The sequence below is a fragment of the Monodon monoceros genome, unplaced genomic scaffold (assembly GCF_005190385.1).
Source record: "Monodon monoceros isolate NGI ecotype Baffin Bay Population unplaced genomic scaffold, NGI_Narwhal_1 Super_Scaffold_11, whole genome shotgun sequence".
NCBI classification, from domain to species: Eukaryota; Metazoa; Chordata; class Mammalia; order Artiodactyla; family Monodontidae; genus Monodon; species Monodon monoceros.
The window spans coordinates 68,518,222-68,662,400 of record NW_021703767.1 but is presented as its reverse complement, the minus strand read 5'-3'; the positions used below and the strand labels follow the sequence as shown (position 1 = coordinate 68,662,400).

The 144,179-nt window shown below is 40.2% G+C and overlaps 2 protein-coding genes across 7 annotated transcripts in view; one reads left to right on the top strand and one right to left on the bottom strand.

Moving 5' to 3' along the window:
• The window catches only part of ADCY5 (adenylate cyclase 5), a 155,839-nt gene extending 144,920 nt beyond the window's left edge, over positions 1 to 10,919 (top strand). The window contains exons 18-22 of one of the 3 annotated variants that reach the window (XR_003792385.1): positions 3,856 to 4,119; positions 5,180 to 5,384; positions 7,014 to 7,214; positions 8,207 to 8,331; positions 10,040 to 10,062. Coding sequence is in view for 2 of the 3 variants with exons in the window: in XM_029214843.1 (XP_029070676.1) it covers positions 3,856 to 4,119; positions 5,180 to 5,384; positions 8,207 to 8,331; positions 10,040 to 10,168 (723 nt within the window). In the remaining variant the exon portion in view is untranslated. Of the gene's footprint in view, positions 1 to 3,855; positions 4,120 to 5,179; positions 5,385 to 7,013; positions 7,893 to 8,206; positions 8,332 to 10,039 lie in introns of those variants that run through there. The other 2 variants (XM_029214843.1, XM_029214842.1) reach the window with 2 other exon arrangements.
• Positions 10,920 to 67,648: 56,729 nt separating this feature from the next.
• Positions 67,649 to 143,954, bottom strand: SEC22A (SEC22 homolog A, vesicle trafficking protein). Of its 4 annotated transcripts, none has more exons than XM_029214106.1 (7): positions 143,928 to 143,954; positions 137,063 to 137,263; positions 123,111 to 123,274; positions 121,771 to 121,965; positions 98,394 to 98,509; positions 85,364 to 85,429; positions 69,038 to 70,149 (listed from the first exon to the last, which is right to left on the bottom strand). In XM_029214106.1, the coding sequence occupies exons 2-7, from the start codon at positions 137,242 to 137,244 to the stop codon at positions 69,949 to 69,951; spliced, it is 924 nt and encodes a 307-aa protein (XP_029069939.1). In that variant the 5' UTR covers positions 137,245 to 137,263; positions 143,928 to 143,954; the 3' UTR covers positions 69,038 to 69,948. The 4 variants fall into 4 exon arrangements, with proteins under 4 accessions (XP_029069941.1, XP_029069939.1, XP_029069940.1 ...); XM_029214107.1 differs by lacking the exon at positions 143,928 to 143,954 and adding an exon at positions 143,475 to 143,646; XM_029214105.1 differs by lacking the exon at positions 143,928 to 143,954 and adding an exon at positions 143,105 to 143,643.
• Between the last annotated feature and the right edge of the window lie 225 nt (positions 143,955 to 144,179).

Sequence of the window (144,179 nt, the reverse complement as noted above, 5' to 3'; positions counted from 1 at the left end):
CCTGACTTCCTACCCCATACCCATGCACCCCCCCATTTTTACCTTCTTTTATAGAAGTTTTAAAAAATAACTTTAAACTTACAGAATAGTTAAAAGAACAGTATAAAGAACTCCACCAGTCCCTTCATCAGATTCCCCAGCCATTTGTCTACATTTGCTCCGTCACCCCCCCCTCTTTTCTGAAACGATGCCCCATCAACCCCCTAAATTCTCCAGTGTCTATCTCCCAAAAGCAGGGACACTCTCTGCATTATCCCTGTGCGAACTCCCAGCCAGGAAATCAACACCGTCCACCCACAATGCCATCCCACCCACAGAGCTGTTCACGTTGTGTCAACTGTCCCAATTCTGGCCCTGGATCCCATCTGGTGTACCCTATGCATTTAGTTGTCATGTCTCCTGTCTTTCTTCTCCTCTCATGTTTGCCAGTCTTAAAGAGGTCCTTACTCTGTGACCCTCAGTCTAGAGCCCTTGATGTTTCCCATGTCCAGACTCAGGCCATGCCTTCTTGGAGGAAAACCGTGGAAATGACACTGTGCACTTCTCAGAGCATCACCCTGGGGACTCCTCTATGGTGGTCTGTCCCACCCGTGGTGACATTTACCTTGATCACCCACTCAAGTGGGCGTCTGCCAGATTTCTCCACTGTCAGGTCCCCATATTCCCCTTTGTACTCAATTAGCATTTTGTGGAAAGATACTCTGGTATTACGCCAATATTCTGATCTCCAGCAAACCTCACCCACCAGCCTCAGCATCCATTGCTGACTCCTGCCTGCCAGGTAGTGATGACCTATGTCTGTCATTCCTTCTGCATTTGTTAATCGGCATTCTCCTGTAAGGCAGAGCTCTCCTCCTCCCCCTCGCATTTACGTGGTCGTTCATTTATCTGCATCAGCACAGGCTCCCAGATTCCTGTCGGATTCAGTGGGGTTTACTCTGCTCCTCTCACTTATTTTAATGCTTTAATTGTCCTGGCTCTGGTCGGTGTGTCTTCAGTCGGCTCCATCATTCTTTGAGCATCTTCTTACTTTCTGGCACAAGAAGATGTCTGGGGCTCGTCACGTACTTTCCCTTCAAAGTGCCCCAGTTCTTTTGAGTGGAGAATGGTATTTAGAAACCCAGATCAGGGCACTCAGTGTGCTCACTGTTCTAGGTCCTCTCTGTGGACAAAGCCAGGAAATGTATGTAGGTATAGAGGAACACAGAAACCAACATACACATACACACATACATATAGATGGATACTACTCCAATATCTGTCTGTTGATATTTAAAACCGTGAGTTTATAGCAGCACCCCCATTGCCAATGCAACACCTCAGGCTTCTTTCTAGCCTTCTCCCTTCCATGCATGCAAATATCATCTCTGGCAGTGAGAACCTCCCCTTCCATTCCTTTCATCTATTTACTCATTGGCTCGACGGAACTGACCTCCCACCCGCCCCAGCCCCCTTCTCTGCCCTACCATGCCCTCTCCCCCTCACTGCCCTGCTTCCTTGCACACTGGACATACCACACGTGGCACCCCTTCCTCTGGTCACTTCCTTCTTCAGGCACCAAGGGCTCTGCGCAAGGCAGGAAGGAAGGGAAAATTGGAAGGGAAGTGGCTGACCACTTCCCATTTTGAACACAATTAAGGCGGCCGTGCACGCTGTGTGTCCGCGGGCGGGTGGTGAGCGTGTCTCTCCCTGCTGTAGGTGTGTCAGCCTCTCTCCACTCAAGCTCTCTGACAGGCTCATGTTGCATCCGCCTCCCTCCATCTCCCCTTGTGCTCCAGGGCTTTGGGGAGGGATAAACAATAACCTGAACGCAGGTCCTTGGGATGGGTGAGCGATGGTCCAATCCGCACGCCCAGTCTTACGCAGCAGCCCATTTAGCTGTCGGGTCTGTGGTCATGATGGGTGGGTGCGGTGCTGACGGGGAGGTGGGGAGCCTGGGGTTCTTAGCTTCCCTGAAGCACCTGCACGAGGAACACACCCTAACCCGCAAGGCCCCCTCCACTCGGCCTCAGCTCTCGGGAGAGCCCGTTCTTGTCCCCTCCCACAGCATTGAACTTACTAGCACCAGCAAGCGTCTGTGGACCCCTAAGCTATCCTGCCTGGGCAGAGCCCAGCCCTAGAAGCAGCTGGCTGTGCTGCATGTCTTGGGCAGAGCTCCCCAGATGTGGCAGCCACACCTGGCCAGGGCCTCTGCGCTTGGCATGCGTCCCCAGCCGCGTCTCTGTTCCCTGAGTCCCCACCCACAGCCTCCACAGCCACCCTGCCTGCCATGTTGGGCAGAGGCTCTCTGGGAAGGCACGTGTCACATTTCTGCCACCTGCAGGCTGATCCGAGGAGCTGAGGCGCTCCAGCGTCCCCGGACATGTGGGGAGCGGGGGTGGGGGCAGTCAGGTGCATTTTCAGAGGCAGATGGACCAGCTGGGGCTCCTCCACGGGACAGCAGGCGAGAAGTATGGGATTCCCACTCCAGCCTTCTCCCTCTGGCACACCCGTTCCCGAGTAGGAGCAGGTGGTACTTATTTATGGGGAGGGGGGTGGTCAAACTGTCCCACCTCATAGGAGCAGAGGTCACCTGGCAGGAAGACAGCACATGCCCGCTGGACCGCCCCCAGGCACCTGAGGGTCCAGGAGCTTCCTCGGGTGTGACCCCCATCCTTGTGGCCACGTTTCCAGTGGCTCCAGGAATGAAGTGGGTCCTCTCACCTCAGAGGCAAGGCTTAGATCCTGAGCCTTAGGGTCCCTGAGCTTTCTCCTTCCCTGCTGGACCCAGTCCTGCAGGTGTGCCAGCTCCTTCCCTGTAGGCAGCCACCGCCTACCGGGAGATCCGGGGCCCTGAGAAATAGTCCTGGCCCTTTTGGATGTTCTAGTTGCAGTGAATAGAAGGGCCTCCATGTGTAGTTAGGGAAGGCCCAGGCGGACTGGCTGGATCCTTTAAACAGCCCTGCCAGTGATCCTTTGCCTGCCTGCCTGCCTGCCTTACCAACACGGCCACCCCCAGTTCAGGAGGCCATTTTGTTTGCCATTGAGGAGAGGAAGCCTGCAGACTCCAGTCTGTACCCCCGTGTCCCTTGAACACTCTGGTCATCTGGCTCGTCGCATGCCGAGGTGCAGGACTACCTCTGTGCTTCAGCCTGTGGGCCACTGTTGGCCTCTTGACCCGAGGGCTCTGCACTGCCCCTTTATCCTGGAGAGTGAGCTTGTCCCAGACCCAGGACCCAAGCTAGGGGAGAACCAAAGTCATCAGTGATGTCCTTGTCCCGCCCAGGTGGGAACCTCGGGGTACCTGCACCTCCTGGCCCTGCGGGTTGCGTCTGGCCCTGGGATGAGTCAGCTCTTAGGGAACCAGGGAGAACGGGCAGCGCTTCGAGCCCTTTTCTCTGTGGTCAGTCTGCTAAAGTGATTTTTCTCAAACCGCCTTTCCGATCGCATTTCCCGATATGGAGGGGAAAATGGAAAGTCAAGGAGCCTTTGGATGGCCGGAGGGCCATTTGGGTGTGGTTTTGGACCATCCCTTTACCCTCCTGCCTTCTCCTCATCTGGGGCAGACAGGATCCTTCCGGCCTCTCCTCCGGGGCCTGTGTCCACTAAGGGTTCCCTCCTTCAGGATCAATGCTCTCATAGGTGTCGCTTTCCAAGAGGTAGGCGGGAAGAGTTAGCTACCTACAGATCTCTCTTTTCTGTTGGTCAAAGTAAGAGATGCTCTTCATAGAAAACCAGGAAGCAGAGACAGCAGCGAGGATGCAAGGTCAGCACTTGCTGAAATCTTGGGCCTGCGTTGGCACGTGGGCAGATTGCACTGCCTTTTTCTGAGCAGCACGATGCTTGCCCTCCCTCTGACCGAGTCCTCTGCCCCAGGCCACCGAGGAGAAGGAGGAGATGGAGGAGCTGCAGGCCTACAACCGGCGGCTTCTGCACAACATCCTGCCCAAGGACGTAGCCGCGCACTTCCTGGCCCGCGAGCGGCGCAACGATGAGCTCTACTATCAGTCGTGTGAGTGCGTGGCCGTCATGTTCGCCTCCATCGCCAACTTCTCCGAGTTCTACGTGGAGCTGGAGGCCAACAACGAGGGCGTCGAGTGCCTGAGGCTGCTCAACGAGATCATCGCCGACTTTGACGAGGTGCGGCCGGGCCCCGACGCCCCCTTTCCCATCACCAGATGTGAGCAGAGGCGTCAGGCGCTCTGTGTCCCAGGCACTGTCCCAGGCATCTGCATACATTTCCTCCCCATCACCATGTCACGATGGGGAGGACGTGGCCCCCGCACGTTAAGCGTCCTGCCTTGGGTCACTGCCTGCAAGCGGCAGAGCTGGAGTCCCAGCCCAGCTGTTTGAATTTGCAGTCTGTGCACGTTGGCTGCCCCATCGAAGCCCCGCCTGGCTGACTCGCCCCCATCACCCGCCGTTCCTCTCATGCCATCTAGGACTGGATGGGGCTCAGGCTGGGACTCAGCATTTGAGAGAGTCCGAGGGAGGAGGAGTTCCCAGGCTAAAGGAGGAGGCAGGACAAAGATGCAAAGCCCTGAACAGCAGAGGCAGAAACAAAGACATTTTCTTCTTGGTTTATTACTCCCTTGTTGAGCACCCAGTGTGTGCCAGGCCCTGGGGATGCTGTGACCAGTAGAGCAGTCTCGGGGCTGGGAGCTCACCGCGTAGTGAGCGTGAGAGGGACGAGCCCAGCGGGAATACAGGGGCTGGGGCGTGGAGCTGGGACCAGGCAGTGTCAGAAGCAGGCCCCGAGACTCCCGGGCGGCGGGGTAACTGGAGTTGGCTGCAATGGGTGTGGACAGGCTTCCAGCAGGTCCTGGAGACAGGAGGAGAGTGTCCTGCTGGACAATGGTGAGGAGGTCTCCCTGGGAGGGATGGAGACCTGAGCCGGGAAAGGGGAAAATGGCTGCCAATCCCTGTCGGAGGACAGAGCCCCAGAGGTGACTAGTGACCTGGCCCCAGGGGCTCTTGTACGGGGCTGGGCTCATAGATAGCCCACAGCCACTAGACAGCCACAGGGTAAGTGCTGGAGAAGGCCAGACTGTTGGGGAGCACCAGGGCTTTGCACTGAGTTGGTGACGGAAACGGGCCCCCTGTGTGAACTGAGGAGACAAGAGGGGCCGTGCTGCTGCACTTCCCTGCAGACCTCAGTGCCCAACTTGGGGGTGACCCAGTTTGTCCTCCATCTGTCCAGATCATCAGTGAGGATCGGTTCAGGCAGCTGGAAAAGATCAAGACCATCGGCAGCACCTACATGGCCGCCTCGGGCCTCAACGACTCCACCTATGACAAGGTGGGCAAGACCCACATCAAAGCTCTGGCTGACTTCGCCATGAAGCTGATGGACCAAATGAAGTACATCAACGAGCACTCCTTCAACAACTTCCAGATGAAGATTGGTGAGCCCGGCCTGGAGTCCCGAGGGCTTGTTGGGACTCCCACCCACCATCCCCCATGCCGCCACCATGACCCAGTCCGAGCAGAGGCTAACAATGCAGTGTGTCCCTGCCCGAGGGGTGGGGGTAGGCCCCCATCACACAGCAGAGTTCTCCCAGGGCCTGGAGGTGCCTCCTCTGCATGGTGGTAAGCACTGGACACCCTCTTTGAGTTCCTGCCTCTCCCACTCACTGTGCCTGCCAGAAAGGCTTTGTGGGGGGATGCTGTGCGCCAAGGGCAGAGGGGCCCCCAGTGGGAGAGGCGGGAACTCAGAGAGAGGTTATCACTGAGCTCCAAGTGGTTTCTGTGCACACGTGAGCACAATCTTCTAGGTGCTGTGAAAGCTCTTCTGGTCTACGCGAACTGGGGAAAGAAATGGTGAGGATGTGGAGATAAGTCAAGTCCACATATCCTTCCCTGGATCCCTTCTTTGTCAAATGCCTTGGCCCTCGCTGTGTGGCTTTGAGGAGCTTCGTAGATGCTGTGGTGTCCTGGAGGCAGGGCCGCTGCGGGAGAGAGTGGGGAGCTCTGAGCAGAGGCCCTGGGTCAGTTTCAAAACAGGCAGAGCCATACTCTACTTGTTCAGAAAATCTTTGAACCAAAACCCTATATAATTTTTTTTCATTATTTGTATTTTATTATTTTATTCCTTAATTGAAGTATAGTTGATTTACAATATTATATTAGTTGCGGGTGTACAACATAGTGATTCAATATTTTTATAGATTATACTCCATTTAAAGTTATTGTAAAATATTGGCTATATTCCCTGTGCCGTACACCTTTTGGTATTCAATTTTGTTGTTTTATTACCCCAACCTTTTATTCTGACACGTTTCAACTCTACAGAAGAGCTGAAAGAATAGCGCAGCAGCACACTTGCCTGTTCGCTCCCCTACTATATCCACAGAATGATCTCAGAATCACTACTCTGTGTTGCTTGATAAGGTTCAAGGTGTCTCAGCAGTTTGTTTTTTTAGCATGTATCTTGCCAAGGATGCCCAGGCTTTCAGAGTAAGAGTTCCTTTTTCAGAAGAAACTGCTTTGTCGAGCATTGCTCTCTCCTCCTTCTGAGGACGGTGGAGGTAAAGAATGCTTTCCAAAAGAGCAGGCCTTTGTTCCTGTCAAAATTTTACTGTATGATTGACCCCCCCCTCCAAGAAATATCTCATGCCAAAAATTATTCAGATTTCAAATTCTGTAAAACAGGAACAGAGATTCACCAACAAAAATACTGGTGTTTCATTTCTAAAAATTAGCACATTAGACTGAAATATTGGATTCCTAAAAATCAATATTGTGATCATGAATGTCCTCAGGAGACCTTTCGTTCTGGCCCGAGTGCTGGGAACTGAGCTTTCCCCGAGGAGCTGGCGGTGTGGGCCCGTGGACACATGCCTGTGGACTGGACCAGGTTTTCGTTTTGCATCGGCTGCTGGAAAGCCAGACCAGAGCCAGCTGGGGGCCTGCTTTAACTGAGGGCAGCCTGTGCTTCTATGTTAATGTCACTCTTGGTTTCCTGGCATGCTGCCATTCTTATTTTCCTTTCACCCCATCTCCCTCATCCGCACTGATCTCCACTTTTCTCCCAGTGTGCACTTATTTCTGTGAGCCGCCCCAGCTCCTTCATTGGACCAGGACTGGGGACTGAGTGGCAGGCAGATAAGTAGCTGGGCAGGCAGTTGGGAGCCTTGTGTGGCAGATCCCGTCCTACAGACTCAGGAACGTCTTCCCTGGGGAGCGTGGCTTTTGGCCAGTGAGGGCGACAGTCCAGCCTGGGAATAGCACGTGAGGTAAAAAGCTACATGTGGTTTGATGGAACCAAAGAGGAGGGTCGTGGAGGGAACAGTTTTGAAAACTGATGACATTTCTGACTTAGTGAGTGGCCAAGGGGTGTATGTGGGAGCTTCTGCTGTGTTTGTGGTCCTGCCGCTCACACACAAGAGTTAAGCAACAGTGAGGCTTAATAAGGCCCAGTGTGAGAGACAGTTTATGTAATAGGAGGGAGCACCCTGGGGCTTGGAGATGGGGCAGGAAATGTCTAGCGAATGCCGGGTGAGGCAGATGTGTCCAGGAAGGACTTCGCCAGGAGAGGAGGAGGAAGGACACTTGAGGTGGAGAACAGCACGGCAGAGGCTCAGGGGCAGGGTTGCTCAGTGTTGTCTTGGGCGGGACTGGGAAGGCAGACAGACCGGAGCAGAAGTGTAGGAGAGAGATGGAGAGGGAGAGCCCATGTGGACGGTGCTGTGGCATCACCGCCCTGGCTCAGAGGCCTGAGGGAGGATTACCTGGAGAGAGGAGACTCTGGGGGCAGGGAGGTGGGCTAGGAGGTAGGTTCTAAGAACGAGAATGGTGGCACCCCTGAAACAAACAGAGGAGCAAGGAAGAAGAAAATGGCGAGTCTGGTATATTGAGTCCGAGTTGAAGGTGAAAACTTAAATGCCACCGAGAGAGGGGGAATTAAGGAAAGGCAATCAGACAACACAGAGGTTACTGGAAACTTTGAAGAGGGCAGTCTGGCGGTGGATTTGCAGGAGCTGAACGTTGCCTGGGTGGCGAGGACACAGGAGCAGCGGCTATGTGATTGGGTTCCTGTGGTCTCAAGATAGCAAGCATGCAATGGGAGCAGAGCAGTGGCAGCTGTGGGGTTAGGCACAGCCTCAGGGCGGGAGGACGCTGGGTGTCTTCAGGCCAAGAGTCGGGGGGAGGGAGAATGGTAGTGAGGGCAGGCAGGGCAAGCGTCAGTCTGAACCCTGATGAGCACTCTCACTTCTGTCCCCTGCAGGGCTTAATATCGGCCCCGTAGTGGCTGGGGTGATTGGGGCCCGCAAACCTCAGTACGACATCTGGGGCAATACAGTGAACGTGGCCAGCCGCATGGACAGCACCGGCGTGCCCGACCGCATCCAGGTGAGTGCAGGAGCACCCCTGTGGGGACCTCTGTGTGATGCTAAGTGGTCTTCCAGCAGGCCGCCTGCTGTTCCCAGTCAGAATTTCCGCAGCCAGATTTGAGGGTGATGGGGCAGTTGGCGCTGGTATCTTGGAAGCTTGGAGAACACAATTGTGTTTTGGTCCGTCGGTACCTTGGACAGATCTTCTACCCTGTGCAAGCCCTCTACTGGCCACAGAAGGAACTGGGGGGGATGAGGGCAGCCCGCTGCAGATGCCAAGCCACCAGGCACGCAGAGCGGACACGAGGCGGCCGCAACGAGCAGGGTCTTGCCAAATGGAGCCCACAGCACTCAGGGCCTAGCTCTGAGAACCAGACGAGGCCACTGGTCCCGGGATGGCACTCCCACCAGCCTCAACAGCCAAGGCGCCTGGCCAGAGACCTGGAGACGTTCTCCCGTCTTCATCCTTTGCGTCTGGTGCTTGTGATTCCCAGGCCTGCTGCTCTTCAGCCTCTTTTCTTTGTTTTTCTCAGGCCTTCCTTGATTCTTTCTGCTCCAATCTGACACAGAGAGGCCCTGGACTGGGCTCTAGTCTGGCACCCCCGGGTCCCTGTGAGGCTGTGGCCGGTCATTTAGCCTCCGCGGCCTCGGGGGCCACTGTTAAGGTCCTTGCTCACACGGACGCTGCTTAACTGGCCCCTAACTTCTCTCCCCTGGGGGGCCTCTGAACAAAGGGGCTGACCCCAGCACAGCCCTGGCTGGCCTGTGGGTGCTGCCGGAGGGCCCTGGCCAGATGGCCTTCTCTCACCTCCATCCCTGTGCCAAAGCGGGGGGCAGGGGAAGGGACAGCAGAATGGGAGTGGGGGTCCTCAAGGGAGATGGGGAGACAGGATGAGTGTTTACAGAGCCTCCAACCCCAGCCACAGACAGGTGTGAGGGGCTCAGTCAGTAACCACACGACAACCCAGCACCTCGCCTTTGCATGGGGCTTACCTTTCACGGAACATGCTGCCCCCTCCTCCCTGGTCCGACAGCAGGCGTGTGATGGGGGCGCTGGCGGGGGGCGGGTGCTGGCTATGCTCGGAAATGGCTCTTGGATCACCTTGGGGTGAGGCGCTCGTCGTCCTGCTGCTCCTGTGCCCCCTGCTCTGGCCCTTCGCCCTGCAGTAGTGCTGTGTCATTACTGAAACCACCTGTGAATTCTCCTCTTTGTTCCAAAAGCCAAAGCAGACAGGCAGTACCATCTGAAGTGAATCCGGGCTCTAGCATTTATTAGCTACGTAACATCGGGCAAGTGACTTAGATTTTATGAGCCTGAGATCATAGTTCTTACCTCACAGAAGGATGAAATGAGATCAGCAGTGGTTCTCCAACTGTCTGTGGTGAAAAACTGGTTTCTAGAACTTTCTGATCACTCAGGAGTGAGACTTTGGTAAACCCTTGGGCAGTGATTGTGGGGAGTCAGACGGCTGTGAGCTCCTGAGCGCCTCCCCTCAGCGTCTGCGTTTCTCCCACTGTGGACGATGACAGGCAGTTTGCGGGCCGCAGGCACACACGAGGTGCTCGCCACGCCACGCAGCAGGGGTGGGTGCTGCCGTCCTTCCGGTTTCTGAGGCCCTTCGTTGGACGAGCCGCCCCGCAGGGGCACGCCGCCCATCCTTCTGAGTCGGAGGCAGTCAGGGCTCAGGTCATGAATGGCCTGTCCTCTCTCCTCGTTTGCCTCCTAGGTCACCACAGACATGTACCAGGTGCTGGCCGCCAACACGTACCAGCTGGAGTGCCGGGGTGTGGTCAAGGTCAAGGGCAAAGGCGAGATGATGACATACTTCCTCAACGGAGGGCCCCCGCCCAGTTAGCAGCCGCTGCGTACGCCAGGCAGCCTGGCCTCCAGAGAAACGGTGGAAGCCTCGCTCCAGCCCACGAAGCCGCCCTGAGATTTTCCACATTGACTCCAGAAGCAGCTTCTGCCTTGGCGGGCGGGCGGTCTCCGTCCCAGGCCCCGGGGTGCCAGCGTCCTGCGAGCACCAAGCTGACCAAAGATGTCTCCCCCTGTCGTAGATGCCGCCAGACTCGGTCCGAATCTCGTTTTCTAACGGGTGCTGCGGCGCGTGCGCGGGCGGAGAGACGCCGCTGGAGGGGCCTGGGCGCGCGGCAGCTCTGTGTGCGGGGCGGCGGGAGCACGGCCTCGGCGGGCGGGAAGCGGCGCCACCTGGCCTCGGGCTCTGGGGCTGCTTTTCTATGTGAACCTTTAAACTTCAGACCGAGGCCGAGGCCCAGCTCCGTGGTGGAGGGGGCCCGGGTCAGGAGTGCTGGCTTTGGAGGGACCGAGGCCTTCCTCGCGGGCTCCTCCCACACCCACACACACAGCCGGTGCCCCTGGAGGGGGCAGAACTGCGAGGGGGAGGCCAGAGGCCCCGGAGCAAGGAGTGGCGGTTCTGAGAAAAAGAAAATATTTATTAAATAAAAACACGTTTCTGTGCCCTTCTTTAGACTATGCTAGTTGTATGCGTGTAAGAAACCCACAGGTAAAGCAGGATGCCACTGGGGAGGGAGGGCGGGGAGCCCAACTTGTCTTTTTGTATTTTTTACTTTGTATTATTGAAAACCTTGGAGATCTAACAAATATACCAAATTCTATATTTTGTAAATTCTCTATATTAGAAAACAGCTGTGCACAGCAGGGCATTTGTGCTCATTTGTACTGTACGTATGTCAGTGTACTGGAGTGTGTGTGTGTGTGTGTTTATGCTGCGGAACTGGTCTCATTCAGGACACCTGTTTCCCTCACTTCAGATTTCCCCAGGTCCAACCAGAACAGTGAGCATATCCTTTCGGGGTACCATAGGTAGGAAGATGCATGCACACATTACCCCACCTCTCTCTCTCTCTCTCTTTCTCACACACACACACACACACACACACACACACACACATATCACTTCCTCTAAGTAAAATGCAAACAAAATGAAAAGAAGACAAAAGCTTCTTTCCCATCTCAGGCCAAGTCGGAATCAAGGGAAGCAGCCTCAACCTGCCGTGGACAGCTCGGCCACCTTCCACCCTTCCACTCCCTGAGATGTCAGCGTTTGCTGCCTGCAGAGAGGCAGCTTCTGCAACTCTGAGAGCTCAGCTGGTGTTGGGGGTGTGAGGAAACCTCGCCTGCCTGGCTCCTCTGTTGGCCGAGGTGCAGGTGGCTCTCTCGGGAGATGATCCCTTAGACTTGGGGATGTAATGTGCAGTTCTCAGGCAAGGAAAGGGCGGTGGCCTTGCTCTCCACCTGCAAACCAGACAGAGGAAAGAGTAGAGGCCAGCTTCAGAGTCCATGGGGCAACGCTAGCAGAAATTTCGTTTTGTCTGATTTTTGTTTTGGGGGGAGGAAGCAGTCAAATATACCAAGAAAAAGCTCTATTTTTTATACCCTATGAGGGAGGCATTTGGGAAATGATATACTATTATAGAGACATATTCAAACAGAATCCTTTGGTCCTGTGCCCAGATCTTCTCGTTGCTTCTCAGGGCAGCATTATTCTTACCTCCAACATGGGCTTGAAGGAGGTGAGGAGGCAGCTATATGCCAGCTGCGAAATGTTACTTTGATGCCCACCTGCACCACCTCTCACTGGACACTAGCACCACCCTCCCCTTTCCACACACTGTCTCCCACCCCAGTTTGAACACAGCTCTGAGAAGCAAAGCTTATGGACCTAAAACTGGCAGCCTTAGTCTCTCTGTGCTTTTGCTGCTCCAGCCTCTGAATTCTGCATCACGCCTCTTGCATCTGTCATGAGGGGCCGGCTCTCTCCCTGGTGTTGTATTCAAGTCCCTGACCCCTCCATATGGCCCGCCAGTGGTGCTGGGTTTTCATTTTGCTCCCAACCTGAGTAATGTGTGTGCTGAGTTTCTCCTGTGTTTCCCCTGTTGGTCATGGCCTCCGTGGCCTTGTGGGGACCCATCCTCCCCATCCCGGCAGTGACTGGTGACAACGTGTAGTGCTAGCTCTTCATTCCCTCCAAGGGGTGTGCACACTTTTTATCCCTGCTCTTGCAAAAATGAATACAATTATGATTTCCCATGGAAATTGAAAAGTCTATTTAACTAATTTAACTATTAAACACTTTCACTGGTAACGTGTCCTGGTCTGATTTACATCTTGGGCCGTGGGCCTGGCTCCAGCTGGAAGAACAGTGCACTCAGCACAGGAGAGGCACTGCGGAGGGAGCCTCAGAGGGTGGAGAGTGCCCCTGAGTGGGCACAGTGCACTGCTGTGGCGAGAATGTCAGCTGAAGACTGCAGTCATTGTAGCAACAGGTGGGAGAACGCTGGTGACCTTGGACTGGTGACCTTTGACATGCCAGGGTGCAGGAGGCTGAGGGATGGAGAGATGAGGAGAGGGGCCAGGGGTGAAGGGGACAAGGGATGGAGGATGGAACCAGAAAAGGTCCAGGGTCAAGGGGAGGATGTTTTAAAACAGGTGAGCCAAACATGTTTCTTTGCTAAGGGAATGAAAATTGAAAATACAAGAGGGAACACAGATCATCGAAAGGACCCAAGTAGGTGGCAGTGGGGGAGATGTAGGCAGGAGGTGAGCTGACTTGACCTGGATAGCTAAGAACAAGGGCTACCATTTAGTAGGCACTCTGTGTGCCAGAGCATGGGATAAGCACCCTACAAACATGCCATCATTTAATCATCCTGGCCACCGCATTTCACTGATGAAGAAACAGAGAGGTTGAGTTACTTGCCTAAGTCCACACAGCTGGTAATTAACAGATGAGATTAAAGCGGGCCTGTCTGGTAAGCCCAGGCAGGGAAGTAAGTTCATGTGTGTCCAGGACTCCTCCTCCCCTGAGAGGAAGGCAAAGGGGGGTAGGAAGCCAGGGGACACTTTTCAGCAATTCCCAGCTGCTGCACCCATCAGATGCAGGATTATATTTGGGTTCAGGAAATAAAACCAGAGGGGCTTGGTCAAATTAAATTGAACACAAGTGAAAATGAAGGAACCGTTGAAAGACACTTCACTGGGGTTCATTGCAACAGTGGCCACATGGGGACACAGATGTGGTAGTCCTGGTCCTAGGCAGGTCTCCTGCCCCAAAGAGAATAGACATTAGGAATTCAAATGTGCGTGGTGAAGGATGTAATTGCATAGAGCTAAAGTTTAATTCGAAGATCTTTTCAGGCTGGAGTGAAACCGTGGGTAATTGTTAGTCAGTTCCATTTCACCTGTAACCTGCCTTCACTAATCAAGGTCATTTTAATTGTTGCTACAAAAGACTTGCGTGTCCTCCAATCTGCACGTAGCCGAAACAATAACATATTGGCCCGAGTTGTTTTCCAGAGACTTAGAGTCAGCTGCTTCTGGTTCAAGCTGAGCTGGTTAAAACTCTTAACCACCAACCCTTCAACTAGGCATGCGCAAGTGACCTTTTGACCGAGCAGAGGCCTGTAGCTTAGTTACGCTTGCGCAGAACAGGGATTTTTGCACCTTTTTCCAATCACCTTTCCCCACACTCCATGGTCCTCAAACCGCCCTGCTTCTTTATTGGTTATCCTATATAAATACCCCGAGCCCCTTGCCTTGGGGAGGTGGATCTGAGGTGTGTTCTCCCGTCTCCTCTCTTAGCTGCCTTGCAAATAAACCCTCTGTTTGCTGCAAACCTTGGCGTCTCAGCGTTTTGGCTTGCTGTGCTTCGGTGAGCATGAACCTGGTTCCGTAACAGGTTTGGTGAGCCAGCCAGAAGGTAAGTCCAAACGGAGTTTTGCCCATGGTTCATCAGCCCCCTGCCAGTATTGAGAGCCTGTAGACAAGTCCAAGTAGCTGCCTGGGCCATTTGTTCCAGGGGCGACCTCTCCCACCCCCTACCCCACGCGGGATTTACCCAGGGAGGTGCCGCTGACCTCCCGCGCTTAGTTTCATTTTGGAGTGAAGGAACGGTTTGGAAGATGACTTTTGGATGAGAAACCTTGTTAAAGAAACACCTGTGCAAGCCTGACCAGATCATGGGCTGGAGGCCCACCTGGCGGGGTTGTGGCAGATGAGGTAAAAGGTTACAGCTGCTGAGGGACCCTGTACCTGGGTTAAAGGCTTGGGACTCCCGCGGTTTTGGTTTGGTTTGGTTTTGTCTTGGTCTTGTTTGTCCATGTCTGTGTTGGGTTGTCTTACTTATTAAGAACTGGCTATTGGGGATTGAGCTTCTTGGTGACCATAGCAAGGACTGGTAGAAAGATTTTGTTGCTGTGAGCACCTGGCAGTAAATCCCCTTCAAAATCGGAAATGTTAATTCAGTTCCCTCTTGCAGCCTTCTAGGCTGCGTTCTCCAAAACTGGGGAGATCTCAGTTATGAATCCATGGAAAAGAAAAAGATGCTATTTTTTGGTAACACTGCATGGCTTTAGGCCTAAGACCAAAATGGCCTGAAAATGGATCCTTAAATTGATAGGTTTTTTCTGACTTTTGACTTTTATTTTTTTATACAACAGGTTCTTATTAGTTATCCATTTTATACATATTAGTGTATACATGTCAATCCCAACTCCCAATTCATCTCACCACCACCAACACCCCCCCACCACTTTCCCCCCTTGGTGTCCATACGTTTGTTCTCTACATCTGTGTCTCAATTTCTGCCCTGCAAACTGGTTCATCTGTACCATTTTTCTAAGTTCCACATATATGCATGAATATACAACAATCGTTTTTCTCTTTCTGACTTACTTCACTCTGTATGATAGTCTCTAGATCTATCCTTGTCTCTACAAATGACCCAATTCCGTGCCTTTTTATGGCTGAGTAATATTCCACTGCATATATGCACCACATCTTCTTTATCCATTCATCTGTCGATGGGCATTTAGGTTGCTTCCATGTCCTTGCTATTGTAAATAGTGCTGCAATGAACATTGGGGTGCATGTGTCTTTTTGAATTACGGTTTTCTCTGGGTATATGCCCAGTAGTGGGATTGCTGGGTCGTATGGTAATTCTATTTTTAGCTTTTTAAGGAACCTCCATCCTGTTCTCCATAGTGGCTGTATCAATTTACATTCCCACCAACAGTGCAAGAGGGTTCCCTTTTCTCCACACCCTCTCCAGCATTTGTTGTTTGTAGGTTTTCTGATGATGCCCATTCTAACTGGTGTGAGGTGATACCTCATTGTAGTTTTGATTTGCACTTCTCTAATAATTAGTGATGTTGAGCAGCTTTTCATGTGCTTCTTGGCCATCTGTATGTCTTCTTTGGAAAATGTCTATTTAGGTCTTCTGCCCATTTTTGGATTGGGTTGTTTGTTTTTTTAATATTGAGCTGCATGAGCTGTTTATATATTTTGGAGATTAATCTTTTGTCTATTGATTCGTTTGCTAATATTTTCTCCCATTCTGAGGGTTGTCTTTTCATCTTCTTTGTAGTTTCCTTTGCTGTGCGAAAGCTTTTAAGTTTCATTAGGTCCCATTTGTTTAGTTTTGTTTTTATTTCCATTACTCTAGGAGGTGGGTCCAAAAAGATCTTGCTGTGATTAATGTCAAAGAGTGTTCTTCCTATGTTTTCCTCTAAGAGCTTTATAGTGTCTGGTCTTACATTTAGGTCTCTAATCCATTTTGAGTTTATTTTTGTGTATGGTGTTAGGGAGTGTTCTAATTTCATTCCTTTACGTGTAGCTGTCCAGTTTTCCCAGCACCACTTATTGAAGAGACTGTCTTTTCTCCATTGTATATCCTTGCATCCTTTGTCATAGATTAGTTGCCCATAGGTGCGTGGGTTTATCTCTGGGCTTTCTATCCTGTTCCACTGACCTATATTTCTGTTTCTGTGCCAGTACCATATTGTCTTGATTACCGTAGCTTTGTGCTATAGTATGAAGTCAGGGAGTCTGATTCCTCCAGCTCTGTTTTTTTCCCTCCAGACCGCTTTGGCAATTCAGGGTCTTTTTTGTCTCCATACAAATTTTAAGATTTTTTGTTCTAGTTCTGTAAAAAAAAAAAAAAAAAAAAAAAAAATGCTATTGGCAATTTGATAGGGATTGCATTGAATCTGTAGATTGCTTTGGGTAGTATAATCATTTTCACAATATTGATTCTTCTAATCCAATAACATGGTATATCTCTCCATCTGTTTGTATCATCTTTAATTTCATCAGTGTCTTATAGTTTTCTGCATACAGGTCTTTTGTATCCCTAGGTAGGTTTATGCCTAGGTATTTTATTCTTTTTGTTACAATGGTAAATGGGAGTGTTTCCTTAATTTCTCTTTCAGATTTTTTATCATTAGTGTATAGGAATGCAAGAGATTTCTGTGCATTAATTTTGTATCCTGCGGCTTTACCAAATTCATTGATTAGCTCTAGTAGTTTTCTGGTGGCATCTTTAGGATTCTCTATATATAGTATCATGTCATCTGCAAACAGTGACAGTTTTACTACTTATTTTTCAATTTATATTCCTTTTATTTCTTTTTCTTCTCTGATTACCATGGTTAGGACTTCCAAAACTATGTTGAATAATAGTGATGAGAGTGGACATCCTTGTCTTGCTCCTGATCTTAGAGGAAATGCTTTCAGTTTTTCACCATTGAGAATGATGTTTGCTGTGGGTTTGTCGTGTATGGCCTTTATTATGTTGAGGTAGGTTCCCTCTCTGCCCACCTTCTGGAGAGTTTTTATCATAAATGGGTGTTGAATTTTGTCAAAAGCTTTTTCCTGAATATTGAGATAATCATATGGTTTTTATCCTTCAATTTGTTAATATGGTGTATCACATTGATTGATTTGCGTATATTGAGAATCCTTGCATCCCTGGGATAAATTCTACTTGATCATGGTGTATGATCCTTTTAATGTGTTGTTGGATTGTTTGCTAATATTTTGTTGAGGATTTTTGCATCTATATTCATCAGGGATATTGGTCTGTAATTTTTGTTTTTTGTAGTATCTTTGTCTAGTTTTGTTATCAGGGTTATGGTGGCCTCATAGAATGAGTTTGGGAGTGGTCCTTCCTCTGCAATTTTTTAGAAGAGTTTGAGAAGGATGCGTGTTAGCTCTTCTCTAAATGTTTGTTAGAATTCACCTGTGAAGCCATCTGGTCCTGGACTTTTGCTTGTTGGAAGATTTTTAATCACAGTTTCAATTTCATTACTTGTGATTGGTCTGTTCATAGTTTCTATTTCTTCCTGGTTCAGTCTTGGAAGGTTATACCTTTCTAAGAATTTGTCCATTTCTTCCAGGTTGTCCATTTTATTGGCATAGAGTTGCTTGTAATAGTCTCTTAGGATGCTTTGTATTTCTGCATTGCTGTTGTAACTTCTCCTTTTTCCTTTCTAATCTTATTGATTTGATCTCCCTCTTTTTCTTGATGAGTCTGGCTAATGGTTTATCCATTTTGTTTATCTCCTCAAAGAACCAGCTTTTAGTTTTATTGATCTTTGTTATTGTTTTCTTTGTTTCTATTTCATTTATTTCTGCTCTAATCTTTATGATTTCTTTCCTTCCACTAACTTTGGGTTTTGTTTGTTCTTCTTTCTCTAGTTCCTTTAGGTGTAAGGTTAGATTAGATTGTTTATTTGGGATGTTTCTTGTTTCTTGAGGTAGGGTTGTATTGCTATAAACTTCCCTCTTAGAACTGCTTTTGCTGCATCCCATAGGTTTTGGATCATCATGTTTTCATTGTCATTTGTCTCTAGGTATTTTTTGATTTCCTCTTTGATTTCTTCAGTGATCTCTTGGTTATGTAGTAATGTATTGTTAGCCTCCATGTGTTTGTGTTTCTTACGTTTTTTCCCCTGTAATTCATTTCTAATCTCATACAGTTGTGGTCAGAAAAGATGCTTGATATGATTTCAATTTTCTTAAATTTACTGGGGCTTGATTTGTGACCCAAGATGTGATCTATCCTGGAGAATGTTCCTTGTGCACTTGAGAAGAAAGTGTAATCTGCTGTTTTTGGATGGAATATCCTGTAAATATCAATTAAATCTATCTGGTTACTGTGTCCTTTAAAGCTTGTGTTTCCTTATTAATTTTCTGTTTGGATGATCTGTCTATTGGTGTAAGTGAGGTGTTAAAGTCCCCCACTATTATTGTGTTACTGTCGATTTCCTCTTTTATAGCTGTTAGCAGTTGCCTATGTATTGAGGTGCTCCTATGTTGGGTGCATATATATTTATAATTGTTATATCTTCTTCTTGAATTGATCCCTTGATCATTATGTAGTGTCCTTCCTTGTCTCTTGTAACATTCTTTATTTTAAAGTCTGTTTTATCTGATATGAGTATTGCTACTCCAGCTTTCTTGTGAGTTCCATTTGCATGGAATATCTTTTTCCACCCTGTCACTTTCATTCTGTATGTATCCCTAGGTCTGAAATGGGTCTCTTGTAGACAGTATATGGGTCTTGTTTTGTATCCATCCAGTGAGCCTGTGTCTTTTGGTTGGAGCCTTTAATCCATTCACACTTAAGGTAATTATTGATATGTATGTTCCTATTACCATTTTCTTAATTGTTTTGGGTTTGTTTTTGTAGGTCCTTTTCTTCTCTTGTGTTTCCCACTTAGAGAAGTTCCTTTAGCATTTGTTGTAGAGCTGTTTTGGTGGTGCTGAATTCTCTTAGCTTTTAAAGCTTTTGATTTCTCCATCGAATCTGAATGAGATCCTTGCTGGGTAGAGTAATCTTAGTTGTAGCTTCTTCCCTTTCCTCACTTTAAATATGTCATGCCACTCCCTTCTGGCTTGTAGAGTTTCTGCTGAGAAATCAGCTGTTGACCTTATGGGAGTTCCCTTGTATGTTACTTGTTGTTTTTCCCTTGATGCTTTCAGTAATTTTTCTTTGTCTTTAATTTTTGCCAATTTGATTACTATGTGTCTCGGCGTGTTTCTCCTTGGGTTTAAGCTCTATGGGACTCTCTGCGCTTCCTGGACTTGGGTGGCTATTTCCTTTCCCGTGTTAGGGAAGTTTTTGACTATAATCTCTTCAAATATTTTCTTGGGTCCTTTCTCTTTCTCTTCTTGTGGGACCCCTATAATGAGAATGTTTTTACGTTTAATGCTGTCCCAGAGGTCTGTTAGGCTGTCTTCATTTCTTTTCATTCTTTTTTTATTCTGCTCCACAGCAGTGAATTCCACCATTCTGTCTTCCAGGCCACTTATCTGGTCTTCTGTCCCAGTTTTTCTGCTATTGATTCCTTCTACTGTATTTTTCATTTTAGTTATTGTATTGTTCATCTCCGTTTGTTCTTTAATTCTTCTAGGTCTTTGAACATTTATTACATCTTCTTTTTTTTTTTTTTTTTTTGCGGTACGCAGGCCGCTCACTATTGTGGCCTCTCCCGTTGCGGAGCACAGGCTCCGGACGCGCAGGCTCAGGGGCCATGGCCCACGGACCCAGCCGCTCCGCGGCATGTGGGGTCTTCCCGGACCGGGGCACAAACCCATGTCCCCTGCATCAGCAGGCGGACTCTCAACCACTGCACTACCAGGGAAGCCCTTGCATCTTCTTGATCTTTGCCTCCGTTGTTTTTCCGAGGTCCTGGATCATCTTCACTATCATTATTCTGAATTCTTTTTCTGGAAGGTTGCCTATCTCCACTTCATTTAGTTGTTTTTCTGGGGTTTTATCTTGTTCCTTCATCTGGTACATAGCCCTCTGCCTTTTCATCTTGTCTATCTTTCTGTCTAAATTATGTTACAATTTTGCAACTAGATTTATTTTGTAAATAGGAAGAAAAGTGGAATGAAATACCTTATGTACAGTCTTTTATGTCATTGTATCAGAGTAAACCTGTACAGAGAAAATAAGATTACAATCCAATAGGAAGGGAAGGCAAAGAAGCCTGTTTTACTTGATCCCAATGAAAAGGAGGACGACTTGCTGTTAATTCAGTGGAACACTCTGCCTGCTCCTCCTCCACCCCCATATGATGAGGCTGCTGCTCCTTCCCTGCCAGTGCCTGAGCCACAGTCTCAGGCCCCCTTCCCCCCTGTCTCTGAGGATCGAGAGATAGGAATGGTCTCCCCCTCTCATATCCACCAGGGAGCTACCCAAACTCTGGTAGGGCAATCCCACTGTCAAGGCAAATCCCCATTGGAGGTAAAAATGCTGAGACTGAGCAGCCGATGGCATTGATCTGGGTCCACGCCCCCTTTTCAACTTCAGGTTTAATCAATTAGAAGAACAACATGCCAGGACTTCCCTGGTGGTCCAGTGGTTAAGACCCGTGCTTCCACTGCAGGAGCCCGGGTTCGATCTCTGGTCAGGGAACTAAGATCCCACATGCCACACAGTGCAGCCAAAACAAAACAAAAACAACAGTATGCCAATTTATAGAGATGACCCCCAGAAAATGGAAAGTGTCTTTCTGATTTCTGAAACCCACAACCCGGGCAGTTGTTGAAAGTTTATTAAATTCCCTCCGAATTCCCTCCGCACTTCAGAAGAACATAGAATGGTGCTGGATAAACCTAGGGAGGAAGTAGATGGGCTTCATACAGAAGCCCCTGGTAACCCAGTACAGGCTGCTGCAAGTGTAGCTAGCTATAGCAACAACGGACCCTAACTGGGACGAGAATGCTGAACATTATCGAGATTGCATTCTTGCAGGATTGCGAAGAGGGTGCCAAAACAAAGAAGCCTTAATAGAGTACGGGAGGTAAAACAGAAACCAAATGAGGATCCTTCAGAATTTCTAGAAAGGGTCTTTAAAGCCTATAGGCAACATGCAGATATAGACCCTAAGACCCAGGTGGGATTGCCCTACCTGAGTTTGGGTAGCTCCCTGGTGGATATGAGAATTTAAAAGATGTTTAATGACTTTTGGTGAGAGCAACCCTGATACACAGAAGAAACTGCAGAAGGTGGAAGGGGCTCTAGGGCTGCCTGTGTCTCATCTTGTTGAAATTGCCTTCAAAGTTTTTCATGGCAAAAACCAGATTCAGGAGAAAAGGGAACAGTGGAGAGCGAAATAGGCTGCTGCCTTAACACAGGGGAGAGCTAGATCAAATCAAGGACCCTCACAAGGGACTTGGCAAAAGGTAGGAGGCCTCAAGTCCCGAACTCCCACTCGAATGGGGCACTCAACAGTGGGACCCCGCCAATGTGCATATTGCAAACAGGAGGGACACTGGAAAAGAGACTGTCACATCCTAAATAAGACTCTTTTTTTTTTTTTTTTTTTTTTTTTTTTTTGCGGTACGCGGGCCTCTCACTGTTGTGGCCTCTTCCGCTGCGGAGCACAGGCTACGGACGCACAGGCCCAGCGGCCATGGCTCACGGGCCCAGCCGCTCCGCGACACGTGGGATCCTCCCGGACCGGGGCACGAACCCGTGTCCCCTGCATCGGCAGGTGGACTCCCAACCACTGCGCCACCAGGGAAGCCCCCAAATAAGACTCTTGAAGGTAAACATGAGGCAGATCAGATGTGCGAGCTGAGAATGACAGTGACTGAGAGTGACCGGGACCAGGGGCTCCTTTACATCCTGCATCCATCAATATGGAACCCCAGGTGGGAAGTCAACTTCTGGACTAATGGATACCGAGGCCACTTAAGTCTTAAATACCCGGCTTTCTAAACTGTCTTCTGAGACTAGGGTATCCGGAGAGACCTTGAAAAAGCCTTTTCTCCAGATGCTAGACAGTCAGATGGGGGACACCCATCTAAAGCATGGCTTTTTATACATGCCTGAAGGTCCCATCCCCTTCTGGGGTGAGATTTACTAAGTTAAACGCCAAAGGTATCTTTGCACCTAGATGAATGGACATTAAAATACCACCAGAGCAGGCTTACACATTGCAGGCTCTATTGCTCTGACCCTGAAGAGAACATCCAGCAACTGTCCGAGAGATATGGCAGAAGGTGGGAGGCCCAGAGGTGTGGGTGGATGTGAGACCGGGGAGAACAAAGACAGTTACACTATACAGGTTAGGCTTTGCCCTGGGGCAAAAATTCCAAACTTAAAAGCATTACCCATTAAAGAAACAGTGAAAGCATGGAAATCAACCCCTGCTAATGGCCTTCCTTGAATATGATTTAATACACCCCTGCCTGTCACCTTCTAGTACTCTTATTAATTTTACCAGTCAGAAACCAGACACAGAGGAATACTGGTTTGTGCACAAACCAAAACCAATCAAACTATAGAAGATATTCATCTAGTGCCTAACCCATACACTCTGCTCACTACTTTGGAGATTTTTGTTGGTTTACCATTTTGGATTTGAAAGATGCCATTTTTGGGTGTACCCTTGAGTTTTGAATCACAAGAGTTGTCTGCTTTCGAATGGGAAGATCTAGATACAAAAGTTAAACAGTACTGCTGGACAATACTTCCTCATGAAACCGTACAACTTGTCTTGGGACTCAGTAGGGCACAAGTTGCTGAAAACTCAGAACTCATCTCAGGGCTTAACGAAGCACAGGTTCTTTTGTCTCGGCGCAGAAAGAATTCAGCGAGAGGCAAAGGGACAGGCAAGATGTGATTTATTAGTATAAGATGCTTGTGAGAGATACAAACAGGCAGGCAAGGGAGTGCCACCCCGAGAACTTAGTGGGCTATAGGTTTATAATCAGAGGAAAAGTGGGGAGGGGGAGAAGACCACCTTCTTCCTCGTTCTGGAGTAGATGTCAAACTTCCAGCATCAGCCCCTCCTCCACGTCGGGCAGGGGAGTCTTCTTGTCCCTACATAGTCAAACTGGCACTGTCAGGGCGCTAAGGAAATGAGCCAAAAGGCGGTAACATATATGAAAACATGGTAAATCATCTCAGGTTTCAGTATAATGTCACCTTTCACTTATATTTCTCTTCTTAGTACATGCAGAAAAAGCGCCTTCTCAACGTTCATTAACTTGCTGACTTCACTGGGCAGGATGTGGGTCTCATTCCACCATTGTTTTGTTTGGGGGCGTGTCTCGTGTTTCTGTTGCTTGGCTTAGTTGTTAAGCAAGCTTCCTTTCTTGAGTAGTCATTAACTTACAGGGGTCTCCCATACTTTTTTCTCTGCGTACAGTCCCCTAATGGAATTGACTATTTGATCACCTACTCTGTCCCTATCACTCAGGAATTTTAAAATCCCCATGATATTTGGAGAAATCTTGGCAAAAGACTTGAGGGACTCTCAATTAAATGAGGGAGCCCTGCTCCAGTGTGTAGATAATAGTCTGTTTTCTTATAAGACAAAGGACACCTCAGACCAAAATACAGTTTTGACTTTGAACTTCTTGGTTGAACGAGGCTATGAGGTGTTTAATAAAAAGGCACAGATTTCTCAGCCTCCTGTTAAATATTTGGGTTTTGAACTTTCACAAGGACAGAGACTTCATCTTTGACAGAAGGGAAGATCTCGCAGTTCACTAATAAGAGACAATTGTGGGGATTTCTAGAAATGGCCGGGCTCTGCATTTGGATCCCTAACTTTGCACTCATAGCAAAACCTTTTTATGAAGCTCTTAAAGGAGTAGACAGTGAACCTCTAAACTGGACTGGGGATGCCATAAGGCATTCCAGGTCAAGAAACTACTAACTGCCCTGGCTGTAGGTCTTCCAGATATCATAAAGCCCTTTGACTTATTATTGAGAAGCAAGGAATCGGCCTTGGAGTCCTAACTCAGAACCTGGGCAGCATAAGGAGGCCTGTTGAGTATTTCTCAAAGCATTTAGATACAGTCACTAAGGGACGGCCGGTTTGCCTTCTGGCCACAGCAGCTACCTATGAGCTTATAAAAGAAGCAGAGAATTTTACACTAGGAGAACTTACCACTGTGCATGCCCCTCACTGTGTACTTCCCCTCCTAGAACAGAAGGGAGAATACTGGTTAACTTCAGGAAGATGGGGAAAATATCAGGCCATATTATTGGGTAATCCTAATGTTTCTCTGAAAGCAGTCTCTACTCTGGACACAGAATGTCACCTGCCGTATCAGCGAAGAATGTTGCAGCCCTCAGCCACTGCAGCGGCCCCTGACAGTGCACCCTGAGGGGATTCAGGATGGAGAAAAATGGGATAGGTTGTTATGGTGCATATCAAAGGAATGATTTCAGTGAGCCCAGACTCTTGCATCTTCCCATACAAAGAAAAGCGCTAAATTCATTAACTTGAGATGTCTGTTGCTTTAATTAGCAGTAATGTTCGACTACCTGTTTTGTTTTTTTCTGAAAAAACTCCTCTATATCCTAGCTCCTCCGTTACCTCTTCAGTACAGTCCCTCAGAGCTATCCAAGAGGCTGTATCCTGGGCTTATATCCTCAGTAATGCCCCAAATAAGACATAATTCTCAACTTTCAGGTTGTGAATTTTTCAGTTGACAAGATGTTCATAGATGGAAGCAGCTTTAGGGACCAGGGCCAACACAAAGCTGTGTATGTGGTACTGACTCATCAAAAGACACTGGAAGCTGAAGCCCTTCCCCAGGCACCTCTGCACAAAAGGTGGAACTTAACAGCCCTGATGAGAGTCTTCCACCTAGGTAAGGATGAGAGAATAACCATTTTCACTGATTCCAAATATGCTTTCTTGGTGGTCCATGCCCATGGGGCTGTTTGGAAAAAGGACTGTTAACTGCAGAAAAGAAGGAAACTAAACATGCCAAGAAATTTTAAACTTATTAGAAGCTGTCATGGAGCCAAAAGAATTGGCTGTTGTCCACTGTGCAGGACGTCAGAAATCTGGTTGTCTGACTGCTTGAGGGAATAATCTAGCAGATCAAGTGGCAAAGCTAACAGTCAGGACTAAAACACCTGGGTTCCCAATTTGGCCCTTACCTCTGATATGGATTTGACAAAATGCTATCCAAAGTAGTCTTCTGAAGACTTAGAAAGGGCCAGTGAATGGGGATTTGACTGGAGTCCTGTCCATTCTCAGGAGGCTGACTATACATAGGTACACCAAGGAAGGGTGGGTTTAGAATAGACAAGGCAAGGTGCTTGTACATGAGTACCTTATGGAAGATATAATAAATTATATACAGGGATTTTACATAAAATCCCTGCAGTGGATTCAGAAATTCACTATAGGACCAAACATGCAAAGGGCAATTCAAAAGGTGATACAGAAATGCATGGTATGTGCTAAAAATAACGCTAAACCTGGGCTACCACCAATCAAAGGAGTTGAGACTGTAGGTGCTAGACCCCGAGATTGGTAGACTGACTTCACTGTGATGCCAAGAGCCACTGGAAACCTTAGGTACTTACTAGTATTTGTGGACACTTTTACTGGCTGGTGAGAAGCATTTCCCTGTTGGTCTGAAAAAGCTTCTGAGGTTGTAAAAACCCTACTAAAAGAAATAATTCCTAGGTTTGGGTTAACTGTCCATTCAGAGTGACAGTGGAGGGGCCTTTATAGTAACTCAAGCATCTAGAGCTTGAAACCTTCGTTGGGGTTGCCATGAAGCATGTAATTTCTAATCTACTGGCAAAACAAAAGATGAATCATAATCTTAAAAAGACTAGTTTCTTGAGCTTCCCTGGTGGCGCAGTGGTTGAGAATCCGCCTGCTAATGCAGGGGACACGGGTTTGAGCCCTGGTCTGGGAGGATCCCACATGCCGCGGAGCAACTGGGCCCGTGAGCCACAACTACTGAGCCTGCGCGTCTGTCAATTTGTCAAAATTGTCAATTTTGTGACCATCCCTAACATCACTGTGACTTAGGATAAAAAGCCCTCAGATATAACCAGGTTAGGCTAATCAACAATTTCCTGCCCCCTGTTTTTTTCTTGACTAAGCCAAAATTTGGTCTTCTCCTGTCCTAAAAACAAACAAAAAAAAACAAAGAAAAACAACCCCCCCAAAAACAAACAAAACCCTGGTGTCTACCTTTGTCAAAATTCTACTTGGTCAGGATATTGTAGAAACAGGACTGTTTTTCCCAGTCTATGTCCCTTCCATATATAATATCCGAGTGTTTCACCCAAACTGATAAAGACATTTCAATATATAAAAGGTAAAACAAGAAAAAACGTACTCTCAAGGGCCGCACACACCTCTGCCTATTTGCTAATTAAATGATTCCTCATGGATGTTGCCTTATACGAATCCCTGGCTTGACTGTGTCCTAGATAAAATTCCTAAAAATAGCATAAATTTTAACAATATATCTGGCATTCTGTGTCCCTTAGGCTACATCTTTGTGGTTTCGATTGCTAATCTTAGGCCTGTGAATGCCTTGACAGCTGGTACATAGGTAGTATTTGTTTATTGGGATACTTAGTCACCTCCTTTCTGTCCACAATCCAAATGAGACCCAACATTGGACCAGGTGTTTAAAATTGTTCTCTAGAATAAAAAGGACCACCTACTTGCTTGGGTATCAAGAAGATGAATTGCTGTTAGAGCAATTTTGCCGCGTCTGGGAGTCTCATCACATGATCAGAAACCTTACCCCTAGGCTAGCTGAATCAGCAAATGAAAATGCTTTAGCTATGGCTGGCCTACAAAGAGAAATTGACTCATTAGCCAAAGTAATCCTAGAGAACTGCATAGCTCTAGATTATATTCTGGCCCAAGAGAGTAGGATTTATGCTATTGGTGATACCTCCTGTGTATAAATTAATGATTCTGCTGAAACAGAAAACAGTATAGACAATTCAGCAACTGGCTATAAGTATCCCCAGAAGTATTGGGTCCAGACTGGTTTTCAGGACTATTTTCTTGGATTCTCCAAGAGATTAGATCTATATGTCAGAGACTATTAAAACTTGGTTTATTTATACTTCTCATCCTTTTATTTGGGTATTTAGCTATAAACTGTACCAAGACTTGTTAAGCTTGAAACCAGGAACAAGAGTATTTTCAATGAATGCTAAAGAGTTTCATTCCTAAAGCCCTTGTTAGGGCTATGCTACTTAGCATGAAGTAGCCCAGAGTGGTCATAACCCCTCTTCCCTCAAGATTGAAAAATAATCAAAAGATTCAGGGGACTGAAACAGTAGGTAAACATTAGTTAATTCCATTTCATCTGTAATCTGCCTTTGTTAATCAAGGTCATTCTAATTGTTGCTACAAGACTTGCATATCCTCCAAGCCTCATGTAGCCTAAACAATAAGATGTTTGCCCGAGTTTTCCAGGAACTTGAGTTAGCTGTGTCTAGTTCAGCTGAGCCAGAGTTAGCTGTGTCTAGATAGAGCTGAGCTGGTTAAGACTGGATGGGACCACTAACCCTTCAACCGGGCATGTGTGAGCATCTTCTCAGTGACCTTTTGACATGAGGGCTAAAACTGCACCCTCAGAACATGCAGAGGCCTGTAGCCTAGTTATACCTGCACAGAACGTGGATTACCACACCTTATTCCAATCACCTTTCCCCACACTCCCCATGCTTCAGACTGCCCTGCTTCTTTATTCTTCATCCCATAAATACCCTGAACCCCTTGCCTTCCTGGAGGAAGATTTGAGATTTGTTCTCCCATCACCTCTCCTGACTGCCTTGTGAATCAACAAGGTTTGCAGTAAACAGTTCTCAGCATTTTGGCTTGCTGTGTGACAGGCAAAACAAACCTAGTTCGGTAACAAATTTGGCAAGCCAGCCAGGTTACCTCCAGATGGAGCTTTTGCCCATGGATTGTTGGCCCCTTGCTGGTATTGAGAGCCTGTGGACAAGTCTCAGCTGTTCCCAGATTCTAGGGACCATCCCCTGGAATTCCCCAGGGAGGCACTGCAGACTTCTGGCACTTAATTTTCTTTTGCAGTGAAAAAACAGTTTGGGGTTTGGGTTGGAAGGTGTCTTTTGGGTGAGTAACCTCGTTAAAGAAATGTCCCTGTGCCAAGATTGTTTGGCAGTCCTGTCCAGGTCCTGGGTTGGAGGTCCCCCTGGTGAGAATTTGGCAGACAATATGAAAGGTTACAGCTGCTGAGGTACTCAGTGCCTGGGTTAAAGGCTCCGGCCTCTGGATTTTGTTTGCTTGTTTTGGTCTTGTTCATGTCCATCTATGTCATTGTCTTAGTTATTAATAGCTGTCTTGGGGCTTCCCTGGTTGCGCAGTGGTTAAGAATCTGCCTGCCAATGCAGGGGACACGGGTTCGAGCCCTGATCCGGGAAGATCCCACATGCTGCGGAGCAACGAAGCCCGTGCACCACAACTACTGAGCCTGTGCTCTGGACCCTGTGAGCCACAACCACTGAAGCCCGCGCGCCTGGAGCCCGTGCTCTGCAGCAAGAGAAGCCACCACAATGAGAAGCCTGTGCACCGCAACGAAGAGTAGCCCCTGCTCGCCGCAACTAGAGAAAGCCCGCGCACAGCAAGGGAGACCCAATGCAGCCAAAAATAAATAAATAAATAATTAAAAAAAAAAAGTTGTCTAGCCAGAGGAAAGGTCATGTGAGCACTAAGTGGCCATTTTCAAGCCAAGGAGAGAGATCTCAAAAGAAACCAAACCTGGTGACACATTGATCTTGGATTTCCAGCCTCCAGGACTATGAGGAAATAAATTTCTGTTGTTTAAGTAAAAAAAAAAAAGAAAAAAAGTCTGTTGGGGGCCTGAGTTCCTTTGCAACAGTAGCAAAACTTTGTTGCTGTGGCCACCTGGAGGAAAAACCTCTTCAAAATGAGAAATGTTGGGCCTTGCTGGTGGCGCAGTGGTTGAGAGTCCGCCTGCCAATGCAGGGGACACGGGTTCGTGCTCCGGTCCGGGAAGATCCCACATGCCGCGGAGCGCCCGGGGCTGTGAGCCATGGCCGCTGAGCCTGTGCGTCCGGAGCCTGTGCTCCGCAACGGGAGAGACCACAGCAGTGAGAGGCCCGCGTACCGCAAAAAAAAAAAAAAAAAAAAAAAGGTTTAATTCGATTTTCCCCTTGGAGCATTCTCCACAATTGGGTGACTTTCAAAGGAAAAACTTTTTTGTAAGAGTGCATGGCCACAATACTCCTTAGAGTCCAGAGAAAAATGCCCAAGATGGGGCTCCTTTGACGTTCCAAAACTGGTTTTGTGTATGTGTTAGAGAAAGCTGGCTTGATTAAAACATTTTCAGAATTCTGACCCTAAGGAAACAAGTCTTTTTAGGAAGAACTTGCATTTCTATCCCTGTGCCTTTGAGATGTCAGTGTTCAACCAGGACTCTCCGGAACTCCCATCTTACTCTTATTTAGACTATCTCCAAGTCCTGAGATGAGAGAAGAAAAAGAGGCCTTTTTAAACTCAAGGAGGAAAACTGAGATCTGTCTGTGTCTATAGGGATGTATGTATGTCTATGTGTACAATTATAAATATGTCTCTACCTCTGGATTTTACCAAAATTAACTTGTAAGTGAGCTCTATTTAATTGGCTTAAAGGAAATTAAAGTTTATATGAATCCTAAAACACAACAAAAACTAAGCTAAATTTTTAAAAGGATCACACGATCTAGGATTTCTTCAATGAATAACAAGTTTAAGTTGTTGATTTAATACAGACATATCTTTAGAGTCATTAAGTATAATACTTTCATTGTACCTAGATTTACTATGTCAAGTTCATATTTGTTACAAAATGTTTCAATAAGAAGATTAACTTGGTATGATAAAACTTAAGTAAATTAAATGTAAATAAGAAGAGGTTTTTAGGTGAACTCTTCAGGAATAACTATGTTTTTGGAATGTCTAAAAATAGTCTCTACAGATTTTGGTAACTTGAAGCTTCAGAGTTTTGCTAAATTAAATAAATTCATTAAATATCCAGATTATTTCAAATAAGATACCGTTAGAACCTTAATTGCTAAACAGGTCTAAGTTTACTTTTTGTCCTCTTACTAGAGAGGAACTCAAGGTGTTTGGGTTTACTAGACACACCTCTTATACCACATTGAGGAAAGAAATTATGCTGTGAGAAAATGTTTCTAGAGGCTATAGAATATGTTCATAAGTTGGTTAATCAGGAAATGCTGGTATGACAGACAGTTCACAATTACTTCTTGTTTTTTGCTGGAGATGAAGGTTTTAAAGGGTTAAATTGTAACTAAAACTACTAGAAATATGGGAAATGGTTCAGTATGCAAGGAAAGTAGGATGTATGTGTTCAGTAAAAAGGTATGAGGAATGAAAATCTATTGTGTTAAGGGAAAAGAAAGTAATTTTGTCCTAAAGCTGGTTATTTCAAAATAGGAAAGAAAATAAGGGATTAACTAACAGATACAGAAATTTATGGGAAGTTTGTAGAAAAGGAACCTTGATGAGTTTTGTGCATGGTCAGGGCTGGTTAGATTGGATTGAATACAATGGTGAATGAATTTTTATTAAAAACCAGTGAGACTGGAGTTTGATTTCTCTCTCAGGAGAACAAAGTTTTTTTTGGAATACTGAGCTGCTATTGATAACAGATTTGATGTTTCTTTACCTTTTTAAAGTGATTTGTTGTAACTTTCTATATTGTCTTTGAAGTCTTTGAAATCTCTGTCACAAGTGAATAAGTATAATTTCACAGTGAACTATGAGCCTATTTGACCGTTTTAAAGCTTTTCTCAGATACATTTTTAATAAACTTCCAAAGAATAAAATTCCAGTTGAAGTTTGTTTGACCTCTAGCAAAATTTTATTTAGCGTTTTCCAGAAGGTCCCTGGAACACCTCAAGAGATTTCTTTTCTCTCTGTAGCAAAGAAAGATATTGAACTAATTAGGATTATATGATACGTTAAATTACATGGGAAGCACTGTCAAATGAGTGGTAAACATTTGATTACATTTTATGGGTAAATGTCATTAATATAAATGTCTTATCTGAAATATTTTATGGCACAGAAATACCCAAATTCCCTTGATAGTTGCATTGTAATCAAGTCTTTAACTGTGTCAAGTCTTTTTTTAATTAATTTTTATTTTATAGTATAGTTGATGTACAATTTTCTGTTTCAGGTGTACAGCAAAATGATTCAGTTTTACATATATATATCCATTCTTTTTCACATTCTTTTCCCATATAGGTTATCACAGAGTACTGAGTAGAGTTCCCTGTACTATACAGTGTGTCCTTGCTGGTTATCTTATACATAGTAGTGTCTGTAGGTTAATCCCAAGCTCCTGATTAATCTCTCCCCCACCCACGGTTCCCCTTTGGTAACCATAAGTTTGTTTTCAATATCTGTACGTCTGTTTCTGTTTTGTAAGTAAGTTCATTTGAATCAGTTTTAAAAAATTAGATTCCACATATGAGTGATAGCATATGGTGTTTGTCTTTCTGTCTGACTTCACTTAGTATGACAATCTCTAGGTCCATCCATGTTGCTGCAGATGGCATTATTTCATTCTTTTTTATGGCAGAGTAACATTCCATTGTATATACATACCACATCTTCTTTATTCATTCCTCTGTCTATGGACATTTAGGTTGTCTCTGCAGTGAACATTGGGGTGCATGTATCTTTTTGAATTATGGTTCTCTCAGGGCATATGCCCAGTAGTGGGATTGCTGGGTCATATGGTAGTTCTATTTTTTAATTTTTTAAGGAACCTCCATACTGTTCCCCATAGTGGTTGTACCGATTTACATTCCCACCAACAGTGCAAGAGGGTTCCCTTTTCTCCACACCCTCTCCAGCATTTATTGTTTGTAGACTTTTTTTGTTTGTTTGTTTTGTTTGTAGACTTTTTGATAATGGCCATTCTGACCAGTGTGAGGTGATACCTCATTGTAGTTTTGATTTGCATTTCTCTGATAATTAGTGATGTTGAGCATCTTTTCATGTGCTGTTTGGCCATCTGTATGTCTTCTTTGGAGAAGTGTCTACTTAGGTCTGCTGCGCATTTTTTGATTGGGCTGTTTGGTTTTTTTGATATAGAGCTGCATGAGCTGTTGTATATTTTGGAGATTAATCCCTTGTCAGTTGCTTCATTTGGAAATATTTTCTCCCATTCTGTGGGTTCTCTTTTCATTTTGTTTATGGTTTCCTTGCTGTACAGAAACTTTTAAGTTTAATTAGGTCTCATTTGTCTGTTTTTTGTTTTCATTATTCTAGGAGGTGGGCCAAAAAAGATATTGCTGTGATTTATGTCAGAGAGTGTTCTGCTTATGTTTTCCTCTAAGAGTCTTATAGTATCCAGTCTTACATTTAGATCTTTAATCTATTGTGAGTTTATTTTGTGTATGGTGTTAGAGAATGTTCTAGTTTCATTCTTTAACACGTAGCTGTCCAGTTTTACACCACTTATTGAAGAGACTGTCTTTTCTCCACTGTATAGTCTTGCCTCCTTTTTTCATAGACTAATTGATCATGGGTTTATTTCTGGGCTTTCTATCCTGTTCCATTGATCTATACTTCTGTTGTTGTGCCAGTGCCATACTGTTCTGATGACTGTAGCTTTGTAGTATAATCTGAAGTCAGGGAGCCTGATTCCTCCAGCTCCGTTTTCTTTCTCAGGATTGCTTTGGCTATTTAGGGTCTTTTGTGTTTCCATACAAATTTTAAAATTTATTGTAGTTCTGTGAAAAATGCCATTGGTAATTTGATAGGGATTGCATTGAACCTGTAGATTGCCTTGGGTGGTCTAGGATGGTCGTTTTAACAGTACTGATTCTTCCAATCCAAGAACACAGTGTATCTTTCCATTTGTTTGTGTCATCTTCAATTTCTTTCATCAATGTCTTATAGTTTTTGGAGCACAGGTCTTTTGCTTCCTTAGGTAGGTTTATTCCTAGGCATTTTATTCTTTTTGAAGTGACGGTGAATGGGATTGTTTCCCTAATTTCTCTTTCTGATCTTTTGTTGTTAGTGTATAGGAATGCAAGAGATTTCTGTGTATTAATTTTGTATCCTGCAACTTTACCAAATTCATTGATGAGCTCTAGTAGTTTTCAGGTAGCATCTTTAGGATTCTTTATGTTTAGTATCATGTCATCTGCAAACAGTGACAGTTTTACTTCTTTTCCAATTTGGATTCCTTTTCTTTTTCTTCTGTAATTGTTGTGGCTAGGACTTCCAAAACTATGTTGGATAAAAGTGGCAAGAGTGGGGCTTCCTTGGTGGTGCAATGGTTGAGAGTCCACCTGCCGATGCAGGGGATATGGGTTCGTGCCCCAGACCGGGAAGATCCCACATGCTGTGGAGCGGCTGGGCCCATGAGCCATAGCCGCTGAGCCTTTGTGTCCGGAGCCTGTGCTCCACAACAGGAGAGGCCACAACAGTGAGAGGCCCGCATACAGAAAAAAAAAAAAAAAAAAAGTGGCAAGAGTCAACATCCTTGTCATGTTCCTGATTTTAGAGGGATGCTTTCAGCTTTTCACCATTAAGTATGATATTAGCTGTGAGTGTGTCATATATGGCCTTTATTATGTCGAGTTAGTTTCCCTCTATGTCCACTATCTGGAGAGGTTTTTTTTTTTTAAATCATAAGTTGGTGTTGAATTTCATCAAAAGCTTTTTCTGCATCTATTGAGATGATCTTATGGTTTTTATTCTTCAATTTGTTACTGTGGTATATCACATTGATTGATATGCAAATATTGAAAAATCCTTGCATCCCTGTGATAAATCCCACTTGATCATGGTGTATGATCCTTTCAATGTATTGTTGGATTTGGTTTGCTAGTATTTTCTTGAGGATTTTTATGTCTATGTTCATCAGTGATGTTGGCCTGTCATTTTCTCTTTTTGTGGTATCTTTGTCTGGTTTTGCTGTCAGGGTGATGGTGGCCTCATAGAATGAGTTGGGGGGTGTTCTTTCCTCTGCAGTTTTTTGGAAGAGTTTCAGAAGGATAGGTGTTAACGCTTCCCTAAATGTTTGATAGAATTCGCCTGTGAAGCCATCTGGTCCTGGACTCTTGTTTGTTGGAAGTTTCCTAATCACAGTTTCAATTTCAGTACTTGTGATAGGTCTGTTCATATTTTCTGTTTCTTCTTAGTTCAGTCTTGGAGGATTGTACCTTTCTAAGAATTTGTCCATTTCTTCTAGGTTGTCCATTTTATTGGCATATAGTTGCTTGCAGTCATCTCTTATGATCCTTTGTATTTCTGTGGTGTCGGTTGTAACTTCTTTTTCTTTCTAATTTTATTGATTTGAGTTCTCTCCTTTTTTTTTGATGAGTCAGCTAAAGGTTTATCAATTTTATCTTTTCAAAGAACCAGCTCTTAGTTTAATTGATCTTTTTGATTTTCTTCATCTGTCATTTATTAATACTTCTGCTCTGATCTTTATGATTTCTTTCCTTCTACTAACTTTAGGTTTTGTTTGTTCTTCATCCTCTAGTTGCTTTAGGTAAAAGGTTAGGTTGTTGACAGGAGATTTTTCTTGTTTCCTGAGTTAAGGTTGTATTGCTGTAAACCTCCCTCTTAGAACTGCTTTTGCTGCATCCCATAGGTTTTGGATCATTGTGGTTTTTGTTTCCCTTTTAATAAACTTTTAAAATTCAAATATAACGTATTCCAAAAAGCATACAAATCATGAATGTACAAAGAACTTATACAAAGTTAACATACTCATGTAACTACCATCCTAGTCAAGTACAAGAAAACTCCAGAAACTGACCTCATATACCATCCCATCAACTAATCTCCCTCCCTAAAGGTAGCCACTCTACTGACTCCTTACTCATATATTAGTTTTGCTTGTTTTTTTTATTGGAGTATAGTTGATTTACAATGTTGTGTTACTTTCAGGTGTACAGCAAAGTGATTCAGTTATACATATTACATATATTCATTTGTTTTCAGATTTTCTCATATAGGTTATCACAGAATATTGAGTAGAATTCCCTGTGCTATAAAGTAGGGCCTTGCTGGTTATCTTATATATAATAGTGTGTGTATGTTTATCCCAAGCTTCTGATTTATCTCTCATCCCTCCATGGTTCCCCTTTTGTAACTATAAGTTTGTTCTTGATATCTGTAAGTCTATTACACTTTGGAAATAAGTTCATTTGTATCATTAAAAAAAAATTAGATTCCACATATGAGTGATATCATATGGTATTTGTCTTTCTCTGTCTGACTTACTTCACTTTAAATATATCGTGCCACTCCCTTCTGGCCTGCAGAGTTTCTGCAGAAAAATCAGCTCATATCCTTATGGGGAGTCCCTTGTATATTATTTGTTGCTTTTCCCTTGTTGCTTTTAATATTTTCTCTTTGTTTTTAATTTTTGTCAGTTTGATTAACATGGCCTCAGTGTGGTCCTCCTTCAGTTTATCCTGTATGGGACTCTCTGTGCTTCCTGGACCCGTTCCATACTTGCTGGATTGGACCTTATGAGGTGCTACTTGTGACCCATTCCTCAGTGAAGGGAATTAAGAACGGAATTAAGACATGGATTCATCACGCTCGCAGTAAGCTCATCTTGCAGAGATCAACAGAGCCACACATCTGTCTACAGGAAATGGAAACCATGTGGAAGGAGAGAACTTTGACAGATCATGCAAAACATGGCTGGTTTCAGACCCTGACACAGGCTTCTCCAAGTGGGCAAGTGAACCTCTAACCGTTCTTAAGTTGCTTTTCAGAAGGAAGCTGCAAGAAAGAAATTGAGGTGAACAGAATTGCTGCAGTGGTAACTTTGTAAAGTAAAACTTTTCAGAAGGCAATTTAAATATCAATAGCTTGTTAGTTACCAGAATGATTGTTTTCTTTTATTATGCTTCTGCTTTGTTTCTAACTTCCCAAGCTTGGAAGAACAATTCAATAATGAGGATTTCTCAGACTTTGGCAAAAGCAGGTAATCTCTCTAACTGTTGGATATGTCATCCAAAACTATTTTCTGTATTTGACATGCTGACCCCTGGGTTGTGCCTCTCATGAATTTTCAACCAACCCTAACGTCACTGTGACTTACAAAAAAAGTCCTCGGTTGTAACATATCAGGTTAGGCTAATCAACAGAATTTCCTGTCCCCTGTTTTTTTGACTAAGTTGAAATTTGGCCCTCAGATTAAAAAAAAAGACCTTTGCGTACCTATATTTCCCAGCGTATGTCACTTCCATATTTAATATCAAAGTGTTTGAGCCAAACTAAGAATGACTGAGAAAGTCCAATTTGTAAAGGTAAGACACTGATCCCTAGCTTGACCATTCCTAAAAGCTTAATAATAGGTCTGGCATTCTGTGTGCTCCCTCAGGATATGTCTTCTGTCTACACTTTGATTACCAGTCTTGGGCCTATGAATGCCTTGACAACTGACACATAGGTGGTATTTGATTACTGGGATTGTGGAAAGGGAATGTTGTCTGCCATTCCAGTTCAAGAATCAAGCTACCAGTCATGACAGCCACTGCCTGTTGCTCCCATGGTGTGCACTGAGGGGAATTCAGTATGGAAAACAGGACACATGCTGTGCTTTGGATGATGGCCCTATATAGTAAAGATGCATATCTAAGGAATAATCTGAATGAGCCCAGACTCCAAAGACCCCAAATAGCCAAAACAATTTTTATTTTTTTGAATTTATTTTTTTTATACAGCAGGTTCTTATTAGTTATCCATTTTATACATATTAGTGTATATACGTTAATCCCAATCTCCCAATTCATCACACCCCCACCCCCACCCCCACCACTTTCCCCCCTTGGTGTCCATACGTTTGTTCTCTACATCTGTGTCTCAATTTCTGCCCTGCAAACCGGTTCATCTGTACCATTTTTCTAAGTTCCACATATGTGTCTGAATATACAGTATTTGTTTTTCTCTTTCTGACTTACTTCACTCTGTATGATAGTCTCTAGATCCATCCATGTCTCTACAAATGACCCAATCCCGTGCCTTTTTATGGCTGAGTAATATTCTACTGTATATATGCACCACATCTTCTTTATCCATCCGTCTGTCTATGGGCATTTAGGTTGCTTCCATGTCCTGGCTATGGTAAATAGTGCTGCAATGAACATTGGGGTGCATGTGTCTTTTTGAATTACGGTTTTCTCTGGGTATATGCCCAGTAGTGGGATTGCTGGGTCATATGGTAATTCTATTTTTAGCTTTTTAAGGAACCTCCATCCTGTTCTCCATAGTGGCTGTATCAATTTACATTCCCACCAACAGTGCAAGATGGTTCCCTTTTCTCCACACCCTCTCCAGCATTTGATGTTTGTAGGTTTTCTGATGATGCCCATTCTAACTGGTGTGAGATGATACCGCATTGTCGTTTTGATTTGCATTTCTCTAATAATTAGTGATGTTGAGCAGCTTTTCATGTTCTTCTTGGCCATCTGTATGTCTTCTTTGGAAAATGTCTATTTAGGTCTTCTGCCCATTTTTGGATTGGGTTGTTGTTTTTTTTAATATTGAGCTGCATGAGCTGTTTATATATTTTGGAGATTAATCTTTTGTCTTTTGATTCGTTTGCTAATATTTTCTCCGATTCTGAGGGTTGTCGTTTCATCTTCTTTGTAGTTTCCTTTGCTGTGCAAAAGCTTCTAAGTTTCATTAGGTCCCATTTGTTTATTTTTGTTTCCATTACTCTAGGAGGTGGATCAAAAAAGATATTGCTGTGATTTATGACAAAGAGTGTTCTTCCTATGTTTTCCTCTAAGAGTTTTTTAGTGTCCAGTCTTACATTTAGGTCTCTAATCCATTTTGAGTTTATTTTTGTGTATGGTGTTAGGGAGTGTTCTTATTTCATTCTTTTATGTGTACCTGTCCAGTTTTCCCAGCACCACTTATTGAAGAGACTGTCTTTTCTCCATTGTATGTCCTTGCCTCCTTTGTCATAGATTAGTTGCCCATAGGTGCGTGGGTTTATCTCTGGGCTTTCTATCCTGTTCCACTGACCTATATTTCTGTTTCTGTGCCAGAACCATATTGTCTTGATTACCGTAGCTTTGTACTATAGTATGAAGTCAGGGAGTCTGATTCCTCCAGCTCTGTTTTTTTCCCTCCAGACTGCTTTGGCTATTCAGGGTGTTTTGTGTCTCCATACAAATTTTAAGATTTTTTGTTCTAGTTCTGTAAAAAAAAAAAAAAAAAAAATGCTATTGGTAATTTGATAGGGATGGCATTGAATCTGTAGATTGCTTTGGGTAGTATAGTCATTTTCACAATATTGATTCTTCCAATCCAAGAACATGGTATATCTCTCCATCAGTTGGTATCATCTTTAATTTCTTTCATCACTGTCTTATAGTTTTCTGAATATAGGTCTTTTACCTCCTTAGGTAGGTTTATTCCTAGGTATTTTATTCTCTTTGTTGCAATGGTGAATGGGATTGTTTCCTTAATTTCTCTTTCTGATCTTTTGTTGTTAGTGTATAGGAATGCAAGAGATTTCTGTGCATTTTTTGTATCCTGTGACTTTACCAAATTCATTGATTAGCTCTAGTAGTTGGCTGGTGGCAACTTTAGGATTCTCTATGTATAGTATCATGTCATCTGCAAACAGTGACAGTTTTACTTCTTGCTTTCCAATCTGTATTCCTTTTATTATTTCTTTGTCTTCACTAATTGCCGTGTCTAGGACTTCCAAAGCTATGTTGAAAATAGTGGCGAGAGTGGACATCCTTGTTTTGTTCCTGATCTTAGAGGAAATGCTTTCAGTTTTTCACCATTGAGAATGATGTTTGCTGTGGGTTTGTCATGTACGGGCTTTATTATATTGAGGTAGGTTCCCTCTACGACCACTTTCTGGAGAGTTTTTATCATAAAAGCGTGTTGAATTTTGTCAAAGGTTTTTCTACATCTATTGAGATGATCATATGGTTTTTATTCTTCAATTTGTTAATATGGTGTATCACACTAATTGATTTGTGTATATTGAAGAATCCTTGCATCCCTGGGATAAATCCCACTTAATCATGGTGTATGATCCTTTTAATGTATTGTTTGATTCTGTTTGCTAGTATTTTGTTGAGGATTTTTGCATCTATATTCATCAGTGATATTGGTCGGTAATTTTCTTTTTTTTGTAGTATCTTTGTCTGGTTTTGGTATCAGGGTGATGGTGGCCTCAAAGAATGAGTTTGGGAGTGTTCCTTCCTCTGCAATTTTTTGGAAGAGTTTGAGAAAGACGGGTGTTAGCTTTTCTCTAAATGTTTGATAGAATTCACCTGTGAAGCCATCTGGTCCTGGACTTTTGCTTGTTGGAAGATTTTGTTGTTGTTGTTGTTGGAAGATTTTTAATCACAGTTTCAATTTCATTACTTGTGATTGGTCTGTTCATATTTTCTATTTCTTCCTGGTTCAGTCTTGGAAGGTTATACCTTTCTAAGAATTTGTCCATTTCTTCCAGGTTGTCCATTTTATTGGCACAGAGTTGCTTGTAGTAGTCTCTTAGGATGCTTTGTATTTCTGTGTTGTCTGTTGTAACTTCTTTTTCCTTACTAATTTTATTGAGTCTTCTCCCTCTTGATGAGTCTGGCTAATGGTTTATCAATTTTATCTTCTCAAAGAACCAACTTTTACTTTTATTGATCTTTGCTATTGTTTTCTTTGTTCCCTTTCATTTATTTCTGCTCTGATTTCTTTTATTTTTTTAACATCTTTATTGGGATATAATTGCTTTACAATGGTGTGTTAGTTTCTGCTTTATAACAAAGTGAATCAGTTATACATATACATATGTTCCCATATCTCTTCCCTCTTGCGTCTCCCTCCCTCCCACCTTCCCCATCCCATCCCTCCAGGCGGTCACAAAGCACTGAGCTGATCTCCCTGTGCTATGCGGCTGCTTCTCACTAGCTATCTACCTTATGTTTGGTAGTGTATATATGTCCCTGCCTCTCTCTTGCTTTGTCACAGCTCACCCTTCCCCCTCCCCATATCCTCAAGTCCATTCCCCAGTAGGTCTGTGTCTTTATTCCTGTCTTACCCCTAGGTTCTTCATGACTTTTTTTTTTCCCTTAAATTCCATGTATATGTGTTAGCATACGGTATTTGTCTTTCTCTTTCTGACTTACTTCACTCTGTATGACAGACTCTAGGTCTATCCACCTCATTACAAATAGCTCAATTTCGTTTATTTTTATGGCTGAGTAATATTCCATTGTATATATGTGCCACATCTTCTTTATCCGTTCATCCGATGATGGGCACTTAGGTTGTTTCCATCTCCGGGCTATTGTAAATAGAGCTGCAATGAACATTTTGGTACATGACTCTTTTTGAATTATGGTTTTCTCAGGGTATATGCCCAGTAGTGGGATTGCTGGGTCATATGCTAGCTCTATTTGTAGTTTTTTTTTTTTTCATGTAGTACTTCTATGTTATTTATTTATTTATTTTTTAACATCTTTATTGGGGTATAATTGCTTTACAATGGTCTGTTAGTTTCTGCTTTATAACAAAGTGAATCAGTTATACATATACATATGTTCCCATATGTCTTCCCTCTTGCGTCTCCCTCCCTCCCACCCTCCCTATCCCACCCTTCCAGGCTGTCACAAAGCACTGAGCCAATATTCCTGTGCCATGCGGCTGCTTCCCACTAGCTATCTACCTTACTACATTTGTTAGTGTGTCTATGTCCATGACTCTCTCTCGCCCTGTCACAGCTCACCCTTCCCCCTCCCCATATCCTCAAGTCCGTTCTTCAGTAGGTCTGCGTCTTTATTCCTGTCTTACCCCTAGGTTCTTCATGACATTTTTTTTCTTAAATTGCATATATATGTGTTAGCATATGGTATTTGTCTTTTTCTTTCTGACTTCATTCTGTATGACAGACTCTAGGTCGATCCACCTCATTACAAATAGCTCAATTTCGTTTCTTTTCATGGCTGAGTAATATTCCATTGTATATATGTGCCACATCTTCTTTATCCATTCATCCGATGATGGGCACTTAGGTTGTTTCCATCTCCAGGCTATTGTGAATAGAGCTGCAATGAACATTTTGGTACATGACTCTTTTTGAATTTTGGTTTTCTCAGGGTATATGCCCAGTAGTGGGATTGCTGGGTCATATGGTAGTTCTATTTGTAGTTTTTTAAGGAACCTCCATACTGTTCTCCACAGTGGCTGAACCAATTCACATTCCCACCAGCAGTGCAAGAGTGTTCCCTTTTCTTCACACCCTCTCCAGCATTTATTGTTTCTAGATTTTTTGATGATGGCCATTCTGACTGGTGTGAGGTGATATCTCATTGTAGTTTTGATTTGCATTTCTCTAATGATTAATGATGTTGAGCATTCTTTCATGTGTTTGTTGGCAGTCTGTATATCTTCTTTGGAGAAATGTCTATTTAGGTCTTCTGCCCATTTTTGGATTGGGTTGTTTGTTATTTTGTTATTGAGCTGCATGAGCTGCTTGTAAATTTTGGAGATTAATCCTTTGTCAGTTGCTTCATTTGCAAATATTTTCTCCCATTCTGAGGGTTGTCTTTTGGTCTTGTTTATGGTTTCCTTTGCTGTGCAAAAGCTTTGAAGTTTCATTAGGTCCCATTTGTTTATTTTTGTTTTTATTTCCATTTCCCTAGGAGGTGGGTCAAAAAGGATCTTGCTGGGATTTATGTCATAGAGTGTTCTGCCTATGTTTTCCTCTAAGAGTTTGATAGTTTCTGGCCTTACATTTAGGTCTTTAATTCATTTTGAGCTTATTTTTGTGTATGGTGTTAGGGAGTGATCTAATCTCATACTTTTACATGTACCTGTCCAGTTTTCCCAGCACCACTTATTGAAGAGGCTGTCCTTTCTCCACTGTACATTCCTGCCTCCTTTATCAAAGATAAGGTGACCACATGTGTGTGGGTTTATCTCTGGGCTTTCTATCCTGTTCCATTGATCTATCTTTCTGTTTTTGTGCCAGTACCATACTGTCTTGATTACTGTAGCTTTGTAGTATAGTCTGAAGTCAGGGAGCCTGATTCCTCCAGCTCCGTTTTTCGTTCTCAAGATTGCTTTGGCTATTCGGGGTCTTTTGTGTTTCCATACAAATTGTGAATTTTTTTGTTCTAGTTCTGTGAAAAATGCCAGTTGTAGTTTGATAGGGATTGCATTGAATCTGTAGATTGCTTTGGGTAGTAGAGTCATTTTCACAATGTTGATTCTTCCAATCCAAGAACATGGTATATCTCTCCATCTATTTGTATCATCTTTAATTTCTTTCATCAGTGTCTCATAATTTTCTCCATACAGGTCTTTTGTCTCCTTAGGTAGGTTTATTCCTAGACATTTTATTCTTTTTTTTGCAATGGTAAATGGGAGTGTTTTCTTGATTTCACTTTCACACTTTTCATCATTAGTGTATAGGAATGCCAGAGATTTCTGTGCATTAATTTTGTATCCTGCAACTTTACCAAATTCATTGATTAGCTCTAGTAGTTTTCTGGTAGCATCTTTAGGATTCTCTATGTATAGTATCATGTCATCTGCAAAGAGTGACATCTTTACTTCTTCTTTTCCGATTTGGATTCCTTTTATTTCCTTTTCTTCTCTGATTGCTGTGGCTAAAACTTCCAAAACTATATTGAATAATAGTGGTGAGAGTGGGCAACCTTGTCTTGTTCCTGATCTTAGTGGAAATGCTTTCAGTTTTTCACCATTGAGGACGATGTTGGCTGTGGCTTTGTCATATATGGCCTTTATTATGTTGAGGAAAGTTCCCTCTATGCCTACTTTCTGCAGGGTTTTTATCCTAAATGGGTGTTGAATTTTGTCAAAAGCTTTCTCTGCATCTATTGAGATGATCATATGGTTTTTCTCCTTCAATTTGTTAATATGGTTTATCACATTGATTTTGCGTATATTGAAGAATCCTTGCATTCCTGGAATAAACCCCACTTGATCATGGTGTATGATCCATTTTTTTTTTTTTTTTTTTTGCGGTACGCGGGTCTCTCACTGTTGCGGAGCACAGGCTCCGGACGCGCGGGCTCAGCCGCTCCGCGGCATGTGGGATCTTCCCAGACCGGGGCACGAACCCGTGTCCCCTGCATCGGCAGGCAGACTCTCAACCACTGCACCACCAGGGAAGCCTGTGTATGATCCTTTTAATGTGCTGTTGGATTCTGTTTGCTAGTATTTTGTTGAGGATTTCTGCATCTATGTTCATCAGTGATATTGGCCTGTAGTTTTCTTTCTTTGTGACATCCTTGTCTGGTTTTGGCATCAGGGTGATGGTGGCCTCGTAGAATGAGTTTGGGAGTGTTCCTCCCTCTGCTATATTTTGGAAGAGTTTGAGAAGGATAGGTGTTAGCTCTTCTCTAAATGTTTGATAGAATTTGCCTGTGAAGCCATCTGGTCCTGGGCTTTTGTTTGTTGGAAGATTTTTAATCACAGTTTCAATTTCAGTGCTTGTGATTAGTCTGTTCATATTTTCTATTTCTTCCTGATTCAGTCTTGGCCGGTTGTGCATTTCTAAGAATTTGTCCATTTTATTGGCATAGAGTTGCTTGTAGTAATCTCTCATGATCTTTTGTATTTCTGCAGTGTCAGTTGTTACTTCTCCTTTTTCATTTCTAATTCTAATGATTTGAGTCTACTCCCTTTTCTTCTTGATGAGTCTGGCTAATGTTTTATCTATTTTGTTTATCTTCTCAAAGAACCAGCTTTTAGTTTTATTGATCTTTGCTATTGTTTCCTTCATTTCTTTTTCATTTATTTCTGATCTGATTTTTATGATTTCTTTCCTTCTGCTAACTTTGCGGTTTTTTTGTTCTTCTTTCTCTAATTGCTTTAGGTGCAAGGTTAGGTTGTTTATTCGAGATGTTTCCTGTTTCTTAAGGTGGGCTTGTATTGCAATAAACTTCCCTCTTAGAACTGCTCTTGCTGCATCCCATAGGTTTTGAGTCGTCGTGTCTCCATTGTCATTTGTTTCTAGGTATTTTTTGATTTCCTCTTTGATTTCCTCAGTGATCACTTCGTTATTAAGTAGTGTATTGTTTAGCCTCCATGTGTTTGTATTTTTTACAGCTCTTTTCCTGTAATTGATATCTAGTCTCATGGCGTTGTGGTCGGAAAAGATACTTGATACAGTTTCAATTTTCTTCAATTTACCAAGGCTTGATTTGTGACCCAAGATATGATCTATCCTGGAGAATGTTCCATGAGCACTTGAGAAAAATGTGTATTCTGTTGTTTTTGGATGGAGTGTCCTATAAATATCAATTAAGTCCATCTTGTTTAATGTATCATTTAAAGCTTGTGTTTCCTTATTTATTTTCATTTTGGATGATCTGTCCATGGGTGAAAGTGGGGTGTTAAAGTCCCCTACTATGAATGTGTTACTGTGGATTTCCCCTTTTATGGCTGTTAGTATTTGCCTTATGTATTGAGGTGCTCCTATGTTGGGTGCATAAATATTTACAATTGTTATATCTTCTTCTTGGATCGATCCCTTGATCATTATGTAGTGACCTTCTTTGTCTCTTCTAATACTCTTTATTTTAAAGTGTATTTTTTCTGATATGAGAATTGCTACTCCAGCTTTCTTTTGGTTTCCATTTGCATGGAATATCTTTTTCCATCCCCTTACTTTCAGTCTGTATGTGTCTCTAGGTCTGAAGTGGGTCTCTTGTAGACAGCATATACATGCGTCTTGTTTTTGTATCCATTCAGCCAATCTGTGTCTTTTGGTGGGAGCATTTAGTCCATTTACATTTAAGGTAATTATCGCTATGTATGTTCCTATTCCCATTTTCTAAATTGTTTTGGGTTCGTTATTGTAGGTCTTTTCCTTCTTTTTGTTTCTTGCCTAGAGAAGTTCCTTTAGCATTTGTTGTAAAGCTGGTTTGGTGGTGCTGAACTCTCTCAGCTTTTGCTTGTCTGTAAAGGTTTTAATTTCTCCATCAAATCTGAATGAGATCCTTACTCTGTAGAGTAATCTTGGTTGCAGGTTTTTCTCCTTCATCACTGTAAATATGTCCTGCCACTCCCTTCTGGCTTGCAGAGTTTCTGCTGAAAGATCAGCTGTTAACCTTATGGGGATTCCCTTGTGTGTTATTTGTTGTTTTTCCCTTGCTGCCTTTTTTTTTTTTTTTTTTTTGTGGTATGCGGGCCTCTCACTGTTGTGGCCTCTCCTGTTGCGGAGCACAGGCTCTGGACACGCAGCCTCAGCGGCCATGGCTCACAGGCCCAGCCGCTCTGTGGCATGTGGGATCTTCCCGGACCGGGGCATGAACCCGTGTCCCCTGCATTGGCAGGCGGACTCTCAACCACTGCGCCACCAGGGAAGCCCCCTTGCTGCTTTTAATATGCTTTCTTTGTATTTAATTTTTGACAGTTTGATTAATATGTGTCTTGGTGTATTTCTCCTTGGATTTATCCTGTATGGGACTCTCTGTGCTTCCTGGGCTTGATTAACTATTTCCTTTCCCATATTAGGGAAGTTGCCAACTATAATCTCTTCAAATATTTTCTCAGTCCCTTTCTTTTTCTCTTCTTCTTCTGGAACCCCTATAATTCGAATGTTGGTGCGTTTAAGGTTGTCCCAGAGGTCTCTGAGACTGTCCTCAGTTCTTTTCATTCTTTTTTCTTTATTCTGCTCTGTGGTCGTTATTTCCACTATTTTATCTTCCAGGTCACTTATCCGTTCTTCTGCCTCAGTTACTCTGCTATTGATCCCATCTAGAGTATTTTTCATTTCATTTATTGTGTTGTTCATCATTGTTCGTTTCATCTTTAGTTCTTCTAGGTCCTTGTTAAATGTTTCTTGCATTTTGTCTTGTCTATTTCCAAGATTTTGGATCATCTTTACTATCATTATTCTGAATTCTTTTTCAGGTAGACTGCCTATTTCCTCTTCATTTGTTAGGTCTGGTGCGTTTTTATCTTGCTCCTTTATCTGCTGTGTGTTTTTCTGTCTTCTCATTTTGCTTATCTTACTGTGTTTGGGGTCTCCTTTTTGCAGGCTGCACGTTCGCAGTTGCCGTTGTTTTTGATGTCTGTACCCAGTGGCTAAGGTTGGTTCAGTGGGTTGTGTAGGCTTCCTGGTGGAGGGGACTAGTGCCTGTGTTCTGGTGGATGAGGCTGGATCTTGTCTCTCTGGTGGGCAGGTCCACGTCTGGTGGTGTGTTTTGGGGTGTCTGTGGACTTATTATGATTTTAGGCAGCCTCTCTGCTAATGGGTGGGGTTGCGTTCCTGTTTTGCTAGTTGTTTGGCATAGGGTGTCCCGCACTGTAGCTTGCTGGTCGTTGAGTGAAGCTGGGTGCTAGTGTTGAGATGGAGATCTCTGGGAGATTTTCGCCATTTGATATTATGTGGAGCTGGGAGGTCTCTTGTGGACCATGTCCTGAAGTTGACTCTCCCATCTCAGAGGCACAGCACTGACTCCTGGCTGCAGCACCAAGAGCCTTTCATCCACATGGCTCAGAATAAAAGGGAGAAGAAGTAGAGAGAAAGAATTAGTAGAAGTAGAAAGAAAGAAAGAAAGGAGGGAAGGAAGGAAGGAAGGAAGGAAGAAAGAAAGAAGGAAAGAAAGGAGGGAGGGAGGGAGGGATGGTGGCGGGAAGGAAGGAGGGAAGGAAGGAAAAAACAAAGAAAGAAAGAAGATAAAGTAAAATAAAAATATAATAAACTTATTAAATTAAAAAATAATTATTAAGGAAAAAAAGGACAGACAGAACCTTAGGACAAGTGGTGGAAGCAAAGCTATACAGATAAAAATCTCACACAGAAACATACACACTCACAAAAAGAGGAAAAGGGGAAAAAATCATAAATCTTGCTCTCAAAGTCCACCTCCTCAATTTGGGATGATTTGTTGTCTAAAGGAGGGAAGGAAGGAAAGAAAGAAAGAAAGAAGATAAAGTAAAATAAAATAAAGTTATTAAAATTAAAATTAATTATTAAGAAAAAAATTATTAAAAAAAACCGGACAGATAGAACCCTAGGACAAATGGTGGAAGCAAAGCTATACAGACAAAATCTCACAGAGAAGCATACACATACACACTCACAAAAAGAGAAAAAGGGGAAATAATCTTAAAATCTTGCTCTCAAAGTCCACCTCCTCAATTTGGGATGATTCCTTGTCTATTCATGTATTCCACAGATGCAGGGTACATCAAGTTGATTGTGGAGCTTTAATCTGCTCCTGAGGCTGCTGGGAGAGATTTCCCTTTCTCTTCTTTGTTCTCACAGCTCCCAGGGGCTCAGCTTTGGATTTGGCCCCGCCTCTGTGTGTAGGTTGCTGGAGGGCGTCTGTTTTTTGCTCAGACAGGATGGGGTTAAAGGAGCCGCTAATTCGGGGGCTCTGGCTCACTCAGGCCGGGGGGGGAGGGAGGGGTGCGGAGTGCAGGGCGAGCCTGCGACAGCAGAGGCCAGCTGACGTTGCACCAGCCTGAGGCCTGCCGTGCGTTCTCCTGGGGAAGTTGTCCCTGGATCCTGGGAACCTGGCAGTGGTGGGCTGCACAGGCTCCCCAGAAGAGGGGTGTGGATAGTGACCTGTGGTCGTACACAGGCCCTTTGGTGGAGGCAGCAGCAGCCTTAGCGTCTCCGCCCATCTCTGGGGTCCGCGCTTTTAGCCGCGGCTCGCACCCGTCTCTGGGGTCCGCGTTTTTAGCCGTGGCTCGCGCCTGTCTCTGGGGTTCGCGCTTTTAGCCGCCACTCGCGCCTATCTCTGGAGTTCCTTTAAGCAGCGCTCTTAATCCCCTCTCCTCGCACACCAGGAAACAAAGAGGGAAGAAAAAGTCCTGCCTCTTCAGCAGCTCCAGACCTTTTCCCGGACTCCCTTCCGGCTAGCTGTGGTGCACTAACCCCTTCAGGCTGTGTTCACGCAGCCAACCCCAGTCCTCTCCCTGCGCTCCCACCAAAGCTCGAGCCTCAGCTCACAGCCCCGCCCGCCCTCGGCGGGTGAGCAGACAAGCCTCTCGGCCTGGTGAGTGCCGGTCGGCACCGATCCTCTGTGCAGGAATCTCCCCGCTTTGCCCTCCGCACCCCTGTTGCTGTGCTCTCCACTGCGGCTCCAAAGCTCCCCCCTCCGCCACCCGCAGTCTCTGCCTGCGAAGGGGCTTCCTAGTGTGTGGAAACCTTTCCTCCTTCACAGCTCCCTCCCACTGGTGCAGGTCCCATCCCTATTCTTTTGTCTCTGTTTTTTCTTTTTTTCTTTTGCCCTACCCAGGTACGTGGGGAGTTTCTTGCCTTTTGGGAGGTCTGAGGTCTTCTGCCAGCATTCAGTAGGTGTTCTGTAGGAGTTGCTCCACGTGTAGATGTATTTCTGGTGTATCTGTGGGGAGGAAGGTGATCTCCACATCTTACTCTTCTGCCATCTTCCCCTCCGCTTATGATTTCTTTCCTTCTACTAACTTTGGGTTTTGTTTGTTCTTCTTTCTCTAGTTCCTTTAGGTCTAAGGTTAGATTGTTTGAGATATTTGTTGTTTCTTGAGGTAGGATTGTATTGCTATGAACTTCCCTCTTAGAACTGCTTTTGGTGCATCCCATAGGTTTTGTATCGTCGTGTTTTCATTGTTATTTGTCTCTAGGTATTTTATTTCCTCTGATTTCTTCACTGATCTCTTGGTTATGTAGTAACGTATTGTTAACCTCCATGTGTTTGTGTTTTTTACGTTTTTTCCCTTGTAACTGATTTCTAATCTCATAGTGTTGTGGTCAGAAAAGATGCTTGATATGATTTCAATTTTCTTAAATTTATTGAGGCTTGATTTGTGACCCAAGATGTGATCTATCCTGGAGAATGTTCCATGTGCACTTGAGAAGAAAGTATAATCTGCTGTTTGGGGATGGAATGTCTTATAAATATCAATTAAATCATCTGGTCTCTGTGTCCTTTAAAGTTTGTGTTTCCTTATTAATTTTCTGTTTGGATGATCTGTCCATTGTGTAAGTGAGGTGTTAAAGTCCCCCACTATTATTGTGTTACTGTCGATTTCCTCTTTTATAGCTGTTAGCAGTTGCCTATGTATTGAGGTGCTCCTATGTTGGGTGCATATATATTTATAATTGTTATATCTTCTTCTTGAATTGATCCCTTGATCATTATGTAGTGTCCTTCCTTGTCTCTTGTAACATTCTTTATTTTAAAGTCTGTTTTATCTGATATGAGTATTGCTACTCCAGCTTTCTTGTGAGTTCCATTTGCATGGAATATCTTTTTCCACCCTGTCACTTTCATTCTGTATGTATCCCTAGGTCTGAAATGGGTCTCTTGTAGACAGTATATGGGTCTTGTTTTGTATCCATCCAGTGAGCCTGTGTCTTTTGGTTGGAGCCTTTAATCCATTCACGTTTAAGGTAATTATCAATATGTATGTTCCTATGACCATTTTCTTAATTGTTTTGGGTTTTTGTAGGTCCTTTTCTTCTCTTGTGTTTCCCACTTAGAGAAGTTCCTTTAGCATTTGTTGTAGAGCTGTTTTGGTGGTGCTGAATTCTCTTAGCTTTTAAAGCTTTTGATTTCTCCATCGAATCTGAATGAGATCCTTGCTGGGTAGAGTAATCTTAGTTGTAGCTTCTTCCCTTTCCTCACTTTAAATATGTCACGTCACTCCCTTCTGGCTTGTAGAGTTTCTGCTGAGAAGTCAGCTGTTAACCTTACGGGAGTTTCCTTGTATGTTTTTCGTTTTTCCCTTGCTGCTTTCAATGATTTTTCTTTGTCTTTAATTTTTGCCAATTTGATTACTATGTTTCTTGGCATTTTTCTCCTTGGGTTTATTCTGTATGGGACTCTCTGTGCTTCCTGGACGTGGGTGGCTATTTCCTTTCCCATGTTAGGGAAGTTTCCGAGTATAATCTCTTCAAATATTTTCTCAGGTCCTTTCTCTCTTCTCCTTCTGGGACCCCTATAATGCAAATGTTGTTGTGTTTAATGTTGTCCCAGAGGTCTGTTAGGCTGTCTTCATTTCTTTTCATTCTTTTTTCTTTATTCTGACCTGCAGCAGTGAATTCCACCATTCTGTCTTCCAGGTCACTTATCCGTACTTCTGTCTCAGTTAATCTGCTGTTGAATCCTTCTAGTGTATTTTTCATTTAAGTTATTCTATTGTTCATCTCTGTTCTTTAAGTCTTCTAGGTCTTTGTTAAACATTTCTTGCATCTTCTCCATCTTTGCTTCCATTCTTTTTCTGAGGTCCTGGATCATCTTCACTATTATTATTCTGAATTCTTTTTCTGGAAGGTTGCCTATCTCCACTTCATTTAGTTGTTTTTCTGGGGTTTTATCTTGTTCCTTCATCTGGTACATAGGCCTCTGCCTTTCCATCTTGTCTTTCTGTGAATGTGGGTTTTTTTCCACAGGCTGCAGGATTGTAGTTCTTGCTTCTGCTGTCTGCCTTCTGGTGGATGAGGCCATCTAAGAGGCTTGTGTAAGTTTCCTGATGGGAGGGACTGATCGTGGGTAGAGCTGGCTGTTGCTCTGGTGGGCAGAGCTCAGTAAAACTGTAATCTGCTTGACTGCTGATGGGTGGGGCTGGGTTCCCTCCATGTTGGTTGTTTCGTCTGAGGTGACCCAACACTGGAGCCTACGTGGGCTCTTTGTTGGGGCTAATGCCAGACTCTGGGAGGGCTCACGCCAAGGGGTACTTCCCAGAACTTCTGCTGCCAGTGTCCTTGTCCTCACGTTGAGACATAGCCACCCCCCCGCCTCTGCAGGAGACCATCCAACACTAGCAGGTAGGTCTGGTTCAGTCTCTTATGGGGTCACTGTTCCTTCCCCTGGGTCCTGATGCGCACATTATTGTGTGTGTGCCCTCCACGAGTGGAGTCTCTGTTTCCCCCAGTCCTGTTGATGTCCTGCAATGAAATCCTGATAGCCTTCAAAGTCTGACTCTCTAGGATTTCCTCCTCCTGTTGCCGGATCCCCAGGTTGGGCAGCCTGACGTGGGGCTCAGAACCTTCACTCCAGTTGGTGGACTTCTGTGGTATAAAAGTGTTCTACATTTTGTGAGTCACCACCCAGTAGTTTTGTGATTGCACCCCTCCTACCATCTCATTGTGGCTTCTCCTTTGTCTTTGGATGTGGGGTATCTTTTTTAGTGAGGTAGTGTCTTCCTGTCGATGATTGTTCAGCAGTTCGTTGTGATTCTGGTGCTCTCACAAGAGGGAGTGAGAGCATGTCCTTCTACTCCACCATCTTGAACCAATCCATCCAAAACAATTTTTAAAGAACAACTCAAATCACACTTCCTGACTTCAGACTATACAATGAAGCTACAGCAATCAAAACAGTATGGTACTAGCACAAAAACGGACACACAGATAAATGGAACAGAATAGACAGACAGCCCAGAAATAAACCCACGTACCTATGGTCAATTAATCTACAACAAAAGAAGCAAGCATACATACTGGAAAAGAGTCTCTTCAACAAGTGGTACTGGGAAAACTGGACAGCTACATGTAAGAGAAATGAAAGCATTTTCTCAAACCATCTACAAAAACTCAAAATAGATTAATACCTAAATGTAAGACCTGAAACCATAGAACTTCTAAAAGAGAACATAGGTAGAACACTCTAACATAGATCTGGAAAAAATTTTGCTACAATTTGTCTTATAAGGCAAAAGACACAAAAGCAAAAATTAATGGGACCTAATTAAAGCTTTTGCACAGCAAAGGAAACCATTAATGAAAAGAAGATCCTACTGAATGCAAGAAAAATACCTGCAAATGATATGTCCAATAAGGGGTTAATATCTAAAAGATATTAATAGTTTATACAACTCAAGATCAAAAAAACCAATTAAAAAATAGGCAGAAGACCTGAATAGACATTGTTCCAAAAAAGATATACAGATGGCCCACAGGCATATGAAAAGATGCTCAACATCGCTAACCACCAGGAAAATGCAAATCAAAAACACAATGAGATATCACCTCACACCTGTCAGAATGGCTCTCCTCAAAGAACACAACAAATGCTGGCAAGAATGTGGAGAAAGCAGAACCCCACCCAACAACTTGTAAGCACCAGTGTTGTGATGCCTCAGGCCAAACAACCAATTGGGCAGGGACACAGTCCCACCCATCAGCAGTAAGGCTGCCTAAAGGCTTCCTGAGCCCATAGCCACCTCTAGACACATCCATAGACACAGCCCTGCCCACCAGAGGGCCAAGACCCAGCTCCACCCACTATTGGGCAGGCACCGGCCCTACTCTCGAGGAAGCCTTCACTAGCCTCTAAATGAGCCTCACCCACCAGGGGTCAGACACCAGACACAGGAAAATTACAATCCAGCAGCCTGTAGACCCAGCTACCCACAGCAGGCCAGACCCTACTCTGTGACCATCTGGGCCCTGTCCACTAGCAGACCAATGCAAGCTTCAGGACACCCCAGACCCCACACTCAACTGTATTAGAAATTGCCCTAACAGTATCCACCACCCCAACAATCTGAAATGAGCTCTGGGATCCCTGGACCCTGCAGCCAGATTCCAAAAGCCAGCTCTACCTGCCAGCAGTCCAGCACTAACCCCAGGATCTGGCTTCACCTACCAGTGGGTGGACAACAGCCCGAGTCTTCCAGACCCTGACTCTGCCCACCACTGAGCCAGCACTAGCCCCAGGGCCCCCCTAGGGTTCTGCAGCCAGCTGCCTTGTGACCAGGTCCTGCTAAGCAGCAGCCAGCAGCATCCACCCAAAGAAGGGACTGGCAACCAACCAGGCTAAGGGCCAACCAAGCCTACCAGAATGCCCACCTAGTCACCTGCCAAAACAGAAGGACCCACACAGCCCTCTTAGGGGGAACCCCTAGAGCATATACCTTGGGTGATGAGAGGGGAGTGCACTGCTGGGGCTCATAGGACGTCTCCTACAGAATGCCACTTCTCCAAGGTTGAGGCACATAACTAACCTACACATACATAAAAATACAAATAGCAACTTAGGCAAAATGAGGTGGCAGAGGAACATGTTCCAGACAAAAGAACAAGCTAAAACCCCAGAACAACAAAGTGAAGGGGAGACAGACAATCTACCCAAGAAGGAATTCAGAGCAATGATCATAAAGACGATCAAAGAACTTGGGAAAATAATGAATGCACAGAGCAGTAAGTTAGAAATTATCAATAAAGAGAAAATATAAAGAGCAACCAGCCAGAGATGAATACAATAACTGAAATGAAAAATACACTAGAAGGAGTCAATAATAGATAAATGATACAAAGGAACAGATCAGTGAGCTGGAAAACAGTACTGGAAATTGCTGTCATCAAACAGAAAAAAGAATGAAAAATGTGGACAGTTTAAGAGATCTCTGGGACAACATCAAGCGCACTAATATTTGCATTATAGCTGTTCCAAAAGGATATGAGAGAAAAGACCTAAGAAAATATTTGAAGACATAATAGCTGAAAACATCCCTAACCTGGGAAAGGAAACAGTCACCCAAGCCCATGAAGCAGAGAGTCCCATACAGGATGAACCCAAAGAGGAACACACCACAACATGTAATTAAAATGACAAAAATTAAAGATTAAGAGAATATTAAAAGCAGCAAGGGAAAAGCAACAAATAACATACAGGAAATGCCCATAATGCTATCAGCTGATTTTTTTAGCAGAAACTCTGCAGGCCAGAAGGGAGTGGCATGATTATTTAACATGATGAAAGGGAAAAACCTACATCCAAGAATATTCTACCCAGCAAAGCTCTTGTTCAGATTTGATGGAGAGATCAAAATCTTTACAGACAAGCAAAAGCTAAGAGCTCACCACCAAACCAGCTTTACAACAAATGTTAAAGGAACTTCTCTAGGTGAAAAAGAAAATGCCACAACTAGAAAGAAGAAAATTATGAAATGAAAAAGCTCACCAGTAAAGGCAAACATACAGTAAAGTTAGGAAATCATCAATATACAAAGCTAATAGGGAGGTTAAAAGACAAAAATAGTAAAAATCATCTATCTCCTCAATAAGGAGGGATACACAACACAATTAGATGTAAAATATATCAAAGGGATTTCTAAATGCATTTGAAATTAAGAGATCAGCAACTTAAAACAATCATATATACATACACACACACACACACACACACACACACACACACACACATATATAGACAGCTATACAGATACTTCCTACCAAAAATCTATAATATATATACACACAACAAAGAAAAAGCAATCCAAACGTAACACTAAAGATAGTCATCAAATCATAAAAGAAAAAAAGAAAAAGGGGGAGAAAAGACCTAGAAAAACAAATCCAAAACGATTAACATGACAATAGTAACATACATAATGATAATTACCTTAGATGTAAACGGACTAAATGCTCCAACTCAAAAGACAAAGAGTGGCCGAATGGATACAAAAACAAGACCTGTATATATGCTGCCTACAAGAGACTCACTTCAGACCTAGAGACACATACAGACTGAAAGTGAGGGGATAGCAAAATGTTTTCCATGCAAATGGAAATCAAAGCTAGAGTAGGAATACTTATATCAGACAAAATAGACTCTAAAATAAAGACTGTTATAAGAATCAAAGCACACTACAAGATGATCAAGGGATCAATCCAAGAAGAAGCTATAACAAATCCAAGAAGCTATAAATATATATGCACCCAACATAGGAACACCACAATATATAAGGCAAATATTAACAGACATAAAAGGAGAAATTGACAGTAACACAGTAATAGTGGGGGACTCTTAACATCCCACTTACATCAATGGACAGATCATCCAGACGGAAAATCAATAAAGAAACACAGGCCATAAATAACACATTAGACCAAATGGACTTAATTGATATTTACAGAGCAGTCCATCTGAAAGCAGCAGAATACACATTCTTTTCAAGGGCACATGGAACGTTCTCCAGGATAGATCACATGCTAGGCCACAAAACAAGACTCAGTAAATTTAAGAAAACTGAAATCATATCAAGCATCTTTTTCAAACACAATGCTATGAGACTAGAAATCAACTACAAGAAAAAAATTGTAAGAAAACACAAACACATGGAGCCTAAACAAATATGCTACTAAACAACTAATGAATCACTGAAGAAATCAAAGAGGAAATTAAAAAGTACCTAGAGATAAATGAAAATGAAAACATGATGATCCAAAACCTATGGGAGGCAGCAAAAACAGTTTTAAGAGGGAAGCTTATAGTGATACAATCTTACCTCAGGAAACAAGAAAAATCTCCAGTCAACAACCTAACTTTACACCTAAAAGCAACTAGAGAAAGAAGAACAAACACAACCCAAAGTTAGTAGAAGGAAAAAGATCATAAAGATCATAGCAGAAATAAATAAAATAGAGACCAAAAATACAATAGAAAAGATCAATTAAACTAAAAGCTGGTTCTTTGAAAAGATAAACAAAATTGATAAACCTTTATCCAGACTCATCAGAAAAAAAGGTAGAGGGCTCAAATCAATAAAATCAGAAATGAAAAAGTTACAACCAACACTACAGAAATAGAAAAGATCGTAACAGACTACTATGAACAACTACATGCCAATAAAATGGACAACTTAGAAGAAATAGAAAAATTCATAGAAAGGTACAATCTTCTAAAACTGAACTAGGAAGAAACAGAAAATATGAAGAGACTAATTACCAGTAATGAAATTTAATCAGTAATTTAAAGACTCCCAATACACAAAAGTTCATGACCAGATTGCTTCACAGGTGTATGATACAAAACATTTAGAGAAGAGTTAAAACCTATCCTTCTCAAACTATTCCAAAGAATTGGGAACACTTCCCAACTCATTCTATATGGCCACCATCACCCTGACAAAGATATCAAAAATCAAGAAAATTACAGGCCAATATCACTGATGAACATAGTTGCAAAAATCCTCAACAAAATACTAGCAAACTGAATCTAACAATACATTAAAAGGATCATACACCATGATCAAGTGGGGTTTATCCCAAGGACACAGTATCCGCAAATCCATCAATGTGATACACCATATTAACAAACTGAAAAATCAAAACCATATGATCATCTCAATAGATGCAGAAAAAACTTTCACTAAAATTCAACATCCATTTCTGATAAAAACTCTCCAGAAAGCAGGCATACAGGGAACATAACTCAACATAATAAAGACCATATATGACAAATCCACAGCTAACATCATATTCAACAGTGAAAAGCTGAAAGCATTTCCTCTATGATCAGGAACAAGACAAGGATGTCACCTCTCACCACTTTTATTCAACATAGTTTTGGAAGTTCTAGCCATGGCAATTACAGAAGAAAAAGAAATAAAAGGAATCTAAGTTGGAAAAGAAGTAAAACTGTCATTGTTTGCAGATGACACGATACTAAACATATAAAATCCTAAAGATAACACCAGAAAACTACTAGAGCTCATCAATGAATGTGGTAAAGTTGCAGGATACAAAATTAATACACAGAAATCTGTTGCATTTCTATACACTAACAATGAACTATCAGAAGAATAAATTAAGAAAACAATCCCATTTACCATCACATCAAAAAGAATAAAATACCTAGGAATAAACCTACCTAAGGAAGCAAAAGACCTGTGCTCCAAAAACTATAAGAGATTGATGAAAGAAATGGAAGATGACACAAACAGAAAGATACACTGTGTTCTTGGATTGGAAGAATCAGTATTGTTAAAATGACCACACTAGACTACCCAAGGCCATCTACAGGTTCAATGCAATCCCTATCAAAATACCAATGGCATTTTTCACAGAACTAGAACAAAAATTTTAAAAATTTGTATGGAAACACAAAAGACCCTGAATAGCCAAAACAATCTTGAGAAAGAAGAACTGACCTGGAGGAATCAGGCTCCCTGACTTTAGACTACACTACAAAGCTACAGTAATCAAAAAGTTTGGTACTGGCACAAAAACAGACACATGGATCAATGGAACAGAACAGAAAGCCTAAAAGTAAATCATGCACTTATGGTCAATTAATCAATGAGAAAGGAGACAAGAATATACAAGGAGAAAAGACAGCCTCTTCAATAAGTGGTGCTGGGAAAACTGGACAGCTACATGTAAAACAATGAAATTAGAACATTCTATAACATCATATACAAAAATAAAATCAAAATGTGTTAAAGACCTAAATGTAAGGCCGGACACTATAAAACTCCTAGAGGAGAACATAGGCAGAACACTCTTTACAAATTGCAGTAATGTTGTTTTTTGGATCTGTCTCCTAAAGTAAAGGAAATAAAAGCAAAATAAACAAAGAGGAGCTAATTAAACTTAAAAACCTTTTGCACAGCAAAGGAAACCTTTGAGAAAATGAGAAGATAACCTACTGAATGGAAGAAAATATTTGCAAATGATAATCCGATAAGGGACTAATTTCTAACACATATAAACAGCTCATACAATGCAGTATCAAAAAAAGAAAAACCTGATTAAAAAATGAGCAGAGGGCTTCCCTGGTGGTGCAGTGGTTGAGCGTCTGCCTGCTGATGCAGGGGACACGGGTTCGTGCCCTGGTCCGGGAAGATCCCACATGCCGCGGAGCGGCTGGGCCTGTGAGCTATGGCTGCTGAGCCTGCGCGTCCAGAGCCTGTGCTCTGCAATGGGAGAGGCCACAACAGTGAGAGGCCCACGTACTGCCAAAAAAAAAAAAAAAATGAGCAGAAGAACTGATTAGACATTTTTCCAAAGAGGAAATGCAGATGGTCAACAGGCACATGAAAAGATGCTCAACATTGCTAATCATCAGGGAAGTGCAAGTCAAAACCACAATGAGATATCACCTCACACCTGTCAGAACAGCTATCCTCAAAAAGAACACAAATAACAAATGTTGGCAAGGATGTGGAGAAAAGGGAACCCTGGTATACTGTTGGTGGGAATGTAAATTGGTGCAGCCGCTGTGGAAAACAGGAGTGAGGTTCCTCAAATAACAAAAACAGAACTACCATATGACCCCAAAATTCCACTCCTGGGTATGTATCCAAAAAAACCAAAAACACTAATTTGAAAAGATACAATGTTTACAGCAGCATTATTTACAATAGCCGAGATATGGAAGCAACCTAAGTGTCCATCAACGGATGAATGGATAAAGAAGATGTGGTATATCTACACAATGGAATACTACTCAGCCATAAAAAAGAACAAAATTTTGCCATTTGCAGCAGTGTGGATGGACCTGGAGGACATTATGCTAAGTGAAATAAGTCAGAGAAAGATAAATACTGTATGGTTTCACTTATATGTGGAACCTAAACAATACAACAAACTAGTGAATATCACAAAAAAGGAGCAGACTCACAGATATAGAGAACAAACTAGTGGTTACCAGTGGGGGGGGGGGGGGGGCACTGTAGGGGTGGGGGAGTGGAAGGTATAAACTATTGTAAGATAGGCTACAAGGATGTATAACCCAGGGAATATAGCTAATATTTTGTAATAACTGTAAATAGAAATGTAACCTTTACATAAAAAATTTAAAAATAAATTTAAAAAAAGTTGAAAAAGCAAAACAAAAATAACACATTGCATGGACTATCAACCAAATCCTCATCTGTCCTAGGAATGAAAATTCTTGGCACCATGGGATAAATAAGTCATGAAATGCCTTCCAAACCTTGGTCAAATTTATGACCAAGAGGGGGCCCTGTGGAAAGGGAATGTTGCCTGCCATTCCAGTTCTACAAGGATCAAGCCAACAGCCACTGCTGCCCCCTGATGGTGCACCCTGAGGGGAATCCATTAGGGAGCAATACAGGAAGCATTCTGTATTTTGAATGCTGGCCCTATATAATTAAGATGCATATCAAAGGAATAATTTCAATGAGCCCAGACTCTTGCATCTTCCCATACACAGAAAAAGACTAAAATCATTACCTTGAGATGTCTGGGTTTTTTTGTGAATAGGAGTAATGTTTTGATGGTTAACTACACTTTTTTTTCCAGCAAAAAATCATATATATACTGGCTCCTCCCTTACCTCTTCAGAGCAGCTCATCAGAGATACCTGAGAGACTGTCTTCTAGGCTATAGTTCTCAGTAAGGTCCCCAAATTAAACTTAACTCACAACTTTTAGGTGGTGTGCTTTTCCTCAGTTAACAGGGTCAAAATGTTAACTTGAAGCAGGGAACAAGAGAATATTTTCAAATGAGTGCTAAACAGACTCATTCCTTAAGCCCTCATGAGGTCTAGTCTACATCCCTTATCAGCAGGATGTAGCCAGAATGGTCACTGCCCTGAAACAGGGCTCCCCTAAAACCAAGTTCCTTTGCCAAGATTATGATTAACCTCTCTATCCCAAACTGTATTCCCTTTCTTATCCCTCCCCTGTTCCCTTCAGGATTGAGAAGTATCAAAGAAAAGGGGGGACTGAAACTGAGCAGGACCTTGCAGGGCCATTCCAGGTACAAAAGACCCTTTGTGTTCCCTGTTTCCTGTTTGTAGAAAAAAGGTTTTAGTCTCCTAGGCCTTCCCTGAGTTCCAAAGAGCAGACTCAAGCAGTTACTAATTAGGGAAGCGAGAGAATGCAGAAACCAAAGAAAAGCAGTCAAGCAAGTAATGATAGCTTAAACAAAACAGTCCTAGTTCCTCCTCAAGGGACATATATATATAACAATCTGATGCATATCTCTGAGTTCTGCAGAAACTAAGATCCCCACCTAGGTTGAGGATAGTGACTACATGCTGACCACAAGCAGTAGAACCCAGACTGGTTGGAACCAGAAGGTTGATGATTAAAATTCCTGAAGCACTACCCTGTTACCTCACCACCAACCAATCAGAAGAAGGTCATGCCCCTTGCAACCCTTACCCCAAATGTTGCCTTTCAAAACCTTCCCCTGAAAGCCACCAGGGAGTTTGGGTCATTTGAGCACAAGATGCCTGTTCTCCTTACTGGGCACCCTTCAATAAACACTGTACTATCCACCACAGCCAGGTGTCAGTATATTGGCTTTGCTGTGCTGTGGCTAGCAGACCTAAGTTCTGTTCAGTAACAGCCCCTCTTCCCCCATGACTGAGGAATGATCAAAAGCTAGGGGGAACTGAAACCATGGGTTAAATCCATTTCACCTGTTTTCACTAATCAAGGTAGTTTTAAGACTTGCATGCCTTCCAAGGGGCACAGAGCCTAAAAAACAAGATGTTTGCAGCTGTGTCTAGTTCAGCTTAGCCAAGAGTCAGCTGTGTCCAGTTCAAGATGAGCTGGTTAAGACTAGGTAGGACCACCAATCCTTCAACTGGGCATGTGCAAGCATCCTCTCAGTGACCTTTTGACATCAGAGGGCTGAAGACTCCATCTTCAGAAAACGCAGAGGACTATAGCCTAGTTATGCCTGCACAAAACGTCAATTACCACACCTTTTTCCAATCATCTTTCCCCACACTCCCCATGCCCCAGTCCACCCTGCTTCTTTACTTATCCCATAAATACCCCAAGTCCCTTGCTTTTGGGGAGGTGGATTTGAGATTTGTTCTGTAGTTTCCTTGTTTGCTTTGCGAATAAACCCTGTCTTTGCTGCAAACCTCAGCATCACAGCATTTTGTCTTGCTGCACATCCAGCAAAATGAACCTGGTTCAGTTAACACTCCCACCCTGCTGTGGGTAGTGGAGACCAAGCCTCAGGCAGGCCCATGAAACCATGCACGCAGGCATGTGCACACCCAGGGCACACCACGACAACAAAGGACACATCTCAGACCTTCCCATCCCCATCTCCATTGAGCTAATCTCAGAGAACATGTTCGTTTCTCCCATAGAGATTTATTTTTTTTCAAAAGCACATCCATACCTAGAATGTTAACTAACTGGCAAGGGCACCATTATTATGTAGAGTGAGTTTTGAACACCACTTTAATGCCCACTGACAGCAAAGAAGTAAACACTGCTAAAACCATGATCTGACTTCACCCAACAGGGGGATGACTTGATGGTGGTAGGGAGGTAGCAATGTTAGCAGGAAGGCACAGTGAACCTTGGTGTACTGAGAAAGCTGAAGGTAAACATTCACCAGGTAGCCATGTTACGTTAAGACTTTCAAAATTACAAATAAATTTACAGAACTTTTCCTAAAGCAAATTTCACCTGAGTGGCACATAGATAAATCATGCTCAAAACTGTAGTCTTTACAAGATAAAACATGGGTGTTTCCATATGCAATCTGGCCATGAGTTGCTAATCGATAGAAAATGAGCTTCCCAGAGCCTGCAAGAGATGTTGAGTTCATGTTGTCATAGGGCAAGAAAGCATTCTTAGGCACAAGATGTACACACCCAAAAGTAGTGCTGAGCAGACTCACTGCCACCTGAACAAGAGAACTGCACAGGTAGGGACAAGTACACTATGAAAACCCACAGCTTTTGAATTTTTCTAGATCGAAACAACTCCACAATGAAGAGAATACTGTACAGATCATGTCCAGAAGGGAGGAGTGACACGGCTGGGCCACGCTGGCTGTGGCAAGCAGCATGGAACACAGGTGTCAGGAGGAGAGTTGGAAGCGCTGGTGTTATCTGTGGGGCTGGGGGGTGAGGGGACAGACGACCGGAGAATATCATGTCCCCTCATTTGGATGAACTTCACAGTGAATAAAGAGCTTTCACGTACATTTTCTCACTGTGCTTCCCCCTAGGCCTAGGAGGCAGTGGGAGAAATTGGTGCAGCTCCTGCAGTGGCTTGGACACTTGGGGACAAAAGCTGTGGCATTAGCCCAGGGGCACTTCTGTTCACTGGGCCCACCTGGCTAAGTACCGATGATCTTGGCAGGAACAGAGGGCTCGCCACTCTTCAAGGTTGACAGTAGGTGAAATGAGATCCCATTACTGTGGTACCATATAGCTTTTCTTATCTTTCCAAACTTTCAAAAAGGCCCTATGGTGGGTTTTTTCCTCTCTGTCTTGGGAGGAAAAATATATTTGCTCTCTTCCTCTAGCCTGTCTTTCCTTCCTACCGGCAAAGTCACTGCTTCACAAGACAGACACAAGAACAAAGCCAAGTGAGGCCATTAAAATGGCTGACCTCCAAGGTTTCTTCCTCCTATGGCATTCCCTAACTCTAAATATTTGTGCAACTCTTTATCCTATCTTCATGTGCCAGACTACATGGATGGTGAAAACATAAAACACAGTCCAATTAGGATTTTAAGATGCTAGAGTCAACAGCAGAGACAAAAATGGGATGAAAACATGTTGCCAAGGGGGCTCTGTGGGAAGATCACCTTCAAACCAAAGTTGGAAGCAGCCTTTGTTCTATCCTCCTCCTGCCAACCCAGCAGTGGCAGCAGTGATGCATGATGGATGCCCTTTTCTATCAAAAGCCCTGATCCACGGAGTGGGGAGAGGTGATGGAGGTCAACCTAGGTTCACAGAGCAATCAGAGGTCCAGAAAGGCAGGATGATGGTGAGAAGACAAAGAGAAGGAAAAGGATTCTTTGGGGCTGAGGGGTAAGTAGGCATCCTGTCCCCACTGGCTTGCCTGCCCCAAACCTCACCGTCTGTTTCTAGTGAGCAGAGCTGAGCTACCCTCTCCCTTGGTGAGTGCATATTCATCCCCAAGGCCCTTTTCATATTGCTGGTCTATTAGGCCTGTGAATTTAAAGAAGTCTCACTGGCACAGATGTAGAGAACGTATGGACACCAAGGGGGGAAAGCAGGGGGTGATGGTGGTGGTGGGATGAATTGGGAGACTGAGATTGATATATATACACTAATATGTATAAAATAATTAATATGTATAAAATAGATAATAACCTGCTGTATAAAAAAATAAAATTCAAAAAAATAAACTTCACTAGAATCTATTGGGAGCCTCCTCACTTTTTCCCTCCCAGCCAATTTCCAATTTAGACCCGCCTGTAATCTCTAGTTTGTCAGCATCTCTGGTTATTCTAACTTAGACTATTTTCCAATTTTGCAAAATTTGCTTCTCTGCTTTGACTTTGTTAGCTAAAGTGGCATTTCCCTGGCTCACATGGGATTTTTTTTTTTTTTTGGAGGGGCGAGGGGGGCATTCTCTTCCGATTACTCTCAAGAGCCACACTGCATTTGCGCTTTTTAAGAGTGCCTTGAGCTCTCACGTCCTGAGCGTCTATACATTTCCATACTGCGCTTGAGGGCTGCTGGCTGCCTTCCCCACCCTTTCTCTCATCCATACACAGACCACATGCACATACACACCCATGGGGGCCCTATAGAGTAGTGGACATTAGGTGGCGGCCATCCAGGAATACCCGATAGACCGAAATTGGATGTTCAAAGCAAAGGATGATGGGGCCATAGTGCTGGTGCCACACTGTATAAGGTGAGGTTCCCAGAGGTACCTTCCCCACTTGACAGCAGTGCTCCAGTACCTAGGAGACTTCAGGGTCCTGGAGAGCAGTCTGCTTCTTCCAGGCTGAGTGACACTGGATTAAGTGACAACTTAATCCTGCTTACTTACCTCAAATGGAATTTGTTAAGCTCACATAAAGCCTGTATGTAAAACACCTGATGTACAGCAGGCATTTGGCAAATGTCAATCCCTCAATTCCCTTCTCTGTCTTTGAATGCATCCCCAGTGCACTGCCCAGAAATCTTCACACAAGAGCTTGCCAGGGCAGGGCACCCGCCTACTAAATATTTCAATAGGATCCTCTCTTAATTCACAACTTCCGGAAAGCTATGTGCAATGATATATTTGGGAGCATTTGTGATTTAAAAGACTCCTATTATCTTGAAAGTAATAGTAACACCAACCAGAGAGACCACAGCGAGGTAGCAAATGCTGTCCTAGCACTTGCTGCGCCAGGCTCTAGGTGATGTACATTTATTGACTCATTCAATCCTCACAACACTTTGCCCAAAGCACTATTATCTCTACTTCAAAGATGAGGAAACTGAGGCAGAGAGGTTACATGCCTTGTCGAGGTCACAATGCCAGTGGCAGGGAGAGCCAGGGGTCTGGCTCTAAACTCATAATCACTATTCGATAAAGCAAATAGTTACCTTCTATCTTTTGTTTAATGTTTTCAGATGTAGGGACTACTTAAAGCAGAATTCCCATGAAATTACTTCATATTAAAGAACCAATCTATGCTGGCCTTCAGCTAGAAAAAGTAAATATTTTTAACACATGAATCACCAATGAAGCTTTAACATTCTATATCAAGAATCACTAACTTGGGCTTCCCTGGTGGCGCAGTGATTGCGAGTCCACCTGCCGATGCAGGGGACATGGGTTCGTGCCCTGGTCTGGGAAGATCCCACATGCCGCGGAGCGGCTGGGCCTGTGAGCCATGGCCGCTGAGCCTGCACGTCCGGAGCCTGTGCTCCGCAACGGGAGAGGCCAAAACGGTGAGAGGCCCGCGTACCACAAAAAAAAAAAAAAAAAAAAAAAGAATCACTAACTCGTGTTAGTTTTATGAGAAAGACTAAACTTTATACCTCCTTGCCCTAAAATCTAAGGCACACTTAAGGTTCACTATACCTATGGCAGCCATCTGTCCTATGTGACTGTTATAGATGTAGGAGTTTTAGGAAACAATTTTATTCAGTCTAGGACATCTATACTGCAGGAATTAGCAGTGACCTGATCTCTTTTAAGAGCAATGTGTGTTACTTGTGTATATATATATATTCCTTATATATTTCAACATATCTCCTAGCTTAATATTTACAGGGTGGTTAGAGTGTGAGTTCTGAGTAAGACTGATCTGGATTGAAATCCTGGTGCCACCACATAGGTTAGATTGTGACTGTGTTCAAGTCACTTAACTTCTGTAGGGCTCAGGTGCTTCATCTATAAAACAGAAGCCTTCATAAAGCTTCCTGTGAGGATGCTTAGCATACACAGTGCTATCTTCCCCTCCCTGATGGCTTCATCTGTTCTCTCTGCTGCTGTAACAGTAAGAGCCCAGTGTTGTCAGCACACGAAGAACTTTCTCTCTGAAAGGCTCTGTTGGCATGGAAAAATGAGCACCAATTTTCGAGTCGTTTAATCCTGAATCCCAGGTTTGAACCTGAGCCTGTTTCCTCAAGTGAACATGAGATAGTGCCCATCCCCGCCACCGTAGGCTGCCATAAGGATTAACTACTATGTAGGAGGTCCTCACTAGCGCAAAAGGTGCTAACAAGCTTTCTTACAACATTAGTCCTAGGTATGGAGGAATTCAAAGTGCAAGGGCAAAATATTCTTTGTTCACCTTCAGGCAAGGTCCCCTTGACAACCCAGCCTTAAAGAAAAGTATTGGCCCAGAGGAGGCAGGTGAACTAGGCAGAGCTGGGAAGGGGCTGCTGGGACCCGACAGGAAACAAAACATACGAGCCCTATTTTCCTACTGTTAGATGGAGCCTGAATGTGCTTCTGCAGGCGATGCTGCACTGCTGTACTGTGGGATGTAGGAGAAAAGGGCAAATGTGAACCGTGGGTGGGGTTGGGCTGAAAATACCGTTTGTTGCCAAGAAAACATCAGGAAGAATTCATAAGGCTACGGTACTGATTTCAAGAACTCTGAGAATAAAGCCTGTTCTCTCCTTGAGTTTCCTACGGACTCCACTGTGCTTAGACTATTCATTACACACCAGCACCACCAATACAGAAGAAAACGTGTGCACACGTGTCAATGCCACTCACTGTAAACAAGCAAGGAGGATACAAGCCATGTGGCTTCCAACCATGCAGTGCTGCAACACTGTGATTTCATCTGCTGAATAAAGAAACCTAGAAAGGTTGGCCACCCAAGGAAGAGATGTTACAAGAGTGGCAGCCACAGATACCACTTCTCTTTGAAAAGCTCAATGCTCAAACAGAAGGCTGCCAGCATTCAACAGCAGTCTTAGAACATTGATGAAGATGAGCAGACACCTCTACTCCTAATCAGTAAGACTAGAAGAGTAAAATCCTCAGCTGACATGGCTTCTATACACAATTCATTCATAACCCTTGCAGTTGGAGGGGTTTCTTCCATTAACTTTAGGCTTGGCTATTCCTAAAGCCAATTTAAACCAAAAATCAGGTTTGATTTTACCACAGTATTTTTAGGTGGAAAGACTCCATTTCCTTAGAGATAATAAAGCAGAAAAATACAAATTGACCACAGACAAAGAATGCAGCCCTGAAGAGTGACCCATAATGTGTGGTAAAGCTAAGTGTTCAATTTGGCCTGAGTGGTGGCTGATTTTGAAATAATTTATTTGTTCTTTTACCACATACACTATTATAGCTCTAACTTTTAAAGTGAACAGAAAGTCTGTTAAAATAGCAAAAAGTGAAGACACACAGACACACACACACACACACACACTTTGCTGTGTCTCTTGGAGATCCAACAGCCTGGAGTGGGTCCTTGGGTTACTCAGTAAACCTGGAATAAAGGCCAAGCGACTGCCTTTTTGGTAGGTAGCTAACCCCAGGAGGAAGCCCTTTTGTGACATGGGGGTTAAAGACTCACCTGACAAAGCTGGTCGCTGTGAAGCCTTGACAAATCAGGAATCTAATGAGATTCCAGACATAGCCCAACAGAAATGGAGCTATGTGTTTCTCCAGACTGCATTCCACTATGAAAAAGACCATATTTAATACCAAATAAATGTGCTAACCCAGGGACAGCAGATTCATTTTACATAAGTTATAAAATTATAAAATTGGGTAAAGGTTTTCCATGTCTCAAGGCATTTGTCTTGAATGGATTTTCAAGCTTTAACACAGATACTTGTCTTTAGCTTAGGAGCAGAATTCTCATGGGAACAAAATCCTCTATTAACCACACAAAAAAAACCTTGAAATGAAAGCCTTTGAAAGCTGGTACAAAGTTGAGGATCCAAGGCACAATCGTAATACAGAAATGTGTGTAAAACAATTGAGGATTTTGTTCATTTTAGCATTTCACAGGACCCCCAAGAGCAAACATTTTTACCTGAATTCATCAGGAAGACGTCTCCTCTGAGAAACACGCTTTGACTTATGGAATATAGATCAAGGCAAAACTTGTTTTCCTTCTTCTAGCCTTGACTTCCAAGAAGTTCAAGAATCAAATTTTATACTAACAGCAATTTGTTCACCCTTCCTTCCAGTTTCATTGGTCTTGCTTTTCCCCCCTTACAGTTCATATTTTGTTAACATTATTTGGTATGTCTTTTCTGGGTATGCTGCTTCGAATTGTTTGGGGAAAGAGCCCAGGTATAAATACACTTCGAATACAGACCAAAAAAAGCAAGCAACTATTGCAATTACTTTTAGGATATAAAAGGAGTATCTTTGCCCTCATAGCATACCTCAATCAAAAGCAGTATTTCAGAATTACCTTAAGGAAGAAAATATACACCTAGATTTGACAGTAGCTGGCTAAATCTCATTATTTTAAGAAGTCCCCAGTACCTCAATTTTATCAAGGACATATTCCCTGAATATAATCTTAGTTATCTTCATTACTTTCCACTCTAGTGGAAAAACCCTGGGCTAAGAGATTAGAAACTGTGTGTGTTTTGCTCTTGACCCTAGGTAAGTCATTACCATCTGATTACCTTAGTGTCCTCCTTCCTAATAGGAGAGCAAATACTATTCCCCGACACTACAAAACCCATTATGATTAGGTAGGTAAATGCGGACTTGCTCTTAGAAGTAAAATTGCAATATAAACACAACGTATTACCATCATACACATTAGAAGCCTAAGTGATTCTCTCTCAAGAGCTTAAAAACTTCTTTACATTCATGGCAAAAATTTATCTTTCCAAATTAAGTTTCTTTGGCAACAACATGATAGAGGCAGGGAAGTTGTATGAACACTGAGAGATGCAGGCACCAAATAATGAAAGAAAGCATTTCTATACATAAAACATTATTTATACCTGTTTTCATTTTTTACATTAAAATGTAAACATCCCCTTATCCAAAATAGCTGGTGAAAAAGCAAAACAAAAACAAAAAACAAATTAAGCCTTTAAAGATAGCTGGTGAGTTTTCAAGTGTCCTTGCTCAATGCATCCAAATACCAAATATTATAATTCAGTAATTAGGAGAACCAAACTGGTAAAAGAGCTATAAAATATCAATATACAGCAAAATCACAATGAACCAGAATACTCCAATCTCCTGGTTAATCAACTATTTACAAGAAAACACCTCTTGCTTTAACCATTAGTTTAGAAAAAAAACTTTCTAAATTGAACCACTTTATTTTCCTGGCTCACTAACTACAAAATGCCAAACATAAATCAATTTTATTTTGATGATTTAGGATCATGTGGTACCTTGGGATATCTCTCAGAATATTCATAATTTCTGTGCAGTTTTGTTAGAGGCAGAAAATTGGAGGGAACTGGAGTTTCTTGCGTTAAATAAATCCCCGAAATCGTTAAGCTTACTGTCCTCTTTTGTCTCATTCTCCTGAAAGAAGAGTGTAGCAAAAAGGTTCTAATTAAGCAAGATTTCTCATTGTAGACATACCTATGTATACTGGTTCTGGAAACAGTGCAGTTCAGTGACTTTACCTCTCTGGACAATTTCTTGTGGAAAATTAATATACCCAGAACATGAATTATATGTAATGGGTCCACTGTTTTTCTGGATATCAAATTTCAGTACCTTATGAATTCCTTAATTGGAATCTTTTCTCAAGAAAATCACTCATGAAGATGACTTCGAAACCAGAAGAGCTGTAGATTTTTGCTAATGGAAACAAACTATGCTTCCTCTATTATTAATTCAAAGCTGCTTAAACAATCTTTATAAAGTTATCAAAAAGGAAGTAAGTTCTCTAAGATAGTAGGTGCTTAACTCCTCAAAGCCATAAAATAATAAGAGGAATAATAAGTGCTGAGAGAAGAGTCACCTTCTGATTCTTTTAGAACAGCTCAGTGTCTCCATAGTGCAGGACCCATGCCACTTGGTGGCATGCAAGATGATTTTAGGTGATACACAACACAGAATTAAATAATGCTGAATCACAGTGAGAATGGCATTCCCTTTATAATTTTCTTTTAAACTTCTGATAATTCCACAGACAGAGCTCCATTTTAGTGCTGGGTAACGTCTCCCTCACTGCAACAAAGAAAGAACAGGCTTTTTGGATTCAGAGCCTTGCCAGGAATTAGTATCCAGCTAGAATTTAATAACATCTTTGTTTTATTTTTATTTATTTTGTAGTTATCATTTTTTATGGCAAACTGATGCTGGTTTTCTACTTGGAATAGAGGTTAGTTTCTTTTTTAAATATTTTAAAATTTAAAAGATAAATATTAAGTAAATAATAGCATATGTAATACTCAACTGATAGAAGTTTGGCAAACGATGGCTATAGCCTAACAAATATTTTTAAAAAGTGATTTCAAAAGAAAGTATAAACATGGCCTAGGAAAGAAACATGTGTCACTGTGTGTCATTTCAATACTTGCGATGCTCCAGGGATGAGCTCACCAGAGCCTTCTCCTACATCGGGTGATTTCCAGGGTTAAGATTCAAGCAAAAATATAAAAGGAAAAAGAACCCATTCCACACCAATCTGGACTTCACAAACTCATGGTACCATAAATGTGCAAAATCTAATATTTAGCAAGTAATTTGTTTTACACATAAACTTTCCAATTCACTGCAGCATCTTTTTATTTGGTCTACACTAATGCCTCACAAAGGCAAACCCAGGTTGTAGAGCTCCTGCTTAGTTCTCAGAGCAAGTACCACACATAATTTTTGACTGAACTCTCCAGCCAGGATTCAGGGCTGCTGGCCAAGTCTTCCAATGGCATCTGACTGTTCTTCCACTGCCATGGCCCTGCAGAGAGGTCTCCTCATCTTCTTCTGACTGATAATCTCATGGCCAGCATTCTGCTGAGAGGAGTTTGCGTAGCAGGTATGGCATGCTCATTGGCATGCCATGCTGACTTAAAACGAAAAGGACAGCTGGAGAGAAAGACAGCAGAGCTTCTCATTGGTGGTGAACAGTTTCTTCATCACAGTGGTAGTTAAGATATGCTCCCTCCTTTTTCCCCTGAAGCCAAGGCAACAAGTCTGAAGGATGGTGTCAGACATCATAATCAGGAGCCTTGCCCTGGGCTTGCCTCAGCCAGATCTGGAGTGTAACAAATGCTCCCACAGTCACGTGGAAGAAAAGCTGCCAGAGGTTGCGCAGTTCATAGAGATACATGTTGCATAGACAGATTAAGCCAAAAGTCAAAAAAGATTTGACATTCCGCCAGCCGGTGTAGTAGACAAATAAATAACACTGTTGAAAATATAAAAATGAAAGATGATTAGGGTTACAGGAAAAGAAACAGATGCTTCTACTATAAAGCTGTAACAGGTCACAGGGTAAAATATGAGAGTGGAAAAGGGGATTTTTCAACTACGGATAAGACAGTGTAATATCTTTAATACACTCAGCTATACACTCAATGTATCTTTAATATACTCCCTATTTAAAAGGGAAATAGGTTTAAGAAATAGGTTTGCATAACCTGGAATCAGAGGAAAAGAGCTATAGAGAACATTTTGGAGACAACATAATCTGAATATGAATCCTCTATTAGATAATACTGTATCAATGTTAAATTTCTTGGGTGTGATAAAGGTATCATGGCTATGTAGAACGATGTCTTTGTTCTCAAAAGATACGTGTTCAAGTTTTTAGAGGTGAAATATCTTGATGTTTGTAACTTATTTTAAAAACAACTGTGCAGGAACTTCTGCTTCTGGGATCATGGAGTTGATGCACTTTCCTCTATTCTTCCCACTAAGTACAACTAAAAACCCTGGACATTATATATCAAGCAAAAGATGACTCTGGATGATGAAGAGAAGAAGGCAGACAGGCTAAGGACCTTGAGACCCAGGGAATGACACAGTGGTAAACTACCTTTTTTTTTTTTTTTTTTTTTTTGCCTCATATATCCCAAACTTGGAGCTGAAGAAGCTGGCAACTAGAAACACCAATGGATGCACACCAACAAAACAAACAAACAAAAAAACACTCAGTAAAATCTTGTTCTCTCTAGCCAAAAGACCATGAGAGGGGTACCTTTCCGAGACAGAGAACTTTTACATAATAACTATTCTACTCCAGCCACCAAAAACAAAACAAAGCAAAGCAACCCACAAAAAAACTGTGACCACCCACACCCACCCCATCAAAGCCTATGTGGGGAGCCTATACTGCTCTAAGGAGATGTTCTAACATTCCAGGGCTTCAGAGAAGTCAAGTGGGAAGCCAGAACTTTGACTCCCACCCTGTGGTGTCAGTGGAGACCAAGTGGGACTCTGGACATTCACCTCCACTTGGCATTAGCAAGGCAATGGATTTCTCATCAGAAACCATAAAGTTCAGGTAAGAGTGGAACAACATTTTTCAAGTGCTGAAAGAAAAGAGCTGTCAATCCAGCATCCTATACTCAACAAAAATATCCTTTAGGAATGAAGGGAAAATAAAGACATGAGAGAAGACTAAGAGAATTTATCACCAACAAATGTACTCTAAAAGAATGGCTAAAGGAAGCTCTCTAGATAGAAAGGAAACAACAGAAGAAGGAACCTTGGAATAATGAATAGAAAAGGAACTCAGCAAAAATACAGGTTAATGTAATAGGCTTGCCTTTTTAAGAACTTTCTAAAATGTTTGATGGTTGAAGTAAAAATTGTTAACACTGCCTGATGTGGTTCTAAATATATGTAGAGGAAATACTTAAGACAATTATATTATAAATAGACGAGGACAAAGGGACATAAAGGGAGGTACACTTCCTATGCTTCACCTGAACTGGTAAAAGGATAACACCAGAAAACTGAGATAAGAAGGTGAAATGCAATACCTAGAGCAATATTTCAAGCTATACAAAGAGACATACTCAAAAACATTATAGATAAGCCAAAATGGAGTTCTAAAAGAATGTTCAAGTAATCCACAGGAAGACAAGAAAAAGAAAACAGAAAAATGAAAAACTGAAAACAAAAAATAAGATGGCAGACTTAAGCTGGAACATATCAATAATTATACTGAATATAAATGGCTTAAATATAGCAATTAAAAGATAGAGATTGGCAGGGTATATTAAAAAACATAAATGAACTCCATGTTGTCTACCAGAAAATCAATCCAAATGACATAGACAAGTTAAAAGTAAAAGGATGGAAAAAGATATAGCATGCAAACATTAATCAAAGGCAAGCAGGAGTGGCTATCTTACTATTAGATAAATATAAAAATATTTCTGGACTTCCCTGGTGGTCCAGTGGTTAAGACTCCAGGCTTCCACTGCAGGGGGCACGGGTTCTATCCCTGGTCAGGGAACTAAGATCCCATGTGCTGCATGGCGCCACCAAAAAATAAAAACTTAAAATAAATAAATAAATAAAAATATTTCAAAGAAAGTAAAAATAACCAGGGACAGAGAGGGATATAATGATAAATGGATCGGAGAGAGACCTTCAAGATGGTGGAGGAGTAAGACGGGGAGATCACCCTTCCCCCCCCCACACACAAATACATCAAAAATACTTCTACATGTGGAACAACTCCTACAGAACACCTACTGAATGCTGGCAGAAGACCTCAGACCTCCCAAAAGGCAAGAAACTCCCCACGTACCTGGGTAGGGCAAAAGAAAAAAGAAAAAACAGAGACAAAAGAACAGGGACAGGACCTGCATGTATGGGAGGGAGCTGTGAAGGAGGAAAAGTTTCCACACACTAGCAAGCCCCTTCACCCCCCGGAGATGGGGGGTGGTGGTGGGGAAGCTTCAGAGCCACGGAGAAGAGTGCAGCAATAGGGGTGCAGAGGGCAAAGCAGAGAGATTCCCGTACAGAGGATCGGTGCTGACCAGCACTCACCAGCCTGAGAGGCTTGTCTGCTCACCCACCGGGACAGGTGGGGGCTGGGAGCTGAGGCTTGGGCTTCGGAAGTCAGAGCCCAGGGAGAGGACTGGGGTTGGCTGCGTGAACACAGCCTGAAGGGGGCTAGTGCACCACAGCTAGCCGGGAGGGAGTCCGGGAAAATGTCTGGACCTGCATAAGAGTCAAGAGACCACTGTTTTGGGGTATGTGAGGAGAGGGGAGTCAGAGCACTGCCTAAACGAGCTCCAGAGACGGATGCGAGATGCGGCTATCAGCATGGACCCCAGAGATGGGCATGAGACACTAAGGCTGCTGCTGCAGCCACCAAGAAGCCTGTGTGCAAGCACAGGTCACTATCCACACCACCCCTCCTGGGAGCCTGTGCAGCCCACCACTGCCAGGGTCCCAGGATCCAGGGACAACTTCCCCGGGAGAACACATGGTGCGCCTCAGGCTGTTGCAATGTCATGCTGGCCTCTGCTGAGGCAGGCTGGCCCTGCATTCCATACCCCTCCCTCCCCCCAGCCTGAGTGAACCAGAGCCCCCGAATCAGCGGCTCCTTTAACCCCGTCCTGTCTGAGCAAAGAACAGACGCCCTCAGGCGACCTACACGCAGAGGCGGGGCCAAATCCAAAGCTGAACCCCAGGAGATATGCGAACAAAGAAGAGAAAGGGAAATCTCTCCCAGCAGCCTCAGGAGCAGTGGATTAAATTTGCAGAATCAACTTGATGCATCCTGCACCTCTGGAATACCTGAATAGACAACAAATCATCGCAAAATCAAGGCAGTGGAATTTGGGAGCAACTATAGACTTGGGGTTTGCTTTTTGCATCTAATTTGTTTCTGGTCTTACGTTTATCTTAGTTTAGTATTTAGAGTTTATGATAATTGGTAGATTTGTTTATTGATTTGGTTGCTCTCTTCCTTTTTTTTATATATAGCTATATATACTTTTTACCTTTTTCTCTTTTTGTGTGTATGTATATGCTTCTTTGTGTGATTCTGTCTGTATAGCTTTGCTTTTACCATTTGTCCTAGGGTTCTGTCTGTCGTTTTTTTAAAATTTTAATATAGTTTTTAGTGCTTTGTTATCATTGGTGGATTTGTATTTTGGTTTGGTTGCTCTCTTCTTTTTCTTTGCATTATTTTAATTTTTTAAATTTTCAATAATTTTTTAATTTTAATAATTTAATTTATTCTTTCTTTCTTTTTTCTCCCTTTTCTTCTGAGCCATGTGGCTGACAGGGTCTTTGTGCTCTGGCCAGGTGTCAGGCCTGTGTCTCTTGAGGTGGGAGAGCCGAGTTCAGGACCCTGGTCCACCAAAGACCTCCTGGCTCCACGTAATATCAAATGGCGAAAGCTCTCCCAGAGATCTCCATCTCAACACTAAGACCCAGCTCCACTCAACAACCAGCAAGCTACAGGGCTGGACACCCTATGCCAAACAACTAGCAAGACAGGAACACAATTCCACCCCCATTAGCAGAGAGGCTGCCTAAAATCATAATAAGGTCACAGACACCCCAAACACACCACTGGACATGGTCCTGCCCAGCAGAAAGACAAGATCAAGCCTCATTCACCAGAAGACAGGCACCAGTCACCTCCACCAGGAAGCCTACACAACCCACTGAACCAACCTTACCCACTGGGCGCAGACACCAAAAACAACGGGAACTATGTACCTGCAGCCTGCGAAAAGGAGACCCCAAACACAGTAAGTTAAGCAAAATGAGAAGACAGAGAAACACACAGCAGATGAAGGAGCAAGGCAAAAACTCACCAGACCAAACAAATGAAGAGGAAATAGGCAGTCTACGTGAGAAAGGATTCAGAATAATGATAGTAAAGATGATCCAAAATCTTGGAAATAGAATGGAGAAAATACAAGAAACATTTAACAAGGACCTAGAAGAAAGAACTAAAGAGCAAACAAACAAGGATGAACAGCACAATAACTGAAATTAAAAATTCTCTAGAAGGATTCAGTAGCAGAATAACTGAAGCAGAAGAATGGATAAGTGACCTGGAAGATAAAACAGTGGAAATAACGACCACAGAGCAGAATAAAGAAAAAAGAATGAAAAGAATTGAGGACGGTTTCAGAGACCTCTGGGACAACATTAAACACACCAATATTTGAATTATAGGGGTCCAAGAAGAAGAGGAGGAAAACAAAAGGACTGAGAAAATATTTGAAGAGATTATAGTTGGAAACTTCCCCAACATGGGAAAGGAAATAGTCCATCAAGTCCAAGAAGCACAGAGAGTCCCATATAGGATAAATCCAAGGAGAAACATGCCAAGACATATATTAATCAAACTATCAAAAATTAAATACAAAGAAAAATATTAAAAGCAGCAAGGGATAAACAACAAATAACATACAAGAGAATCCCCATAAGGTTAAGAGCTGACCTTTCAGCAGAAACTCTGCAAGCCAGAAGGCAGTGGCAGGACATATTTACAGTGATGAAAGGGAAAAACCTACAACCAAGATTACTCTATCCAGCAAGGATCTCATTCAGATTCAACGGAGAAATTAAAACCTTTACAGACAAGCAAAAGCTAAGAGAATTCAGCACCACCAAACCAACTTTACAACAAATGCTAAAGGAACTTTTCTAGGCAGGAAACACAAGAGAAGGAAAAGACCTATAATAACAAACCCCAAACAATTAAGAAAATGGTAATAGGAACATATATATTGATAACTACCTTAAATGTAAATGGATTAAATGCTCCCACCAAAACACATAGACTGGTTGAATGGATACAAAACCAAAACCCGTACATATGCTGTCTACAAGAGACCCACTTCAGACCTAGGGACACATACAGACTGAAAGTGAGGGGATGGAAAAAGGTATTCCATGCAAATGGAAATCAAAAGAAAGCTGGAGTAGCAATTCTCATATCAGACAAAATAGACTTTAAAATAAAGACTATTACAAGAGACAAAGAAGGATACTACATAATGGTCAAGAGATCAATCCAAGAAGAAGATACAACAATTGTAAATATTTATGCACCCAACATAGGGGCACCTCAATACATAAGGCAAATACTAACAGCCATAAAAGGGGAAATCCACAGTAACACATTCATAGTAGGGGACTTTAACACCCCACTTTCACCAATGGACAGATCATCCAAAATGAAAATAAATAAGGAAACACAAGCTTTAAATGATACATTAAACAAGATGGACTTAATTGATATTTATAGGACATTTCATCCAAAAACAACAGAATACACTTTCTTCTCAAGTGCTCACGGAACATTCTCCAGGATAGATCATATCTTGGGTCAAAAATCAAGGCTTGGTAAATTTAAGAAAATTGAAATAGTATCATGTATCTTTTCCGACCACAATGCTATGAGACTAGATATCAATTACAGGAAAAAATCTGTAAAAAATACAAATACAAGGAGGCTAAACAATACACTACTAAATAACCAAGAGATCACTGAAGAAATCAAAGAGGAAATCAAAAATACCTAGCAACAAATGACAATGAAAACACGATGACCCAAAACCTACGGGATGCAGCAAAAGCAGTTCTAACAGGGAAGTTTATAGCAATACAATCCTACCTCAAAAAACAAGAAACATCTCAAATAAACAACCTAACCTTACACCTAAAGCAATCAGAGAAAGAAGAACAAAAAAACCCCCAAAGTTAGCAGAAGGAAAGAAATCATAAAGATTAACTCGATCAGAAATAAATGAAAAAGAAATGAAGTAAACAATAGCAAAGATCAATAAAACTAAAAGCTAGTTCCTTGAGAAGATAAACATTAATTGATAAACCATTAGCCAGACTCATCAAGAAGAAAAGGGAGGGGGCTTCCCTGGTGGCGCAGTGGTTGAGAGTCTGCCTGCCGATGCAGGGGACGCGGGTTCATGCCCCGGTCCGGGAAGATCCCACATGCCGCGGAGTGGCTAGGCCCGTGAGCCATGGCCACTGAGCCTGCGCGTCCGGAGCCTGTGCTCCGCAACGGGAGAGGCCACAACAGTGAGAGGCCCGCATACCGCAAAAAAGCAAAAAGCAAAACAAAAACGGGAGAAGACTCAAATCAATAGAATTAGAAATGAAAAAGTAGAAGTAACAACTGACACTGCAGAAATACAAAGGATCATGAGAGATTACTACAAGCAACTATATGCCAATAAAATGGACAACCTGGAAGAAATGGACACATTCTTAGAAAAGCACAACCTTCCGAGACTGAATGAGGAAGAAATAGAAAATATAAACAGACCAATCACAAGCACTGAAATTGAGACTGTGATTAAAAATCTTCAAACAAACAAAAGCCCAGGACCAGAGGCTTCACAGGTGAATTCTATCAAACATTTAGAGAAGAGCTAACACCTATCCTTCTCAAACTCTTCCAAAATACAGCAGAGGGAGGAACACTCTCAAACTCATTCTACGAGGCCACCATCACCCTGATACCAAAACCAGACAAAGATGTCACAAAGAAAGAAAACTACAGGCCAATATCACTGATGAACACAGGTGCAAAAATCCTAAACAAAATACTAGCAAACAGAATCCAACAGTACATTAAAAGAATCATACACCATGATCAAGTGGGGTTTATTCCAGGAATGCAAGGATTCTACAATATATGCAAATCAATCAATGTGATATACTATTAACAAATTGAAGGATAAAAACCATACGATCATCTCAATAGATGCAGAAGAAGCTTTCAACAAAGTTCAACACCCGTTTATGATTAAAAAAACCCTCCAGAAAGTAAGCATAGAGGGAACTTACCTCAACATAATAAAGTCCATATATGACAAACCTACAGCCAACATCGTTCCCAATGGTGAAAACATGAAACCATTTCCTCTAAGATCAGGAACAAGACAAGGTTGTGCACTCTCACCACTATTATTCAACATAGTTTTAGTTATACTCCAATAAAGATGTAAAAAAAAAAGGGCTTCCCTGGTGGCGCAGTGGTTTAGAGTCCACCTGCCGATGCAGGGGACATGGGTTCGTGCCCCGGTCCGGGAAGATCCCATATGCCGTGGAGCGGCTGGGCCCATGAACCATGGCCACTGAGCCTGCGCGTCTGGAGCCTGTGCTCCACAACGGGAGAGGCCACAACAGTGAGAGGCCCGCGTACCACAAAACAAAACAAAACAAAAAGTTTTAGCCACAACAATCAGAGAAGAAAAAGAAATAAAAGGAATGCAAATCAGAAAGGAAGAAGCAAAACTGTCACTGTTTGCAGATGACATGATACTATACATAGAGAATCCTAAAGATGCTCCCAGAAAACTACTAGAGCTAATCAATGAATTTGGTAAAGCAGCAGGATACAAAATTAATGCACAGATATCTCCTGCATTCCTATACACTAATGATGAAAAATCTGAAAGAGGAATTAAGACAACACTCCCATTTACCACTGCAACAAAAAGAATAAAATACCTAGGGATAAACCTACCTAAGGAGACAAAAGACTTGTATGCAGAAAACTATAAGACACTGATGAAAGAAATTAAAGATGATACAGACAGATGGAGAGATATACCATGTTCTTGGATTGGAAGAATCAACATTGCGAAATGACTATATTACCCAAAGCAATCTACAGATTCAATGCAATCCCTATCAAACTACCAATGGCATTTTTCACAGAACTAGAACAAAAAATTTCACAATTTGTATGGAAACACAAAAGACCCCGAATAGCCAAAGCAATCTTGAGAACGAGAAACGGAGCTGTAGGAATCAGGCTCCTGGACTTCAGACTATAGTACAAAGCTACAGTAATCAAGACAGTATGGTACTGGCGCAAAAACAGAAATATAGATCAATGGAACAGGACAGAAAGCACAGAGATAAACCTACGCACATATGGACACCTTATTTTTGATAAAGGAAGCAAGAATATACAATGGAGAAAAGACAGCCTCTTCAAAAAGTGGTGCTGGGAAAACTGGACAGCTACATGTAAAAGAATGAAATTAGAACACTCCCTAACACCATACACAAAAATAAACTCAAAATGGATTAAAGACCTAAATGTAAGGCCAGACACTATAAAACTCTTAGAGGAAAACACAGGCAGAACACTCTATGACATAAATCACAGCAAGATCCTTTTTGACCCACCTCCCGGAGAAATGGAAATAAAAACAAAAATAAACAAATGGGACTTAATGAAACTTAAAAGCTTTTGCACAGCAAAGGAAACCATAAACAAGAAGAAAAGACAGCCCTCAGAATGGGAGAAAATATTTGCAAATGAAGCAACTGACAAAGGATTAATTTCCAAAATTTACAAGCAGCTCATGCAGTTTGATATCAAAAAAACAAACAACCCAATACAAAAATGGGCAGAAGACCTAAATAAGCATTTCTCCAAAGAAGACATACAGATGGCCAACAAATACATGAAAAGATGCTCAACATCACTAATCATTAGAGAAATGCAAATCAAAACCACAATGAGGTATCACCTCACACCAGTCATAATGGGCAGCATCAAAAACTCTAGAAATAATAAATTCTGGAAAGGGTGTGGAGAAAAGGGAACCCTCTTGCACTGCTGGTGGGAATGTAAATTGATACAGCCACTATGGAGAACAGTATGGAGGTTCCTTAAAAAACTAAAAATAGAACTATCGTATGACCCAGCAATCCCACTACTGGGCATATACCCTGAGAAAGCCATAATTCAAAAAGATATATATGTACCACAATGTTCATCGCAGCACTACTTACAATAGCCAGGACATGAAAGCAACCTAAATGTCCATCAAGAGATGAATGGATAAAGAAGATGTAGCACATATATACAATGGAATATTACTCAGCCATAAAAAGAAACGAAATTGAGTTATTTTTAGTGAGGTGGATGGACCTAGAGTCTGTCATACAGAGTGAAGTAAGTCAGAAAGAGAAAAACAAATACTGTATGCTAACACATATATATGGAATCAAAAAAAAATGGTTATGAAGAACCTAGGGGCAGGACAGGAATAAAGATGCAGACACAGAGAATGGACTTGAGGACACGGGGAGGGGGAAGGGTAAGCTGGGACTAAGTGAGAGAGTGTCATGGACATATATACACTACCAAATGTAAAACAGATAGCTAGTGGGAAGCAGCCGCATAGCACAGGGAGATCAGCTTGGTGCTTTGTGACCACCTAGAGGGGTGGGATAGGGAGGAAGGGAGGGAGACGCAAGAGGGAGGAGATCTGGGGATATATGTATATATATAGCTGAGTCACTTTGTTATAAAACAGAAACTAACACACCATTGTAAAGCAATTATACTGCAATAAAGATGTTAAAAAAATGATAAATGGATCAATCAACCAAGAAGATACAGCAATCCTAAATGTGTATGAACCAAACAACAGAACTGCAAAAACTGATAGAACTCAAATGAGAAATACACAATTGCAGTTGAAAAATTCAATATTCCTCTCTCAACAATTGACAGAACTAGCCAGAAAATCAGCAAGGATACATAAAAACTGAACAAAGCCATCAACCAACAGAACCTAATCAAAATTTATAGAACACCCACTCAGAAACAGCAGAATACACATTCTGTTCAAGTGCCCAAGGAACATATACCAAGACAGACCATATTCTGCGCCACAGAACAAACCTCAACAAACGTAAAATAACTGAAATCACACAGAATGTGTTCTCAAACTACAATGGAATCAAACTAGAAATCAATAATGGAAAGAAAACCAGAAAATATCCAAACACTTGGAAACTAAGCAACACAATTCTAAATAATCCATAGGCCAAAGAGGAAATCCCAGGGAAAATTTTTTTAAATACACTGAATTAAATGAAAATGAAAATACAACAGCTCAAAATTTATGGAACACAGCTAATGAAGTGCTAAGAGGGAAACCTGTAACACTAAATGTATACATTACAAAAGAGAAAATTCTCAAATCAAATCATCTAAGCTCCCATCTCAAGAACCTAAAGAGCCAAATAGACAAAGCAAGCATGAAGAAAGAAATAATAAAATAAAATAGAAAATAGGAAAAAAACAACAAAACAAAGAGCAGGCTCTGTGAAAAGATCAATGAAATTAACAAGAAAGACTGATAAAGAAAAAGAGAAGATACAAATGATCAATATGATGACTGAAACAGGAAATATCACTGCACAGCCTACAGACATCAAAAGGATAGTAAGGGAATACTATAACCATTCGACACACAAATTTGATAACCTAAGTGAAATGGACCACTTCTTCATAAAACACAAACCACCATAATTCACCCAGTATAAAACATTATTTGAATATCTCTATAACTATTAAGAAAATTGAATTTAAGACTTATTAAATAGCTGAAGTAATCAAAACTATATGGTACTGGCAGAGGGACAGACACATAGATCAATGGAACAGATACACAGCCCAGAAAAAGATCCACATAAACATGCCCAACCGATTTTTTTTAATGCAAAAGCAATTCAGTACAGAAAAAAAAAAAAAGGGAAAAGTGAAAAATTAAACTTCATAAAAATTTTAAATGCTTGATCTGCAGAAGACTCTGTTAAGAGGATGAAAAGACAAGCTAAGACTGGGAGAAGATATTTGCAAACTACGTATCTGACAAAGGACTAATATCTGGAATATATAAAGAACTCTCCAACTCAACAGTTTAAGACAAACAATCTCATTAGAAAATAGGCAAAAGACATGAATAGACATTTCACCCAAGATGATACAAAGATGACAAATAAGCACATAAAATTATTTTCAACATCATTAGCCACTAGGAAACTGCAAATTAAAACCACAATGAGATATCATTACACATCTATCAGAATGGATAAAGTATTAATAAAACAATAGAGACGACACCAAATGCCAATAAGGATGCAGAAAAACTGGATCACTCACACAACGCTGGTGGGAATGTAAAATGGTACACTATTCTGGAAAACAGTTTGTCTCTTAATAAGCATGCAACTACTATGTACTACCACATGACCCAGCAATTGCACTCCTGGGCATTTATCTCAAAGAAATGAAGACTTTTTTGTTCACACAAAAGCCTGTACATGAAAGTTTATAGCAGCTTTATTTAAAACAGCCAAAAACTAGAAACAACTCAGATGTCCTTCAAATGAGTGACTGATCAAACTGTGGTACAGCCATACCATGGAATATAATTCAGCAATAAAAAGGAACAAACAATTGATACATCCAACAACTTGGATAAATCTCCAGAGAATTATGCTGAGTAAAAAATGCCAATCACAAAAGGTTACATACTATATGATTCCATTCATATAACATACTCAAAATGAGAAAATTATATTAATGGAGAACACACTAGTTGTTGCCAGAGATTAAGGAGGGGTTAGGGCAGGAGGGAACTATAAAAGGCAACATGAGGAGTCTTTATGGTGATAGGACTGTTATATATCTTAACTGCATCAATATCCATATCCTGTTGGGATATTGTATTATAGCTTTGCAAGATGGAACATTGCGGGGAAGCAGGTAAACATTATACAGGCGCTCTCTTATGACTCCACATGAATCTAATTATCTCAAAATAAAAAGTTTAATAAGAAAAACAACTTTATACATTCATTTTATCTGCAACTTACATTATAAACAACAAATATACACACTATACGCACAAACATACAAAGAGAGAATGAGATAAAGCAAGTGCTGCAAAATGCTAACAATTGGTGATTCTAGGTGTACCAGTTCCTCAACTTTTCTGTAAGTCTGAAGGTTTTCAAAACAAAACACTGAAGGAAAATAGTCTCTAGTTTCTTCAGACTTCCTCTGATTTCCTATTTTACCTTTTTTTTTAGGTCATGCCACGTGACTTGCAGGATGCTAGTTTCCCGACCAGGGATCGAATCCGTGCCCCCTGCAGTGGAAGCGTGGAGTCCTAACCACTGGACCACCAGGGAATTCCCTGATTTCCTATTTTAAATGCTCCATATCAAGATTATCTCTATCTGGCTGAACGCTGTGATTCCCTAAGTACCCATGGCCTGGAGGAAAAGGCAACAAACCATGTAGTAGTGGCCTTTGAGGTCTGATCTGACGGAGATGAAAAAATATCCTGACAATTGGAGATAGTGCATATTATATGGTAAAATGTAATCACTTAGTTTTTACTGTGGGAAAAACATTATTATCACTCTGCTCAGCATATTTGGAAAGCATGCAGTTTCATGACTGTCAATATGAAGGAAATTGGTTTTTTGATTTTCTTTTTTAAAGCATGAATTTGTTTATTTTTCTCAAGTTAAAAGGTCACCTGGGTGACACTGCTCCACCATGAGGCAACTCTAAAAACTACTTTTAGGTGTTCTGAGAAAGGTAACAGAGGTGTGTCTATCTATAGGCAAGAGCACTGGTTCTGGAGTTGCCTGGGTTCATGTCACTGACTGGCTGTAAGAACTGTCTGGGCCTCAGTGAAAAATGGTGATAATAATCGGATTAGTGTGGGGCTTTCTTTGAGGATTTAATGGTACAAGGAAAGCAAAGAGCTTAGCACAAAGCAAGAGCTCAACGTATTTTTGCATTATTATTAGAATTTAAAATTATTTCACTAAGGCAAAACAGCTAAAAGTATATTTTATAAGAACAATCATTCAGGGAATTATTTTAAAGTTAATATTTACCTCACACTGTTTTAGAATCATATGAAATAATGCCTATAAAAGTTATTAAATTGTAACTTTATAGCATTATAAAAATCATGTAAATATAGGAATTTTGCTTAGAGACAGCATGATATAGTGGAATGAATATGACACTGAAAATCAGAAGACTCAGACTTCTGACTCTACCACTTACTGGCTATGTGACCTCAGGATAGTACTGAAACTGTCTCAAATTTTTCCTTTTCAAAAATGAGGATATATACCCTGTGTGATAGGACTGTAGAGATTAAAGTAGAAAATCTACATAAGAATATTTCATAAAATTAAAGTACTTGTGACATCAACGAATACAAGCCTTCACATTTCCTGCATGAAATGTCATTAATTAAATTCAATCTGCCAAATTTTACAGGAAAAATCTCTGAAGCTAATATAAATGATTAAGAAAAATTAGGGGATTGAAAAAAAAATGGTGCTGGGACTTCTCCGGCGGCCCAGTGGTTAAGACTCTGCGCTCCCAATGCAGGGGGCCCAGGTTCGATCCTTGGTCAGGGAACTAGATCCCACATGCCACAACTAAGAGACAGCATGCTGCAACTTTAAAGATCCTGCGTGCCACAACTAAGGCCTGGAGCAGCCAAATAAATACATTTTTAAATGTGGCCACTGAAACTGAAATTTCTAATATATCTTTACATAAAAGTCAAATGCATATATTTAAAATATTTCCTGGGACTTCCCTTGTGGTTAAGACTCTGTGCTCCCAATGCAGGGGCCACGGGTTCAATCCCTGGTCGGGAAAGTAAGATCCTGCATGCCGCACAGCGCGGTCAAAAAAAAGTGTACATGTACTTTATATATATATATATATATATATATATATATATGTATGTATTTTTATTTCCCTAAAGGCTTCTACCGAGTTTTAGGTAGTCTTTTATTTGCAGTCCTGAACCTTTCTAATGTTTTTCTATGCAAGACAGAGAAATGTGCCACTTAGAAAAGTTAGGTCAAAATGCCTTGCTTGCTCTAACGTGTTTTAGCAAAGACATTCTTTTTTTTTTTTTTTTTTTGCGGTACGCAGGCCTCTCACTGTTGTGGCCTCTCTCGTTGCGGAGCAACAGGCTCCGGACGCGCAGGCTCAGCGGCCATGGCTCACGGGCACAGCCGCTCCACGGCATGTGGGATCTTCCCGGACCGGGGCCCGAACTCGTGTACCCTGCATCGGCAGGCGGACTCTCAACCACTGCGCCACCAGGGAAGCCCAGCAAAGACATTCTTGAATCTGGGTAATTGGCATGGTTACCTCTCCCTTCCCTAACACATCTGTGCTTCCTCTGTTCTTAGAAATGGGAGTACGTATCTCCCTATCACTCAGGTACAAAACCTCCTCCCTCCTAAAGTCTCAGATCTATTCTGTCTTTGAGTCCTAGTGAGTCTTCCTTCTCAGCGTCCTTCCTTTTCCTATCCCTACTGCCATTACCATCAGCTTAGGCTTTCATTACCTTCTGCCTCTCAACTCATTTCCTTGCTTCTAGTCTCTCTGTTCTGACAATCCATCCTGCTCATCAGTGCTAAATTAAATATCCTAAAATCCTGCTTTTACTGTTCCCTCTTCAAAGACTTTCCCCAAAGTACAAAATCCTCAACCTGGAGTAAAAGCAGAGCTTTGAAGCTGAATAATAAGTCACCAGAATATCTAGAAGTATAGTCTTTACTGCCATAGGCTGAGGACCTGCCGCCAATGAAGCCCCAGCACAGGAGAGGGCTAACACTGAGTTCACTGGGATCTATGTCCATTCAAAAGGGTCACAAAGCTAACAGAGGCTCAAATTTTAAAAAGGGGCAAAAACTCAGACATTATTTTTATTTATTTAAAGTGCACAAGAAATTTTTAGAATTGATACCTGAAACAAGCAATAATGGGAAAGTGTTTCTTAAAATCAGAGAGAACCTACCTGGTAAAGGCAGGCTGCTGTTCCAAGGAAAAATGCAACAATGTAATTAAAATCCTCGCCATCACTCTGCAAAAACAAAATAAAAATTACTTTTTTTTTTCTGGTGCAAGCCCATTTCCAAAAACAATCCATTGGGATAGGATACGACAACATTTACGCACAAATGGTCAAAATTTTCAAAAGTGGCATATAAAAATTCTCAAGAGTCCTGAAATAGAAACATAAAATACATTATAAGAACCAGGGAGTGTGAGGTAGAGGAAGGCTACCAGTCTTCCTCTATGTCTGGGCCTCTCCATCAATTATATCTTATCCAAGAGAAGATGAAAGCCAATGGAAACAAATTTCCATGTAACGTAGAAAGCCTCTCTTCTTGCTACTAAAGAAACCAAATAAAAATGTACAACACCCCAGGGACTTCCCTGGTGGCGCAGTGGTTTAAGAATCCTCCTGCCAGTGCAGGGGACATGGGTTTGATCCCTGGTCCGGGAAGATCCCACATGCTGAGGAGCAACTAAGCCCATGTGCCACAACTACTGAGCCTGCGCTCTAAGAGCCTGTGAGCCACAACTATTGAGCCCACGTGCCACAACTACTGAAGCCCGCGTGCCTACAGCCCGTGCTCCGCAACAAGAGAAGCCACTGCAATGAGAAGCCCATGCACCACAATGAAGAGTAGTCCCCGCTCGCCACAGCTAGAGAAAGCCTGCATGCAGCAACGGAGACCCAACACAGACAAAAATTAATTAATTAATTAATTGAAAAAAAAAAAAGTACAACACCCCAGTGGCCTATAAAGTTAAGCCTGCTTGATAGGATTACTATTTGGCTCAAATAAATATTGACAAACTTTACCATCTAGTAAGCACATTACTGAACTGTCCAATAAAGTCTCTGGCATGATTTAAAAAAAAAAAAGACAACCCAAACTGAAAAGCTACTGTCCACTAGAGTGTGCTATATCCCAATGAGGAAATTCAGTCGTACATGATATGCTAGAAAAAAAAGCACCCAGAGGAAAAACAGAGATAGATTATTCATAGAATATTTCTTTTAAAAGAAAACTAATAGAGACATGTAACAAACCCTTTTTTTCTATTCCTTTCTGATTCCTCTTAAATATCTATATCATTTCTTTCAATGTTTTTATGAAGTAGAACATAAAGCCCACGCAGGAGCATCAAATTTCTTTCTTCTAGGTAGAAACATTAAATTTGGCCCTTATTTTAGAGAAAAAATCTCTTTATACAATAAAAATTTCCAGAAGACATGGGAGTGTCTCTCACGACCATGTCTTCAGGAAATAATATAAAGAGAAAATTGCTTTTCCATTTGCTATTGGACAACAGAAGTGCCTGTAAGGCAGAGGGAGAGGGGCTTATCCTAGTGAGAGGATCTTAAAATAGAAACCATTAATCTGTCTGGGATGGTTAGGCCAGTTCAATCCCAGAGGCGGGGAAGGTCAACACAAAACCCTTCTACTTTAATAATTCTAAGACTTTTAAATAAGTTCTGCTTGATTGTTTTTTCTTCAGTCCATTAAATGATCTTTTTTGATTATAAAAGTTCATGTTCATTGTAGAGAATCTGAAACAGAATGTTACAAAGAAGAAACTCGTATAGTCCATAATATTACAACTTTGGGAGAATTACTATTAACCACTTAGGTACTTCCTTCCAATCCTTTCTGTACAAAAATATATGTACGTTAAAAAAAATGGAATCATACTTTTACATACTGCTTTCTAGTACTTCACACTATATCATAAACATGTTCTCAAGATACTAAATATTTCTCAACTACTTAATTTGTAATAATTATATAACCTTTAATTGTGGGACTATATAATAATTTAATTACTGTCTTACAATTGAATACTGTATTTTCCCTAAATTTACACTATCACTTTATAACTCTCTTAATTGCCTTTGGAACACTTAAAAGCATGTTTCTGGATAATCAGATCTGGGTTCAAATCTTTACTTATTAGCTGTATGATCATGGACTATTTATTTAACTTCAATTCCCTTTTTTGAAAATAAAAGTTGTAGAGATTCAATGAAATAACATTGGCAAAAATATAGAACAGTAACTGACACACAGTAAGTATTCAAAAACATTCTCTAACTTCTCTTTCCCAGAGGTTACTGTCTGCATCATTCATCAGATAATTAGGATTACCTTTCAATATTGTTTAAATCTCTAATGTACTGGCCTTGTCTTCTCAATGAGATCCTAACCTTCCTTCAGGGCAGAAACTAAATCTTACTACTTGCATGAAACTGTGCACATAGTAGGAATTCAACAAATGCATGCCAAATTGAGTTCAGCTTTGAAAAATCTTTATTTCCCCTTGCTAAAGAGAATATCTATAAACATATTCTTCCATTCAATAAATAGTCATTCATTAAACACTTATGGGCCAAGTACTGTGTTACTAGACCAAGGACAGAAAACAAGTCAACAGCTACTCAAGAAGCTCAACTCTAAACAGGAAGGCAGATACAAAGAGCAACAATTCCCACCTGAAGTGGTAACTGATGGGATAGGAGTGTGTACAGGGTACTACGGGAGCCTACTGGAGACACATTTAATTCTACCTGGAGAAAAAAAGGATCAGGGAAGGTTTGGCACAGAAAATAAAGCTTAATTTGCATTTTGAAGGATGGACTAGTAGACAAGGTAGGAAGAGAATTCCAGGCAAAGGGAGTAGCTTGTGCAGTTTCAAGAAGGAAGAGGCTAGGATGACTCCAAGGTCTCCTATTCAGGCAACATTTAAATGATACCATTCACCAAGTTGGGGATATAGGAGGAAAAGTAGGTCTGAGAGCAGAAAAAACTTGAGTTCATTTTGGACAAGGTATTTTGGAGTTGCTAGTGACACATCCAAATAATTATGTTTAGTAGACATTTAAGTCAGCTTCAGGGAACAGTTTAACCTAGAGCTCTAGTTTAGTTGCCATATATTTAAATAGTAGTTAAATGAAATAAAGGACTATGACAACCAAATGCAAAGCTTAATTCTTGATTGGCTGATAGACTGGAGAGAGAAAAAAGTATATATAAAGGATATTCGGGGTCAATTTTGAATTGTGATATTTGAATATAGATTTTATATTAGCTAATACTGCACAGATCTTCAATGTCTTTGGTGTAAGAATGGTACTGTGATTATGCAGGAGAATGTCCTAGTCCTTAAGACAGACATATTGAATAATTTTGGAACATAATGTCATAATACCTACAATTTTACTTTCCAATGATTCAGAAAAAAAAGAAAATAGATAAAAGAAGAAAGGTAGGTATGTATACAGGTAGATGTTAATTGTATTGTTTTTTTAAAAACTTTCTGTAGGTTTAAATTCTTTCAAAATAAAATGTTGTGTGGTGGGGGAAAACAGGGATACAAATGAAAATAAAAATGCTATGCAGTCACTAAAAAGGATCTCTATATACTGCTATGAAATGATCTACACATTGTCAGGTGGAAAAATATGCAAATCACTATGAACAGTATACTGCCATTTATAAAGGAATAATTTTAAAGGAATAATTATATAAGTAAATATAGAAATACATATGTATTAGCATATGCACATAATCGCTCTAGAAGGATACACCAGTGGTTGACTCTGGGGAGGAGAAATGGGAAGAGAATTACTTACTGTGAAAATTAAAGGCTTTGAAATTTACCATCTACACATTTTACTGTGTGTATGCGTGACTGTGGATATTTGTCGATATACATGTATTAACTCTTTAAGTTATGAAAATATCCAAAGAGAAGGTATAGAGTTAGAAGAATATAAAGCTCAGGACATGACACAAACGCTACTATTTAAAGGAGAGGTGGAGGAAGAAAGTTTACCAAATAAACTGAGGAACAAGAAGAGATAGGAAAAAAATACAACAGGAGAAAATTGTTTCACAGAACTGAAGGAATGAGATACTGTCAAGAAGAATAAAGTAACACATCAAACTATTAATAGTGAGCTGTTTCACTTGCTTCTAAGTTTTCTAAAATAAACATTATTTTTGAATTTAAACAATGAGTTATTTTCAAAAGGAAGAACTGAACAGTGTGTGAGATGAGACAGAGAGGAAACATCAAACAAGGCCTCAAGAGTGGCTGCAGTATTTGGCAACCAGAAAGACACTGGTGAACTTAATGGTCGATGTTTGAAAGAATTATGAGGGCGGAAAGAGATCACAGTAAACTAAGAGAACAGAGGTAAGGGAACGGGGGCAACAGGCATAGTCTATGCTTTCAAGATATTAGAAGGGAACATGCATCAAGAGGTTTTTTTTAGGGTTTTTTGTTCGTTTTTTAAAGATCAGCAGGCTATAACATATTTATGAGCTGAGAGAACAGAGCCAGTAGAGAGGAAGCAGATGAAAAACAGATGAATAGCTAGAGGTTGGGGAAACATGGGGCAGAGATTTAGAGAATGGACAGAAGTGGGAGTGGGGTGGGTGCAGGGTCGACACGAGAAGGGATAAAGGTGGGGTGGGGAAGGAAGGGCTAAGGTAAGGAGTTCAAATTTTTAAAAATCACATTCACTTTCAGAGGATGCTAGATTACCAACATTGCTTGAAAAATAACAAATAAAGGGAAAGAATTTTTTTTTAAGGTGATGATAAAGAGGTAAGCAGAAGCTTCATATAATAGCCATACAAATGTATTAGAACGATACTATTTAAATGTTTGTAATAATTGGGAAAAATTCACTGTTTAATCTTAGGTGAAAAAAAGGACACAAAGTTACATAATGGATATGATATGTATATATATGGTATATATTAATAAAATAAGAACATTTGGGATTTTTCTTTTCTTCTTTATACATTTTCCCCCAATTCTTTAACAATGAGCATAGAACTCAGGAAAAATACATTTATTTTTTTAGAAGAAAGCAAGCAATGCATCTTAGCATAGATATTACGCTACTAAATAAATCCAAACTTCCAGTGAGCTTTAATAGGTATGTAATTTCTTTAAAAGGTAGCAACAAATCTACTGGAAATAAAGAACTCAAGGAATAAAAGCAAGCTGATTACTTTTAGTTGTAGTATCCATTACAAACAATTTTAGAATCAGAGAGTTAGCACCTTAGTACTGAAGTGGTCCTTGAGCCTATGTAGTCTAAAACTTTCCTCTTGCAGAATAGGAAAATGAGCTCCAAGAAGGTAAAATAACCAATCCAAGGTCACAAAGTTAGTTAACTGGCAGAGGGGATCCAGGTATTCTGACTTCCAGGTCAGCATTTCTACTGCTGTATCAGAATACTCATATTTTTTCCTAATGTACCATGTGCGAATTACTTCTAGGTTGGCATCAGCTTAATTAAGATCATCGCTTCAAGGCTGATCCTTAAAGGAACACAGGAAAAATAAACCCAATGTGATAAAAGCTCATACATTTGTGAGGTGTCAATTCACAATAAACTTATTAACATCTCTAAACTCAGAACGAAGTATGGAAATGAGTGAAAATAATCTAATTTACACATTACTGTGAACACCAAATCAAATTCACCAACTTAATAAAAAAACCTGTATTCATCCTAAACCTCCTCAGTCTGAACTCAAGATACCAAAGAAACACTTCAGTACTACACATTTTAATAAATCCCTCCTTACCACCCTAAGAGGCAGTTATTAATCTAGAAGGAACAAACCTGTGCTGAAGCTTCAAACAGCGTTATACAGGTATGTTGGTTCATGTGGGTTCTGAAATTTAAACATGCCTCAGGCACCAAGCTACATACTAGAAGATAAACGTGGCAATCATTTTTAGCATTCAAGAAGAGTATTTAGAATTCACAGCCTTAAGAAAGCAAACTTTAATTTTTTTTTTTTTTTTTTGCGGTACGCGGGCCTCTCACTGCTGGGGCCTCTCCCGCTGTGGAGCACAGCCTCTGGACGCACAGGCTCAGCGGCCATGGCTCACGGGCCCAGCCGCTCCGCGGCATGTGGGATCTTCCCGGACCGGGGCGTGAACCCGTGTCCCCTGCATTGGCAGGTGGACTCTCAACCACTGCTCCACCAGGGAAGCCCCAAGAAAGCAAACTTTAAATTAATATCGATATATTGCTCACACTCAGGAAATACACTACACACTTTCAGCTAGATCTAAAAATATGATCCCCAAATAAATCCTTTGCTCTTAAATCAAGTATTAAAGAAATGTTGAGGCCACTTAATTTAGGTACTGTCTTTCCACCTCCTCTATCACCACCATGATCTATCTGAGTTAACACCAATACAGGTAACTTCAGGACAGATAAAAGTTTAAGCCCCATGTCCTGGATTTTGCATTCAAGTCTACACAGCAGACTACCTCAAAAAGATCTACTTTACTGACCAAAAATTAACCAGCGACTCTAGAGATTATTCCTAACACAAAGTACAATGATGAACCAGAGAGAAGGCTAAGAGTATGTCTTAAGTTCAATGTCTTTAGTGAGAATAAAAAGGACCTTTTAACCAGTACAAGTCATGAACAATGATAAAATAGGTGCTAATGCGGGAAAATTAAAAGGGAGAGAACTCAGGCCCCTAATTTCGTGTATATTTTTTTTCAGGTTAATTCAAGCTATAAAGGATGTACTCACTGAAATTAATCTAGCTTGCACCCCTAATCCTATCCTGCTAAGAGGTCTAAGTTTATCACAGTGCTCTCTGCATTCTGACATTCATCTCCATTTGCTTGCCTATGGTCCATTCCATCTTTTAGGACACGGAATCCAACACTACATAGTACTCCCTCATTATTCTCATAACAAGACAAGGAAGCATATCTCCAAGCACCAGTCACTTACCAGAACATTATCTCTATGCAGATGTAAAATCCCCAATAACTGGAACAATGGGATCTCTACTTTTGGTCCAGTGAATTTCCAAAAGCAGTATTTCTCATTTAGGTGAGGATCAGAATTTGCTGGAAAATACCTTAAAACTACCTATGAGTGACAAAGTACCTGTGGACTACATTCCCCCAACTTTGCACTCTTGTTTCCTCACTGCTCTCTTAAAGCATCACTGTTTTAGGAACCTCAACTGTTGATGAGTTGATGAATGTATGTGAGTTATGGCAGAACAAAGATTTGAAACAATGCTAAAAGAACAGAATAAGCAGGTGTCCCTAGTTCCCAGACAGCTAAAAATCCCATATGGACCAATTTACAGTCCCCTGGGTCAAGTGAGAAAGCAGTGCTGTTGGAGTGAATTTAGTCTAGGACGACAGTGAAAAAGAAAGAATTCCGTATCAACCATCAGAAAGACACATCTTCAAAGGTACAAGCATCCAGAGAGTGCCCAAATTATAAATGATCTACTACTTTTACTATGAAAAAGACCACTCTAACCTTTTCTCCATCCAAAATGTACCCCATGCTGCTTTCACGCCCTACCACCACAGTTTTAAGGAACTATTTAAAACAAACAAAAAAACGCTTGAAGCTTCTACAGAAATTGTAGACTCTAAGACAGAGGCAAGAAGCATGTGTGTGTGTGTGTGTGTGTGTGTGTGTACGTACGTGTGAATAGACTGCTATCTTTAGAGCAGTTTTAGGTTTACAGAAAATGAAGCAGATAGTACAGAGTTCCCATATAACCATTTTTCCCCTACCCAGTTTCCTCTATCATTAACATCTTGCATTAAGGGGGTACAACTGATGAGCCAATAGTGACATACTATTATTAAAGTCCATGGTTTACATTAGGGCCCACTCTTTGTGTTGTACATTCTATCGGTTTTGACAAATGTATAATGACATAACCACTATTACAGTAACATACAGAACAGATTCACTGCCCTAAAAATCTCATGCTCCTACTATTTATCCCTTCCTCTCTCCCTCCAAATCTTTTCATTTTACTGTCTTTAGAGTTTTGCCTTTTTCAAAATGTCATACAGTTGGAATCATATAGTATATAGTTTTTTCAAACTGGCTTCTTTCATTAAGCAATATGAACTTAAGGTTTAGCCATGTCTTTTTCTGGCTTGATAGCTCACTTCTTTTTATATATTACTGAATAATATTCCATTGTATGGATTGCTGAAGTTTGTTTATCCATTCACTTTTTTTTTTTAATGATGGATTTATTTGGGTGTATTCTGCTTTTTTTTTTTCTTTTGGCCACGCCACATGGCATGTGGGACCTTAGTTCCCCGACCAGGGATTGAACCCATGACCCCTACATTGGAAGCACAGAGTCTTAACCACTGGACCATCAGGGAAGTCCCTATCCATTCATCTTTTGAAAGGCATCTTAATTGCATCCAGCTTTTTGAAATTACAAATAAAGCTGATACAAACATTCATGCACAAGTTTTTGTGTGGATGTAAGTTTTCTACTCATTTGGGTATATAATACCTAGAAGCATGACTGCTAGATCATACGATAAGTCTATGTTCAGCTTTGTGTGAAACAGCCAAACTGTCTTCCAAAGTGACTGTATCATTTTGATTTCCCATCAGCAATGAGTGAGAGTTCCTATTGTTCCATTTCCTCATCAGCATTTGGTATTGTCAGTTTTTTGGATTTTGCCATTCTAATAGATGTTTAGTGGTATGTTACTGCTGTTTCAATGTTCATTTTCTTAATGACATATGATGTTGAGCATCTTTGTATATGCTTATTTGCCTCTTGTATATCTACTTTGTTAAGGTGTCTGTTCAGTTCTTTAGCCCATTTTTAAATTGGGTTGTTTGCTTTCTTCAGTTTTAGAGTTCTTTGTATATTTTAGATACAAGCCCTTGTCCCTTGTCAGATGTGTTTTGCAAATATTTTAATACTTTCTTCTAGCTTATGGCTTATCTTTTTCATTCCCTTAAAAATGTCCTTTGCAGTTTTAAAATTGAGTCCAACTTACCAATTTTTTCTCTCATGGATCATGCTTTTGTTATTGATCTAAAAATTCATCACCACACCCATGGTCACCTAGGTTTTCTCCTGTTACCTTTTATAAGTTTTATAGTTTTGTTTTATATTTAGGTCTGTGATCCATTTTGAGTTAACTTTTTTGTCCAAGGTGTAAGATCTGTGTCTAGCTTTTTTTTTTTTTGCATGTGGATGTGCAGCTGTCCAGCACCACTCATTGAAAAGAAAATTTTCTCCACTGAATTGCTTTAGTTGCTTTGTCAAAGATCAGTTGATTATATTTGTGTGGGTCTATTTCTAGGCTCTCTATTCTGTTCCATTGACTAAATTATTTGTCTGTTCTTTTGCCAGTAGCACACTGTCTTAATTATAGCTTAACAGTAAGTCTTGAGATTGGATAGCATCAGTTCTCTTTGTTTTCTTCAGTATTGTGTTATTCTGGGTCTTCTGCCTTTCCATATAAACTTTAAAATCACTTTGCCAGTATCTACAAAATAAATTGCTGGGATTTTGATTGGGATTGTGTTGAATCTACAGATCAAGTTGAGAAGAACCAACATCCTAACAATTTTCAGTCTTCCTATCCATGAACATGGTAGCCCTTCTTTTACTTCTTTTATCAGAGTTTTATGGTTTCCCCATATAGATCTTCTATGTATTTTGCTAGATTTATTCTTAAGTGTCTCATTTGGGGGGGCCAATATAAATGGAATTGTAATTTTAATTTCAAATTTCAATTGTTCCTTGCTGATATATAAGAAAGCAATTGACATTTATGCATTAACTTTGGATCCTGTGGCCTTGCTACAATCACTTATTAGTTCTAGGAGTTTGTTGATTCTTTGGGATTTTCTATATAAATAATCATGCCATCTATGAATAAAGGCAGCTGTATTTCCTCCTTCCCAAACTGTATACTTTTTGTTTTCTTTGTCTTATTGCATTCACTAGGTCTTCCAATGTTGAATAGGAGTGGTGATAGGGGACATCCTTGTCTTGTTCCTGATCTTAGGAAGACAACATGTACTTTCTCATCATTCATGATGTTAGCTGTAGGGTTTCTGTAGATATTCCTTATCAAGTTAAGGAAGTTCCCCTTTATTCCTAGTTTGCTGTGAGTTTTATCATGATTTTGTCAAATGCTTTTTCTTTTTGTTAATTAATTTAATTTATTTATTTTGGGCTGCATTGGGTCTTCATTGCTGCGCGTGGGCCTTCTCCAGTTGCAGCGAGCGGGGGCCACTCCTCGCTGCGGTGCGCAGGCCTCTCACTGCGGCAGCCTCTCTTGCTGCGGAGCACGGGCTCCAGGAGCGCGGGCCTCAGTAGCTGTAGCATGCGCACTCCAGAGCACAGGCTCAGTAGTTGTGATGCCTGGACTTAGTTGCTCTGCGGCATGTGGGAATCCTCCCAGACCAAGGCCCGAACCCGTGTCCCCTGCATTGGCAGGCGGATACTTAACCACTGCACCACCAGGGAAGCCCCCAAATGCTTTTTCTGACAAAAAAGCATGATATGACCATATGATTTTTCTTCTTTAGCTGTTGATGTGATAGATTGTATTAACTGATTTTCAAATGTTGAATCAGCCTTGCAAAACTGGAATAAAACCCACTTGGTTGTAGTGTATAATACTTTTAATACATTGTTGGATTCAATGTGCTAATATTTTGTTGAGGGCTTTTGCTTCTATGTTCATGAGAGATACCGGTTTGTAATGTTGTCTTTTTAAAATATAAGTAGGCTGAGAAGTCTCAGAGCTATCAGTCAGTTACACATAAGCAGTAGTTTAATCATATTACTATTCTTCTGAAAACCTCAACTGTGATGAGGCAAAGACACTACTGATCAGAGGGAGAACATGAAACACTTAGGAATCAAGGCAGGCATCAGTCGGGGATAACAGCTCAAAAGCCATGAAAAGCTGTAGTTTATACTACTTGCTTAGTTTTTTAAAAAATTTATTTTACTGAAGTATAGTTGATTTACAATGTTGCATTAATTTCTGCTGTACAGATAAGTGATTCAGATATACATATACATACATTTTAAAAATATTATTTTCCACTATGGTTTATCACAGGATATTGAATATAGTTCCCTGTGCTATACAGTAGGACCTTGTTGTTCATCTGTTCTATACTACTTGCTTAGTTTTGAAGTTGTGAATCAGAGGAAAGAATCAGTCCAGAAAGAGGAAGGATAGGATGTGAATGCCTGAAAAAATTGTGAGATATGACAGCCTTGCCTGAATTTTAACTTAAAAATCATGCAGACTAAACCCCAGGTTCTGCAGCTTATGTACTGTCTTCTAAGTCAGGGATGGTAAAGCTCTCCTTTCCTCTACCCAGGCCTGCTCCCTCCCTTTATTAGTTTGCCAATTTCAAACAACCAGAGAATTATTTTAACAATGAAATTTTAACCTCACAGAACCACCTTCATAATTTTTGACAACTCTAAATACTAATTATACCATTATTTATTAAGATATGTCATAAAGGTGACTTTTATTAAAATTAATTTCTTTTAAAAGGAAATTTTCATATCTCTACCATTAACAGAAACTAGTATCCCTTACCAAACACAGACACTATACATTAATATACATTAAATACATAACTCTTAAAATTAAAAATGTTTCTCTCTCTACCACCTAAAGTCATCTATTGTGTAACCAGGTGTAAATGTGTCCTATTCTTAGAGAAATACTCATCAAATCCACCTTTCTCCTTCATTTTATAAGCAATAAAACTGAGGACCAGAAAGTAAGGTGAGCTACTCAAGGTCACCGAGCTAATCAGTAGCTCAGCTGGAGCCAACCCTCTCTCTCGCTCTCTTTCTTCCACAAACAAAAATCAACTCTTCACACTCCTATGCTACTGTTCTTTCCACTACATCAAGTTAAAAAAAAAAAGGCAAGAGAGGATCTTATTTATTAGTATTTTGAGTCAGCAGTCTCCAAATTGCCTTTGTTTCTTTTTGGCAGGTTGTTTAACGAGCTCGAAATTGAAATCCTGCTGGAATAAAGCTAACTGGCTAAGGAACAGGGGCAGGAATGACAAGAGACAATAGCCAGCTGTCCTGTGCCTGAAAGGGAAGAGGGGCTTTACCTGCATGCCCAGGATGTTCGGGAGAGGAATTTGGAAGTCATGAAAAGACCCCCAACCCCCTGCAGGCAAAGCTCAGCTGCCTGGAACCTGTGATGTCCTCAGCTATTGGCTTCATATGGCTGAGGACGTTCAGAGGGTACTCAAAATGGCACTCTCTTGAGTATTCCCCCAAACTAACAGCTATTTAAAAACAGAATAGAAGGTGTCTTGATTGGGTTTTTACAAATGATATTCTTGGCTTAATACTGGCCAAAAAAAGAGAACTAATTTACAACATGGGAGTGTCAAAAAAATCTTCAGGGGAAGTGAGTAGAAACATGGAAAGGAAGGCTGAGATGTGCTTAACTTTAAGAAAGGGAGTTTCAAAAGTTTACAAAAAGAATAAGAGAAAAAGTATACTCTGATAGCTTTACTCTCTGTTAGAAACTCCTCTGGAAAACAAAATAGCTGGCAATATCTCAAGAAATTAGTGATTTCACAGGCAGCCACCAGTAAAAAAGGAAAAGGAGCAGATAACTAGGTAGGAATACCCAGCGGTAGGACAAAAACCTGCCCATGAATGCTCTCTTCTTTCTTCTACTCCTCTCTGTCCACTCAGATCCTTCTAGGTCCCGCTCACCCTTCCCAGAGTTTCCCTCGCCACAGAGCTTCCTTCTCCTATCCTGACTCACACTGACCATTCCTCTTCCAAACTTTCTGTACTTGACATTTGTTTGTGGACTTCTTTGCCTCCCCAATTCAACTCTAGGGTCTGAGACTGCAGGGCCCTCGTCACATGTATCTTGGTGTCCCCGGAATACCTCTAAACAGTACCTCCTGGGAGAGTAGATAATAAATAAATATGTGTTAATTAGGTCAAAGAAGTCAACTAGAAATCAGTGTTTTTAGAGGAAGGGGAAACTAGAGTAGGTATAAAGAATACAAAATCTGAGCATGCATTTTAAGTTGTACTAATACCCAAATCAATTTAAATCAATGGTGTAACAAGTAAAATCAAAAGGCATAGTCACCTGAAATTGCAAAAATAGCACAGTACCTGCAGGAGACTTTCTATGGCATGAAAGCCTCGAATTAAATTCAGAGCTGCGCATAAAAGACTAAGGATAAATGCCACAATCCCTGACAGAGTTGCTGGTTCCAGTCGCTGGTGAGCTGGAAAATAAAAGAAGTGATTAGGAATAAACATCAATATCTCACGTCAATACCTACAGGTATGTAAAATGAAATTCACTGCTCAATTTAAAGGGGTCAAATACTGATGAATCTTCATAAAATTATTTAATAATGCACCTTAGAAATTAAATATTTTTTAAAATGCAAAATGTCTGACATGACAGCTTAATTCCCCTGAACTCAAATTAACTTCTTTTTCTCTACACTTTTAACAAAGACACCTAATTTGCATTTGGGGTATACAGTGCTAAGGTGTCCTCATATCTGGCAGTAAATCATATAGGAAAAACCCTTATGCCTAAATATGTCTACCATTTACAAGTAGCTGCAAATATTTGCAAAGGTGAGTCTGCTCAGAAATTCGCTACATAATTCCTACTTTTTCTGAAAATGCTTAGAAAACAGTTTTAAGGACAAACATAGCTTGCTTTTAAGCAAAGCTCTTCCTTATCTGGGTTCCAGCTCTATAAATACCACAGGATACATGTGAAAGCTCATCTATAATCACCGATCTGAACTCTACAGTAGAATGGATTCTTATAGTTAGGAGGTTCCTGGTCTCTGAAGACCATTTGAAAGTAAAAAAGCTAAAACAACAGTTGAAGAAGTTGCAGCATAAGATACTTAGATATACAACAGCTTCCCTTCATCATCTTGCGGTTAACAGAATTAACTATAGAGTCAAATGAAAACACGAAACTAAATACATAATCATCTAGACCTCAAAAGGGAGAAAGAGAGGACAACAGAACTACATTTAGATCATTTGATTTAAATCACTGAAGTGTAAAAGCCCTAACAATGAAGTTAATGAGGTGGAACATTAATATAAGGAAGGGCTTAAATCTTTGCAACTTATATTCAGCCATTACAGCAGAAAAGCTTCCCTAAACAATTCATAAAAACACGAAAACCCACATGTCGCAAAAAAGTATTTATTCCCCAGGTTCAGCAGAAAATCCACCTAATACAGGATGAGTTTTCTTAAATTTCTTCTGTGCCCGAGCTGACTGCTTGGTCTCCTAATCAATTTCCTTGAGATTTTAATATGAAAACAAAAAACTAAATGCCTTTGTAAAGTACTGATACCAAATTTTCTATCACTACAGAAAAAAATCTCGCAATTTGAAAATCTATCCAGTTGGTCTATCAATTAGTCATGTTTTACATCCCTCCCTCCATGCTTCCCCACTCCCTCTGAGTAGTAAGGGGGAACTGGGCTCTAAGTAAAAAAGAGATCCTTAACAAGGGCCTCAAGCATAAAGGCACCTGATAACTAAATAGATTATAGAAATAATATTTCTAAAGTATACAAAGCAAGTTTACCTTACAAAAAAACCAAACAATATTCTGTACTGTAATTAAGAACCATAGCTTTTTTAAAAAAAAATTTTTAATGAGAATTCAGATAGCACTCCATCCTTATCGTTCTTTTTAATATAACTTGGAAGTTAACCATAGTTTTAATTTACATTTTCATTAAAATTAATGCAGTTATCATGAGTTTTTTTTTAAAAAACATACTTATTTATAGTATATATATTTGTGTGTATGGTATAATGTCACTTTTATATGTATATAAACACACATACATGCATACATAGAAACAGACAAAAAACTGAACAGATATACATCAAGATGTAAAACACTATTACAATAAAGCTGCAATAAAGTTTCAATCAAAAATTTTTTCATACCAAAAACTGAGATATGAATAACATATAACACTGTGTAGTTTAAGGTGTACGATGTGTTGATTTGATACATTTGTATATTACAATATGACCATCATAGTGTTAGCTAACACCTCTATCATGTCACATAATTATAATTTTTGTTTTGTTTTTTGTTTTTTAACATCTTTATTAGAGTATAATTGCTTTACAATGGTGTGTCAGTTTCTGCTCTATAACAAAGTGAATCAGTTATACATATACATATGTCCCCATATCTCTTCCCTCTTGCATCTCCCACCCTCCCTATCCCACCTCTCTAGGTGGTCACAAAGCACCGAGCTGATCTCCCTGTGCTATGCGGCTGCTTCCCACTAGCTATCTATTTTACATTTGAAGAACCATAGCCTTTTGTGGTCAAGTAAGGAACAGCCATTCTTGAACAGAAAAATATTACCATTTTAATGTGTTGATCAATACCTATTTAAGAAATAAATAATATGTCTATACAAATTAAATATTTACTCAGTTGCTAACACTTGCCTCTTGCCCTTGGAGCACTCTCTTTATAATGATAGTATACCATTTATAAATTAATTATTTCAAATGACCAGAAATATTTTTAAAGACATGAAAACAAATGACAAGCCTCCTTTAACAAGGACAAGGCACACATTATGCTGAAGGATAGGCTGGAGAAGTGCCAAATCACCGTGAGAAAGGAAATTCTCAAGTGGAGATTCCCCCACTCCCACCCTACCCCCTTCCTAAGAACTGTGGGAATGCTTACTAAGAAAAAACTCCATCTGCACAGAATGTGAGGGTGACACTTTCTCATTTTAACAAATTGAACGAGATATTTAATCACATTTTAATGTATTATGTTATATGACATTCTTTATTTCATAAAACAGATTTTATATCAGTTGTTATCCACAAATGCTTACTTCACACCTCAATCTGGCACCATGATAGGTACTATTAGGTACAGAGCAGATTTGGAACAGTAAGAAATGAAGAAATAAGAGGCGATGTAGAAAAAAATAATTTTGTTGAATTCAAAACAGTGTCACCTGGTCAGTTTTTGTTTTGTTTTGCTATTATTGTCTTCTGCTACAATGCTTTTTCTTTAATTAGTCTCCTTGAGCCCAATAATTTCATTTTCATGACAAAATTAAAATTTTCATGTACCAACGATTAATGGAGAGTTTACAAAAATTCCTAAAGAAATAAGAGTAAATCCTTTGGAACAAAAGGGCTATTGGTTATAGTGAATTAATATATTTATTAAGCAAATACTTTTTGTCATGATTCTGTGTAAGATGGTGTGTTTTAGAGGATAAAAGAAATGAATTACACAATCTGCCCTCAAGGCACTTCTAGTCTTTTAAAGGGAAATGGACTGATAAGCACATGAAAGTAATAAGTATTCTAAACTAAAAGAGTTAAAGAATTCTGAAAAGGAAAGATAACTAGGGGAAAGGTGGTGACACAAGAACCAAGGGAGATTTTTAAAGATGGTTAAAATTTAGACAGGTACAAATGGGAAGAACTGCATTCCATGCAGAGAAAAGAATATGAAGAGCCTGGAGATGGAAATGGGAGAAGCAAATAATAACAGCATCAACAAAAACTATTACTGCTACTCCTTCTACTAATCCTTCTAAAAGTGGCTGCTTTCAATGTGCCAGGCACCAACTGCTTTATATACATAATCTCATTTTATCCTTCCAAGAACCCAATGCAAAAGGCAGTATAGTTATCCTAGTTTTTTCAGACAGGAGACTAAGGTTTAGGGAGATTGAGAAATTTGCCCAAATTGGGTAAAGGAACTGGGATTTAAATCTAGGTAGCCTGACTCTAGAACTCATGCTCTTAACCACTTTGCTATGGGGCATTGCTACTGGTTTTGTTTTGCTCAAAAAGATGTTTATAAGAGTAGGAAGAAATAAGGTCAGAAAGGGAGGCTGAAGCAAATTAACAGTCTGAAACACTAGGCTAAAAATTATGGGCAAATTAGACAATGGGGAAACACGGAAGAGCAAGAGATTGACGATTAAAGCTGTGCTTAAAGAATATTAATCTGTTAATGGGTTGTAAAGAGATTAAAAGTAGGGAGAGATAAGTAATATTTTTTTAGTGCCTTCTCACTAGGTATACACTGTCCCATTTATCCTTCAAAACAGAGTACTTCATGAGGTTAAGAATGACTAACTTCTCTGTGTCTGAATCTTCTCATCTATAAATTGAGGTTAAATAATTTGCTCTAAGCCAGACAGCTAGTAAGTGCCATCTTCACAATTAGCACTTGGGTTTGAAAAGCCCGTGCTCTTTCTACAATTCTGTATTAGGAAGTTCATGAGGGAGTCATTGCAAAAGACTTACTGAAATGAGGACCTAAATTAGGATAGTGACAGTAGAAGTAGAGAAGAAGAAAGAGGGGAGAGAGATCACAGAGGCTAAAACTATTAGGCTCGGCAACTAACTAGATGTGGGAAACAAAAGAGAAAAAAATCAAGGAAAATGCCAAGGTTTGAAGTGTGGGTGATTGGAAAGATAAGGGTGCTATTAACAGACCCAGTGGAAGAAACTCAGGTTTGATCGAGTATGGAGATATTTTAAACATATCAAACTTGAAGTGATGGTGAGGCATGTTTAATAAGCAACTGAAGAATGTAAAAGCAGTGAGCTGGAGAAACAGATGAGGTCTGCATATGATGGGACGGGTTCAGATGAGATTACCAATGAAAGAAGTGGGCCAAGGGCAAATCCTTGGTAAACACTACCTTTAAAGGGAGGAAGAGGAGGCAGGGAAGACAGATGTAGAACAACCAGAAAAGGAAAGAGCCACAGAAGCCTAGGAAGGGGAGACCATCAAGAAGAAAGATATGACTTACAAAGCCTGTAGACAGGCCAAAGACAATCTGAACTGAAAAAAAAAAAAAAGATTAGATTTATTGACTAAGAGATGGTTTCAGAAGAGAGGCTGAAGGCAAAATTCAGACAGCAAAAGGTTAAATAACTGGTGAAGGTAAGAGATAGAAGCAGTAAGTGAACACTTCTGCAGTTACAGGAGAGGAAAACAGGATGATAGCTTGACAGATACAATAGGATTGAAAAAGAGTTATTTTCCCCCTGTAATGGGGTGGAGGAGGGAGATTTTAATACATTTATAGGTATAACAACAAAATTCAGTGAAGATGAAATAGAAGAATCAAGAGAAAGGAAAAATAATTGGTGAAACAGAGTACCAGAACAGTCATAATGAGGATTCAAAAAGATGGTACCATTCTAACCCTCAAACCTCATCCTAATATGTGTCTATGTTCTGAGTCAAAGATAAAGTTCAGAAGGTGCAGTTATTCAGTGATGCCCAAAATATCTGGAGAAAAAGGTTTCCGAACATTAGAGAGAGATTTCAAGTCAGTTCTATCTAAATGAGCATAATTTATTACTAAATTATGACTAAATGAGACTAATTGTATGGTTCAAAAACACACTATTCTTTTCACTATGAGGCCCTTTCTTATCATCACCACCTGTCAAAACCTGCATGTCCTTCAAGGCTCCAAGGTCTAAAAGTGTTACGTCCTTTTTCTCTCTTTTAGAGCATGTATTGCATTCTACCTTGTATTTTACTTATTGACTTTTATTTGCTTTTCCCATCTTGAAGGCAGATAATGTGCTTATTATCTTTATAAAATGCCCTACAATATTTAGCATAATACTTTGGAGAAAATAAAGCAATAAATATTGTTAGATTGTGAGGGGTGTGTGTGTGTATGTGTAAGAGAAAGAGATTGAGAAATCTACTTGCCTTGTGGGGTACCAGCCAAATACAGCAGCATTTTCAGGCAATTGACAAACTGTCTAGAAAATTGTATAGATTGAAAAAAAGGCTGATTAACCAAGTATTTATCTTAAAAATAGAGGTGTCAAAGAAACTGAGAAAAGGGTATTAAGTTTAGTTTCAGGAAGTGTTTTTTTTTAATTTTAAAGGATATTAAATTTAAAAGAATAACAACATTGTTGGTGAGGATACAGGGCAATCAAAACTCTCATACATTGCTTGTGGAATGTAAAATGGCACAACTATTTCAAAACACTGGCAGTTTCATAAAAAGTTAAACATGCACCTAACCCTTGACCTAGCAATTCCACTCCTAATACTTACTCAAGAGAAATGAAAACATATGTCAACAAAAGATGAATGTTTATAACAGGTTTATTTACAATAACCAAAAACTGGAAAGAAGCTAATGTCCAATGTTTATCCACTCTGGATAAACAAACTGTGGTATGTTCACACAGTGACTGCTACTCAGCAATAAAGAGCAACAAATTAAAGAGACAAGCAACATATACATATGACGTGTTGAGCAAAAGAAGGGGAACACAAGAATTACATGATATAATCTTGTTTATGTCAGGTTCTAGAACAAATAAAACTAATTTAAAGTAAAAAATCTGAACACTGGTTGTCTGGAGTGGGGCAGAGACTGACTGGGAAGGGACACAAAGGAACTTTTGGGGAGATGGAAGTGGTCTACATTGTGATAGGGGAATGTACTAATCATGGTTTTTTACTCTGTATTTTTGGTACTTTGACATCTTGGGGCCTTGCTGACATCAGAGGACTGCCCGTCCCAGGACTATCTAATTCCTAGAGATAGCAAACAACTCGCCTGCAAGAGTGCCTTTCATAAGCAAACCCCTAATCTGGAGCCGACACTCCTAACTATCTCCTCTATGGGGTTCTCACGCTAGGGGCCACTATTCCCCTGCCCAAATCATGGCAGGGTCAGGTATCAGACAAAGAGCCCTATGCCCCACAGCTCAATAAAAGTATTCAAACTAGCCAATCCTAAACTTGCTTACTCTGCCTCTCCAGTTCCTTCCTGGGGAAATCACACTAAAGGCTCTTGCCCACATTTCCCTCCTGCTCCTTTGCCTCCTGACCCTCACTGGCACTTCCCCATGTGGCTGCTGGTGCTGTGCTCCCTTCTCTTGGGATCCATGAGAACTATCTTTTCAACAGCTGTTGCCTCCTAATCTGTTGGCCTTGCCATACTTGAATAACAGTAAAATCTACATTTTGAAACAGTGTGGTTTATACAACTGTATCCATTTGTTGAAACCATATAGCAAATATTTATACATTTCAATATGTGCAAATTTCCCTTAAAAAAGAACTGTGGGAGGTACAAACTATTGGGTGTAAGACAGGCTCAATGATGTATTATACAACATGGGGAATATAGCCAATATTTTGTAATAACTGCAAATGGAAAGTAACCTTTATAAATTGTATAAAAAATAATTAAAAAAGAAAAAGAAAGAATTGTAGAAATTATCAAGTGGATAAGTGGGGAGTGAATGGAGGTATAGATAAAACAAGAATGTCAAAATGTTGATATAGTTATTATAGTTGGGTGATGTGTTAGTTATAATATTCTATTTACTTGATATATGTTTAAATTTTTCTATAATAAAATGTTTTAAAAAGAAAACAAGTAAAAGAGGACATACTATTCAACATATTGACCCCAGGAGAACATCTGTAGACTTCAGAAAATAATAATATGGCAAAAAAAAAAAAAAATTTATGCCTGACTGTGGAGAGACAGGTCACAAGGTTAGGAAGAGGAAAGAAAAAAAGTCAAGAAATACAAGAAAAAGAAATCAAAAGTAAGATATTGTAACAGAGAAAAAGGTCTGCAAAATAAGGTTTATCAAATACCTATTAACCAGATTCCAAAATAAAGTAAATTTATTTAGGAAAGAAAATTGTAAAACAGGAAAGTATATTTAAACTGGAAGACTACAGAAAATATTATGCAGGCCTGGTCTGAATTAAAAACAAATTTAAAGTTAATATTAAAGTAATTTCTAATCGTGAATTACTTTAAACACTTCTCTTTCTTTAGACTTTTCTCTCTTTCTCTTTCTTAAAACCATAACAAATCCCAGATTCTCCCCATTTTTCAAGTATCTCCTATTTGGTTATCCAAGATACCACTGCAGTCTACAGGTCAGAGTGGAGACTTACGGATGTCAAGTAATACAAGGAGTTTCTAGTAGAGTCTGCCTCCTAGTAGGTCAAGTTGGACCCCTACCCCAAATTAAGGTAATTCTCCTGGATCCTGAGTGTGTATGTTAATGGACATACATTCTTAGCAACTGCCAAGACTATGGAATTAAAAATATTTGAGAAAGAAAGGCCAATGGAAGTCTTGGAGCTCCCCCAACCCAAATATCATAAAAACATTAATCCCTAGGGTAACTGCAGAGATCAGTGCCACCATCCAAGGCTTGTTTAAAAAGACACATGTATGGTGATTCCTATTATACTCAAAAACTTTTAACTCTCTAGTTTGTCTCCAAAATGGGTGCATCTTAGAGGATGACAACAGATTACTGTAGGATCCAATTGCACATGCTTTACCAGATGTGGTCTCCATGTGGAACAAATCAATTAATTCCCTGGCACATAGGTACTAATTTTTGAACACTTTTTTTTTTCTCTATCCTAATAAACAGAGAAAATCAGAAGCATTTTACTTTTACTTAGTAGAGATATCAGTACATTTATGATATTGCCACCAGGTTATATCAACTATGTGCCACTGATTAGTCGATAGCAGGGGTTGCCAGACACGACCCATAGGCCAGATCCAGCCTAGCACAAATTTCTGTAAATAAAGTTTTACTGCAACACAGCTCCACCTATTCTTTTCCATACTGTATATGGTTGTTTTCATACTACACCAGCAGAGTTGAGTAGTTGAAAGACAGACCATATGGCCTGTAAAACCTGTACTACCTGGCCTTTTACAGAAAAAGTTTGCTAACTCTTGGCTTACAAAGGACCTAACATCTTAACACCTCATAGGACATTAATCTACTTTACTGATGACCTCATGCTGATAGTACCTGAAGAACAGACAGTATATGCCTTAGATTAGATACCTTGGGATGACACGTATATGCCAGAGGGTAAAAAATAATCCAGGGCTTCCCTGGTGGCGCAGTGGTTGAGAGTCCTCCTGCCGATGCAGGGGACATGGGTTCGTGCCCCGGTACGGGAAGATCCAACATGCCGTGGAGCAGCTAGGCCCGTGAGCCATGGCTGCTGAGCCTGCGCGTCCGGAGCCTGTGCTCCGCAACGGGAGAGGCCATAACAGCGAGAGGCCCACGTACCACAAAAAAAAAAAAAAAAAAAAATCACAAAATTAGAAAAGTCTACAACCTCAGTCAAGTTTCAGGTAGTTAAAGGTATAGAGTACACTGAAAGTATAGATCAAGTTGCACCTTTCAACCCATACCACTAAGAAAACATACTTCTAGAAACATATGCCTTTCTACATTTCAGTATGATGCTCCAACTTATTTACTAAATGACAATGGTTGAGGAGGGCCCAGAGCAACAGAAGGATCCAGGCTTCAATAGAGGACGTTCTGCCACTCAGAGCTTATGACCCATGGATCCAATGGTGCTCAAAATATCCGTGGAAAACAGGGATGATGTTTTGAGCCTGTTGCAAACCTGGAAAGAAGAATCATAAAAGAGGCTCCAGGTATTCTGAAGCAATGACACGGCCCTTAGGCAAAACCTGTTTTCATTTTGAGAACTAATTCTTGGCTTGCTTGTTAGCCATGGCAGAACCTAGTGGCCCTACCACAAAATATTAGATATATACGATAAAACCCAAAGCAACCACAAAAACAAATGAAATAAGGAGGTAAAGTAAGCCAACAAAGAACAGAAAACAGACCAAAAGTAACCAATACAAAAAGAGGCAGGAAGGGGCTTCCCTGGTGGCGCAGTGGTTGAGAGTCCTCCTGCCGATGCAGGGGACACGGGTTCGTGCCCCGGTCTGGGAAGATCCCACATGGCGCAGAGCGGCTGGGCCTGTGAGCTATGGCAGCTGAGCCTGCGCGTCCGCAGCCTGTGCTCCGCAACGGGAGAGGCCACAACAGTGAGAGGCCCACGTACCGCAAAAAAAAAAAAGAGGCAGGAAAAGAGAAAAGTGATCAAAACCAGGAAGGACAAAAAGAAAACAAATAGCCAAGATGGTGGGTTTCAACCCAGCCATATCAATAATCACATTAAATATAAATGATCTAAACACCTAAATAAAAAGGCAGATATTGTCAAATTGGATTTTTTTTCAAAAGACCCAACTACCTGATACCTAAAAGAAACCTCTTTAAATATAAAGACACAACAGTCTCCCAAGGCAACAGAAGTAAAAGCAAAAATAAACAAATGGGACCTAACCAAACTTACAAGCTTTTGTACAGCAAAGGAAACCATAAATGAAAAAATAGACAACCTATGGACTGGGAGAAAATATTTGCAAATGATGCGACCAACAAAGGCTTAATTTCCAAAATATACAAACAGCTCATACAACTGAATAACAAAAAACAAACAACCCAATCAAAAAATGGACAGAAGACCTAAATAGACATTTCTCCAAAGAGACATACAGATGGTCAACAGGCACGTGAAAAGATGCTCAACATCGCTAATTATTAGAGAAATGCAAATCAAAACTACAATGACCTACCACCTCACATGGGTCAGGATGGCCATCATTAAAAAGTCTACAAGTAACAAATGCTGGAAAGGGTATGAAGTAAAGGGAACTCTCCTACACTGTTGGTGGGAATGTAAATTGGTGCAGTATGCACCAATGTAAATTGGAGAACAGTATGGAGGTTCCTCAGAAAACTAAAAATAGAGTTGCCATATGATCTAGCAATCCCACTCCTGGGCATATATCTGGACAAAACTATAATTCGAAAAGATACATGCACCCCAACATTCACTGCAGCGCTATTTACAATAGCCAAGACATGGAAGCAACTTAAATATCCACTGACAGATGAATGGATAAAGAAGATGTGGTACATAATATACACAATGGAATACTCAGTTATAAAATGAATGAAATAATGCCATTTACAGCAATTACCATACTAAGTGAAGTAAGTCAGAAAGAGAAAGACAAATACCGTATGATATCACTTATATGTTGATTCTAAAATATGACACAAATGAACATATCTACGAAACAGAAACAGACCCACAGACATAGAGAACAGACTTGTGGTAGCCAAGGTGGAAGGAGGGTGGGGGAGGGATGGACTGGGAGTTTGGGATTAGTAGATGCAAACTATTATACATAGAATGGATGAACAACAAGGCCCTACTGTATAGCACAGGGAAGTATATTCAACATCCTGTGATAAACCTTAATGGAAAAGAATATGAAAAACAATGTGTGTGTGTGTGTGTGTGTGTGTGTGTATATAAAAAACTCAATCACTTTGCTGTACAGTAGAAATTAACACAACATTGTAAATCAACTATACTTCAATAGAATAAATTTAATATATATATATATATATATATATAAAGCACAAAAACGTTAAAAGAAAGAAGATGGTAAAGACATACCATTCCAACATTAATTTAAAAAAAGAAGATACCATGGCTATATTAATAAAGTAGACTGCAGAGCTAAGAATACTACTAGGTATGAAGAAAGTAATTTCAAAGTGACAAAGGTGTGCATGCACCAAGAGAACAAAACAATACTAAATATTTAACAAGATTTAAAATATACAAAATAAAAACAATAGACCTAAAAGGAGAAAAATATAAATTCACAAATACAGTCAGAAATTTCAACACCCCTTTCTCAATAATTAATGAAGTAGACAGAAAAATCAGAAAGATATAAAAGACTTGAACATCATCAACCAACCTGGTCTAAATGATATTAATCACTGATATTATACTGGGTGATCAGCTACCCAATAACAGTAGAATACACATTCTTTTCAAATGAACGCAGAAAAATGACTCAGATAGACTACACTCTGCGGGAATAAACCAAGTCTCAATAAATGTAAAAGGATTAAAATCATACAAAATTTGGTATCTGGCCACAATGAAACTAAATTTGAAATCAACTAACAGAAAGACATCTGGAAAATCTCTAAATATTTAAAGCTGTGCAACACATTCCTAACAAATCCATGGATAGCAAAAGAAATCAAAAGGGAAATTAAAAAGCATTCTGAAAGTGAAAATACAATGCATTTAAATGTATGAAATTTAGCTGAAACAATATTTAGAGGGAAATACATACTACTAAATGCCTGTATTAGAAAAGAAAGTTCTGAAATTAATGACCTCAACTTCTACCTTCATAACCTAGAAAAAGAAAAGCAAACTAAACCCTAAGGAAGCCAAAGACAGGAAATAATAAACATCAGAACATAAATCATGAAACAGAAAACAAAAACAATAAAATGTCAAAGAAAGCAAAAGCTGGTTCTTTAAGAAAATCAATAAAAATTATAAACTCTAGTAAGACTGATGCCAAACTTTATGCCAAAAAATTCAATAACTTAGGTGAAACAGACAGAATCCTTAAAAGAAACAAACTACTAAAAATCAAGAAGAAACAGATAACTTGAATAACCCTACATTCACCAAAGAAACTGATTTGTGGTTAAAAACCTTATCACAAAGAAAACCAAAAGCTCAAAAGGCTTCACTTACTAAACACCTAAAGAAGAAGAAATAAAAAATCTACAGAAACGTTTCTCAAATTTTGAAGTAGAGGGGATACCTCCCAATTTATTCTATGAGTCCAGTTTTTTCCTGATAGCAAAACCAGACAAAAAACATCACAAAAGAGGAAAACTACAAACCAATTCCCTCATGAATACAGATACAATATCTTAACAAAATTTCAGCAAATTGGATCTGACGATATATAAACAGGATAATACATCATGACCCACTGGGGTTTATCACAGAACTGCAAGGTTTATTTAACATTTGAAAAGCTAACAATGTAATTTACCACATAAAGACTTTAAAAAGAAAAATCATACAATCATCTCAATAAATGCAGACAAAAAACATGCTGACAAAGCATTTGACAGAATTCAACTTCGGTTCCTGATAAAAACCGAATTCATCAAACTGGGAATATAAGGGAATTTTCTCAACCTGGTAAAAAGGCATCAGTATAAACCCTAAGTTAACATCATATTATATTTAACTCTTTAAGACTGAGCTTTCCCTGGTAACATCAAAATCAGGAACAATGCAAGAATATCCATTCTTGCTACTTCATCCTTTCAGGATATTTTTGTTAGGCACAGAATTCTACATTTGCAGTTATTTTCTTTTATCCTTAGAAGACATCATTGTCTTCTGGCTTCCATGGTTCCTGAGACCATGTGTGTGTGCACACGCATGCATATGTGCTTCTAATAGTTTGCATTCACAGTCTAGTCTCTTCAGGAGCCTGGTTATTTATGATTATTTGCCATTCTATTTTCAAAATCTTGTTGTAGACATAATTTGAAGCTTGTGAGACTATTTCTTACAGGAAATTTATTTGTTTGCTTCTGCCAGGATCTCTGGAACAAAGCACTGTGTAATCAGCTCAATCCAATTTTAGAGACCAATATGATTCAAAACTAAGTTGTAGTCCTGATAAAAGCCTACTTCATATTCCTGTCTACCCATACTCCTAGAGTGCAAACATGCAAAATCGTAACCCAAAGCTGAAGGGTTGCTCATGAGGTTCACCACTTTGGTGGGCTCTGCTCTAATCCCTGTCTCCCAAGTCTTGAGAGGCCATCAGCAGTTCCCTTCAGAACTGGTAAAGGCTCCAAAAAGAAAAGTAGCTCCAAACATTGGGCTCATCTCCCTGAGCCTCCATTCTCCCCTGTATCCTAGTAATTCTTAGTAATCTTGTTGGATCTCCAAAGACTTCAGGAAGATTATATTTTAGATTAATTCTATATTATATTAGACCTATATATTCTATATAATATATACATTCCATTTAGCTTTCCTACATGTATTTAGCGGGACTGTTGGTCTGAATTACCTATTCCATCATTACTGGAAGTCTTCAAAGTAATAACCCCTTCATTTATTACTGATTTTAAAAACTGAAACATAATCCAAATACAATAAAATTCACCCTTTTAAAGTGTACAATTCAGAAGTTTTTAGTATATTCACAGACTTGTACAATCATCATCTAATTCTGTAACATTTTTATTACCTTAAAAAGAAACCTCATAACCATTAATAGTTATCACTGCCTATTTCCCTCCAGCTCCCATCAACTGCTAATATACTTTCTGTCTCTATGGATTTGCCTACTCTGGACATTTTGTATAAATGAATTATATACCTTTTGTATCTGGCTTCTTTCACTTCTTTCATGTTTTTAATTTCACCCATGTTGTACCATGTATCAATACTTCATTCCTTTTTTATTGCTTAGTAATATTCCATTGCTTGAATATGTCATATTTTGTTTATTCATTCATCAGTTGATGTACATTTGGGTTATTTCTACTTTTTAGCTGCTATGAATATTCGTGTACCCATTTTTGTTTAGACATACATTTTCAATTTCTGCGGTATGCACCCAGAAGCAGAATTGCTGGGTCATATGATAACACTATGTTTACCCTTTTGAGAACTTCCAAACTGTTTTCCAAAGCAGCTGCACCACTTTACAACCCCATCACCAATGTAAGAAGGTTCCAGTTTCTCCACATCCTTGTCAACACTTGTTATTGTCTGTCTTTTTTATTATAGTCATCCCAGTGGGTGTGAAGTGGTATCTCCTTATCACTTTGCTTTGCATTTTACTAATGACCAATAATGTTCAGCATCTTTTCATGTGCTAGTCACACATTTTCTTTGTAGAAATGTGTATTCAAATTCTTTTCTCATTTTAATATTGAATTGTTGTATTGTTACTTGAGTTGTGTTACTTGTATATTCTGGACACAAGTGCCTTAGAAGATGTATGATTTGCAAATATTTTCTCCGTGTCTGTGAATTCTCTTTACAAATTCTTGAGTGTCTTTTGAAGAACAAAATTTCTAATTTTGATGAGGTCTACCTTGTCTACTTTTTTTCATTGTGTTTTTGGTGTCAAATCTAAAAAAAAAAAATTGCCTAATACAAAATCACAAAGATTTACACCTAAGTTTTCTCCTAAGAATCTTATAGTTTTAGCTGTTAAATTTAGATCTTTGATTCATTCTGAGTTAGTTTTAACACATTTTGTAAAGTAGGGGCCTAACTTCATTCTTTTGCATGTAGATATCCACTTGTCCCAGCATCATTTGTTGAAAAGACTATTCTTTCACAGTGTCTTGGCATTCTTCTTAAAAATGAATTGACCATAATGTAAGTCTTTCTTTCTGTATTCTCAGCTCTATTCTGTTGACCTATATGTCTATCCTTACACCAGAACTACATAGTCTTGATTACCTAGCCTGGTAGCAAGTTTGGAAGTGTGAGTCCTCCAACTTTGTTCTTTTTCAAGATTATTTTGACTATTCTTGGTTCCTTGCATTTCCATATGAATTTTAGGATCAACTTGTCAATTTCTGCACAAAAAAATAGCGCTGGACTTTTCAGAGTTTCATTGTATCTGTGTATCAATTTAGGAGTATAGCTATCATAACAATACTGTCTTCTAATCCATGAACACAGGACTACTCTACTTTCCATTAATTTAGGTCTTCTTTAATTTGTTCCTATGTTTTGTAGTTTTCAGTGTATGAGATTTTCTTTCTTTTTAGTTGCAAACAACAGAAAGCATAATGTCTTGTTTTGGCCAGTAGTTGCTAGGATTTTCTTAATTTCATTTTCAGATTGTCCACTGATAGTAGAATACGACTGATTTTTATATTTTGATCTTGTATCCTACAACCTTACTGGATGCATTAGTTTAATAGTTTTTTAGTTGATTCTTTAGGATTTTCCATATACAAGACCATATCATATGTGAACACAGCTATTTTCTTTCTCCTTTTGCAATCCAGATGACTTTTCTTTTCCTTGCTTAACTGCACTGTCTAGAACCTCCAGTACAGTGCTGAATAGAAGTAGTGAAAGCAGACATCCTTGTCTTGTTCCTGATCTTATAGGAGAGCATCTGGTCTTTCGTCATTAAGTATGAGGTTAGCTGTGGGTTTTCGTGGATACTTTTCATCAAGTTGAGAAAGCGCCTTTCTATTCCTAGTTTGTTGAGTGTTTTTATCGTTAAAGGCTGCTGAATTTGCCAAATGCTTTTTCTTCATCTATTGAAATGATCATGTGGTTTTTATTTTTTACTTTATTGATATCATGTATTACAATAATTGGTTTTCAGAAGTTAAACCAATCTTGCAGCACTGGAATAAATCCCACTTGGTCGTGGTGTATAATGGTTTTTATATGCTGCTGTATTTGGTTTGCTAGTACTATATTGAGGATTTTGGTATCTGTGTTCATAAAAGATATTGGTCTGTAGTTTTCTTTTCTTGTGATGTGTTAATCTGGTTTTGGTATTAGAATAATACTGGCCTCATAAAATGAGGTGAAAAGTATTCTCTCTCTTCTATTTTTTGGAACATTTTGTAAAGAATTGGTTAACTCTTTAACTGATAAAATTCACCAGTAGAACCACTTGGGTCTGGAATTTGTGAATAGTTTTTTATTACTAATTTAATCTCTATTCTTGTTATAGATCTATTAAGATTATCTATTTCTTCTTGAGTCAGTTTCTGTAGTTTGCATATTTCTAAGAATTTGTCCATTTCATCAAAGTTGCCTAACTCATTTGCATACAGTTTTTCATAGTTTTCCTTTAAAATCCTTTATTCTGTAAGGTCAGTAGAAATGGCCCCTCTTTCATGTCTGTATCTAGTAAATTTCTCTTTTTCTTGGTCAGTCTAACTAAAGGTTTGTCAATTTTGTTAATCTTTTCAAAGAACCAGCTTTTGATTTCATTGATTTTTCTCTATTGTTTTTGCTTCCTATTTCATTTTCATTTATTTCTGCTTCAAATTTTACTATTCCCTTCTTTTTGATTGTTTTAGGTTTAATTTGCTTTTCTTTTTCCAGTGTCTTTAGGTGGAAGGTTAAGTTATTCATTTGAGATCTTTCTTCTTTTTTAATATTGATATTTATAGCTAAAAATTTTCTTCTAAGCGCAGCTTGAGCTGCATCTCATAAGTTTTGGTATGATGTGTCTTCATCTTCACTCATCTCAAAGTCTAAATTCCCCTTCTGATTTTTTTTTTAATGTGATGAATATTTTATTTCATTTTTTAAATTATTTATTTATTTTTGACTGTGTTGGGTCTTTGTTGCTGTGCACATGCTTTCTCTAATTTTGGTGAGCAGGGGCTACTCTTCATGGTGGTGTGCGGGCTTCTCATTGCAGTGGCTTCTCTTGTTGCGGAGCACGGGCTCTAGGCATGTGGGCTTCAGTAGTTGTGGCACAAGGGCTCAGCCATTGTGGCTCGTGGGCTCTAGAGCGCAGGCTCAGTAGTTGTGGTGCACAGGCTTAGCTGCTCCACGGCATGTGGGATCTTCCCAGACCAGGGATTGAACCCATGTCCCCTGCATTGGCATGTGGATTCTTAACCACTGCGCCACTGGGGAAGTCCCCTGATTTCTTCTTTGAAGAAAAAGAGGCGTATTATTATTATTAGAGGAATGTATATTTATTTAGGAGTGTATTGTTTAATTTCCACATATTTGTGAGGCTTCCCAATTTTTTTCCCTGTTAATTTCTAATTTCTTTTCATTGTGGATAAAGAACTTTGTGTTATTTCTATCCTGTTACGTTTACGAAGTGGGGCTTCCCTGGTGGTGCAGTGGTTGGGAGTCCACCTGCCGATACAGGGGACACGGGTTCGTGCCCCGGTCTGGGAGGATCCCATGTGCCGCGCAGCAGCTGGGCCCGTGAGCCATGGCTGCTGAGCCTGGGCGTCCGGAGCCTGTGCTCTGCAGCAGGAGAGGCCACAACAGTGAGAGGCCCGTGTACCGCAAAAAAAAAAAAAAAAAATTTATGAAGTGTCTTGTTTTAATGGCTTAGCATAAGGAGAATGCTCCATGTGTACTTGAGAAAAATGTATTTTCTAATAATGAATGGAGTGTTCTATTGATGTTTGTTAAATCTAGCTGGTTTATGGTGTTAAGTCTTCTATTTCATTGTTTATCTTCTACCCATTTATACCCATTACTGAAAGTTAGGTATTTAAGTCTTCAACTATTACTGCTTAATTGCCCATTGCGCTCTTACTTCTGACAGGTTTTACTTCCTGTATTTTGGGGCTCTGTTGATAAATGCATATATACTTATAATTGTTATACCTTAATATATTGATTCTTTTATCATTATAAAATGTCCACTGTCTCTAGTAGGAATTTTTGTCTTAAAGTCCATTTTGTCTGATATCAAAATAGCCACTCAGGCTCTCTTTTGGTTGCTGTTTGCATTATATAACTTTTTTCTTCCTTTTACTTTCAATTTATCTGTATCTTTGTTTTTTCTTAATCCACTTTAAAAATCTCTAACTTTTGACTAGAATGTTTCATCCATTCACATTTTTAAAATCCATTCACATATGATGTGATTTTTGAGACAGTAGATTTATACTGCCATTCTTACTTATTTTGATATCTCTCATGCCTTTTTGCTCTATTCCTCCTTTACTGCTATAATTGCAATAAGTGAATATTTCATACTGAAGTATTTTTCTTTAATGATTTTTCACTATTTTTTGAGTTATTTGCTTAGTGGCTGCTCTAGGATTTACCATCTATCGATACATCTTAATTTATCAGAAACAGATTCAGATTTATACTAACTTAACTCAAGTGAGCTATAGACACATTACTCTTATATAGCTCTATTTCCTTTCTCCCATATTTGTGGCATTGCTGAATATATGTGTGATATATATATATATTACATTTATAAATATTATAAACCCTAAAATACATTGTTATAATTATTACTTTACATAATTTTATGTCTTTTAAAGAAACTAAGAGAAAAAAGGACAATTATATTTTTGTAGGTTTTGTTAATATGAATTCTTATCATTTCTGGCTTTCTTCATTTGTTCCTGTGGAATCAAATTACTGTATGGAGTCATTTCTTTAACCCAATGCAGCTTTGCTACCATCCACCTCCCTTGTACTGTTGTTAGAAAATGTATTACATTTCTATATGTCATAGGCACCAAAATACACTATATACATTGCTATTTTAATTTTCATTGGAATATAGTTGCTTTACAACGTTGTGTTAGTTTCTTGCTGTACAGAAAAGTGAATCAGTCATATGTATACATATATCCACTCTTTTTTAAGACTTCCTTCCCATTTAGGTCACCACAGAGCATTCAGTAGAGTTCCCTATGCTAAACAGTAGGTTCTCATTAGTTATCTATTTTATACATAGTAGTGTATATATGTCAGTCCCAATCTCCCAATTCATCCCACCCCCCTTCCCCCCTTGGTAACTGTAAGTTTGTTCTCTACATCTGTGACTCTATTTCTGTTTTGCAAATAAGTCCGTTGCTACCATTTTTCTACATTCCACACATAAGCGATATTATATGATATTTGTTTTTCTCTTTCAGACTTACTTCACTCTGTATGACAATCTCTAGGTCCATCCATGTCTCTGCAAATGGCATTATTTTGTTCCTTTTTGTGGCTGAATAATATTCCACTGTATATATGTACCACATCTTCTTTATCCATTCCTCTGTCAATGGACATTTAGGCTGCTTCCATGTCCTGGCTATTGTAAACAGCGCTGCAATGAACATCGGGGTGCATGCATCCTTTCAAATTATGGTTTTCTCTGGATATATGCCCAGGAGTGGGATTGCTGGGTCATATGATAGCCCTATTTTTAGTTTTTTAAGGAACCTCCATACTGTTCTCCATAGTGGCTGTACCAATTTACAATCCCACCAACAGTGTAGGAGGGTTCCCTTTTCTCCACACCCTTTCCAGCATTTATTGTTCGTAGAATTTTTGATGATGGCCATTCTGACTGGTGCAAGACGATACCTCATTGTAGTTTTGATTTGCATTTCTCTAATAATTAGTGATGTTGAGCATCTTTTTGTTTGTTGACCATCTGTATGTCTTCTTTGGAAAAATGTCTATTTAGATATTCTGCCCATTTTTTGATTGGTTGGGTTGGTTTCTTTTATACTGAGGTGCATGAGCTGTTTGTATATTTTGGAGATTAATCCCTTGTCACTTGCTTTGTTTGCAAATATTTTCTCCCATTCTGAGGGTTGCCTTTTCGTCTTGTTTATGGTTTCCTTTGCTGTGCAAAAGCTTTAATTAGGTCTCATTTGTTTATTTTTATTTTCATTACTCTAGGTGGTAGATCGAAAAAGATCTTGCTGTGACTTATGTCAGAGAGCGTTCTGCTTATATTTTCCTCTAAGAGTTTTTTTATAGTATCTGGCCTTACATTTAGGTCTTTAATCCCTTTTGAGTTTATTTTTGTGTATGGTGTTAGGGAGTGTTCTAATTTCATTCTTTTACATTGTAGTTTTCCAGTTTTCCCAGCACCAATTACTGAAGAGGCTGTCTTTTCTCCATTGTATATTCTTGCCTCCTATGTCATAGATTTGGTGGCCATAGATGCATAGGTTTATCTCTGGACTTTCTATCCTGTTCCATTGATCTATATTTCTGTTTTTGTGCCAGTACCATACTGTTTTGATTACTATAGCTTTGTAGTATAGTCTGAAGTCAGGGAGCCTGATTCCTCCAGCTCTGTTCTTTTTTCTCACGATTGCTTTAGCTATTCAGTGTCTTTTGTGCTTCCATACAAATTGTAAAATTTTTTGTTCTAATTCTGTGAAAAATGCAATTGGTAATTTGATAGAAATTGCATTGAATCTGTAGATTGCTGTGGGTAGTACAGTCATGTTCACAATATCGATTCTTCCAATCCAAGAACATGGTATATCTCTCCATCTGTTTGTGTCATCTTTGATTTCTTTCATCAGTATCTTATAGCTTTCTGAGTACAAGTCTTTTGCCTCCTTAGGTATTTGCCTCCTTAGGTATTCCTAGGTATTTTATTCTTTTCAATGTGATGGTAAATGGGACTGTTTCCTTAATCTCTTTTGATCTTTCATTGTTAGTGTATAGGAATGCAAGAGATTTCTGTTTATTAATTTTGTATCCTGCAACTTTACCAAATTCATTGATGAGCTCTAGCAGTTTTCTATTAGCATTATTAGGATTTTCTATGTATAGTATCATGTCATCTGCAAACAGTGACAGTTTTACTTCTTCTTTTCTGATTTTGATTCCTTTTATCTTCTTCTCTGATAGCCATGGCCAGGGCTTCCAAAACTATGTTGAATAAAAGTGGTGAGTGGATATCCCTGTCTTGTTCCTGATCTTAGAGGAAATGCTTTCAGCTTTTCACCACTGAGTATGATGTTAGCTGTAGGTCTGCTGAATGTGGCCTTTATTATGTTGAGGTAGGTTCCCTCTAAGCCCACTTTCTGGAGAGTTTTTATCATAAGTGAGTGTTGAACTTTGTCCAAAGCTTTTTCTGAATCTATTGAGATGATATATATACACTGTTTTATATGACTGCTTTTTAAATCACTTAGCAGAAGGAAGAAAATGCATTCTTCCTGTCTTTTATAATTACCTTTACCATTGCTCTTTTTTTTTTTTTTGGTATGGATTCAAATTATTGTCTAGGTCTGGCTTTCAAATATGAAGAACTACTGTATTTTTTTAAGGTGAGTCTGCCAGCAACAAATTCTCTCATCTTCTGCTTATCTGCAAATATCTTTATTTTACCTTCATTTTTGAAAGATAGCTTTGCTGAATACAAGGTTCTTGGTTGAGGTTTTTTTTCTTCCTTTGAGTATTTTGAACATGTTATCCCACCGCCTTCTTGTCTCCATTGTTTCTGTTGAGAAGCCAGTTGTTAATTTTGTTGTGGTAAACCTTGTAAATGACAAGCTGTTTTTCTCTTGCTGCTTTAAAGATTTTCTCCTTGTCTTTGTCTTTCAGGATTTTTAGTATGATTCATCTATTTGTGGATCTCTTGCATGTATCCTATTTGGAATTCTTTGAGCTTCCTGGAATAGATTAACATTTTTTGAGTAAATGGAAACTTTTCAGCCATTATTTCTTCAAATACTTTTTCTGTTCCCCTCTCTTCTTCTTTCCTTCTGGTTCTCCCATCATGCATATGTTAGTGTGTTTAATAGTGCCCCATATTTTTCTGAAGTTCTATTCATTTTTCTTCATCTTTCTCTCTGCTCTTTGACTTGGATAATCTCTCTCAATCTATCTTCAAGTTTACTAACTCTTTCTTCTGCCGGTTCAAATCTACTGTTGAGCCCAACTAGTTAATTTTTTATTTCAGTTGTATTTTTCAATTCCAGAATTTCAATTTCAATTCCAGAATCTGGTTCTTTTTCTTTATAATTTCTATCTTTTATTAATACTGCCTATTTAATATGACATCACCATCATACCTTCCTTACTTCTTTAATCATGGTTTTCTTTATTTCTTTGAAGAAAATTATAATGGCTACTTTGAACTCTTTGTCTGTTAAATCTGACATCAGATCACTCTCTCAGGCAGTTTCTATTGCCTGCCTTCCCCACCATACCCCGTCCCCAGTGTATGAATTATACTTTCCTTTTCTTCTGCGTGTCTTGTAATTTTTTTTAATTGAAAACTGGACATTTTAGATAACATATGTTTAACAACTCTAAGTACTGATCCACCTCCTCTCCCCCAGGGTTTGTTACTGCTATTTGCTTGTTTACTTGTTTCCTGACTAGCTGGATCATTTTAGTGAAATCTGCTTCCCCTTTTCTCCCATAATTTGTATTAATCAAACCAAATATGAAGTGTTCTGTTCAGCCTTAAATGCCACTTTTAAAGAATACCAACAAACAAAAGCATATAAAGAGGAATCTTCCAGGATGAGGAGGGTTTCAAATTACCAAAGGCTAAGGAAACTGGGGATATTTTATATGAAGTCAATCAGACTAAAAGGATAGAAAGGACACAGAGTTGCCGACATCAAAGTTCTGGTACAGCTGAAGTCAGGGAGGGATAAGTCACAGAACTTAGACAAGTGTTAGCATTATAGGGAACAGATTTTAGCTCAAAATACACGAAAGAATTTTTAAAATAAGCAATTCAACAATGGCATATGCTACCTTATAAAATAACAAGGGTTTCCACTTTTAAGCAGAAGTTTTCAACATGTCCCAACTGTTGAGAACTGTATTCCTTGTTTGGGAGGGGATGTCTGAGTAGATGATCACATGTGCTGTGACAGTCAAGAACCCCAACCTTGAATGTAGTCATTTTTACATAATGCAAAGCACTTTACATGCCTATAGGCATATATTACAAACAAATTACTCTTTTCTAGAAGAATGTGTACCAAGAAATCTTCTTGAATGTCTCCCTAGCAAAGAGTTCCTTTGAGATTGCTGTTGAAAAGCAACTGAGATTGCTAATTAGTCACATATCTGAGAGATGACTATATAAAACACTGGGAGAAACGATTACTTTGAACTTCTACATTCTCTCATGTACTTACTTTAAAGTTTTAGACTAAATTAATTCATTTTTAAGAGTTCCTCGGTTCTTAGAAAATATTTTTTAAATGAAGTAATTGAGATCCAGAACTCACCAGAAGAAATCTTACCAGCACCTTTATCGTCAACAGAAAATGCAGATGTGACTCCATTGGCTGACCCCAGTTCACCCATGGAAATTTGATAAGGGGGCCTCAGCTTGATTTCCATCTGCATGTCAGACAGATTTATCTTTGTTGAAAGAGACCTGGGATTATTATATCGCTGCTTGGTCCTCTGAATGAAGTTATCTATGTAAAATAAAAAATAAATTTCCTTGCAGTCATTTGTTAATTAAATCATTTGAAAGTGTGATGTTTATGGACAGTAAATTTTGCAATAAATTGTTTAATTTGCTATCCCAAACTGTTCAATCTGTCATGAATGTCCTAATATTATTTGTGTTTATGGTTAATATATCATGGCATCATCAGTTTTTCTCACTAGAAATTATACTCTAGAAATTAATAATTATAAATATACTAAGGATTTAATATTACATGACTGTGAGAATATTTCTACTATTATATCCACTTCAAGGAATTACTTTGAGCTTCTACAAGAAAACCAAAAACAGCTCCCTTTAAACTTAAACCAAAGTCTTCATTTTTATAGGGATTCAGATCTCATAAAATATTAAGTCTGTCAGTATTTACCAGTTGTAATTACATTAAAACATACACTGTAAATTGCGCGTTCATATAAATCTGTTTTCTTATTTATTGCTTACACCATTAGAACAGATGTTTTAAAGAAAAAATTTAATGAAAACAATAAAAGACATTTCCTAAATTTCTTCCAATTTTATTTTCACTATTTACACCTTGAATTTACTTTTTTTCCCTCTTCTACATCAGGAGTCAAGCAAACTAATGTCCATAGGCCAAATCTAGCCTGATTTTTTTGTGTGTGAATAAAATGTTATTAGAATATAACTATACTCATTCATTTATGTATTGCCTATGGCTGTTTTCAAGCTATAATAGCAAGGGCTGAGTAGCTGTGACAGTGACCAAATGATCCTTAAAGCCTAAAATTGTACTATCTGGTCCTTTCCAACAAATGTTTGCCAACCTCTGTTCTACATTAAGCAGCCTAAAAATACTACCACATAAAGACAAAACTCTGAACCTCTAGCTTATAAATTTCTCACTGAAAAATTAACCTCTGGAATTAATAATCAGGATCCTCTACACAGCTCAAACAGAATTTTTTTAAGAGGCACCTAAATGAAGAAGTTGCCATAATTTATAGACCATTTGTCAAATTATTCTGTCAAAAGCAAGCTAGCAGAATTTTCTGAGTTTTCCCTCTGCCCCTCAGTATTAGATGAAAAATCATTTACGACTGAATGGAGACAGGATAATGAAAAAGAAAAAAAAAATCAGGCCCTTACCAAATTCAATGAAACAGTATGGTCTGACAGCAGTATTTGTCTTCATCATGTTATAAGTAGTAATGAACTCCTTCTGAAGCTCATCCAGGAAAGAGAAGGCCAGAACATTTGGGTAATTTTCAGTGCACAACATCATGTAGCTCACTCCCATAGAGCTAATAAAACTACAGTGTAAAAAACATTGGATTTAAAATTTCAAATTAAATCAAGGTAATTCGTTACTTCAGAAGACTGGCTCTATACACCATAAACTGCTGCTACAGAGGCAATGACAATATTAACATTTATTACATATTTCAGCAAAAAAAAATTAAAGGAACCAAAATATGATACTAGTTTCAGTTGTAATTTAAAAACAGTAGACAACAAAGTGGAATGTATTCACTTTGCTGTACAGCAGAAACTAACACAACATTGTAAATCAACTATATTCCAATAAAAATTAATTTAAAAAAAAGTGAAATGTATCTAGAGAGGGACACATATTATGATTCTAACACTTCAGTTACTTATCACTTGGGGTAGAAATCAGGAAAGACTATTCAAACAGATAAGGGTAACAGCTTAACATTTCAACCCTTCAACCTAGTGGAACTTAACACTGTTTAAATCAAGAACTTTTTAGAGGTTCTGATGAAAGTTATGGACACTCTCCCCAGAAACAACCCAGAACCTGGCACACAATTTCAAGGTCAGGTGATTACTGACCTCCTAAAGTCATCCACTGACCCCAGCATCAAATCCTCTACTCACATAATAATGAATTATGAATCATTAGGGGGAAAGAAGAGAATTTATGAGTTCATAACAACAAACAAAAGGGAAGAAAGGAAGACTAGTTCACCGCAGAATGCTGAGTGACACCTGGTGAATGTGGAGATAGTGTTAGAACTGGAAAAATCAGCATTTTGCAACCCACAGAGCAAAAACTGAATCAAGCAAGTATAATCAATGGATGCTAAATCTAGGTGGATATTTTGGTGAGGAACAGGAAATTCTGCATGGCTTTAAAATGTCTTCCCATGGATTGTTTATTGGCTGCAAGGGAATTCTACTCTATTTATTATACAGTAGAAACTAGACAATACCTTGACCAAGTACTCTAAAATCACTAATGAGGGGAAGATGGGCTTCCTGTGCCTCAGTAAGACATGTCAGCTATGTAGTATTCTGGCTAAGAATGCATAACCTGAATCTAATCATGAAGGAACATGAGAATAATCAACATTCTATTTTCTTTAAAAAGGGATGGGGGTGCTGTATTCTTTAAAAACCTCAATGTTGTAAACAAAGAAATAAAGGCTTTGGAAATGTTTCTGATCACAGGAGGCTAAAGAGACACAACTAAATGTAATACCTAACCCTAGTCTGGATCCTGTGCCAGAGAGGGGGAAAAATGCTGTAAAGGATATTCCTGGGTCAACTGACAAAAACGGAAAACAGGCAGTACAGTAGTTTAGGTGAAGTATGGTATCAATATTAAATTTAATAGACCTGATAACTGTACTATAGTTAAGTAAGAGAATATCCCTAATCTTAGAAAATACACTTTGAAGTAGTTAGGAATAAAGGGGCATGGTATTTGTAAGTTTCTCTCAAATGGTTCAGACAAAAATAAATCAGACAGATAGGTAGACAGATAAAACAATAAAGCAAATGGGGTAAAATGTTAACAAAAGGTGAGTCTGGGAACAAGTATTATTTGTAATTTTCTTATTCGTACTACTTTTCTGAAAGTTTGAAAGTATTTCTAAATAACAAGTTAAAAATTAAAAACAAAAATGTTTAAATTAACCATCTTCTATTGAAAAAAAAAACTTTCTAAAATAAAGTATACACTCCCCTGTAACAAGCACAGTATGGGACAAAAATTAACCCTTTTTAATGAGTCACTTAAACATTCTTTCATGGTACTATCAACATAGCTCTGGTCTAGATCAAGGGGAGCAAACAGAGCATACAGGCTGTAACTCCCACTCCCATGCCAGACACTGCTAATCTATCAAAGCAATTTTTACTGCCAAACCCTGATCCATGTTGGAGTCCCCCTCTCCCCTCTTTTCTCTAATACTGTAGTAGCAGAATTTATTTATTATTTTTAATTTAACTTTTAAAATAAATATATTCACGACTCAAATTTTTAAAGAATGAAAAATGAAAGGAAATACTATACTTGAAGTCTTATTCCCACCTCTGCTCAGACAGCCAGTTCTCTGTCCCTCTAGCAACTCATGTTATTAATTTCGTATGTATCCTTCCTGTGAGAGTTTATGCATATGCAAGCAAATGTACGTATATCTTTCTTTCTTAAAAGACCATCCAAGGCAGCCAAATGATGTCGGGTTCTCACCTATTAATCGTCTATTATTAACGGTGTGGGATATACTACTAGTGAAATTGTGCTGATCTTATGCTTCTGGAATAACCTGGAATTCCTTTCTGAAGTTCCACTTAACACATAGTCATTTCATGCAACGTTTTTCAAACTGCAAGTTGTGACCCACTAGCGGATCATAAAATTAGTTCAGTGAATTACACACAGCATTTTCTTAAAAATGGAAATAGAATATAACAGAAAATACCAGAATGTTGTTTCATAAAACTTTTGTTTATCCTATTTGTATGTTAAGTAATGGTCACAAAGTAAAATGCATCTCTTCTTATGGGTCACAGTCAAAAAAGTTCAGTCATAACATACTGTATTTTCCTACAAAACTGACAACTAAATCAAAAATCAAGGTATGATTTTCCCAAGTACTTTTCCCTTTCCAAAATAATCTTCCCTGCCGTTATCAAAATTCTTTGACATGTCATTAGCATTCAAATATATCTTACAATAACTTGAATTGGGATAAAACACAATTGGTGATTGGCTTCTACACACTTGGAACTTCCAAGTGGCTAGATAGGAGTTATTTCACTATCCTTCAATAAGACGACTGAAGCTTTTAGACTCTATTTCTTGTTCTATAACAGGGTTTTACTGTACTTCCATATTAATAAGTGAACCAGAGACACCTACGTGAGTTTATCCCAAATGGTTTTTCTTGCTTGAGCTCAATCTAACTAGAGAATTTTTTGTGAAATTAAAAAAAAAAATAACCTATGTTTTTAAGATTGTATGTTAACGTTTTCAGAGTCTTTATTCCAAAGTCTTTATTTTCTATAAATGCATGATATTCTCTGAAAATGCTATATTCTATAATATTATGACTTTTCATAGTGAATTTACCTTTACAATGCTGTCTTTATTTGAAATGCAAAGCCAGTTTTCCAAAAGTACATACAGCTCTGTTGATTTACCTTTGTTATCAAAAGTTCTGCTTTTTCATATCACTGGTACAAACTGAAAGACTCCTACCATCGCACTGAGGACTACTCACGTGAAACAGTCTAACGTCACTAGAGGCATGCCAGTTTGTGCAGCCTTTAGCCCGTCCATCAGGTTCATTTAGCTCACTTGTTATAGACAATCTGGCTGTTATCCTTCTGCCTTGATGAGGAGGAAGAAAAGTAGTAGTAATAATAGTAGCAGTAGCAGCTACGGTTTACTGACCACTTAGTGTGAACTAGGCCCTTTGCTAAATATATTACATATTTTATCTAATTTCATTACTTTATTGTAAACAAAGCACCTGTTAATTTTCTTCATGTAACTAACCCAGCTCGTACTTATATATTTGTATGTTTGTTGTAATGTCTCTCACTAATATCTATGCTCCATGAGAGCAGGGATGATTTCTTTATGGTTCACCACTGTATTCTTAGCATCTAGAATATTATGTCTAGTACACAATAAGTGCTCAGTAAATTAGTAAATAAATGAGTGCATAGATGGCATCATTATACCTAATTTGTTTAGTATATTGTGCACAGATAATTGCACAGCTCAGTGGTATCTACACAAAGAAGAAGGTCAATAAATACTTGACAAATGACAGAAGGGAGCAGAACTTCACCTGCTCTTCCAGGTCAGTGTTACCAGAAGGCTTCAATTCAGATCACTGAGTCTTCAACATCCCCCTACTTAAAACACAGGGCTGTTCTCAGGGACCATGTAGAATCACTCACCTCTGCAGTGAGTACCTCCAGATGGTTATAAAGGTCTAACAAGTATGTCTGCTTTCCTTTTATCACTGTCATTAACTAATCTCACAACAACACAAAGTCGTATTTTCTCCACCTTGAGCACAATTCTTAAATTGCCATTGTTTTCTTCCTACTTTTCTCTAATTTCCTTTTTCTTTTTTCTTTCCTTCCACTTCTGTGCTTTGGGACCAATGGGATTTGATCTCTATAGCTACTGCCTTTCTTCTGGCCAAGGAATTTATCCAACCTCATTACATCTTTGGTTCCTCTCCACAGCACACACACTAGGAACTTCTTTGGGGCCTTCCAAGATCAAGTGTGTCTTGAACAGGTAAGGCTGGTGGAAGTTCAAACTCTAGGTAGAAGGATTTACCCCTTTCAATCACTTTGTTTAAAAGCTCATTTTATCATGTATCCAAGCAGGCCATACTTCAAGCGATTCCTAAAGTCCAACAAAACGAATAAGTGGTTTTAGACATTAAACTTTTCCTGGTATCTAATTTTATTTATGAAATGTCAAAAAAATTTTAGACATCACCAATTAAACACCGACATTATTAGGACTTGCTGTACCAAACTAAATAATAAGTGAAAACGATGATTTTCCCCACAGCAAATAATAGAGCACCTAGCGTATGTCCAGCATTCTACTCTATAGGCTTTGATGTCAAAGACCAAGTCCCTGCCCACCAGGCGCCTGCAATTAGGTACGGGGAATACACTTAAAACAATATACAAAACAAGATTAAAGAAACAACAGTGAATTTTTTAGCATGCCAAATGACAAAGTATATAGCAAACTATTTATAAATTGAAACAGCAATAATATTTGTATTACATATAGTTTTCATACTGCTATTGTATCATTGCACACAGGAAATCTGCTTATCCTCTGTAGTCATATTTACCCAGTAAATAGCTTCCCTGGGTGAAGAAAAGTTCTGCAGTAGGACATGAAATCTCTAATCTACTCTTAAAATTGCTAAGCATAAGAAAAATTTTATTTTCGAAAGAGAACCTTCCATACTGAACTCCATTCCCTAAAATAAAGCGTTTACACTTTTAAATATAAAAAAGGGTTTCATGTTATGAAAGTCAGTATACATTATGAATTTATTATCACCAAATACATCTGATGAGAAACAAGGTGAAAACAAGACTTCGTCATCAGTAGGACAGTAAGGTGATAAGAACCAGAAAGAGAACTCAGTAACACTGTCTGCCATGAGCAGCATTCTACCAGGAACTTCGTATTTTCTCACTTATTCCTCTCTTAGGTAGCCAACCTTCAATTACCCTCCAATGGTGAAGAGCTAAATACATTATCCCATAAATAAAAGACCCATTTTAGTCACTAATTTAAACCTCATTAAATAAGAAAATATGTATTAATATGTAATATGCCAGGTGATAGCAACTTATAACAGTAAGCTAAAGGAGAATCAGATGATTTTAAGCAGCCAAAGGTGATTACACCATCAAAACCTTGGATACAAAATTTGCCTTTGACATCCTTTTCTTTTTCTGCAGAGTTAATCTCCTGATTCACCCTTTCCCACTAACCCTAGTACCTTCACACTTTCACACACCAGAGAATAAAGATCCTGACTTTTTTCAGATAACCAATCGTAGATAGTCCCTCATTTGCCTGTTCGCTGTATTCCAGAAGTTTACTGCACCTACAGAAACTGTACTGTAAGAGTAATTAGATTCCTAGACCAGTTCATAAGAGCCTATTTAACATATGTGGTGCTGAAAAGCTGTGGATTTTACCATAATTTTAAACGGTAGAAAAGTGATATGATGCTAATAATGAGACAAAACACAGGTTACATTCTCCCCCCAAGTGGTCTGGTAGCTACTGGTGGGTTGCATTCCCCTGTCACACCCCCTCCCCACCAAACACCTTGTCTTCAATGAGACAATGCTATCTCATCAATTTCAGACTTCACATATACTCTGTTCCTCATCATTACTCAACCAAAAAGGGGGGGAGGAGTAGTTTCACTTAATTCTCTTCCCTGGTTAATTTCGCTGTCCATAAAGTGAAAAGGATTAGGAGAATTAGGAATGCACCCTGTCAAGAAAGAGGTTAAGGGTAAAAGGAGATAACTCCATCTTTTACCAGAGAATAATGTGATTGCTGAAGCAAGAAGACTGTATGGGGCTTCCCTGCTGGCACGGTGGTTAAGAATCTGCCTGCCAATACAGGGGACGTGGGTTGGAGCCCTGGTCTGGGAAGATCCCACATGCTGCAGAGCAACTAAGCCCGTGAGCCACACTACTGAGCCTGCACTCTAGAGCCCATCAGCCACAACTACTGAGCCTGCGTGCCACAACTACTGAAGCCCATATGCCTAGAGCCCGTGCTCTGCAACAAGAAAAGCCACTGCAATGAGAAGCCCACGCACCGCAACGGAGAGTAGCCCCCGCTCGGCGCAACTAGAGAAAGCCTGCACACAGCAACGAAGACCCAACGCAGCCATAAATAAATAAATATATATATATATATTTATTAAAAAAAAAAAAGACTGCATGTCAGGTATACCATTTATTAGCTTTGTGACTTTGAACAAGTTTCTTTACATCCCTAAGTCTCAGTTCCCTCTTCTGAAAATAGGGTTGGTAGTACTATAATGGCTATCTGCCCAGCATCTCTTCTCCCCTTCCCTTTGGAGAACTATTTCCAGCCCCACCACCTACTCTATACGGCTTTGATCAAGCTGCCCATCAAACGGGTGGGCATGTAATCCAGGCCAGGCCAACTAAGAGTACCTTAGCCCTCCAACCACAATGTTAGTCCAGAAATGGGCCATCACACAGCAAGGCCAATTGAAGTCCTTTTCTTGAAACATGGAGGCAGTGGGGTTGCCAGCTGGAATGAAGTAAGCCTGAAGCTACCTGTGCAGTGTTTTCCAATATGTGCAGAATATCTGTCTGCAAAAGGAAAGACTGGAGAAATGAGACAAAGATTCCTGATAACATCTGATTCTCTGGCTCCAGCCAACTAGGTAACTGGCTTATCCTTCACAATACCCTTTTTTTGCTTAAGCTCGTGTGAGTTGTTTTTGCCCTTGGCAATGGGGAAAAGTTCTATTTAAAAGCCATTCACAGAGCTGTTGCAAAATTTAATGAAAAGTAACTAAATTGCCTGGCAATTGCAGGTACTTAATAACTGGGTCCTTGTTGAAGCTGTTACTCCCGTAATCAGAAAATACCACCGAAGAGTGAAAGGAAAGCCAGAAACAAAAACCAAAAGGCAGGTAAGTCTAAAACAGCATTCCTGGCTGCAGGTAGCAGTCTGGAGACAAATATGAAGAAAGCAATTCCTCAGGTAAGGAGAGAACCTATGAAGTTCACAGCCATTATCAGACTTCAAATGAATTTACTGTGAAAGAACTAAGGAATTTCACTTCTTGCACTAAAACTCTCAACAGAGTATGACTGACCTCCCAAAGTGTTTGTCTTTTCATAAGATCAGTGTCTCAACGTTTATCAAAATGTACAACTATGATTTTTAAGCACCTAAAACCAATCTCAAAGTTTTAAGGTCTCATAAGACACAACTTAATTTTCATATGGTTCATAATTATTGCTTCAGTCACTGTTGTTTCCTAAGTAGTAACATAAGTTTATCTATTAAACATTTATTACAATTTAAGTATCCTTCAACTAATAAAACAGATGAATTCCTTAAAATTTTATACAAAGAATTATAATATCACTATGTAATGTGAAAAGAAATCACAAACCTGGATTGCCCACCCACCCCCACCCCCAATCAATGAGTCAAGTTGAAGAATATTGGAGGAAATGAAGGCTTAACTTTAACTCCATTGCACTCAGAATCCTGCCATACCCCACAAACAACCATCCCTCATGTAACAGCTACTATGATATATGCAAGGCATTGTGCCAGCACAAGCCAGGCTCCACAGAATGTGCTCCATTAGCTGAACTGAATTATTCGGCTACTACAATCTGATGAAATTCATCTTTTTCCCAATACATAGGGGTAGAAAATTAAAGGAATTTTCACAATTTTAAATGTTACCTATTTCTTTTCCTTAAAACTTTGGACTTCCTTTACCTATTCAACTAGAATCTAATGTGAGGTACCATCTGATTTAGCACATAATTAGACACTTAGCTTTGCTTCTCAGAGGTATTCTGCAAAGAGCACTTAAATTTCTGTAAAAATTTGAAAACCACAATGCTAAGAGATGAGGAATCAAAAATAATATAAGCCAGGGCACATCAACTATCTCAATGAGTTACAACCTAGTTGTAGAGAGTGGATATAGAAATTTTTAAAAATATTATTAAGAAAAAAATGATGAAAAAGTCAGTCAACAAGTTCTACAGGCAATCTGTGAAGGGAGTAAGATCACTAAAGAAATCATTGGGTTGGCCAAAAGGTCGATTCGTTTTTTTCCATAAGATGGCTCTAGTAGCACTTAGTTGTCTTTAACTTCATTCGAAACAATTTTGTTAGGCTGTATGTGACAGCTGTCATATCAGCGTACATTTAAAAAAAGACTTATCAAAGTTGGTGATTTTTTTTTTTTTTTTTTTTGCGATATGCAGGCCTCTCACCGTTGTGGCCTCTCCCGTTGCAGAGCACAGGCTCCAGACGCGCAGGCTCAGCGGCCATGGCTCACGGGCCCAGCCGCTCCGTGGCATGTGGGATCTTCCCGGACCGGGGCATGAACCCGTGTCCCCTGCATCGGCAGGTGGACTCTCAACCACTGCGCCAAACAGGGAAGCCCAAAGTTGGTGAATTTTTGTGTAGCCATTTTAATATTGAAGATGGAAGATAAAAAAGCAACACTTTCAGCATATTTTGCTTTATTATTTCAAGAAGGGTAATAACGCAACCAAAATGCAAAAGAAGATTTGTGCAATGTATGGAAAAGGTGCTGTGACCGATCAAACACATCAAAAGTAGTTTGTGAAGTTTTGTGCTGGAGACTTCTCACTGGACGATGCTCCACGGTCAGGTAGACCAGTTGAAGTTGATAGCAATCAAATTGACACATTAATTGAGAACAATCAATGTTATACCATGCAGGAGGTAGCCGACAGACTCAAAATATCCAAATCAAGTGCTGAAAAGCATCTGCACCAGCTTGGTTATGTTCATCACTTTGATGTTTGGGTTCCACAACAGTTAAGTGAAAAAAACTTTCTTGACTGTATTTCTGCATACAATTCTCTTCTTAAACATAATGAAAACGTTCTGTTTTGAAAACAAATTGTGATGGGTGATGAAAAGTGGATACTGTACAATAATGTGGAATGGAACAGATCGTAGGGCAAGCGAAATGAACTGCCACCAACCACACCAAAGGCCAGTCTTCATCCAAAGAAGGTAATGTTGTATATATATGGTGGGATTGGAAGGGAGTCCTCTATCATGAGCTCTTTCTGGAAAACCAAACTATTAATTCCAACAAGTACTGCTCCCAGTTAGACGAACGGTAAGCAGCACTCCACAAAAAGCGTCCAGAATTAGTCAACAGGAAACGCATAACCTTCCACCAGGATAATGCAAGGCTGCATGTTTCTTTGATGACCAGGCAAAAACTGTTATGGCTTGGCTGGGAAGTTCTGATTCATCCGCCGTAGTCACCAGACGTTGCATCTTCGGATTTCCATTTATTTAGGTCTTTACAAAATTCCCTTAATGGAAAAAATTTCAATTCCCTGGAAGGCTGTAAAAGGCACCTGGAACAGTTCTTTGCTCAAAAAGATAAAAAGTTTTGTGAAGATGGAATTATGAAGTTGCCTGAAAAATGGCAGAAGGTAGTGGAACAAAAGGGTGAATACGTTGTTCAATAAAGTTCTTGGTGAAAATGAGTCTTTTATTTTTACTTAAAAAACTGAAGGCACTTTTTGGCCAACCCAATAAATAGTAGTAATGAGGCAGAAGGTGATTCAAAAGACACAAGCTATAAGCTGGGCTTTGAAAGAAAGAGAAGCATTTAAAAACATGGCTGAGAAAGTAGACTGGTGCCAGCTTCATGCTGTGCTATAACAACTACTGCAGATCTGTGAGTTTTATCTGGCAAACTCATGGTGGTTAAAAAAAGAGGTGTCCTATGAGAATTTTAAATAAGTCAGGTAACACATAAATTCCCAATTTTATATATTTCAGGCTAAATTTATTGTCATATAGCATAAAAACCTCAATAACCTAGAAACCAACTAACAAGCCTTCCAATCAATAATAGAAAATATATGAAATCCAGGTTCTTGTCAGGAACTAGAACTGAAAATTCTGTTATTCAATCCTTTTTTAAAACTTGTTTACAGGGCTTCCCTGGTGGCACAGTGGTTGAGAGTCCGCCTGCCAATGCAGGGGACGCGGGTTCGTGCCCTGGTCCAGGAGGATCCCACATGCCGTGGAGCGGCTGGGCCCGTGAGCCATGACCGCTGGGCCTGTGCGTCCGGAGCCTGTGCTCCGCGGCAGGAGAGGCCACAGCAGTGAGAGGCCCGCGTACCGCAAAAAAAAAAAACACTTGTCTACAAAAATACACAAAGAGGCTTTTCTATGTGTGGTTCTGGGGGCCATGTAATCTATTTAATCCTTTAGACATTTCTAAATTGTATTCTTAAATCAGGCTGATTAGACCTCTGCTGATTCACCACACTCCTAAACTCACTAATAAATTGCTTTTGCATCATGCTATTTGTTTACACTAAGGAATATTATAAGAAAAATCATAAAAAGCTCATTGTTATGGTTCCTGGAAGAATGCTATCCAAATTCTGTCTCTCTTTATGTATATCAGGTTTCAGTAACATGAAAAGCAACATTTTTATCCAATGGATACTGTGAATCCTATAAATGATCTATTATCCCCCTTTGTTCTGGCCCCAAGGAAGTTCAGAACAATGTTTGTAGCCCTTTTCTAAAAAATGAACAAACTACATAGTTTGCATCTCCAGAAAAAAATGTTATTTCAGTTTATTATTCTATGTTTATTTTTTCGCTCATGTGATTCTCTTACCTGTACTCTTGAATTTTTTTTTAATTGCCTCACATCCTTTGTGGAATAACATGGGGTGCAAATAAATAATACAAAATCTAGAATTCACAACAATTAAACAGCATTGGGCACTGGAGGGGTGTTAACATTTTACTACATTCTACTCTACTTTTAAGACAATAGGTAGAGGAACAAAAAACATTTGCAAAGAAGTTCTTTGTTTTTTTTTTAAAGTCCAGGATATCTGCCAGAATTAATACACATTCAAGCCAATCTTCTGTAATGCTGGTATCTGTCTACAACACTATACAATAACTGAAACTCCGAACACTACACCCAGAGCACTAAAAGAGCCTATTAAATATTAGAATGCTTCAGGCTTTTTCTTCAAAAAAATAGAAGTACACTAAGACATCGTTTTAGACGTATTTTAACTACCATGACCACCACCACATTTTCTAGTTAAAACTCTCAGAAAACCCAATTAAAGATAATACCCCATTATCCCAGGTAATCCAAGTAAATATGGACCTTCTCTAAGGTTCTATTCTGGGCCTCTCTGAAACTCAGTGGGCATTTCTACCCTCACAGTTTCAATTTCTATGTGAATGATTCCAAAATCTCTATCCCACCTCAACTGGACACCTTGTCATAACCTCAATTAAAATGCTCAAAATGGAGCTTCACTGTCTTCCTCTTCTCCCTCACCCCATAAGCAACCTTTTCCAAAGATCTCATTCTGTCCAATTCCAATTCCAAGTCATCTCTGTCCCTTCCTTCTCTTCATCTCTGGTATTCTATCTTATCAGGCTCAACCGTTTCTTCTTCTGAAGTGTCTTTCTGGTTGGCATTTTCTTTTTCATTTGCACTTGTATGTTACTAGTTCAGGCCTTAATTATAAGTTGACGCCTCTCCTCTCCTCAGACTTTCCATTTCACCCTCTATTTCACTGTCTCAGCATTGTTTTTTATCAAGTCATTTCCCTCAATCCTGCAGTAGGAGTTTCCTATAACCTATTACATCATCAAAGTGACATCCCTCAACCTGAACTTGCAGGGAAATCCAGGATCTGGCCCCACGCTAAGTATCTCACATTTCCCATAACTATCCCTAAATCACCATTCACTACACCAGGCCAAGCAGGTTAATGCACCTACCATGCTAAGTCAAAGTCTTTACTTTTTCTGCCTCCTCTCTGCCTTAGCCAAATCTTACTAATTCTCCAGGACATGGCTCATGTCTCATCTCAGTAACGAAGCCCTCTCCTTATTATATCACATATGGACTTTGTTCTTATCTGATTTCCCACTGTATACACAATCAGTATTAAATTGCTCGAGTTAATTGTTCTCTAATTGTTTCATGTGTATGCTCTCCCACTTGGTCTCATCTATTCCCATGGTTTTAATTACAAACTGTAAGCTAACTTCCAAATCTAAATCTCCACACTTGTCCTTCTCTTCACTAAACTTAAGACTTATACATCCAACTGCCTACCTGAAGTCCCATTTGGATGTTTAAAGGACATCTCAGACTTAACAGTCCAAACAGAACTCTTGATTTTTACCACTGAAACACATATCCTCCAGTCTTGCTCATTTCAGTCCCATTATCCAAGTAATTATGGACATTGTTTAGGCCAAAAACCTAGAGGTAACTCTGATTATTCTCTTTCCCTCACATTCCACTTCAATCCATTAGGAAGATTTGTTGGTACTGCTCCCAAAATACAGCCCAAATCCAACCCCTTCTCATCCTTATCACTCTTTTTTTTTTTTTTTTTGCAGTACGCGGGCCTCTTACCGTTGTGGCCTCTCCCATTGTGGAGCACAGGCTCCGGACGCGCAGGCTCAGAGGCTGTGGCTCACGGGCCCAGCCGCTCCGCGGCATGGGGGATCTTCCCGGACCGGGCACGAACCCGTGTCCCCTGTATCGGTAGGTGGACTCTCAACCACTGCGCCACCAGGGAAGCCCCCTTATCACTCTTATTCAAGTTATAAGCATCACCTCTACCTGAACTTCTCTAAGAGTCTCCCAAATGACCTCTCTGCTTCCTCTCTTAGAGCCCATTCTTCATATAGCAGTCAGGATGATCTACTCAAAGCCAAAATTAGATTTATATAACTCTCCAGCTTAAAACTCTCCAATGGCTTCCTATTACATTAAACTCAATCCAAACTCCTTATCATAGCCTAGAAGGCCCTACGTAACCTGTCCCATTCCTACCTTTCTAACCTCACCTTCCACCACTCTATTAAGTGTCCGTATTGCTTCATTGTCTTGGTTTTCCTTCCATCCCTTGTTCTGTAGTGAAGGCTTTCTGCACTGGCTATCAGCTCTGCCTTGATCTTCATCCACTGCATTCTTAAGACTGCCGTCTTTCACATCTTTTAGGTCTCTGTTCAAATGTAACCCTCTCAGAGAGGCCCTTGACCACCATGAAGTCACTATTCCATTGCCCGGTTTTACTTTCTTTACATACAATAAATAGTGATGAGCACTATCCCCTCTCACTAGGATGTAAACTTCTTAAGTTCATTGAGGGCAGATATCAGGTATGATGTTTTATATTTCCCATGACAGTTTTCCTGGGCATGTAAGAACACCAATAAATATCTAATGATCAATTATAAGATACAATATCTGTAATCTGCAAAACTATAAAATTTTCTAAAGCCAGACATAAACACAGAGAAACTATAAGAAGGGTGATTACGTGATGAATACTATTTAGTATAAGTTCAGAACCACATGATTCTTGACTTGAAAAGTTCTCCTCATCAAACACTAATTTCTATTTAGACCACTTAAATTTCATTAAAATGACAACCACTAAGCAAATGATTCTAATGGAGCAAACCGACGTCTTACTTAATGTTATAATGTCCAGTTTTCAGTGTACATCTATCAGGAAGCTGAGCCAGTTTTCTCGAGAGCATTTTAAAATACTTTCTGCACTCCTGCATGCCTGTGCCTTGTTCATAGTCAGTAGAAGCAGAAAGTGGCAGTCCATCTCTGACACGAATGACTGAGGCAGATAAAATCATGGACATTTCAAGTGACAGAGAAGACCTGAAACAAAATGAACAATTTGGGTTAGGTAAGAAATTAAAGCCAAAGCTGATAAACACAGTGCAAAAATGTGCAACTCACTAATAATCAAAGACATATTAATTAAAGCAATGATATATCATACTTTCCTTCACAAATTAGCTGTTAAAAAAATACTTCTTTCTGGTATTTCCATAAGTATATGTGGAAGTACATATTGGAATAAAAACCATTCTCAAAACAATGTGTTGATATTCAACAAGAGTTTAAAAATATTTATGCCCTTTGACCACAATAAATTTTTTTTTTTTTTTTTTTTTTTTGCAGTACGCGGGCCTCTCACTGTTGTGGCCTCTCCCGTTGCGGAGCACAGGCTCCGGACACACAGGCTCAGCGGCCACGGCTCACGGGCCCAGCCGCTCCGCGGCATGTGGGATCTTCCCGGACCGGGGCACGAACCCGCGTCCCCTGCATCAGCAGGCGGACTCTCAACCACTGCGCCACCAGGGAAGCCCTGACCACAATAAATTTATATACATAACCCTATCTTAAAGAAAATAATAAGAATTAGACAAGATTTTAAACAGAAAGACATTCTTCTCATAGAAATAACTGAAAACAACCTAAACGTTCAACAATAGGGGGATGGTGAAACAAATTATGGTACACCGCTATGATGGAATATGATGCAACAAAAAGTTATGTTTGTTAAAAATAATTTAGTAATGTGGTAAAATGCTTATATGTTAGGTAGGAAAAAAGCAGGATCAAAACTGCATATGCTGTTTTCTATAAAGACACAGAGGAGGAAGAAGGGAGGGATAAATAGAGAAATAGATATTGGAAGGAAACATGACAAAATTAGAATGCTTATCTCCAGAAAATAGTATTATGGGTTATTGTTATCATTTTATAATTTCCTAAATTTCTGTAATGTTCCACAGTGAGCACATATTACTTTTCACAATGAGCACATATTACTTTTATAATCAGAACAAATGTTTTTATTTAAAATAAATTTTAAAGCTAAAGGAATACTACGTTTTTTTTTTTTTTGGCCATGCCTTGAGGCACACAGGATCTTCCCCCACCAGGGATCAAAGCCGTGCCCCCTGGGGCTTCCCTGGTGGCGCAGTGGTTGAGAGTCCTGCCAATGTAGGGGATGCGGGTTCGTGCCCCAGTCCGGGAGGATCCCACATGCCGCAGAGCGGCTGGGCCCGTGAGCCATGGCCGCTGAGCCTGCGCGTCCAGAGCCTGTGCTCCGCAGTGGGAGAGGCCACAGCAGTAAGAGGCCCGCATACCGCAAAAAAACAAACAAAAAAACCCCGTGCCCCCTGCATTGGGAGCACAGAGTCTTAACCACTGGACCACTAGGGAAGTCCTAAAGGAATACTACTTTTAATGTTGTTCTCAATCTTTTTATCAGGAAGCAAATCATAATTACCTTTTTTATTATATTCTAATCATGCTTTACAAAAATAGATAAAAGGACTGCATAGGCCTATGCAGTTCTGAAAGAAATCAGGTAAATAGTCAAACTTTGGTAAAATACACACACAGACACACACACAGTGGTCCCCTGTGTAAAAACCATTGGAATTTTGATTAGAAATGCAGATTTCTGGGTCCACCCTCCCCCCAAAATTCTGATCCATTGACTATGGGGTGGGGCTTGAGAATTTTCCATTTTCAGCAAATTCCCTAAGTAATTACTATGCTTATTATCTAAGGATCATACTTTGATAAACACTGAATTAAAACATGTTCACAGTCTGAAATTAAGTGATAACTCTTTCCTGCCAGGCAGGAAAGAGCACAATGCCACTAAATACTTCTCCTTCACTAACAGGAGGCACAACTGGTAAAAAGCTGAAAAATCTGGTAACAATTTCATAGGCTTTTTTCAAGATATTGTATCTCAGAGACTAAATTAATCCTTACCTGCCCAGCTCAGCTAGGTCAATATTATCTCACTCCAAAAATGAAAAACTTAGTAATATATCAAAAAAATGACAAAGAAAATCAACTGCTACCAATTTTGGAAACCAGTGGTCCCTAGCTTTTGTTGCTATGTCAAGTTAAAATCTGAGTGCCCATTCATGATGGTAACTGACTGACGTTAAAATCAATCCAAATAATAAAGCTAATGCTTTAAATTTACTTCCCCCTTTTCCTCTGAGGAAAAGCTAGGTATTAATATGTCATTACCCTTTAATATTTTTCTCCTCCATTTATTTAAAAGGAAAAAAACCCAGCAGGAATTAAATTAGCCTTTACCATAATGGAATCTTCGAACGAAAGTTCCAACATGACATATCCAAATCATTTTTTTTCCTATTCAACCAGTTTCTTTTTTCTTCTAAAAGCAGTAGCAAAAGAAAGCAGAGATCCCTCAAGGGATAAGGTCTACACTATAAATCTCTTTTAAAAATTGTTATCACACTTCTTTATTTATTAAACCACAACTGAACATTTAGCCTAAGTGTAACAAATTAGGAAAATGTCTTAATTCATACCCTTACAAATTTATGATTTAAATATAAAACTTTGTCTTTCCAGAAGTATACTGCAACACAATGATCACTCTGGGAATTAACATGAGAGCAGGGTTGTGTCTTGTAGTTTCCAAACATCCATATTCTTAGTAGTATTTAAAAGCAGACTGCATTCCTTATGCCTGATCTTTCTAGGATCCCAACAGAAATATTAGGAATAATCTTTATTATAGGGTGCCAACTTTCATGTAATCTTCAAAGTTGCTCTTTTTTATGACTTAAAAGACAGAAAGATATGATTCATACTTCCTAAAACATATACTGAAAACAGAATAACAACCTGGTTAAGTTCAATTCATTTAACCAATATTTACTGAGTACATACTGTATGCCAGGGGCTATTTCAGACATTAGGAATAGATAGTTCCTACCACCGAGAAGCATCAGTCCAGAATTAAAGAAATTCAGATGTAAAGAGCAAATACAACACAAGCTATGTTGCCCACCGCTTTAACTGGAACACTATAGTTAGACAAACTTGCCTTTCAGATATTCCTAATACACACTTTTAGGCTTGTCATGGAAAGCACAACACAGCAGTGATATTCCCTTCCTAAATTCTTGAAAGGTTTTCAGAGAATTGCTTGTATTTATCAGTAGATAGGATTTTTCTGAGGAGAAAAAATTAAATCTCTTCCTTCCCGAGTCATTTAACCTAGCATCCAAACCAGTGAACTAACAAAAGAAACTGGGATGACTGTCCAATGAACAATGTGAGGCTTGACTACTTTGCAGACAGACTTCAATCACCTTAGGATAAGCAATCTCTCTTTTATCAACTCAATAAATATACCCCCCTTTTTTTCTTTTTACCTCGAATTCTTAATACAGTTCCTTAAAAAAACAAACACACACTCCAATCTTATCTGGACTGTGGTAGTAGAAAAAGGAATCTGTCAACATCAAGGCCAAGCTAGGGTTAGGATACCCTTAGAGAGTAGGCAAGGTGGTGGCTGGAAAAACCAAGGAAGAGCCAGTAGGAATTGAGGAAAGGAAGAGGTTAAAACACTTGCATGGGAAGATTCAAGAGCAGTCGTAGTTTTATTGGGGCCACAGATACATTTTTAGGCCACTGGTCCATTTTCCCTCACCTTTAACAGAAAAAATATATAACATATGCCTTTAGACAGCAGCAGCAAACTCACAGGGAAATCTGAGTGCTGGCTAATATATTGTTTGCCCAATAGCAACTGCTAGAGGAAAAAGCCCAAAGCAGAATCTAGGTAGGTCTGGGTAAACATTTACATAAAGGCTGAGGAAAATAAACTTCCACAACACCAAACACCTATAGCAGTGGTTACCAGCCTTTTAGACCCAAGATAACAAGATGCTGACCTGTCTTCTTCAGAACCTTGTGGGGTGATGACTGTAGGCCCAAGGTTCCAGGAAGGTAATCACTCAAAAAGTAATAAACAAAACCCAACATATAAGTACATTTTATATCTACTTTCCAGCAAGATGCTTTCATAAATGCCTCTTTTAAGATAAAAAACATTTCATAATAGGTTAATCACTCATATTTTATTTTAGTCCATTATTTCCCAAACTTCAGTCACCCAAGTACCACTTTCAGAAGTCTTACCATATCTGCATCTCACCTGTACTATTTTTTACCTAATACAGGTCTTTCAGTTGATTTATTTTTTTGCCCTATGCTTAGTAATAGTATCTGTGAAATCAGTTTAGAGGTGTTAGGTTCTTCTCCTAATTTAAATTAAAACATATAAAGAACTTTTGTTTCATTCAAATGTGTGTGTAAATTTTTGGAGAATTTTTTTTTAAGTTCATCTGCTTATCATTCAAATTATATTACCTATCTGATGCTACCAAAGTTTGGGAAACACTACCTTGGTACATACTATTTTATAAAAGTGCTAGCTGAGATCTGGGACTTGGGGAGTTACTTGTGGAGAAAGCTACACTAATTGTGATGCACAGCGTTGGGGCAAGATTGAGTGAAAAGGGAAGGATTTTATAGAGCCACAGGTTAGCAGGAAGTCACTAGGGAGACAGAGCTTGAAAAGAGGGGGAAAGGGTACCAAGAACAACCAGAGTTTATTTTGCAGCTTGGCCTGTGCTCCCCACCTTACCAGCAGCCTTTGGTATTCCTATTACAGGTGCTTGTACTGCACAGTATGTACAAGACCTCGAGTTCCAGAGTAGATTATACCTATATCTACGAAGAGGGCCGCCAACACGTACACAAATACATCAATCATTTGCATAACACCTCATAGTTCACAAACAGTGAGGTAGGTAAAACCTCCATTTTACAGATGAGGAAACTGAGGCGCCCTTTCTCAATGTCCCACTGCTAATATATGACAGTGCTTAAAACTAAGTCTCTTGTATCTCTACATCACTGTGCTCCTCCTATAACCAACAAGGGGCAAGAACCCAGTGATACAGAAACTATCTAGCTACTCATTTTGAAATAATAACAATTTTAAACAACAGCTTATGTTTTCTTTAAGAGGCAGTATAGTATTACAGATAACGGGATGAACTCTGGAACCAGATTGCCTTGGTTCAAAAACTGGCTCCACCATGTAGTAACTGGGTAAACTTGGGCAAGCTTTGTCTTTTTATGCTCAATATCCTCATCTGTCAATTGTGGCTACCAACAGTATCTATCTCATAGGGTTATTTTTAAAACGCTAATGGTATCTACCATATAGGAACATGTAAGGAACCCGAAACATCGCCTTGCAGACTGAAAGTGCAATATTAAGCGTTTGCTATTATTATTTATTGACTGCCCTCTATCTACCAGACACTTTATACACATTACCTCATTTAAGCCTTCCAATAAACTGTGAGGTAGGTATTATCAGTTCCATTTTACCTTTGAGGAAATTCAAGCCCAGAAAAGTAATTTATTCAATCCCTAAACTATCAAGTGACAGATTTAAAGTCAAGCCTAATTCTAACCACCCTATGAGACATTGCCTCTCAACATATTCAAGCTTCTTACTCAACTACCTGGACAGGAAGGTCACAGGCACCCCTTTGAAAAGACCCAGGCTCTGTTCACACACCAGTATAAAATATACTTAGATTTTTAAGAATCATTCATACACACAAGCACTAAACTGATCATGGTTCTCAACACAGGAAATGCCCAGATGTCCCTTAAGTTAGGGCATGGTCACAGATGTCATATTCAAATACTGAACTACAACCTTCATACACCAGAAACTGTAGGTACTATTTAAGGTATTGCTTAATTCCTTATTATCTTAGAACGTGAGCAAATGCCAGTAACCCAAAATGTGATTCAGAGAGTTTCAAAAAGTGGCTGTTCCACCTGTTAGCTGAGATCCCAACATCTCCCGCCTGGTGGCTGCCACTGTAGCTCTGGGCTTTGCCTTGGCTGAAGAGGCATAGGAGGAACTGGATCTCAAGCTCTCCCACTGCCTCAGGTGGATGATCCAGGAAACTAAATAGGAGAAAAAGCCAAAGCTGTTTTCACTTTCAGAGAGATTTAAGCCAGCTGGGGCTCAGCCTCCTATTTCGAAACCTTCTTCCACCTGTCGAGCTAATTGCTCAGGTCTCCTTTACACCACATCGTTCCCAAAGTGCCATTAACAAGGCCTTAAGAGGTTTCCGTGAGCCAACGAGGGCAAAACTCTGGGTTCAATGCTCATTCAACCCCACAAAAGGCAAAGTAACCCTACCTAAAAAATAGGAAGTGCCACGTCAAGCTCTCTGGGACACCTAAACAGCCTAGGACGATCACCGTGTTTCTGACACCTGGGCGCCAGGAAATGCTGCCCCACCGCTGGCAGCCCAGAGCGACTGTCCTCCTCCTCGGGCCCCCTACAACCACCCTACGAGTTGCCCCATATCAGGGCAGGTCAGCTGAAGGGCAACCGCCGTTCGCGCGGCCCACAGACCCCTCAAGTCGTTGGGGACGAAGTCCCCGTAATCCCACCCCTCCAAAGCTCCGCGACTCCGACGACTCCCCGCTCCCGCCCCCACGCCACGAGCTTAGTTCCCGCCCGCGGTAGGTAGGTCTGTGGTCCCGACGGCGAGAGTCGGAGGCCGTGGCGAGCGAGGGAAGCGGCCAGCCAGGGGTTCGAACGACGCGGAGAAGGGACGAACGAGCACTGGGAGGGGCCGAGCCATACCTGTCTAGCCAGAACCCGCCGCTACGAGTGACGCGGCCCGCAGTGCATTGTGGGGCCGGGGAGTGGCTGTTCTGCCGGGCAGCCCCACGTGAGACGTGGCTGGCGCCCGGCGGGATCAAGCTCCGCCCCCGTTCCCTCGGCTCGTCAGGGCCAATCCGGTTCTCGGGGAAAGACACACCGACTCGCCCCCTCCAAGGGAGTTGGCAGCTTTTCCCTCTTGTACGTCAAGAGAGTGCAAAATCCTCGGGTGAC

Bases quoted from the DNA above. Each gene is read 5' to 3' on its own strand.
- SEC22A (XM_029214106.1), bottom strand. From the start codon at position 137,244: ATGTCCATGATTTTATCTGCCTCAGTCATTCGTGTCAGAGATGGACTG. The intron at 85,430-98,393 runs GTACTGTGCTAT...TTGTTTTTGCAG, and splicing joins CCATAGAAAGTCTCCTGCAG to AGTGATGGCGAGGATTTTAA. The intron at 70,150-85,363 runs GTAGGTTCTCTC...TATTTTCAACAG, and splicing joins CAGCAGCCTGCCTTTACCAG to TGTTATTTATTTGTCTACTA.